Source organism: Pinus tabuliformis, chromosome 1_2, assembly GCF_031772625.1.
Source record: "Pinus tabuliformis cultivar Carrire ecotype Pingquan chromosome 1_2, CPIR1, whole genome shotgun sequence".
In the NCBI taxonomy this organism is placed as follows: Eukaryota; Viridiplantae; Streptophyta; class Pinopsida; order Pinales; family Pinaceae; genus Pinus; species Pinus tabuliformis.
The window spans coordinates 197,383,954-197,528,132 of NC_142298.1; the positions used below are offsets into that span (position 1 = coordinate 197,383,954).

Genomic DNA, 144,179 nt, shown 5'->3' on the forward strand with positions numbered 1-144,179 from the left:
AGTAGATTCAGAGGATGGAAAACTCTGGAAAGAGGCCATGGTTGATGAAATGGAATCTTTGCACAAAAATGAGGCTTGGGATCTGGTGGAGTTGCCAGCTGGAAGGAAACCCATTGGCAGCAAATGGATGTTCAAAAAGAAGACAAATGCAGAAGGAAAAGTGGAGAAATACAAAGCTCGGTTGGTAGCAAAAGGTTATTCCCAGGTGCTGGGAATTCATTTTGGTGATATTTTTTCTCTTGTTGCCAAGGTAACTTCTATTAGATTACTTCTATCTGTTGTTGCTGCTTTTGATTTTGAGGTAGAACAGATGGATGTGAAGACAGCATTTCTTCACGGGGATCTGGAAGAGGAAATATACATGAAGCAACCTGAAGGCTTTACGGTGAAGGGTAATAAATAATTGGTATGTAAGTTAAAGAAGTCTCTATATGGGTTAAAACAGTCACCAAGGATGTGGTATCGGAAATTTGATACATTTATACGGTGACTTGGCTTCACCAGAAGCAAAGCAAATCACTGTGTGTATTTTAAATTAATTGGTGACCGTGTTATTTATCTGGTCTTGTATGTGGATGATATGTTGTTGGTTGGAAATGACAAAGAAGTTATCTAGGATTTGAAGACCCAATTGTCCTCCAAATTCGACATGAAAGATCTTGGTGCTGCAAACTATATTTTGGGCATGGAAATTAAAAGAGATCGAGCAAAGAGGAAGCTCTGGTTAAACCAGAGGAAGTATGTCAAGACAATATTGCAGAGGTTTAATATGCAGGATAGTAAACCGGTGAAGGTTCCTATTCCTGTAGGTGTGAGGTTATCTGCTGAACAGTGTCCCAAGACACAAGAAGAGGAAGAGGACATGTCCCGTGTTCCATAGGCAAATGTAGTTGGTAGCCTGATGTATGCAATGGTCTGTACTAGACCAGACATTGCACATGCAGTGGGAGTATTGAGCAGGTTTATGTCAAAACCAGGGAAGGAGCACTGGACAGCAGTGAAGCGGGTTTTCAGGTATTTGTGTGGCACTAATGATTATGGTTTGTGCTACCAAGGAAGACCAGGATTGGACAGAGTGTTGGATATTCATGGCTTTGTTGATGCAAACTGGGCTGGAGATCTGGATCAGAGAAGATCTACAAGTGGGTATGTGTTTAACCTATTTGGAGGTGCAGTCAGTTGGATGAGTAAGAAACAATCTGTAGTGGCACTGTCAAATACAGAGGCAGAATACATAGCAGCCACTCATGTAAGCAAGGAAGCAGTTTGGTTGCAGACATTGTGTTCAAGTATGGGGTTAGTACATGAAGCTATAAGGATAGACTGTGACAGCCAAAGTGCAATTTTCTTGGCAAAGAACCCCGCATATCATTCAAAGACAAAGCACATTGATGTTCAGTATCACTTTGGGAGGGATATGATAGAAGACAAAAAGGTGTTGCTGGTAAAGGTGGACACTTTGAAGAATACTGCAGATGCATTGACAAAATCTGTGAGCTCTGAGAAGTTCTCTTGGTGTAGAGAGACAATGGGAATTTCAGGGCTGGAAAAATGACTAAGCTCTCTTTTGGCCCCCTGTGGAAAGAAAACAACAAGTGGGAGAATGTTGGGTTGTGTTATATTCTTTCCACGTAGTTAACAGGGGGTTTGAGGGGCACCGGTTACCCCACTTTATGGGGTCCGAGGCAGCGCCCCGGAAAATTTTTGTTTTGGACCCTATGTTAGGTTGGGCAGACCCACCTATGGTTTTGTGCATGATTTTCGACATGTTTTTTGGATGCGATGGCTTTCGGTCCATGGTATTGGACGCGATGGTTTTCGGTCCATGATATTGGATGCTTCGGCATGTATAAATATGTATTGTAACATTGAAAGGAACATAAAGAAAAATCAAGCTGGTAGTCCCGGTTTTGGGTTCCACGGGAAAATATCTGTGTATATGTGTTTTATGTGTTATGCTCTCACATTATTTATTTTCTGTGTTTTAGAATTCGTATGCAGGTAATTTTGTACGGGGTTAAAACCTACATTTCGCTAGAGACCAAGGAGGAAGAATTGTCAGAAAAAGGTGGTGGAGGAGATGAGGGACAGAGCACCCCATTTATTCTAAAAAGATGCGGCAAGGGACAGTAAGAAGGTCCCAGGAAGAAACAGAAATCAGACGAGTCACAAGGTGATCCCATGGTCTTAATGGAGGGTGATCTCGATGAGATCGGGGATAAAATATGGGACACTAATACTGAAGTGTTTCATCAGTTCGAGCAGCAATATATGCAGATGTTGGGGAGCGTCCAAAAGGATCTGCATGAGCTGCAAATCCAGGCAAACAGGCTACAGGTGGGCACTGGTCAAGCGAGCGCAGAACAAGCGAGCCTGGCACTTGGGACGAGTCAAGTAGCCGAGTTGGTAAGGACCCTCGACCTTAGAACTATTGCCTTACCAGAAGGGTCCCTTCGCACGGAATCAACCGATGATAGGATCATCTTAAGCACACTCAAGAACGTCGGGCTGAACATAGAAGCAATCCCCAACGAGATCCTCCACGCCTTGCTTGCAGGAGTGACAAAGGAATTGAGAGCTCAGGAGCAGCGTGCTCTCAACCTCATTAGCAAATACAGGGTGAAAAATGAGCAGATGTTCGTCGAGAATATGTTGGCCTTAAAATAAAAGGAGACGTTGCAGGCACAGATTTCCCGACTGGAGTCCACAATCACAGAGGCATGCAAAACAGTGCCTGAGCTACATATTCCTAAGGATGCACAGCCAGAAGCAAAAATCAGAAAATTAGTCGTTGGGTTGCGCAAAACAAAGGTAGAGGTTGGCCGAGTTCAATTCAAACTCAATATGAAAATAATTGAGTTGCAGTTAAAATTGCATCCCATGACTCCGCCTGAGGTCAGGGAGCAGCGTGGAGCCAACGTTAGAGAAGGAATGGCCACCTTGGATGCAACGGCCGTTGATTGTTCAACACTATTTGAGTAAGAAATGGAGTTGGTGACAACTTTGTAGGAAGACCCAAACCTGTAGACACTAAATATAGAGGTCAGGGAGCTACAAAGGCAGTATGACGAAGTCAGGGCAACAGCGTCCTCCATTGCACCAGCGTAGCGCCTAACCAAATTGTAGGAGGGGAAGCAACTCCTCGCGCAGATAGAGGTGGCACAGAAGAAGGAGGCCTTGCTTAAGGCCAAGCTGTGGCCTTGGTTAGAGGAGGCTTACCAAGTCACGACCAATATTCAGGAGAAGTTAAAGGCCTTGCATCAAATGCAGCAGATAATGAGGCTGGCCACAGAAGGACCAGCTACAAAGAAGATAGTTGAGGAGGTCAAGCAGACATCCACTCAGAGCGTCGTTGAAGTTGTTGTAATTCAGGTAGAGCAGGGGGATCTTTGTAGCAAGATCGCAGCGCCAGCCGAATAACTCAAGGGCAAGTCACGATCTTTGTGTTGGGGGCCTATTGGGATGGGGTCCCCTAGGTCAGTTTTAGGGTTAAAATAACCCAAGTTTTGATGTATATTTTGTAACTAATATAAAGTTTCCGCGATTTGTGGATGCGGAGCGTGTAGATGGTTAGGAGTCAAAAGGGTTTAGCCCCTTATTTATGTAAATCTTGAGTAGTCTTTGAGACCCACCTATGGTCCGCAAACCATGGGATTGTATGTAAAAGTCTATAAATAGGTGTGTCTTAGAGAGTCTAAGGCATGTATGGATGGATAATGAATGAAGTCTTAGAAGTGATAGGGCCGAGAAGTGGGTCAAATAGGATAAAAAGGCTCTGCAGCTAAGTGCGTAGAGGCGCAGGTAAAGCCTACAGCTGAGTGTGCGGACCCCTGCAGCTGAGTGCACAGGGTAGTTTTGAGTCTATAAAGTTGAACTAAAGATCAATAAAGAAGTTTACCGAAGAAATATTGTGTATATCTGTTTATTTATGTTTACTTCTGTTTACGATATATGTAATGGATGAATAATGTGTTTATGAAATATTGATCTAATGGTGTGTGATTCTATTGGATAACTATTAGATAATGTACACAAGCATGTTTATGTATTTTAGTGAAGACTTTGATGAATTATCTAATGTTTATTAATAACACAAGCTTATCTACGCGAGCCCTAATCTAGAATTGTTCTCTGATGCGCGTAAGTGGATAAATCAACTGATAAAAGTCCGCAAAAGCCGATCGTAGACCTTCGTGAAAGTCTCAAGACTGTTTGAATAGAGTTGCAACATCGAGCCCTAAGGGCTTATCGGTCTACGCGAAAGCCTATCTGAGGCACTAAAAAACATCACACTCGTCTCTGAATACAAAAACTTGTTATTGCATCCCCCCATACTGCTTCGCGTGAAACTACAGCCTGCGCTACGCGAGTTGTTGCCGAAAAGACCAGTAGTGTAGGGATTTGTTGGTTGGCACAACTAACTCTGAACCTAAGTCAAGACCCCCTAAACCAACAATAATACAATACCACTTAAATATATAAATAATGTTAATTATAACATATTGCAATTATAATAAAATATTACAATACCACTTAAATATACCAATAAAATTAAAATTATAACCTATTACGATTATAATACAATACCACTTAAATATATAAATAATGTTAGAACTTAAATATATAAAATTTTAGAGTTATGACATATTGCAATTATTATAATAAGGCCCTCCTATAGATGTACAACATAAAATAAAATAATAAATCACATATATTGGAGTTGTGTTAAATAATATTTCCCTAAAAAAACCTACTTTAGAACCATATCATACATATGCATACTACTAACCATTCCTTCTTTTTATTACCAAAATAATAAAACAACCCATATCATACATATGCATACTAATAACCATAAATCTTTATCAAAACAATACAACAGAAAAATAAAATATTAAAAAATACATTATAACCTATTTAATAAAAGTGAATATATGCATAATTAAGAAATTAGATAGGTTTAAAGGATCCGGTGTCACTGTTCTAGCAAGCCAGCCTCATGGCTTCACCATATTACTAATTTTGTCCACAACCTGTTGAAATGCGATGGTTCAAGGACCCTGGAAACTATGGTTACAAAGATGGCACAATTATCTTTTGTAACCATCAGGTTTAGTGTTGAGATTTTGTAACAAAGGCTCGTTTGCAACTCTTATTTCTTCCATTATGCAAAATCAAAAGTGCAACTCTTATTTCTTCCATTATGCAAAATCAAAAGTGAAAAATAAAAATAATTTCAAAATGACAACTACATGATAGATGACATTGGTAAAGGAAAAAAAAAAAGACTCCATGGGTTTGGGGTTAGTTTTGTTTTTATGTTTTCTTTTTTTTGGGTCTGGTTAATTTATTTATTTTTAAAGAATTTAAATTGGAAGGTTGTTTAACTAATGATATATGCTTGAAAAAGAAGTAGAGTTCGAGGGTGTTTTTTGTTTTTATGTGGAATTAGGAATAGTTTATTTATTTTGTTTTTTTTCTGTTTTTATTAGTGTTTAGGTTTATTAGCTAATTGAGTTTCATGATAATCCATTCTTTTGCATTAACACCAAAAACATGTCTGTATACCTTAAAGTTTTGATAATGCTCCCAATGCTATACCAAAAGGGAATATTTCCTAACCTTTCCAAAGTTTTTAGAATGTGGAAACTTGTGAATAGGTGCCTAATAATGCGAACAGGTTTTAATACATGTGTGCAAATGTATTGAATATTGTTAATTAAATAATATGTTTGTTTTATTCAATTGAATATCACTGGTTAAATACATAGTTACACAACTTGCTTTTGCAGTGCTTTGATATAAAATGCTAATTCTAACCAGACTCTCCTAAGAAACTTATCTTTGCAAAACCAATAATGGCTAGGTCTATACTTAAGACTAGTTAACCTTCCTCATTATATTAGACAATGATTTGTCTAACATGTAAATGGTGGAATAATGTGTTGTTTTCAATGTTGTCTACATCTACCCTGGATGATATTTGAAACTTTTTTCCATTTGTTTTATATTAAAAATTTATAGGAGAGTTAAATATTTATCAATACTATTAATACAAGACATTATTTTTAGCTCTTAAAGTAAATTACATTTATTATTGACGTTCATGGTTAATAATGTAAACTTTGAAATGGGAATTGTGTCAAATATCTGTTTTTTTTAGTAACATTTGATTTTGAAAAGTGATGATTTATAATAGACTCTTTTTTTAAGCATATTTTTTACACTTCAAATTTTCTTATGTATCAAGTATAAACATTTTTTTTAAATGTTAATGATTTTCATGTTAATTTTGAAAAGTGTTGATGAGGCATCAACCCCTTTTTTTAGTGGGTTTATTTTTGACACTTCAAATTTTCTAATATATTAACTCTGGATTAAAAAAAAAATTAATTTCGATAATTTTTATGTGGATTTTGAAAATCATCAACATTTTTTTAAGGCATATTTTTGACAGTTTATATTTTCTTATGTCTTAAGCATGCACAATTTTTTTTTTAATTTTGATTATTTAACCATTTTTCAAGTTGTCTAATTCCCGAACAAAAAATTTAAAAACATTAAACATTGAAAATAATTAAAAAATTAAAAATAATAATAATAATAAGTAAATAAAAAATATATTAAAACATAGCAAAATTAAACATCGCAAAAAAAAATCAAAAAAAAAAACAAAAAACACAGAAATGTAAAAAAAAAAAAAAAAAATTATGAATGATAAAAATTTAAAATATATATATATTAAAAAATACAAGAAAATATTAAAAGGAAAAACATAATTTAAAAAAAATAAATAAATAAAATTAACCTAAAAACAAAGGTTTAAAATAAAATATTAGATAATTTAAATTAAAAAAATAAAAAGTATAAAAATAATAATAAAAATACTTTAAAATAAAACATGGAAAAAAAATTTAACAAAAATACATTAAAAATAATTAAAAATAAAAATAAAAGTCATCCAATCCAACGGAGTGGCAGGGTCGATTCCGAACAGGGGTTGGGGGAAGACGGGTTGCACACAGTCACATCCTCCCACCTCTTGGGTCGATTGGGTCACAGGTATGGGGGGCAGAGCGGGCTGCGTGCAACCCCATCCCCATCTCCACCCCCCTTCCATGACCCAACGGGCCCAAGGGGTGAGGGTCGATTCCAAGTGCTGAGGGGAGGGGGTTGTAGCCCAACTTTCCCAAGGGGTGAGGGCCGCAGCCTCCTCTCCCTACTCCCTGGACCCGTCAAGCCACGGGATTTTAAGTTTTTTTATGTTATTTTAATTTTCTGTTTTTAATTTATTTATTTTTATGTTTTTTAAAGTGATTATTACTTTTTATAATGTTTTTTAATTTCATTTTTTATTTGAAATTATATATATATATATATTTCCTAAATTATGTATCTTTTGGAAATATTTTATTGTATTTTTTAATTATTATTTTTAAATATATTTTTTTAATCTGTATCATCTATAAGTTCATTGTATTTTTTTTACTTTTTTATGTTTTTTTGGTCAATTTTTATATATTTTTTTGTATTTGTTTACTTTGTCGTTTATATTTTAATGTATATTTTTATTTACTTGTTATTATTTAATTTTTTTGAATTGTTTGTTTTGTTTTTATTTTTCTAAATATTTTAATTTCTGTTTTCGTTTTTTTGTCAAGTTTTTTTTATGTTTTAAGATATATTTTTATTTCCTTGTTATTATTTTTTTTAAATTGTCTTGTTCTTGTTTTTATTTTTTTCAATGTTTTAATTTTTATTTTCTTTTGTATTTTTCATTTTTATTTATTTATATATTTATTTATTATTTGGTTTTGTTTTATTTTATTTTATTTTGCACGGTTCGCGTCGATCCTCGACTAGCAACCTGATCTTATTATGTATCAATTTGATAGTTGATTTTAAAGTTTTTATTATAATGGATCAAGTCCGACCCCACAATATGTCAATTTCATGGTTGGCCTTTAAGCTTTCATTACAATGGGTCAGTTCGCCTACACTGTGTGTCAATTTGATGGTTAAATTTTAACTTTTTGTTGGATTGTGTTAAGTTGTCTTAGACTAAGATGTTAAAGTTGCTATACTTTTAGCATTTGAAAAAAATTACTCTTGGTATAATGACTCTTTCATTCAGGTATTCATTTTTTTTTTAATTAGTCATAGAAATTTTTCATAATGCCATGGTTGAAATATGTTGAAAACTTAAGGTTTTCTATAGTCATGATCTTTGGTTTTAATTCCATGGTTGAAAAATTGTCAAAAATTTAAGGGTTTTCTAAGTCATGATATTTTATATTTAACACCATGGCTGAAAATTGTTGGAATTTTAAAGCTTTTCAAAGACGTAATGTTTTATCTTTAATATCATGCCTAAAAATCATTGGAATTTTAAGGTTTTTTGAGCCATGATATTTTATCCTTAACGCTGTTGCTAAAAAATGTTGAAAATCTACCTCGAAAAAAAGGTGTTACAACATCAACACTTATTGTTTTCAGAATGTTTTTTGCACACAAAAAGTTTGGTTTTTATTGGTTTTCACTGCCATTTTTTTTAAATGTTGAAAATTTACACCAACAAAAAAAAATGGAAAGTAAAAAAGTTATTCCAACATCAACATTTTTTGTTTTCAGGTTGTTTTTTATGGTTTTTTTTTAGATTTTTTGCTAGAGTTCTCGTTTTGAGTTTACAATCTTCGTTTCATAGTTTACATTGTTGGTTCCATACTTTATTCGAAAATGTATGTATCATAAACAATATAATATTACAAGAAGTTTCACAAACAAATACAAACGATACCAAAAGATCAATTCCCGTAGTTAAATGAATGTTCAAACCTCCAATTTGCTTGCCTTAGTCAACTCAATTTAGGCCAATCAATTTCCAGCCTACCATACCTAGTTAAAACTTCTTCACCTTGGACACTTGAGTTATGTGGGATCACATCCACAAGCATAAATAAATATCTATGAACAGGATATACGACCGATGATAAGTTCTCCATCTACCAAACTTGCCAAGTAAGTAATGAAACTCTGACAATGGGATTAGTACAACAATATATCTCAATATCATTCACTAAATATAATTTACTATGCAAATTTAGTTTAATATCATTTATGCATCCTTCTTTTATAGTTCAAATCACCCTCCAAAACCCAAGCATACCCCTTGTTATATGCTACATGGTCCATATCTCCATGGCATCTTCCAAATTTCTTTTTTAATGTTCTTAATTTCCAATTACTCACCCACTTAGGTGGTAGCCTCACCGATTTCCTTTTATTTTTATTTTTTAGTAAGTTCCTTTTATTTTTATTTTTTAATAAGTGATTTATCACACCCTATGTATCACCTAAGGGTTTTTATTCAATATTACTTTTCATAAAACAAATAATTATTAATTTTATTTAAATAATAATATTTTTAGGTAGTCATCAAAAATGGGTAATTTGTAATGTTAATTAATAAAATAATGAGGTTTGCTTATCGTGACCTTGGGCTAACTTGAAATTTGAAAGGATTAAGTTGGTAGGGAGTAAGGATTCTACATCCTCGTCGCATGCCCCTCGATCATAACCATGATACATGTCATCTCTCACAACATAGGTATTTGAAGTAGGTATGTTACCTCTACTCCTAGATAGGAATGCTTATCTATCCAACTTCCCTATATAATATATCCTACAAGAAATTATGCGCCTCTTCTTGGCAATACAAAATTAACCTTATGAACCTCTACCCTTCTTATCATCAACAAGGTGAATGTATCTCGGTGACATCCCATGCCCATTCCTTGGGGAGTTGGAAAGGCTTCACACATGCATGAACACAAACACACGTTAAGTAGATCATACACATATCTATCATAGTCAATATCACGAGTTACTCTCTACTTCTCATAGTTAGACTCTAAATCTAAAGTTCTCCCAAATAGTGATGCATCCCAATTTAATCATATAGGTGACTAGTTGCCTACATCTCCAAGGTTGATCAAATTATATCACAACATATACATAAAATATATAACATAATTAAAATATCATCACGTGAGATTTATGTCAGTGCTTTCATGGTTCCACAATACTCACATTTTAGCTTATTACAATCATGCAATTAGGCTTTCACGACCTTCCAATTTTTATACATAATCAATTGATAGTTCATATTTCAAGGGCCCATCAATCGTTATAAATTTTAGCTTAGGTTAGTGTCAAACATCTCCATCCAAGGGTCCTACAATTTTGGCCACTTACCACAACTCACTCTCAACAGTGTTAGCGATCATTTATCTTCGTGTCATTACATCATTATATGCTCAAGCCACAAGACCCAAGTATTGGAGTCACATTTCAATGATCACCACATAAGTGACCATATCAATATCATTTTATGCAATCTAATTAGCTCCACATGCAAGATACAAATAACATCTAGTTATTATAGAACACACATATCACATGCATATGTACACATACGCGCACATATTTATATAAGTACTTTGTACAATATCCAAAACAATACATAGAATTCATCAATTTCCAAGCCATAGATAAAACAAGTCATCAAACCAACCAAGGATAGACATCTTGATCATACAAAATTAAGTCAGGGAAAATGGGGCATTACAGGGCCAAGGGGGGTCGCATGTGAGCCTGCAAGCCTCTTGCCTCTCTTTCTCTCCCTTTTGCATCTTCAAAAATAGGGCCTTCTAAAGTGAGTAGTCCCAACATTGCATAAAACTACCAAGAAGTGTAATCGACACCTAGACTCCACCTAGTTGTTGGATAGGTTACATCTTTCATGTGCACCTTATTTACCTTGTACCAAGAGATGAAGAGACGATATAAATTGGATGGTGTAGATTTGAAAAGAGAAGCAATCCCTTTGACTAAATGAAAGAAAACAATGTAGTTGGTGTTAATGGAACTTCAACAAATTTAAAATTAACTACCTAAACGAAAAGAAATTTGAGAGAAAAAATTGGGGAAAAAAGTTAATGTAGAATATATGTACCTAGATTATTTTGGAGGATGTATACTCTCAAATCTTGTAATACATAATTGTCAAGAGGATGACTTTGAATGAGCATGTTTGTAATTAGATTTTAGTTCATACAAGTTAAATTTGAATGTACAAGTTACATTGAAGATTGTAGGGGTCAAAATTAAATGTCAAACTCAAAAAATGGTGAATATTATTGCAATTTTCTATAATAATGATTAAAAAACAAAATAAATTTACCAAAAAGGAGAAAATGAAGAGGTGGGATAATTGGAGGGCAAGGATGATGATTACGATAATTTTGAGTATGTATACAAAGAGTGTATAGAAATGATAGCATTGCCTCTTGTGAATCCCCTCTTGGGAAAATTATTACTTCTCATCTTAAGGGGTGCTAGGCATGAGGGGATCGTATTATATTTTGAGGGAAAACTTGAAACAACTTTTGCTTGAGGACTAGGAAAGTCCACAAACAACCAAGTTGAAGCTATGCTCTTTACCAAGGTCTTCTTCCAGCAAAGGAATCTAATATAAAAATCTTCAAATATCATGTGAGATTCAAGCGTAATTATCAAATTAATGGTCTTGAAATTAATCCCAACTAGTAATAAGCTTACTACAGTTATTGCTCAAATCCACTAAGAGCTCAAAAGTGTGTGCAAAGTCTCATACTTTTTTAAGTCCTGAGTGTACTTAAATTCCACATTAATTCCCTAGTCAATGAGGTTGCCTCTCTTAATCAAGGGGCTTCGCAAAAAAATGGGGGGTGGTTTCATTATGCAATTCGCTAAGGTTATGGATTTGAAGCCACCTAACATCACCTTTAATCACCACTTGTCTCAACATCACCCATATTAGACCTCAAGCACATTGACAAGATTCGAAATGACAAGTCCCCCTCCCAATCACATGCTTGAATTAAACCCTGAAGTGTTTATTGAATCCTTCATTGGGGCTTTTGGTTAGTAAGGTGGGATAATGAAGCAGCGCAAAGAAGAATTTTGTAGTGGCTTTGGAGCAAAGCTATTCAACTTGGACTTTACCTATAAGAATTACTCATGGTCTCTAGTTGGTATATTGGAATTTTTGTCTCATGGCTTGAACATCAAAGTATTTCCAATAGATGAGCTATTATTGTACTTTGGTTCTTGGAATCAATAACTATGCTTTGATTTTGGCTCAGTGTGTGGTCTCTTTGCATCATTTACTCTACCATCTTCAGGCAATTTCAACTCAATGCTTTTTGGTATCTGTCCCTCTAGCTCTCTGATTTTTACTTATAATCAGTTCTTGTCACTCGATGCTCTCGTCTCTAACCTTTTGGGATATGGTTTACTAGTTATGTTGGGTTTTGCATGCATTGATATTTTTTATTCTATTTCCAAGTATCTTTGGACTTCTAACACCATGGTAGCTTTGTTGCATAGTTTTTGGAGAAGGGGCCCTTTTGTGGGGATCTAAGACTCTCCTAAGATGACTTGGCATTAGTGCGAATTACACAACTTTGTCATTTTTCGTGACCTCTGCTCTCTATGTAGCATTAATGGACTATAGGGAAGCTCAAGATATTTTAAGGGTTCTTTCAAGACACAAAGAATCAATACAATGCAACAAAACCTTTATTTTATCAGTGACCTCCAAGGTTCACAAAAACAAGCATTAATGCACTTCACAAAAGACAACAATTATGAATTTTATGGTTCAACAAGAGCTGAAAATGGATATCTTGGAAACAGAATGTAATATGTTAAGCAATATGGTCATCAAACTCAATAATGATTCTCACTCTACACCTTCAAATCATAAGATGTCCTCCAATTATATTTAAGCAGATCATAAGGAGGAAGAGAGAGTGCATTAAATGTTAGAAACATGGACATTAGACAATAAAACTATCTTCCTTCCAATATAATGTATGAGGAAGTTAAGAGTGACCATTTGTTTTGTTAATATGTATGTTTTTTTTTAATTAGCATGTTAATTGTCCTTTTTAAATAGTATATCAGCAAAGATTGTTGAGATGTATTAATTATGGACCTTTGCAAGCTTTCTAATGTGGCAAATAAAAGATTTTGTATGAAAATTTAGGGCATTAGTACTTGTATTTCCATTTTTTAACCAAGCTACGACTTTTTTAATATAATATTTAGTTTTGGTTTAAAAAATTATTAATTTCATATAAATGGTAAATATTATGAAATTTCTAAATAGCATTAGTTTTTTAATATTCTATTTAATTTACAAATAAAAATTGAAATATTATTCTTAATTTATACCACATATTACTAAATTAGATATATGAGCAAATACATTTCTAATTTTGTAAACAAATCCCTAAAAAAATTATAAATTAGAAAACTAAATAAATTTATTATTTTAATATTTATTTTTTGTCGCACTGCTACCAAACCAAGAGAATATACAAACTATTAAAAATGTGGTTTTTAATTAGTTAATTCCTTAAATCCAATCTTCCTAATTTCAATTTTAATTCTATGTAAATAAGAAACCAACAAAGATATATAATGTTATTTCTAAATGTTTTAACAGTGATAATTATATTATTCATAATCATAATTTATTTTGAAAAAATATTTTTTATAAATTTGATTAAATAGTATTCAAATTAAATTTGTATGATTGTATGAAAATACAATTCCTTAAGAATCACCAACAAACTATTTTAGATGGTGTCGTTTTTTGTGAATAACAGTGATGAGTCAACTCACATTTGTGAATAACAACCATTAATGACTATCTTCTACCAATTGACCACTAAGTTATAAATCCAATCTTTCTAATTTCAATTTTAATTCTATGTAAATAAGAAACCAACAAAGATATATAATGTTATTTCTAAATGTTTTAACAGTGATAATTATATGATTCATAATCATACTTTATTTTGAAAAAATATTTTTTATAAATTTGATTAAATAGTATTCAAATTAAATTTGTATGATTGTATGAAAATACAATTCCTTAAGAATCACCAACAAACTATTTTAGATGGTGTCGTTTTTTGTGAATAACAGTGATGAGTCAACTCACATTTGTGAATAACAATCATTAATGACTATCTTCTACCAATTGACCACTAAGTTATAATATGTTTTATCACCTTTATTTATATATATTATCTAATAAATAAAAAAAGTCCTAGTATAAAAATGTCTTTAATATATAAACATGATGCTAATTAAGACATTGGTTGAGATGTTCGAAGGGTTCCAATAAAAAACAACATTGATGACACCCTCAAGGTCAATATTGCAAAGACTATTAAAGGCTTCTCAAAAACACTCTTTGAAAGAATATTTGACATGGATTAATAACTTACGAAAAAAAATTTAGCATGTTATTAGAAGCATTTTCAAATGCACATAGGGTTTTGGGATGTAACATGTGTTTTGTAGGGACAACACAAGGCATAATTAGAACATAATTGAGGACATTTTTAAAAATGTTTCTTACTTGGAATAAAATTAAATTGAGGACATTTTTAAAAATGTTTCTTACTTAGAATAAAATTATAGATGTACTAAGGGATATAATACACCATGTAGTCAAAGTTGCATAAAATGTTATTTAGGGTGTAATTAATGATATATTTAAGAAAATAATTTGAAGTAAATAATGAACCTTTCTAAAGATATATTTGAGAGAATTTATGTAAGTGTAAATAATACTTAAGAATTCTAGAGTTTTGTCATTGAAGTGAACGTTTCAATGAATGCTATGTTGCACTAATGAAAGGGCCGCTAGCAATGAATGCTATGTTGCACTAATGAAAGGAACGCTAGCAACAAGGGGGAAATGAAGATTTGTGTATATAAAAAATGGGCAAACCAGGACAAGGCAAACATACACACACAACATCTCACTTTCCCTTTCCTTGCATTCCAACTCTTAACTTGCCACTTCACTCTTAACTCGTCACTATTAAAACAAAGTCGCATGGGTGCAGCCTGCAGGTAACCATAACCATACTTATACAGACATACCAAAAAGGTACAAGTTCCTGCCATACATCATCATACCCAGGAAATTCAGAGACATACCCCAATTTCAAGTACATAGGTAGCACTAAAAAATTAAAGGTTGCATTTAGGGTAGACTTGAAAATCCTGGAAAGAAAAGGGTAGACTTGAAAAGAGACCAAAAAAGAAGAGAAGAAGATAGGGCACGGTTAGTTGTTTTTATTGCAGGGAATCTGTGTCCAACAATGCAACATTAAGCATTCTTCATCATTATTGGCAATCTTCACTGCCAGAGCCCACATTTCAGTTTCATCAAGTTTCAAATTCTATATATATTTGCCATCTCCACTCTATGTCAAGAAAAGGAAATAATGCCAATGCTCAGTGTTAAATCGTGATTGTTCATTGATAAATGGACGTTTAAGGATTTGATTCTTGGATAATTTAAATCTAAAATGAATCTGAATCATTGCCAATTTTCATTAGTTTCAGTGCTCTTTCTTTATCATATATTATTTTATAAATAATTAACACATATACACTGGCATGCCTTTGTCCTCTGATTCAAAACATGTTAACCCCTACCTGTACCATGACAACTTAGATGTAAAACATTCAGGCAAATACAGAAATATTGTTGTTAATCCTTTAGAACTGCATTCCCATTGACATGAAACGTCGAGGAAATAACCTCATAAAAATTATTTACAATTTGTCGATCACAATAGCCTTGCTTCATAGGACAATTAACTGTGAGGGGGCATACATTTATGCAGTGTTTCTAAGATCGTTTTACAATTTGGTGACGTTAAATGTGGCATGATAATGCTCAACATATTGTGCATATATATCCTTCCCAAAATAGAATCATGACCCCAAGCCTAGTATGAAAACATTAAATCAGATACAATCGTGTACCAGTGTTCCGAATTTTAATAAATATTTTCATAAGGTTCGTTACCATTCACCATCTTTAGTGATAACTTTACAGCTGCAATGTTTTAGCATTTAGGCTATATTTTCAACGCAGGTAGGTTAAAATCCATTGCATTAGCTCCATTATACGATGTGGCCTAAATCCTCGTTGAATCAGCAAGAATTTAGACAGGATGTTGCCAAATTCTGATTCCTAGCCGTTTAACATAGAGAATGGTTTGATAATCATGAACTGTTCATACATTATATATGCCTATAATAAATATAGTATAATGATTTTTACCCTGTAAATAAGAAGTTTAATGAAAGAATAATTTTAATCAGGAGTCATGTCCAACTTGACATCGTAAACTGGATGTAAATGAATTTCACTTCCCCTTTTTGTGGAAGTCTCGTTTAATTCGAAATCCCTCTAAAATACAATCACGTGTTGAGCTCGAGTGAAGGCCTCTGATAATGTGACTAATACTTTGATAAGCTAGCTGATTTCGTAACTCCAAAAGGGGAGTGAGTAGCTTTCAATGATTAAAGACGTATCCCTACTACTACACCGGCAGTATATTGCATTGCAGAGGGTGAACTTCACACCCTATTCAAGAAATCATGGCAGGCCTTCAAAAAAGAAAGAATGCTCCGCTCCAGCCAATAAGATTATGTTGCCCAACAAAAGAATGGTTGAATAAGAATATACCAGTTGCCTTGAGTGCCTGTGATGAAACTTAACGATCAGATACCACTCTGTATAGAATCCAAGTCAGAGAAGATTTGCATAGGAACTGATTTTTCACTAGCACGAGAATACTGAAGGCTGTCAGTTGTCCAGGGAAACCATCCGTTTGTTTTCTTTGCTCTTTCCTCCCACAATGCTTCCACCTCTTGAAAGGATAGTCCCTTTGTTTCTGGAAGAGCTACAAAGACAAAAATCATAGCCAGAGCAGACATGCATGTAAACAGGAAAAAAGCCCCAGATGTTCCTAATAAACGTGTCAGCGATAAAAACGACTGCGCAACAAGAAGATTTGAAAGCCAATTTGCAGTTGCTGCAATTCCTCCACAGACACCCCTATATTGTGCAGGGTAAATCTCTGAATTGACTACCCAAGGAACTGACCCCATTCCAGGGGAAAATGCCACAATGTAGAATATAAGGCCAACTAACACCAACCAGCCATACTGGCTTGGGCATGCTTGTGTATACCATGATCTAGAAGCACTGGTGCAGATGCCAGCGACAGTTGCATTGTAAATTAAACAGCTACCTGGTTCCATCTGCAATAATTGCAAACAACATCAATATAGATCCACTGGGACTAGCATGCATTCAAGTTTCGATAAGTGATTGTTATTTAATTACCCTTGAAATTTTGAAGTTCAATAAATAAATAGATACCTTGTTTTCAGGAGCAGCACAAAACCCGCATGCTGCATGCAGGCAGTCAACGCAAGACAGAGATCTAGATACACTTTGCTTGGTCTGCATGGCTGGGCATAAAATTTCGCTTCTGAAAGTATTCTCTGGTCTCATGACATTGGGCGAGTCAGTAGTGGTCATGAAGAACCCCACTGATAACAAAAGTAAGGCTCCTGTTACACCAATCAAGCTGGATAGTGCAAGTTTTCTTCTTCCTGATCGATCTATCAGCAGGATGCCAGCAATTGTGCCCAACGCATTAACACCAGCAACAACTAATGACAGCAATAAAGCTATCCTATGAGAGGCAAATCCTGCTAGCTCCATGATAGATGGACTGTAATACATCACAGTATTAATACCCACCAACTGCTGAAAAATCTGCATTCAACAACGCAACTGATCCCACTGAATGAGCAAAATTATTCTTCAATGCAACGATAATCCACACAACTGAATAACATTCCAAACCACAGTAGAAGTGGACCATATAATGGATACATTTCATATTAGTAAACACCGACTGGCCAAAAACTCTAGTGTTCGCAGAGTCATGATTTTCATGACAGCAATGCATGCAGTGCAAGGAACTTTAAAGGAATTGAAGTTTTCATTCCAACGGGAATAAGATAATTGTTGTTAAGAACATAGAAACCCTTCCAGCCAGTCATTTAACAAAGAAAAGCTTCTTCTTTTTTCATACATATCAGAAATGAAATGGATATATGGGGGGCACTATTACTGAAATTAACATCAAATAACTAGCTATAAGAATACTCCTTCAGTGCAACAGTACATTTTTCATGAACCCACGGTTAAATCCTTCATATTGTATAGAAAATAAACTTTTCATGAACCCAAGGGTTAAGCCATTCATATTGGATGGAAAAGGATAACTCATCCAAAAAACTCAACAAAAGGAAAGCATGTCAATACAAAAGTAAAACACTTGCCTGCATTCCAACACCTGCTATTAGTGCTAGCCTCATCTCCTTTGAACCCAATATATCACCAATGCTTATATCCTTTGCAATTCCATCAGGACCAGATTCAGTCTCTGCCGCATCCATAATCTGCTCTAATTCAGTCTTCAAGTCCTCTGGAGGATAAATTCTTTGAAAAATAGGAATAGCGTCATCAACATTTCCCTGAAAAAAAATGGTTTAACTTGAATCAGCAAAGTTTGGTATCAGTGACACGAAGCCACACTCCAAAACAAAATTCTCTCCTCGGTGCTTCTGAAACTCACCTTTCTAATTAGCCATCGGGGTGATTCTGGCAAACATGTGAATATGAGTACTTGAAGGACTGCAGGTACACCAGCCATTCCTAGCATCCAGCGCCATGTTCCTGGAACCTGCAAGAAGAAAATTAAAATTCACGTGAACTTCAAGATTTTTCTTGAGAAATGAGATCACTCTGACTCGCCAAGCAAATTAGCTCTCAAGAATGTATAAATTTTTGGCCTTTGAAATTCAAAGAAACATAATAAATTTTACAGCAATATGGCTGTTTAACATCATATTGCTAAGCATTTACGAATATGCACTATCACAAATTCCTATAGCAAAACGGTTGAAATTATAACATCATTATTGAAGTTTTTGCATTTCTTTTTTCTTGGTAAATTGTTAAATCAAGCTAAAGTAGTTTATTTCCCACTGTCCATATGTTTGAAAACTTGCCAAACAATGAATTTGTGTACTCGTATTTTCCTTGTACCAATCCATACAAATCAATGGATAGATAGACTTATTCATTGAATTGCCCATGAGCAAACAGTCGTCTCTGCAACTCCTAAGAACTTGAAAGAAAGTGGTGAGTTTGAACTTTAACTATAATTCATCTTATATGTATATATTCTTGCCCAAGTACCCCTGATCCACTGTGGATCAAGGTCAAGTTCGACAGTGCTTAAAAAGGGAATCCTGCATGGGCTAGGTCTGAAAGAGTCCCAAGGGGTAGCACTGGAGGAATAATTGGGATCAACTTTCAGTTCTTATTAGGGACCTGGTCAAACAACAAAGCAGAAGTCACATCCCTCGTTCAAGGTCTTATCTATGCCAGTCCAGGGATATCCCCAATGTCATGGAATAAGGAAACTCCAAGTTAATAATATATTGTCTGAAGGACACGTCCACCCCCAAACACTGAACTTTCCAGTGTCTACCAACCAATCTCCAAGGTAGTGATCAGTTTTCAAAATATCATATCCATGCAAATTACACACACGGGAAACAAGATAGCTGATTGGTTAGCCAACTGGGCAGTTTCCTCCAATAGCTCATTGTCCATCCCTGTGGATGTCATTCCGACCAAGGACCTGGGCCACCAAACTGGAGTCCATCATCAGGGAGAAGTACTGATCCGGTGAGAAATCTCAGCAGAATCGACCTTCAAGTCAATTCCTGATCTGGATTTAAACAGGAACGCAACAAAATACAGAGATAACCATATAAAAAAAGATGCAGCAGAAATAATACTTCATTTCATTATTGTAAAATACTGAAATATGCTTACAAAAAGAAATGAAAATAAACCAACTAGGGCAATGGTAGCTTATCTCTGAGAAGAGATGTGGCGGCTACATGCCTCTGAACTGTGTTACAATGAGGCTCAAAGGCCTATTTATTGTTAAGAAACAATGGAAAACTCTTAACATCCCAAAACCTAACCCTAAAAGATGAAACACCAAATTGTGGGCCCCATTTGGGTAAATTATTACATCAATTTCCCGGGGTCGTAACTTTGGCATACGATCTCCGTTTGACGCGTACAATAGCTCGTTAGAAAGATCTATCCGAGCACTACAACTTTGGGAAGAGCAACATGGGTCCATGGATGGACCCATGTTGCTCTTAGATTTCCCAAAAAACATCATTTAGGGCCTCAAAACGGCTCCAGAAGTTTAGGACTCGAAAAACTGCTAAAAATAGTAAATTGTGCTACAATTACAGACACTGAAAAACTGAAAGAGACAATTGTGGGCGTCCAAATGGAATAGGTGGGTGCCCACCAACATCCACCTAGACCATTCCTCCCCCCTTAAGAAGCAATGGTCCCCATTGCGTTGAGTTCCTCCATCTGCTGAACTTGGTCCTTGGTGAGCTGTTTTGCAATCTCGAATGTGTCCAGTAATGCTGGGAAGCATGGTCGACGGCGGTACGCATTGAACACTCAATGCAATCGAAGGAATGGGGGAATGCTATGCTTCAAAGCATTGTTTCCCGTAGCCTTGGTACTAGTGTAAGGACCATGTCGGAGTGGTCTGAGTTTCTGATGGGCTCTTGTAAGGCGTTCTTTCTGCAGATGCAACCAGACTTTGTTGCCCACCTGAAGCTTGTGTGGTACCCCTGTGGGTGAGGAGAAGTTGTTCCTGTGTTCTGTCATGACCGTATCCCTTTGCTGCTGCTGCTGCGTGGAGGAACCCTTCACGGGGGTCATGGATGTGGTGACAATCTTCCCCTTACTTTGGGAGCGAACCAGACAGAAAATGAATTTCCTAGTCTGGGAGATGAGCTTGTTGCTTTTCTTAGCAGTGATCAAAGAGGTGGCAGTAGGTGGGGCTACCTCCAGTATCCTGTATAATGAATTACCCAAAGAAATAATGACAGCGCGAGGCCTTGACTCATACACAGCATGTCGCCTCCACAAGTATGGCTGGCCTAATAGTACATCACAAACATCCAGAGGTGTAACATCACACAATACCTCGTCTGTGAAGGGCTTGATGTTGTAGGGAAGGCGGCACCGCTGGCGAACTTTGAGATCTTGTCCTTTATGAAGCCACCCATACTATACGGCTGCGGGTGTGGTGTAGTCGGTAGGCCCAACCACTTCATGACCTCTACTGAAATGAGGTTCTTTTGGCTGCCACTATCAACAATGAATTGCAACGGCGAACCCTTCACCCACATCTGTGAGTGGAAAAGATGCTCCCCCTCCTCTGGATCTTCGAGCTCATTCTTCTGGATCTTGGCGGTGGCAACAGTGACGCTGGGCTCCGCATCAATGATCTGCTTCCCTTTGCCATTCCCCTTGTCGGGTTCCGACTCGGGGTCGAAACATGCATCTGATTCTGAAGCTTTCAACTCAGCCACCAGCGACTGCTTGGCCCGACACTCCCTTGTGTTATGAGTGGGACTCTTGTGGAACTCACACCACTTTCTTGTGTCCTTCGTTGACTTCGTGGTGTTGTTCTTTTCTTCTGGCTTTGACGGGTTGTCTTGGGTCACCCCGCCTTGGCTTTGTCCTTTGGTCTTCGGATTTGCAAATCCAAAGTCTCGCTTCTTCTGTTTGAACTTTTGCTCGATTTTAACAGCGTATCGATATGTCGTGCCGAGCGAGGAGATGTTCAGGAACTCCATCTCTTCTTGGATGTATCTGTGTAGGCAGCCGCGATATTTGAGTACCAAATGCAGCTCAGAGTCCTTGATACCCAACTGTGTGCGAAGGGTATGAAAAATTTTTGTGAACTCTGGCACATCTTGGTCCCTTCCCTGCCACAGTGTGGTCCATTTGATGTATTTGTCCTCATAGCTTTTGACAGGGTAGTACTGCTCCTTGACGGCATCCCGGAATGAATCCCAAGTGGGTGCGGCTGAAAATAGTGAGACCTTACTTTCATTCTTCTGCTCGCAATAGGTTTCCCACCAGTCCTTGACGTGAAGGGCTGCTTTGAGAAGAGCGAAAACAATCTTTTCCCGACTTGAAAATTCATGAACAGAAAAATACCCTTCTAGCAGATTTAACCATTTATCTATGACATCTGCGTCTATCTGACCCTCGAATATGGGGATTTCAAAATTAAATTGTACCTTAAACGGTGTGGCGTTTCCAGAGTAGCTATTGGAAGCCGATGCATCGCCCCTGGGTAGTCGTTGAAGGTTCTGGGCAAAGTTGTCCATCATCGCATTCCTTTGTCGCTCGAGGGCTTCTTTGAGCAAGATTTTGATAGGATCTCCTGCCCCTCGTCTTTCTTTTCATCCGCCATGGGAGGCCGTCAGGATTTGCGAGGCTGGTCTTGCAAAGGTTCAACCAATTCAAGCCCTAATTCCTTATATCCCGAGATCATTGGGGACATGCAAAGAAAAACAGAGAAAAACAGACCGCTCTGATACCATTGATCCGAATTTATACAAGAACGCAACAAAATACAGAGATAACCATATACACAAAGATGCAACGGAAATAATACTTCATTTCATTAATGTAAAATAATGAAATATGCTTACAAACAAAAATGGAAATAAACCAGCTAGGGCAATGGTAGCTTATCTCTAAGAAGAGATGTGGCGGCTACATGCCTCTGAACTATGTTACAATTAGGCTTGAAGGCCTATTTATTGATGAGAAACAATGGAAAACCCTTAACATCCCAAAACCTAACCCTAGAAGATGAAACGCCAAATTGTGGGCCCCGTTTGGGTAAATTGGTACATCAATTTCCCGGGGTCATAACTGTGGCATACGATCTCCATTTGACGCGTACAATAGCTCGTTAGAAAGATCTATCCGAGCACTACAACTTTAGGAAGAGCAACATAAGTCCATGGACCCATGGACTTCCTATATTTCCCAAAAAATGTCATTTAGAGCCTCAAAACGGCTCCGGAAGTTCAAGACCCGAAAAACTGCTAAAAATAGTAAATTGTGCTACAATTACGGAAATTGAAAAACTGAAAGAGAGTTGTGGGGGTCCAAATGGGATACGTGGGTGGCCACCAACATCCCCCTGGATCAATTCCCAAGTCTATTCCAATGTGTAGAAGGGATCATCATTCAATCTGGGCATTTGTCAAGTAGTACTCTTTCTTTTCAGACTAACATCCCATTTCTTCACGACTTTTTGGCATTTTGTCTTTGTACATATCAGTTTCAGTTCGGCAATGGAGTCCTATGCAATAAATCTCCAAATTTTGTTTAAGTTTGGTTAATAGATTGTGTCGAAGGATCTTAGCTCAAGTGGTTTGGTGAACATTTTGTTTCCCCGGCTATGTGGGTTCAAGTCTCCAGAGACATGTTGTAACTGGCCCATTAGTGGCATGTATGAAATAGTTGTATCTGGTGTAATAGTGGCAACTGATCTGATCGAAATTACCAATTCTCCATAAATTCTCATTCGGATTTTTAAAAAAGTTTGGTTAATAGATTATAGTGAGTAAGCTTTGTATGTAAGTTGGCCTGGCTTCAAGCAAGGATCCAACTGCAGATCCTTCAATTGAAATAGTCTATTCAATGAGGTTAGTAGAAAAGCCTATTATGGATGTGGCCCTGTCAAGCACCAATCCAGCTTCAGGTGCTTCACTATTGTATCAGTCTTGTTACTACGCATGATTATGTAATATAAAGTTTTTTTAAACCAAAAATACATATTCTTGAGAAGGAAAGAGAAAAAGTATGTCTTATAAACAACGTGTTACCACAAGTCAATATGTTAAGCTCGTGATGCAGGAGCATCGACCCACCTCCAAGAAAATTAACAAGAACGAGTACCAGAAGGCACAACTGTCAAAAGGCAGGGTAATATCTATTTTGTAAAGGATTAAAAGCGTCAAAAATTAGATCCATGAGGGATCTTGGGGATTGAGTTGAGGGCTTTATGGAGAAAATCATGGATCCAAAGTGATCCATGACAATGCATTTTCCTAATATAAATTGTAGCCTTTGGGCATTGAAAAGGGGCAGTCATTGAATGATGAACATGCCCACTATGGCACCAATAGATGTTGTGTAATAGTATAGTAGTTTTAAATTTTAATTAATGAAATTTGGTTCTTGTGAAATTATGTGTAAATCTCATAGTTTATATTCAGTCTTGACGGTGTGAACCCTGTCTTGTTGTGTGAGCCAGTGTGTTGATGTTGCATGCACTTGAAGTGAGCCAGCGTGAGGAATTAGCCGGCCATGTATGCATGGATCAGAGGTGCAGCGGAAGAGTTTAGTGGGCCCATACCCATAGGTCCAGGATAAAGATCAGTAAAAAGATTGAAAAAGACAGACCCCCATAAATTGTTTTCATCAGCTCGGCGGGATTACTGTGATATTTGCACATTACAATTTAGATACAAGAAACATTTTTGTTCCCATGAAAAATTATATTAAATAGAATTTTATCCAATCTACACTTGCATCCATCCCTCACTTTATCTGCTTGTTAAAAAGAATCACTGAGACAAGTTTCTTTAACTATAATCACACGTCATATTGCAGAAAAATAATCGTGGCAAAACTTCAAGATCCATAAGGTGCTTGTGAGGTTCTAGATCATAGCTTAAGGTAACTGCCCATGATATTAAAGTTTGTACTGTGTCATACTAAAACAACTTAAAGGGATTGAAATCTGTCATCAGTAATCAAATGCCTTATTTTCAGTCCATTGTATTTCATTCATCAATATTTCATGATTCACATGCATCAATGGAAAAGGACTGCACATCATCTTTATCAGTGAGGACTAAAGCTACCTGTGTGAATCCATAATTTACAAGATAGGAGACAAACTGGCCAGTCGTGACCATAAGAGTATTTACGCTAACAAGTGCTCCTCGAATATGAGATGGTGAAGTTTCTGCAATATACAAGGGGGCTGCTATTGAAGCAATACCGATGCCAAGACCAACCATCACCCTGCCACCAATTAAAAATGTCGGAGATGGAGCTGCGGCCATAAGCATGGAACCCAAAAGGAAAACAACATCTGCAATGAGCATGCTAGTTTTCCTTCCAAAACGATCACAGGTTTTCCCTCCCAAAGCTGCTCCCAATGCAGCTCCACCTATAGCTGTGCTCACAATGGTCTCCTGTCCATGGATAACCACCCTGTTAGATGACATTGATTAAATGATTCTAAAGCTTGACAACAAATACATAGTGAATAAAAACGTTATTACATGGAATTATGATATGAATCCAACCTGAAGAACTGTGCTCTTGTCTACAGTGTCAAAATCTTCACGAATATAAAGTAGAGCCCCAGAAATAACTCCTACATATCAACACCATAGTCATGTAAGTGATACTGACACAATGCCTATTGCATAATAAGTTTTTACTTTTTAACTTCTATTCAAACCATTATATGTAAAGACATATATCAAATTCGACACTTCGCCATCTAAAATTTTACTGTAGATTCAGAGTTCTAAAACTCAATAAAATTGAACAGTTGGACTCCATTAGCAGGAACACATCTAGACACATAGCCAGTCCTAATTTCAAGCAACCAATCTACCCATTATGATAATTATCTTAGGGTAAAGCTTTGCATATACTAGATACCAAAGGGGTCAAAAAATAGTGCATTTAAGTGATATAAGGGGTAATCAAAATTTCATTTTTTGAGCTGAACGATTGCAACTGAAATCAAAATGCTTTGACACAAAAAGAACTGCTTGACAAATGCAACCAACTCCAATGGAGCATTAGGCTATAGTTTCGTTGTCCTGAATATTCCTCAAGAGTCCGTACACACGTCTGTATTTACTATTAATTTAACACAAATCTACTAGGTAAATGTATACAATGTACATTCATACAATTAAACCTTCAAAAGTTGTTTTCATGATGAAACTTTCCTCTTTCTTGAATGCTCAACACCACTGAACTAGAATACAGTGATCAAGTACAGTGATAATCCCCTAGTGCCATCAGTTTCCTTGTCATTAGTAAAAGTGGGCTTTCTTTTCTTTTCTTTTATTGCATATGTGAGTAACCCTATGTAAATTTAATATATCTGCCTAACAGGAAAACCCAGACTGATCTCTACAATGCATATATCATCCTTTAATCATCCATTGGACATCATTACCACTGACACGTTCCCTCTGAATTTTCTTCATGAACAACAGAATTTAATCCTCATCGAGTGAAGGACCTGTATATTTCCAAGCCCATGTGTCTTCAGTGTGACACTCTTAATAAATTAGGTAGAGATAGAGTGATGAAACATGCAATTCAAATTACTTGTTAATTCTTCATAACTGAATAGAGATCAACATCAAAAGTAATTTTGATGTTGAGTCAGAATACACCTTGGTTTATCAAGGCCAAAGCCTATAGTTAATGATACTTAAACAAAATAGCATGACATATCTTTGCACAAATAACACTTTGACAAGCTAAAATTGGAATAAATGACAGAATAGTGTTCAGGCTATAAAAAGTCAAAACCTTAAAATCTAGATATGTTTGATATGAATTGTAAGCTCCTTTGAGGATTATTGCTGGAGGTAACCTATAATATCTTTTATTTTGTGGCATATTTATTGTTTTCCTATTGTTAAATTTCTCTGTTTGACATAATCATGTATTGTGATTTATCCATTTTCTGCTTTAGTATTTTGTGTTAGTCCTAAGAATATCAAAACAATATTAGTGTGAGGTCATAAACTTGTAAAATTATGCAAGAAAAACAACAAATTGATAAAAGTAAGACTTTGTAAAGGGAACTCATTTTTTTCATCATTATCAACTTCTACCAGAGAGCATTAAAGGGTTGTGTAAAACACCCAGTTAATTAATCATCCATGACAAGGAACTGTGCGGGATGGACAGGGAGGAAGCAGTATATGTTATTAGTTCAAACAAAATGTACTTGTAGTTTAAGATCTGGAATAGCAGCTGACATGAAGTTGGGATATTGGGATGCTAGAAGCAAGATATCTAGAATTACTAATCCCCCTAATAAATGCCAGCAGTGCTGTCATGCAACAGCCAAACATAGAAGCCATTGATCAACCAGCATGTGACATGGACAAACAACAGACAAGCCTCAAAGATTTACACATGGTTCTATATAGCTACCTGAATGGGCCAGGTTGATTAGTAATTGCTAACTTGAGTAGACAAGACTCGAAACCAAATCGGTTTGATCAAACCAAATCAGTTTGATCAAACCACATCAGTTTGGTCCAGAACCATCAGAGCCAACTTGACCCAGTCAGTTCTAGAAAAACTCAGCTAAGTTGGACAGGTCAAACCTGGGTTATAACTTGCTTCACATATCAAGTGACACTAATTTCACTGCCATTGACATGGACAATGTTGATGCAATGTCTGAGTGGATTGATGAGCAAGACCAGGAGATCCAAGAGCCACTATTATCAGAGGATGAATTAATGTGGTTGGAGCAAACTGCTAAAACAGGGGAAGGGGAAGGGACAGGAGAAACTTCCGTTGAGGCACATTCCTAGGCTTATGGTATATTTATTATATATTATTATTCTGTCATTTCAGATTTGACTCTCAGAGTCTCAACATTAGACAGATTGAACTTTGTCCTTCGTAATTTCATGCAAATGTCCATTGTGATTTTGATTTACGTTGATATGATCATGTGATGTATTTGGATATGTTATTTTTTATTAAATTCAGTTTTATGATGTTATATTTCATGTTTAATCTAGATTCAATGCAAAAAAATAGTTTTCTTGAGAGTATATGAATATATATGTTGAGTCATTGCCAGTTTGTCTGCCAAGTCTTTGCTGAGTCCTAAGTCACGTTTGACTGGTGGAGCGAAATGGGTCCCAAGCTGAGTCAAGTCTAATAACTTTGTAGTTCTACCTATTTGGAATGTGTCAAGAGAAATTTACAAATACCCAAAGACTGCAAAGAAAGGCTGCTGACAAGGAAGGGCAAAAGTGAGAAGCACTCACACAAACACCAATGGTAAGAGAGATTTGTAATACAGAGGCAATAAAATAAGAAAAGGGTCAAATATTTATTTTCAATGTCATTTTTTATACATTTTGTGCATTACTTTTAACTTTGAAAAGGGGAAACATACAATTCCTCTTGGCACCCACCCAAACAGTCTGCAGCTTTTAGGAAGTTGCATAGACTATAGTATATTTTCTTCCCCTGTGGCCAACCTTGAAGAAAATGACTTCCAAAAGGCTGTGACAAGATAGCTTCCTTTCAGTCTGCTCATGACAAACTTCATGGTTAGGTTGCTTCTTTGCAAGGCATTAATGCCAAGCAGCATGATACTTTTACCTAGTTCCACAACGCTAACACAGGGCTTCAATACCAGAATTCCTTATTATAAAATGCTAATATATGGCTTCATGACAAGGCCAATACAATACCCAACTGCAACAAGAGGTTGTTTTACTTCAGGCTGACAAGGTCAAACTCTTTAACAACTATCAGGACCTAAAAAATGATCATGATCTCCTAATTCAACAATTGCCAGACAGGGACAAGTCCATCTAGAATCTGTTAATTAACTTAATTTCTCAACCAGAACATTGTGCAACAAGTGAATCCATATGTAATAAAGTTAAATTTCAGGCTTGCTTGAGCAAGATAGAAACTTATTTTGAATGAGATTCTAACCATGTTGGTCTTTACAAGAAGCATAAGGAATAAATTGACAGTTGGATTTTGTCTATTAATGAGATGGAAAAAGCATTAGATCTTGCATGTCAGAAAGTTATGAATGGATTAGGAGAGAAAAAAAACAGGTATTTGACACATTGCAAAAGGATACGTAACCCTATTTTGAATCTGGATGTCACTTCTTCTCATGCACTAATGGCTACCATGGGCCATCACCTCCTAACCATGAGCAGCATACTAAAATTTTGGTCCAGAATACTTCATCAATGGGTTATAACAGAGGTCAACTTGGTTAGCCTGGATGGGGAGTTCTTACTACTATTGTACCTGAAATGAGACTAGAGCCAATGGGGCCTTGGATATTTTGAGACTGCATCACCTAATGCAAGTCCCCCTAATCTCTCAACCACTGTTTTCTTGCAAGAACCATACTCTGCAGCATTTGTGGATTCGTCTAATGATGATCTGCCAGAACATGAATATGTCTCATTTGATACGATTCACAAGAACTAGATCATGCAACTTATGTTCAACCAAAATAATATACTTCACTGTCCACATCTCAACCATTTTGATATCGTAATCATAGTGATCGGAGGCATTCTTAATGTACATCTATGGATCTACATTATACTTGCCACAGTCATCGATATGATAGCCACTCTTCCTATAGATTGACAGCAAAGAAGCAGCAAAACCTTGGTTCATTACCTATTATTAAAATCAATTGTGGTTGGATTGACAATTGTCATTGCAACATTTGAGCACTTATTTGAGGACCTCATGTTGACTTGTTTCCTTGATAGTACACTTGTGCAATACTCCTCACTCCCCCCTGATTAAGTCACCATAGAAGTAGTCTCTACTCGACAATTTTTTTATGGTGACCTTTTTTATCTTTTCTTTCATGCATATGCATGGGCAAAAGAAGCTTTTATGATAGAGAGCACATCTTTCCATGTGTTGTGTATGAATCCTTTTGGGTCTTGGCACTCTTGACCCTCTTGCTTGAAAAGCATATGGTTTGCTTGCTTGGAGCGTTCTTGTTAGTCTTGATACACTTGCTTTAATAGCATCTTTGTAGGATTACTTTCAACTTCAATATGCTCTTTTCCATCTTCTATACCAAAGGGCATTGTTATTGAATACATTGCACAATTTGATTCCTAACTCTCATTATTTGTGCATATGCTCCTTTAAACTGATGTTTTCTCTGTTGATTCGAAAGAGGTTGTCTTGGGATGATTTTCTAGTGTGATGTAATTCTTTGTATTTCCCAATGTCAATATTCAACACCTAATACAGTGTCTAAGGTCTCATACATCCTCTCCATAACTCTGGAAGAATCTGTATCTACATATAAGGGTTGTAATGTGACTAAGTACTTGCAATTTGTCCACCAATAATTATTTAATACTCTTTATCTACATATTAGATGACCCCTAGAATAGGGGTTGTGAATATGACTTGTAATTGCAGTTTTCCTGCCAATCATTATCTTACACCCCTTACTCCACATTCTTCCCCTCTTTTCCCATGGACTATCCCCCACCTAAACCTTGCAAACAACCATAACAACATCCTCTTTGATAAAAGCGCATAGATTGTTAGAATCCTGTCTCACGACATTGGATTTGCGCCCATAGAACTTCAGCCTTGCAACAAAATCAGAAACCCTCTGAACACCTAATCAAAACTTCAGATATGCAAATACCAAAACATTGTAGGCAATATTTAAGAGTGTCAACACCGCATATCATTCCAGCAGTTGCTATATACTAGATTTAATTTGAAGACCAGACCTGAAAATTAATTCAGCTGAGCACCATCCCAGCATTAAATATACATCATATCTGAAAACTATATAAGCATGTTAAATCAGCTCAGTATTAACTTGACTGTTTATTATATCAGCATGATAAATCAGCTGCAACAAAACAAAATAAAAATGATCTGAAAAACAGATAAGCATGTCAAATTTGAAACAGCAATCACGTTTTTCTATTACAACGAAAAGAATATTAAATTAAACCAAAATTAGCATCTCCCAAGCTTACTAGTTACAACACAAAACCAACAAGTTTCTCACAAGTTCATATAGAAAATGACTTTTAGCTTGAACACCATAGCTATCACATCACACTACTCATCACTCTATCTCTCATAGACATAATTAATGTGCCCCTCCTTCCCTTTGAATATGGGAGAAGGGTTACAAGCAAAAACGTTAGACTAGTTCCACCTAAGGGAATGTGTCAAGCAGAGTGCTCCACCTTTACAAGAACAAAAACACCATAGATATCTCCACCTTTACAAGAACAAAAACACCATAGATATCACATCAGTTGCTTAGACTAGATCCACCTAAGAGAATGGATCAAGTACAGTGCTCCACCTTGACAAGAACTAGAACAACATAGTTATCACATCACACTACTCTTCACGCTAGTTCTCATAAATCGAATTAATGTGCCCTTCCTTCCCTTTTATAAAATAAGAGAGGGGTTACAAGTAAAAACCCTAGATCAGGTCCCCATGAGAGAATGAATCCACGAATGGAACACTCAACCTTGACAAGATCTATTTTAACCTTAACCAACTCATGCACCTCACATGTGCTAAGGATATGTGGTATTAGTTACATGACAATTTTGCCAAGCACAATTCTCCAAGTAACTAACTCAAGTAGTGTGCCCAACATGTGCCAAGGAAGGTACATGTCTACATTTGTCACACCCGATGTTGCGTGAAGCAGGGGCAAAGCAGGTGCATTTTTGGGAAGCAAAGTGTCAGAAGTGTCATTTTCCAAAAAACCACGAAAGTGAAGTGTCCCAAAAGCGCATATATATATATATATATATATATATATATATATATATATATATATGTGGCATTTATATTCAAAAAATACATCCAAAATGCCAAATTAGTTGCAAAATATATGAAAGCATGCATATTTGTACATAAATCAAGATAGAAATGGCATCCATAGTACATTAATGATTAATTATTCAAGCATCAACCATCTAGAATCTAGATTCTATCAATTACAAACAAACATACAAATTTTTAAGTCATATAATAGAAAGTAAACCATTAACATATGGAATGAAATAGGTTATCTAGCAATTGTCAACAATAACATGACCAAATAGTTATGTTTACAAAATAGATCATCTACGCACCAAAATATGAGGACCAAAAGGTCCAAAAGAATAACTTGAGCTAGTTGCTAAAAAACCTTTCTACAGAAGAAGTGTTCACCAATTGATGAAAGTGCCCATGTTGCCAAATGTTGTAGTTGTGGAGTAGCACCACCATGGTGTTGAGAAACCAATGCTTATAGGATTTGGCATTTGATTCCTCTTTCTTGATAATTACTTGTGAATTATGTTGGCTTCTTTAACATTTTTATTAGTTTATCTTTCATCAAGAAATTTCCAAATTATATGTATAAGAAGACCACAAGAACACGAGACACAAGTTGTAGGCGCTCAGCTAGGGAAAAACCCCTATAAGGGGAAAACCTAGTCAAACTCTTCCTTCAGTAGATTCAAATCAAGATGAGACGCTTTCAAACTTCTATAACCTAGACAAAGACCTCCTCCAACCACCACGTCAGCCCTTCCCTTCTCTAGATGATCCCTATCAAAGTCTCCAAGTAACAGCTCCCTAGCACAACTTCGATCTAGAATTTCGGCCTCCCAACAACAGAACTTCGATCCCTAGCAACAAAATTTCGGACCTGTAGTAGACACAGTATTTCGACCCCAGCGACTGCGCAGAAACTTTGCACGTGCGATAGATAGATAGCTCATAAACTCGAATTAGATCTTCCCAGTAAATTTCGTTCTTCTCCAGCTATTTCGCTTTCTTTTCTACCTCTCTTCCTTGAAGATTGAACTTGTTGAGTGAATTCTTCAAATAGGTTGAATTGCCTCTCTATATATAGCCTTTATGCTAGGTCGAATTGCCCTAATGTAGGTTGAATTCATGGGAACAGGGCCGACTTGGTGTGGAGGTGACAAATAACCTTTTTGACTCAAAAATAATTCTTTTTACATGATACAGAAGCCCAAGGGTCTAATAAAAATGACAAGGACTCTAATGACTCAAGACAAAACCTAGAAGCCTTCAATGGAGGCTTTGACCTAGAAAAACATTGACCCAAGCATGAAACCCATCCTTAATAAGTCAGTGTCTTTAAGAATTAGATTTCTTTTGACAGGGACAATTATGAAGATCGAAACTAGTTACATTCTTCAACATTCCCTCCTAACTAGGGAGGTATTCATAATTACATACATACAAGAGTACATGGAAGATTTCAAGATGAAATGAACTACAAAGAGTTCTAGCACACTTAGTGTTGTGGACTAGATACCTTACCAGGGTATTCTATTCGGGTGGGACTAAGGGGACTCAAGCTTTATCCACTCTGGGTACCATCAGCCTTTTAAGCTCTACCACCAACCCAAGGATCTAGGTGTGTATCCAAGGTCAGAGCTCCATGACCAACGCCACCCTCCCTCTTCAGGATCTAGACATCAACACATAGGTCGACCAGATGTCCTCCCAAGCATCTTGCCATAAGATGCTTCATCTCTCCCTATCAACTAAATCAGATATATCCATTTGTCCAAGCATGCTTCTAGAGTGTTCAACCTTTTTATGGAGAGATCTTGCATAATCACAACCCCAATCAGTAATAAACTTTCAAATATAAGTAAACACAAACCTTTAGGGTCCTCAATCATTCTAATGCTACTTTCATCATCAAGTTATCCATATATAATTTATCGGAAGCTTTCTTCTTCTTTCATTTCTTCAACAGCACCAAATACATCCTTGCAACTTCATGAAACATGAACATTCATCTATAGTACTTTTGCTTACTTCAAGGTATTCACTGTCATAATATGCCCTCCCTCTCAACTAGGGAGATATACCCTTTCTTCTATCCAAGCTCCCTCTTAACTTAGGGAGATCAACCACTTCCTTCTTCTATAACATCGGAGAACCTTTCACGGCTTCATTCCTTCTTACGACATCAAGGTCATCTTGATCATCATCATTCATATAACTTCCTTCATCATGTTTATTATTATCATACAAACATCATCATCTTGAAGATTATGTACCTGCAAAACTTTAATAGCAAGTACAACCAAAATACAAATATACAGAAGCATGAAGTTAACTATATCAAAATCATGTTCCCTGCAAAACTTTAATAACAACTACAACCAAAATACAAACATACAGAAGCATGAAGTTAACTATATCAAAATCATGTTACTATAATGGAAGCATTTAGACTTTAGACATCAAACACCTAAACCTAGTTAGGTTCATAATCAGCAAGAGACACATATTTTTACATACTAGACTTCAACCTCTTGCTAGGGTTTTATCCTAGACTCCATCTTTTGGGACAGATGGCCTTAGAAAATCAAATGATAATCCAATCATAGTCCTATACATCTAAGGTTTCAACAATTTTCAGAATTTACATGTCAGATTCTACTAGGGTTTGTTGCAAACCTTAGATTTTATCATCAAAGCTAAATCATATCAATAATTGAAAACAATATCATCATGCCCTAGAATATCAATCTTTAATAGGGTTTTGTTATAAACCCTAGATTTCACAAACTAATACATGAGTATCAACATTTAAGTTAGCATACTCGAATATACATATCTAGGATTTCATAATCATGCCTTGGCATTTCACAACAATATCTACTAAGACACAAACCTTAATACATCAAAGTTAGATATACAAAAAATTTGACCAGACTAAGGTTTTGATCAGACACACGAATATACACCTAGGGTTTTATTCCTATGATCTTACTATTACAAAGGTTTCGCTTATAAACCCTAATTCACCAAACCCTAAGGATTCTAGGGTTTTAATACATAACTTTAGACATTAACAACAAACTCTAAAGAGCTAAGGTTTCTATCATAACAATACCAAAACCCTAAACATCAAAAGAATAGGATTTCTAGAATTTATCAACAACCCTTAGAGGACTAGGGTTTCAACATTATAGACATACTCTTAGCATCAAGAGGCTAGCATTTTATAGTGAACCCTAATGATAGAATGACGAGGGTAGATTTAATCTAATGATTGATCACCCTAAAAAGAATCTTTAAGATTCAAAAACCTAGACATAACAATGTCAGTAATGTAAAGTAAATTTCAAAAGAAGAATGATCGTACCTCTTATATGAGGAGAACTTTATAACAAAGCTTATAGTTTAAGACATACCTTGAGTTGTTCCTTAACAAACCTTGTAGGACATTTTTTCTTGAAGGGCTTCCTTTGCAACAGAACTTCTTTCATGCTTCAAGTCTATCCTTTGAAGTCTCCTCCATAACCTTTGAGTATTCAACAAGCTTTCCTAACCAAGGAAAATATAAAGAAAAAGGTTATTAGCATACAATACAAACAAATCTTGATGTGAGGAGGAAACCAAACATGAAAAGATGAAACAAAGAACAAAATACTTATCTTTTGGTAAAATGGTGGAGGCTCCCTCTTAATTTAATCTTTCTGAGGGACACCTACAACTTATCAAAATAATTCAAAAATGTTCTAACAAGACATGTTAGACCTACAAACTCTAGAAATCAAAACATAAAGGAAAACAATACAAAACTTAGAATAGAAGACTAAGAAGGATATGACATATGTAAGAGAGGACATAGTAGTACAAGTCTTTGATATATGATTCTTCAGTCTTGTTCTTCTTAGGTGGAGCTTCATCAGTGATATTTTCTTGTTCCCTATCTCTCTTCTTATTTCTAGGGTTTTCAGGACATTCATTTTTGTAATGACCCACCTTATGATAGTTGTAGCATTCAATCTTGGATAGGTCAACTTTCTTCTTATTCCTTTGAACTTCTTGAAGGTTCCCCTTTTCTTGTGATGAGCAAAATAGGCATTAGAGGTATTTTCTTCTTCATTTTCCTTCTTGTTGTTTACTAATGATATTCAGGCTTCTTCTTGACTGCATGCATTCCACATTTGTTCAAATGTCGGAGTATCCTTCCAACTGTTAATATCTTAAGCAAAAGCACTCGAAGATTTTGGTAGTCGTAGAAAAGCAATAATTACAATCTTTTTTCTGGTACAAGTTCATCTATTGCTTGGAGCATGGAAAATTTTAGGTGCTAATATTTGCAGGTGGGCTAATTTTCCATGTTTTTCCAAAAAAAAATCGCCAACTTCCATTATTTCTAAAAATAATTTGCCCAAATTTTATAGTATAAAAATATTTTAACTTATAAATCACCAAAATTTTATAGAGAGTATATAAAATCATTAGAAATTTGAATATTTAAAAAAAAATATCGCCAAACATTTTATAGCTTGCATATTAAGGACTAGTGAGATTCACCAAGGTTTCTAAACTTTAAAAAAGAATTCCCTCATTAAAATTTTCTCTAGCTTGGAGTTCATCTCTGATTCTAGATATCCTTATAAAGTAGGATGATAGAGTATCGTCTTTCATCATCTTAATAATTCTTAATTCATTCTTGAGGCTTGTTATTTGACCAATGTTCTTAATGGTGAATAATTTGGAGAGAGCCTCATACATTTCTTGAGCGAAATCTATGTTGGATATGTATGGAATTAGGTTGTCCTTTACTCCATCCACTATTAGGTTCATGGCCAAGATTTTGGTTTCTTTGAACTTCTCTTTCTCTGCTTCATCAGTAGGCTTCTTGACTTTTCCTTGAACAAGATTCAAAACTTTGTGCTTTTCGAGGATAAGATCTATCCTCTTTTTCCATGCCCTGTAGTTGGAGGCTCCTTCTAGCTTGTTTTCTCCCTTCATTGAAGTTGACATAGTTCCTATAGACAGTAGGCTTCTCTTCTTATATAATCCTTTTCCTTAATGACCTTTATTTGATTCCTTTTTCTTCAATAGATCTTCAGTCTACCTTTTTCCTTCTTCTTCACCTTAGCTCTGATACCATGTTGAGAAATCAATGCTTAAAGCATTTAGGGTTTGATTCCTTTCTTGATAATTATTTGTGAATTATGATGGCTTCTTTTACTTCTTTATTAGTTTATCTTTCATCAAACAATTATCAAATTATATGTATATGAACACCACAAGAACACGAGACACAAGATGTAGGCACTCAGCCAAGGCAAAACACCCACTATAAGGGGAAAACCCAGTCAAACTCATCCCTCAGTAGATTCAAATCAAGATGAGACACTTTCAGACTTTTAAACCTAGACAAAGACCTCCTCCATCCACCAACTCAGCCCTTCCCAACGTCTCCAAATAACAGCTCCCCAACAACAACTTCGATCCAAAATTTTGGCCTCCCAGCAACAAAACTTCGACCCCCAACAACAAAATTTCAGACCTGCAATAGACAGTATCTCAGCCCCGTAAACTACCCAAAAACTTCGTACGTGTGAGAGATAGATAGCCCAAAAACTCTAATTAGGTATTCTCAGCAAATTTCGTCCTTCTCCAGCTATGTCGCTTTCTTTTCTGCCCCTCTTCCTTGAAGATCGAACTTGTTGAGTGAATTCTCCAAATAGGTCAAATTGTCGCTCTATATATAGCCTTTCTGCTAGGTCGAATCACCCTAATGTAAGCTGACTTTATGGGGACAGGGCAGACTTGGTGTGGAGGTCACAAATAACCTTTTTGACTCAAAAGTATTTCTTTTTACATGATACAAAAGCCCAAGAAGGGTCTAATAAAAATGACAATCACTCTAATGACTCAAGACAAAACCTAGAAGTCTTCAATGGAGGCTTTGACCTAGAAAAACATTGACCCAAGCATGAAACCCATGCTTTAATAAGTCAGTTTCTTTAATAATAAAATTTATTTTGACAAGTACAATTACGAAGACCGAAACTAGTTACATTCTTCAACACATGGATGTTCCACCACTCCTTGAAAAACAATATTCCACAATCACTTATATCAAGTCTCCATCACTCGTATCACCCTTCACTCTTCTCTTGTCTAGCCTTTGTCTCTACCTTGATTCTCTAGGGACATCAATCAACATTGCCCAATTTTGATCAAACTGTCTAATCCAAGCCTTAAAATGTGGTGGGAAAAGCTTAACATGCCTAATCAATGATTTTGGTTTATTGAAGGGTACAATTTTGCTAAGGCCATGACAAAGGAGTTCAACAATCAACACCACCAACACTGGGGTACATAATATGGGTTGGTGCTCTTGATTTAATGCAATCACATGCCCTCATACATGATAGAATCTAATGAAATGTCACAATTCCACTGATCATGAAATCCTGAAAACTGTTAAATCTCTTGGATTTTGGGTGAGATCTAAAATTCTACTTTCACCATTTGAAATCCAATGAGGTTGGAACCACTCTCAAACATGTTGAGTCAAATAATGGTAATGTCAAAAATTTAAGAAGAAAGATGAAAATGAAAGATAAAGGAGAATGTCACTTTTACTTTAAGAATTTAACATTACCATTAGCGATAATCTAGGAAGCATTCAAGGAGCATGACAGAAGCACAGAACAGTGTATGGGAGAACGGTTTAGCACGTGGCAGATTTGAATTTGCAGGAATTGTCACCCACTCCACATATTTTTATGCGACACCACATATGTTTATGTAACAACTCAAGTAATGTGCCCTCCTAGTCCAACTGACTCAAGTATTGAAAAGATAGGTGAAGAGGATCTTATGAGACAATTCTCCCTCATTGAGAATCTCTCTGATAAAGCACCATACTCTCCACAAGATTCAAACTCTCTGCCACAAATAAGCTAACACTCCCTTTGCAAGGAAAGTGTTCTCTATCACACCATGATTCTCCCTCAACATCCCAAACTTCTCCTTTTCTAAGAGCTTTGTCAAAACAACAACCACCTGCAATATTTGGGTCTCTCACCCATGAATCTCAAGACCTCTTGTAATTGAAGCAAAAGAATCATTAAATTCATCTCTCTCTTTCCAAGATAATCCATTGCCAACAAATATGGCCTTGGGACTTTTCAATAGTCCCATCTATTGCTTGCATGAAAACAATCACTGATTTCAAAATAGATTTTTGGATCTACCTACTAGGCATCATTCTTGAGATTGGACTTGTACTCCTCTATCATGGCATCTTTGCCATACTTACACTACTTTTCAAAGCTGGAAAGTTATGTCTAAGACTCTAAAGAGTGGAAGACATTAGTGCAACATCCATAGGGATTTCTTTAGGTTGTCCACTCACCCAAAATATTGATTTAGGTTCTTCCACTTGTTCCTATGCATCTTGTAGTGTCCAAACAAGCCTTGTGGACTTCCTAGCTGAACTTGAGGGTTGTGAGGCCTTTGTATATTGGCTGGAGGTGTGTTGATCTTAATCTGATTTTTCTTTCAATTTCATATAAGATGTTAGAACAGCAAGCTATTCTCCTTTTTCAATCTATATGTGAAGCTCTTGTGACTTTGGGGACCATCCATCCTCATCAATTCATATGACTTCTTACCACAATCTTCCTCTATGTTGGAATGGATCCAGTAAGTCTTGGATGTCCCCTTGTAACCATCAAAAAATACCCTTTTAACTGGAGGGTTCGAGCTCTAGTCCTATTTTCATCAAGAAAATGAATGTAAACTAGACAACCAAAAATATGAAAAATGCAATACCTCGAGTTTCTCACAAGTAGATGCCTCCTTCAATGTTTTGCCCTTCAAGACCCTATCAAAACATCGATTCAAGATATAGACTATTTTATTGCACACATTTTCCCAAAGACGAATGGAACATGGCTTTAGTAGAGTCAATGATAGATCCATTCTTCCTCTACAGCCCCATTTTGTTATGGATTGTCAGGCACCATCAATCGCTTCCCTACTTCCTCATAGAGGGCATCAAAGTCCTTTGAGGTGTATTCTCCTCCATTATCAAACCTAAGCACTTTGATATTCTTCTCTATTTGATTTTCAACAAAGGATTTGAACTTTTTAAACTTAAAAAACACTTCATCTTTAGTCTTCATAACAATAAATCCAAGACTTGTTAGAGAGGAATCATCACGGAAGGAAACATAATACACACTACCTATCCATGATGAAAGATTCAAATGGATCAACTCAAAAAAGCATCTCAATTTATGCTCACTAGATAGAAAATCCAATGTTCCACCAAGTTTTTAATACATGGGGAGATGTACAAATACATGTGGGGAACCCCCTAAATTTCAGGGTATGACAAAGTACAAAACACAGGGGCTCTTCCCTTATATAAAAAATAAAAAATATCCTAACCTACTAAGGATTAAAAATTCCAACTTGAGTTAAATTAAACATAAAAAAATAGCAAATCTTTAGTAGGTGCTAACCTCAACAGGCCCCAACTGTTAGCTCAAGTGGTCTAGAGCCAAACGTGAAGTTCTTTGATATTGTTACTAGTTGTTGTTGATCATTGGTTCAACTTTCTTTAATTCCCTTGGGGCGAGGCCCCGTAATCAAGGCCAATGGTTTACCCAGTTTACCACCCACAAAATGTGGGGAAGTACTCTGAGGTTTCATGTGCTTTCATTCAAAGTTGATGAAATAAACAAAACAAAAAAGGTGCTAACCTCCACAAGCTTAATAAATGGCATTGTCTATTGTAAATCAGTTATAATACAGAAGAAACACCCCAAAAAACCTTCCAAGTCCAAAGACGATGAACTATGCATAAAATCAATAGATTAATCCTCTAAAACACCATGGGTTTCTCTCTTCACTGCGCAACAAAGCCAAGCAACACCACAAATGTCAAATCAAATGCAATCAATCTAGAAATAGTTTCTCGATGCAAGTATCAGCTATAGATTAATGCACAAGAGCCAAGAAATGATCAAAGGTAGCAATTGGCAACAAGTGAGCAAAATTGCAAATGGTAGGAGTGAATCCATACAACTAAGAAATGCAATCAAACAAGATGGTCAATGGCGCATTTAGTGTTTTAGTTGAATATTATTTGTATTAAAATCATTTTCAAAGTGTGTAGAGAAAAGTAAGTGCTCAGGTTTTGTGTTTTTATATAAATCTCTATTTTTTTGCATTGGGCTAACCCATGCAATGGGTACATGTGGGTATATCTCTTCTTACACAATACGTTCACAAGCATCATACACCAAATTTAAGGATAAGCACAAACCCTAAGGCATCCCCTATGTGCTAATAAGATTGTGGTACGACCTCGTCATACACAGTACATACTTCATGTACCCAGGACTTCATCTTCATCCAAAAGTTGTACCAAAGGACATGGTTATGCATACCCAATGCCCATGTATCCTGTGGAAAAGCAACATTTGATTGTTTTTCAAGTGCACCCATACACACTCTGATCTTCTCAACCTTGAAGTTGAACAATCCCTACACCACATTCTTCAAGATAGAAAGTGCTTCTAATGCAAGTAACTAAAGCACTTGTGGCATAACTTGTCAATAGCAACCAGTTGTCAGACTCACCACATTGCGAACTATCCCATTTAAAAGCTTCATAAAATTTATGGCATAACTTGTCTTCGCAGAACTATCCCATTTAAAAACTTCATAAAAATTGTTATAGACATCAATTTACAATGAGTTACCTGATAAAATCCAAATGACTATAATGGGATGGCATATGTAATGTTCAGGGTACAAAATGGGATATGTAGGGGATAAATAGTCATGAAATTGTCAAAATAAGATGAGCAAAAAGAGTAATTTTTTAGGCATGTCAACTTGTCGAAGTAACGTTGAGGCAATGGCTAGTTACTTAATGAAGGTCATTGAGCTGTGAGACCATTTGTTTGCGAGAAGCATGAAATTCAGTGATGAGAAGTTAGTGCCCATTGCATAAAACAACTTCTCACCACTCGGGAAGCTTTTTTTTAGGATTGAACATGTTTCGACTATTGAGAAATTTTGTTACACGTTTTGCAAGAAGAAATAAGTTGTTAGATAGTGGTAGTGAGAATAAATGAGGTACAAGACTTTGATCTCATTTGGAAGATGAGGAAAGGTGGAAAGAAAGGACGACTTTAGACAGTACAGAAGAAGAGGCATGTTCTTCCAACCAAGGTTGCGGGGTCATGCCCCCGCTCCCAATTCGCGCTCCGGGCGAGAGTGACTCGGGAGCTAGTCGAGAGCGCGCTCCCGGCAAAAAAACGCTCACTAGTTTTTCGGGAGCGTTTAGTCTTTTTTGCAAAAAAAAATTGTAGTAATATTCCAAATGCAATTTTTTTTCAAAGAAACAAATAAGTTTTGAGTGGGGCAGCCTAATGATCAAGCCTATGGCCCTAGTATGGATATGCGATTCATAATAATGTTAAATTCTTAAAGTAAAAGTGACATTCTCCTTCATCTTCATTTTCATCCTTTTACTTAATTTTTTAACATTACCATGAAATGACTCAGCATGTTTGAGAGTGGTTCCAACCTCATTGGATTTCATATGGAGAAAGTAGAATTTTAGATTTCATTCAAAATCCAGCAGACTTATCAGTTTTTCAGGATTGAGGGGATTGCAATGTTTCCATTGGATTTTGTCATGTATTAGGGTATGGAACTCGTATTTCATCAAGAGCACCAATCCCTCTATGTACCTTGATGGTAGTGACATTGGTTGTCAAACTCCTCTATCATGACCCTCCTAAAAATGTGCGCATCACTCAAACAAAATCTTGACTTGACATGCTATGCTTTTTCTATCTTAAGTTAATGCTTAGAGGGGGATATTAATGACAAAGATCCCTATACAAATACAGAGGTAATGACAAAGATACCACCGGATATTAATGCTTAGAGGGTGATATTAATGACAAACATACTAGTTTTCCAACAAGACAAAAAAATTAGACATTTATCATGGCAGCAAGAGGCCCAAGCATTAGTAACAAATAATAGATTTACTTGTCTTTTCTAGTTTCTAGTAGTTTTTATAACTATTGACTCTTTCATATTTATTATGATAATTTTTGTAAACAATATATGACAATTTAAGTTTGAAGTTTGAAGTTGGCAATTACAACTCATGAGTAATGAATTATGAATATGATGCTTCATGAAAGTTCAAAGTTATTTCAATTCATTTCATTTCATGTTAGATATTATTTGTTGTAATGGCTACACTTTGCTTACAAGTACAACTTTGGTGATCAATGATGATAAATGTTGTATATTGAATTTTGAAAGCTTGAAACTTTAAGATTGATGAATCATGAGACTCAATATGTTGTATGTTACTATGTTTTTAACTTGTGAACGTGGTTGATGAAGATTATAACTTCTAGATGATTGTTGTTATGTGGTTCAATCTATGTCTTTTATGTTTTTTATATCTAATTCATCATTCTACATGCTTTTGTTGACATATATGCATCAAAATATAAAATATATAAATATATATATATATATTATATAAAAAACGCTCCCGGAATCGCTCCCAAACCAGGAGCTTCTAAAAATGTCGCTCTCGCTCCCCATTTTCGCTCCTGCTCCCAAGTAACCTTGGTTTGGAGAACTGTAAATCTACACAAAGTTGAAATCCGGAATACGACATTCACCAGGACGCAACATGTTAAAAGCAATACAAAGAACCCCAAATAGATTGAATCAATAATAAAAACCCCATAACTAAGATCTCTATGAATGCACATGCAATGTAGGTGTTTTGAAAGTCTTAAACTCCCAAGTGGATAATTACTGAAGTAGTTGTACGAAGCCACAAGTTGGTAATCATTAGGGTTACCTTTGGGTGAGCTATCTCCAGACTTTTAGGTTTGCATTAACTCTACCCCCATCAATCAATTTACCATCTCCAGATTGGGAAATTATTGTGATCTCATATACATTGTTGGTGATTTGAGAAGTCTTAGACTCCCAAGTTCATAATCAAAGTAGGCTCCATCTCAAATTGAGCCCATCATTCCCAAGCATTTACTACAGCCCATCACTTTTTAATTTGTTATAATCCTTCTCATACTCTTCCCTAAATTTTCTTTGTAACCCAACTCCCTATCACCATATTTCTTGTTGTCTAAGTACAATCAAAATCTTCAACTTGTGGTGGTGTGGTGTTCACATCAAGGATGGGACAATTTAGATGGGTTAATGCAGCTATTTAAGATGGGCAGTTAATAAAGAAGTTGAACATAGTGGGGCAAGACAAAATGCCAAATGGGGGAAGAGATGCACATGTTTATCATTCTTATTTTACTAACACTATGCAGATACTATTCTTTTTCAATTATCCATGTTTGCTACCAAAATAGATTGTAAGAGAATTCATAGTTGGGTTACAGGATCCTACTTTTGAAGAAGCTCCTTTAGCTCCCCTAAGCTAGAGAGCTTTCTTTTACATCTCATAGTTCCATTTTCAAAATGCCTAGCTAGATGGATGATGATGATTTTACAATGATATTGTGGTGTTGCAGCAAATACCAATGTCATTATTTTTCAACAGAGTGAAGGAAAGAGCTGTAGAGGATTTCAACAAAATGATGGTAGTTATTTCAAGTGTTGCTAAAACAAACATGCAAAAAAAGAGGGAAAAGAAAAAAACCCTTTAGATTGAAAACTACAACAATGGTCTAATGAAGCACGAAGTTGAAAACCTACAATAAGTAGCTTGGTGATGTTGGCGCACCTAAATAATCAAGAGATTCAAGCCTGCGGAGTTCCAACACAAGAAAAAAATAAATTTGTAGTGATGCAAATTTTGATTTCCTTTACTGTGATAATTAAAAAGTATTGAGGTCGTTAGAGGATAGCATAAGTAAGCTGCAAAGACCCCTTTTGATAACTTACGATTTCGAGGAATAATATTAGAGAAAACATGGATAATGATTGTTGTATGAACACATGCAAATCCTTCAATTGGGGGTATGATGAGTCCCAAAAATGTCTCATTTTGCTCATATTGTTTTATTATTTTCATGACTATTTAGCTATCCCATTTTTGTGCCCTAAACATTACATATGCCATTTGGGTGTTATTTAGTAACTTCTTATACACTAATGAAATTGGTAGTTTTTATGGATTTTTTTAATAAAATGCATGAGTTCCTAATGATTATTATATAAGGGAGGCACTCATGATCTATGTTGTGTTAGATAACTAATCCTTGTGATTATGGTCATTTGTAAATATTTGCGTAAACAATTAACTTATAGGAAATATGAGTAAGCATAAGTGATAGAAAGAGTCATTCAGACCCTGGAAAATGAAACCAAAGGCCATTCTCTTTGTACTAATGTATGGCTCACCTTAACGAAAAAATCATCCAAGTTTGGAGTCATTCTTCAACTTGACAATGGTATCAAAGCTAGCCCTTCTTAACTCCGTGATTCTCCACTGCTTGCTGAAACAACCCCTTGGAAGATCTGAACTTTTCCTTTCTCCTGCCACAAGCAGTCCTACACCCTATCTCTTCTCTGACTATAACGACATTACTTATTCTCTACGTCCAAGTTTACCTTGGCTGCACTCATTCTAAGCGTTATTCTACCTTTCTCACCCTTATTTCCTCTACTTGGTTATCATCTCAATCTAGACTTGGCTCTCTCTTGACAAAAACCCTCAACTCATCTCTCTCTTGTCCAAAAACCCCCAACCTGGCTCTCTCTTATTGCCTTTCTCTCTCTGTGACTTAGTCCTAACTTGCCAAAGCACCCATAGTTGTAGCGATTTTCTGTAGCTATAGTGATATTTCTCTTCATATTCCTCTACCAACAACACCTACGAGACAATTGCAAGCAATATATATGTGAACCTAACCGCTGCTTCATCGCTGCAAAAGGTGAATTCTTATAATGGAAGTCTTATTCCAAATGATGCAAGATAGATATTAGTATCAATTGTTCATGCGGGAATGCTGAAATCAACAAAGACTGTGGACTCTTGCTCACATAACCTTTCATGAATGCCACTACTAACAATTACTCCGTCTTCTGCCTGACAAAGAGCATATAGTCCTTCTATTCATTTTGCCAGGGTCATCGGGATTGCTTTCGTGCCCAATTAAGATCCAAATGGCAGTTATCTCCCTTTAGATCTTATTTTGTTAAGGCATGTGATTAAATTTGTGCCCCCAGCCACTACTCCTGTATTAACCCAAGAGGATTTTCTTGTCCTAGGGTTTCTTTTTCTTTTGTCTACTGTTTCAACTTTCAACAGATCATAAAAAAGCATATATAATAGCAGTAGTGCATATTCCTCTATTTATATAACAGTGAGTGTCCTATTGAAATTTGATACCAACGATATTCATCAACAAACTTCAATATTTTTGGGACGAACTGTCCTCCAAAATATAACCCCAACTGTAACGTTACTATTCAACAGTACTAAATTCAAACCAAGTTGCTATCCCTTCAAACTTCAATCTACTTATAGATTAGATGACTAACTGGCTGGCGGTAGCTGTTATAACTGCCAAACTCGTGCTTAACTGCCCAACTCGTGCTTCCACTTGTTCAAATTTCCATCTATGGATGAAGTAAACTCTTTCTATAACAGCTACACTGACTGGTCCTGTTATGACATACTGTTGGAGGAAAGTCTGCCTCTTTTGCAGCTAGTTTTTGCCCTGCGGTTGCGGCCCTGTGGCCCTGTGGCTTGGGCTAACTGTTAGGTCATTGATCCTAGACGTGCCTGGACACACTGCACCTTTTCTGCCACAATAATCTTGGATCTCAGACGTATAGATAGAGACAGCAAATCCTTCGCAGAAAAGCTTCGTTGACGTGCCAATAATAGATGAATTCATATGTTGTAGAAGAATGTTTCCATAAAGTTTGTTGAGGAAAGATCTCTGACTAGGGTGGAATCTTTCACCACCGAAATCAAATAGAAGCTAGCTAGGGTGGGATCACCTCCACCAAAAATAGACAAGGAAAAGGGGTCTTAAAACCTTCAAAGCCTCAGCTCAAGAAAAACAGAGATATTCCAATTCAAAGTCATGATCCAAAATGATTCCAACTCCCCTTTATTTATAGATTTTCTTATGGGGTTTACTCTCAGTACCGAATCAGCCATTTTCACCCAATCAGTGAATTTTGTACCTTGTCATCCAAGATGCACTCAAACCCCAAAAGAATCATTCTTTTAATTTAAAAAAAAATTAAGGGATGGCCCACCTATAATGTAGCCCTAGACCCCCCCTAAATGTTATTTAAATACCCTTCCCCCCCTCCCCCTTCCATTTCACTCACACCATTTATTTAAGCTTCTGGATATTCTTGCTCTTAGTTTCTTGAGTGCATTTGGAGAGATATTTGCAGAGTTGTTTTGAGGAAATTCTTGGGCAAATTTGGAGAGCAGGTTGAAGGGCTGAGTTGGAGATCTTTGGGGCTGAATTTCTTAAGGATATTTGGAGCTTATTCAAGGGGTTTTTTTTTTTGGGGGGGAAGAGGGGGAGGGAGAGGGAGAGATATTAGACTGTTTCCAACTGTTTTGGGAGGTAATTGAAGGGGCGATTTTCAAATTTTGAAGGGTTGTTAGCAATGTTTTTAAAACCGGAACCGGTGACCGGACCGGTCCACCTAATGAACCGGTTTACTGACCAGAACCGGTCGAAACTGAGACTGGTTAGGTCTAAACAAACCGGTTTTAGAAAAATACATTAAATAATTAATTTTTAATGAAACAAAACTATTTTTAAGATTTAAAACCATGATTCCAAGCCAATAGAGACAAAATATGCAAAGTTTTCTCATTTATATACCATGTAAAGGTGAATATATCAAAATGGCACCGAGTGCAATACATATCATCGACAAAATAGTAAAATACATAAGCAATGACTCAAATAAACAATTTGTTTGGTTTGCAATTTTATTGCCATAAAAAAACCCTTTATCTTGCACTGAATCACCACGATGAAAAGATATGGTTGTTCATTAATAATGAAAAATGGTTCACCTGCCTCCACCATGTTTGGCTCTCTGAGATCATCAAAGATAGACCCTACAATGCTTTCTTTGTGCTTCATGAGATGGTCTTTGACGCTAATTGGAATTGGAGTAATTGAGTATGCCAATTAGACATTTCTCTATTAAACTCTCAATATCCATGTCAGAGATAGGAACTCCACAACAAACCAGTAATACAAATGCCATCTATGCCTTACAGCTTTGTACACATCATGTAAACTAAACCTCAAATCCACCTTTATATATGGACAAGTGGGTCAACATGTTTTTCTTTCAAGCTCTTCATGGTCTCAAGTTAAACTTCTTTTGGTTATATGGACAAGTCGACTCAGATTTAAAACTCTATTTTAAATCAATTTGATCTTCAGCCTATATGTCTTCTCAAACATTCCTGCATCTTGTCCTAGGTCAGCCCTTAAACACGAAAGAAGGCTGGGAATATATATATAACCATAAACACAAAAATGTTCCAAAATCATGCACCCTCTATAATTCTGCAGCCAGGAACAGGACTGAGCATACAGTATCTATAGAAGGGTTGATTATTCCTTTTCCTTCAATATTGAGCTTACCTTTTAAGTTTTATTGTAACCAAAGTGTGAGCAATAAGAGGTGAGGTGCTCCCTTAGACAGGCTCAAAGTATTCTTTGTCACATGCTGAAAGATGATTGTGACCATTGTTTCTAGTCTTTTGGCTGCTAGAACCAAGGATGATCCATGCATGAAATCAGGGTCAACCAGTATTCTTTCTAAACTAGAGAACACATTTTGCGGAGCACTTTTTCTACTGATACATTTTGCTACTTGATTGTTGTTACATGTTTACTGGAGATTATTTCTAGTCTTTTGGCTGGTTGGCCGAAGGATGATCTAGGCATGAAATCAAGTTCAACCAGAATTCATTTATAATCTGAAAAGAAACATTGTACTAGAGTGTCCTTTATGTTGATACATTTGCTACTTGAATTTTGTTACATGATTCCTGGAGATATACTTCACTACTGGAAACAGTGTTAAATCTACAGGCTGACTGAGATGTTGAAATAGGACCAGACACAGTGCACTTACAGCCTTTAAATTGTGAATTCTCCAAACTTACCATCCTCAATCGGTTGGAATTCAACGTGCCCTACAGGCTGCCAATACCATAGTAGAACAACGGACATGAAATCAGTACACTGTCTATGTTTTGTACAGTCCAACATGCCTTAAAAAAACTTGTAACGAAGAATCCCCTACTACCGAGTAACGTAACCATAATGCAAATTTCAACCATAGAGTGACACAATTTTTAGTTTCCATAGCAAACTTTCTTCACGCCACATGCCAAACTAGCAATACAGATGGTGGAGGCTGGCATGGCAGGTAACCGACCAGTTTAGGACGAAACCGGCCGATTTGACTACAAACCAGCTAGTTCCGTCCTAAACCGGTCGATTAGGACCGGTGAGGGCCAAAACTTCGCCACATTGCCTTCCTGACTGGGTTTTTCAACCAGTTCCAACCAGTGGCCTTGTTGATCGGCCGGTTAGACCGGTAACTGGTTGGTTAGGCCGGTTTTAAAAACATTGGTTGTTAGAGAGTTGTTTTTTTCTGTTATTTGGAGCTACTCTCCTCAACTTTTGGAAGGTATCCTAAGGTATGCCAAGGCTTCTATTCTTCTTCTAATTTTCTCTAAAATTTTGTTGTTTTTTCCCTAGATCTTAAGAAATCCTAGGGTTTTCATTTTCTATGAAAAAAAAATTGTTGATGTAGAAGTTGACATGGCCCCTAAGAACAAGAATCATCTAGCATGGATTCATTGCCATTTCGATGAAGAGGGGAAAATATATGCAACTATTGTGGGAAGAAAATTAAAGGTGGGGGGAGAAAATCCATCACTAGGTACATCTACAACCACTCATGCGCTTTTGTTAATTTTAGGCAACAATGCTATGTTCTAGGCTTTAGAGCAATTTTACTTCAATTTCTTAATTAGCCCAATATCAATATTCAGTTTAGCAATCACATCAACATGATAGTAAAATGCAGATAGAACATAAACATAAATAGTAGAAGACAAGCCAAGACAAGAGGACACAAGATGTGGCACCAACCAGGGACAAACCCCAATGTGGGGAAACCCTTGATCAATTCTTTTTATAGTCTTCAATAGTTCAGCAAAGAGAGAGTACAATTTACAAATCTGATAATTTATAACAGCAGCAAAAGAGCCCTAACCAAAAAATTCAACACTAGTCAACAGGGCAGATTTGACCCTCAACAAATTAGTCAACTTCAATCAACTTCAGCCTCCAAACAGCAAGATGAATCAGCCCTCAAAACAGCCCAAAAATTGCCCAGTGAAATCTGGTCAAACAGCCAACCTGCGATCAGCCCTAGCTACAGTCAACGTTGGTCAAAGTCAATGTTTGACCTCGATTTTTGTGCCCAAAAATGCGGCCTACCCAAACAGAAATACCTCACCCAATTAATGAGAGAGAGAGAAGTGTGAAGATGAGTGTGTCCAAATGAAGCTAAGTCACCTTATATTTATATGCAACGTTGAGGATGAATAGACGTGATTGTTGGGCTTTTGAACCTACATAATTTGTTGCCCGACCTTGACAATTTGTCCATAATCAAAATAAATTCATAACTTCATTTGTACATGTCGGAATCAGATGATCTTTAGATCAATCCTACACCTCTCGGAAAGATGAATCCAAGAAAAATATCAGCTATCATAAATAAGATGACCCATGTGGAGTTTGGCCCTAGTTGCCAATTTTAACAGCTTTGAACCTTACGAGGAAACGTGTTGGGGGTAAAGAGATTGTTCAGGGCCATTACACAATTTGCAACAAACTTACTTTTGTTACAATCCCTTGTTCAGCAAAAGGGCAAATTGAGGAAGATGTTTTCTTCTGATGAATGGAATGCATCTTAGTAGAATACAAAGGTTGAAGGCAAACAGGTGGTTAATTGAGTGTTTGAAAGAAAGTTTTGGAAGGAAGAAGAGATATTGTTATATAGTGAGCCCCTTGTGAGAGTGTTGCGAGTGGTTGATGGTGATAAACCCGCCATGGGTTTTATTTATGAGGCCATGGATCAGGCCAAAGAGGCAATAAAGGAAGTATATGGGAATAAAAGACAAAAGTATCTTTCTCTATGGAGAATCATTGATGAAAGATGGAACAAACAGCTCCATGGACCTTTACATGCAACTAGCTACTACTTAAACCCAAGATATGCAATTTCAATTTTCAAAGTTGATATGTTCTATTATTTATTAGAAAAGCTTTGTCAAATATTCAAAATAAATTGATGAATATTTTGTTTTTTGAAATTTCAAGGTACCATTACACAAGAGATTTTGAAGTAAATGGGGGCATAAAAGAGGGATTATATAGATGCATTGAGCACGTGGTACCCTATCCAACAATTCAAGACCAAACACATAACAAGCTCTTGAATTTCAAAGAGTATTGGTACCTTTGGGCTATCTATGGCTATAAGAACAAAGTCAATGAACCACCAAGTGAGAAGTGTCAAAATTTTCAAATTATATTACTCATTAAAAGAGTTGAGTCCAAGTTTCAAATTCATTTTCTAATGCTTCTTTGATTTCAACTCTTATTGCAACCTATTGGTGGCAACAATTTGGTTGTGAGTTCCTTGATTTGCAAAAAAATTGCAATTCAGATGTTGAGCCAGACATGTAGTGCTTCAAGGTGTGAAAGGAATTCGAGCATTCTTTAGCACATACATACAAGAAGAGGAACTGTTTGGAGCAAAAACGATTGAATGACATGGTTTATGTGTGGTACAACCTTAGTTTGAGGCACACCGATTGTTGAGCAATACCCTGAAGTCAAGCAACATAGTTTTGGGTGACTTTGATCCAACATCAGAATAGGTTGTGAAGAGTTAGGCACAGCGTTTGACAATGAAGATATTTCCTAGATGAACTTGGACCTACCTCCACAAGGAGAGATATCACAAGCTTCAAGGTCAATGCAATCGAGCCAAAATCCCACTACAGAGGATGATGAAGAGGAGGACGATGATTATGATGATAGCCATTAGTACTAGTAGTTGTAGTGTTGTAGTGTTGTGCTTATTTTTGGACTCTAGAGGCCATTTAGGGCTTGTTTCTTGATGTATTTCAATTAAGATTCTAGAGATGTAATGTTACTAGTGCAACTTTGGTTATATGCACTCTTACTTGCTATATAAATGAGAACTTTTGCATATTTGTGTGTAAATGGTTTATATTCATATGGACACATAAGAATATATGTCTTTCTTTAAAATTTGAATATTTATATATTTTTTGGTAGACTAGTTTTTTGTCCTATTTTTTTTGTTCCAATCCAATTCCCAGTTTTGGGGTTGACCAGTTTAGTTTTGATAACATTGACTGTAACCCTCTCTCTACTCCAATGGAATAGAATTTGCAGCTTACATAAAAAGAAGGGAATGAATTTGAGGATGCAACCAAGTACAAACAACATCTGGGAAGTCTTTAAAATTTGAATATTTATATATTTTTTGGTAGACTGGTTTTTTGTCCTATTTTTTTTGTTCCAATCCAATTCCCAGTTTTGGGGTTGACCAGTTTAGTTTTGATAACATTGACTGTAACCCTCTCTCTACTCCAATGGAACAGAATTTGAAGCTTACATAAAAAGAAGGGAATGAATTTGAGGATGCAACCAAGTACAAACAACATCTGGGAAGTCTTATCTACCTTACCACCACCAGACCAAATATTTCATTTGTTGTTGGGATCCTTTTCAAGTTTATGCAAAAATAGCGTGAAGGAAATTGGTCAAGGAAACTCGAGACTTTGACTCACGTATTCTAAGGTGGATGAATTCAATTTGATTGGATATTTTGATTCAAATTTTGATGGGAATAAAGAGAATGGGGTGTCAACTTCAAGCTTTCTATTGAATAGTGGATTAGCAATTATCTCTTCGAGATCACACATATAGTTAATTCCAACAGATTCCACAACAAAGACAAAATATGTGGCAATTGCAAAAGCAACAAAGGAGATTTTGTGGCTCAAGGAGATACTTGAGTATTTACAAAAGAAAAGGGTAAATTCTACTCCTCTTGTGGTTGACAATACTTCTACAATTAAGTTGGCTACGAATCTCAATTCCATAATCAAACCAAGGACATCAACCCAAAGTACCATCTGAAATTGATATCATGTAGAGGTCAAGACTTCATTTGAAACATTGTTCCACAAGTGAGCAAACTATAGACATTTTCAACAAGGCGCTTGGAAGAGAAAAGATTGAAAAGTTCAGAAATATGCTTGGACTTACAAAAAGCCCTTTGGATTAAGGGGGGGAATGTTAAATACCCAATCCTTGTGATTACGACATTTTGTAAATATTTGTGTAAATAATTAAATTACGAGAAATATGAAGAGTCATAGGTGTATAGGAAGAGTCATTTGGACCTTGGAAAATGAAACCAAATGTCATTCTCTTTGTATTAATGTATGGCTCACCTTAGAAAAAAAAACATCCAATTGTAGAGTTAATCCTCAACTTGACATGATGTAGGGATAAACTAGTATCTATCCATCTTTGTTGCATCCAATGTGACATTTTAAAAGTCCTCCTAGTCCAAAAAATCCCTATGTTGTTTGTTGGCGTGGATGAATTTCTCCATAGCATGTTGCAAAAGACGAATTTTGAAGTAAATGAGCAAATTTCTCCACAAAAAGTGGAACCATGAAGACAAATTATTACACCTAAACATATCAAATTTCTATTTTGTATTTCAAGAAGTTGTTAGTTAGTCACTTCTTGGGAACCTTTTATTTCAAGAAACAATTAGGCGTTAGTTGCTAGGGTTTCCTAGGATTTGGGAACTACCCAAGAAAGCAAACTATTTTCTATAAATGTATGACTTTTATCCCATTTAGGGGTTTACTACTTCACTTTAATTTCGATAAAGATTGATATAGCTCTTTCCAATTGGTGGTTTTGATCAGCTTTTGAGTATGAGGGATTTGGAGCCAAGGCTCCAAGGTGCAATGGATGGTTGAATCCCTTTTCAAGAATATATTTTCTTGTTGTTTTATTTCATGGTTGTAACTTTCTTTTATGTATGTCATTTCAATTATGATTGATTTTGGGGGACACCAGTGAGCTTCAGAGCAAGGCCCCATTCTTAAAGAATGTAGTTATGTGTCTTCCATCTCTATTGCTTGTTGTCAATGCCTTTCTTCAACCTAGAATTTTCTACAATTTATTTCTGTTATGTAATTAATTAGATTTATTTCTTACATGTCTTTCATGTTGTGTGATTAGCTAGATTTATTTCTTGCAATTTATTGTCATTAGTCTTGAGCTTTTAGACAAGTCTACAAGGCCAATAGTGGTAGCTCTTCAAGTTATCCTCAACTTAATAGGCTAATTAGGACCTCTAGAGTAGTTCTACGAAACAACCAATTGATAGCCCTTGGGTTACCTTCCCTTGAACTATCTCTAGAGTTAGTTAGTGATGTTGTCAGTCTAATGAACCACGATGAGCAAGCTCAGAGTTTGTTGAAAGGTGATTCATTTGTATCACTTAGATTAGTTTGTAGCTTTCTCCCTCTAGAGGAGTTATATGAAGTCACAAGTTCGTAGTCATTAGGGTTACCTTCAATCAAACTATCTCTATAATTTTAGGTTTGTGACTTAGATTCCTCTAAAGTCATTGTATAAAGCCATAAGTTGGTATTCATTAGGGTTAACTTCAATTGAACTATCTCTAGAGTTGTAGGTTTGCATTAACTCCATGACCCTCAATCAATTTACCATCTCCAAATTGGGGCATCACTATTATTGCATATACAAGGTCGGTGTTTTGAAAATTCTTACACTCCCAAGTTGATAACTAAGTAGGTTCCAACATATCTCAGGCCCATCAATCCCAAGCATTACTAGAGCCCATCACAACTATGGGTGAGATTATTCTTCAAGAGAAACTTCCCAAAAACATTGGCACTCTCTTATATAGAAGTCAATGCCTCATACATCTCCTTGGTTGATGCAGTCGAATATGAGGTATTAGATGATCCTTCGCAAAATCCAAGATGATCCACTTTGCCTTGGCAACTTTTTCCTCGTATTGAATAAATTGTCTGATATATGTAGGAACTATACAGCCTTCCCTTCAACTCTCCAGAGATCCATATCCTCTATCAGCATCTACAACATACATTTCCAAGGGGTGACACTAGAAGCTCCATCCAACAGTCACACTCTCTGAAACCTAACATAGTCATTTATACCGCTCCCTTGAACATAACTTTAATCAAAACAAATGAGCCAAAGCAACAACCTACCATGAGTTCAAAGCATACCTATTAAATATAAATAATTACTCCAATCATTAAAGTTTCTTCGACATCATACCCACTCACCTCTCATAGGTCTCAATGACTCTCACAAGCATAGATTTGCTCCAATCATTGGAGGATTTTGGGCATCACAGCAAATCTTTCATTCTAAACTCCCTCTCACACGTAGCTGAATTCTCCATATACTAAATGAAAATTTTCAATGACATAGTTTATATATGATGTTATAATTTCACCTTGTCACATCAAATCTGCACTCAAAGAACTTTAGTGCTAGAACAAAATCCAAAACCTTCTAAAAGACTTAACAAAACCTGAGATATGCAAATAGAAAAATGTTGAAGGCAATATTCAAGAGTGTAGACATCACAAATTAAAAGGTTAGATCATTCCAACAACAACTCGATACTATACTCTAATGAAACGAAGTCTAAAAAATGATTTGGAAATTAAATCAGCTCAGTACTAGCAAAATGTTAAATATACATCAAATCTGAAAACTATATAAGCATGGTAAATACAGCGCCACCCCTGTTGTTTATTACATCAGCATAATAAGTCAGCTGCAACAAATATTTAAATCAACATGCCAAATTTGGTTCAAATATCACATCTCATTTATTACAATGAAAAGGTTACATAAACAAAAACTGGTTTCTCCCAACCTTACAATGCAAAACCAACCAACTTCTAGCAAGCATATAAAGCAGAACATTTTTAACTAGAGCACGATACTATCACATCACACTATATCTCATGCTAAATCTCATACATAGAAGTAACATGCCCCTCCTCCCTTTCATAGAATAAGAGAGAAGGGTTATGAGTAAAATCCTTAGACTAGATCCACCTAAGAGAATGGGTCCACAAGTGGAGCACTCCACTTTGGCAAAGCCTACTTTAACCCTAAGCAACTCATGCACCTCACATCTGATGAGGGGAGGTGATTACATGACAACTCATGCCAAGCATGCTTCTCCAAGTACTAAATCAAGTAGTATGCCCCACATGTTTCAACGTATATACATGCCCACATAGGTCAAGCTCCCACTTCAATATTTTTATGCAACTCAAATAGTGCACTCTCTTAGTCCAAGTAACTCCAAGTGTCAAAAAGATATATAAAAAGGTTATCACATCACACTAATCTTCACTCCTTGTTTCCTTTTATAGAATTTTAAAAAAAGGGTTACAAGTTAAAACCCTAGACTAGGTCCACCAAAGAGAATCGATCCATAAGTGAAGCACTCCACCTTGACAAGGTTCAATTTAACCATGACTAACTCATGCGTCACATATGTGCTAAGGGTAGGTGGTTAAGTAGCAACTCATGCCAAGAACACTTCTCCATCTAACTCAAATAGTGCACCTTGCATGTGGCAAGGTGGGTACATGCCCACACCAATGTTGTTGAAAAATTTGTAACTAGGTTCAATCTTCATATATATGAAATGTACTTTTGATTCTTGTATATTGTAAAATGAAAGAAAAAATATTATTGTTATTTTTTGTAGCATGGGTTTTATGCTCAAGGTCTTTTATTTAGAGGTCAAGCACCCATTGAATGCTTCTAGGGTTTGTCCTAGGGTCAAGAAATCAAAAGAGTCATTGTCATATGAAGAAGACCCCATCGGGCACATTGTATCTTGTAAAAGGAGTAATTTTTGTATTTAAAAGTGTCAAAATACCCTCCAAGACCAAGTTAGCCTGGCAGCTAAGAAGTCAACCTCAATTAGGGCATTTTGTTAACATTGGAAGCCTATATATAGGAGGGAACACAACCCCCTCTGGACATCATTCATTCTCTTATCATTCAAGTGAAGGAGAAGAAGAAGAATGCTAGCAAAGAAGGAAGAAGGACGAAGGACAATTGTTTGGGTTATTTTTCTCTCTTTTCACACGTGCGAAGGAAGGAGGCTAGGTTTTTGCTGTTGCAAGATCGAACTTGGAGAAATTGCAGCTGTTGCAGGGGCCAAAAATTTCAAACCTGCAATTAAGGTCAAAACTCTGTAGTTGGGGGTCGAAGTTGTGCAGCTGGAAGAGATTTGACTGGGTTTGACTTGGACAAAGGAAGCACATCATCAAGAAGATCGGACTTGGTCATGGAAGGGTATTGTTCTTGGTCTAGAGATCTTGGAATTCGTCATTTGAAGAATCTATAAGAAGAAAAGAGATTTGTGGGTTTTCCTCTCAAGTGGAGAGGTTTTGGCCCTAGCTTGCAACAGATATCCTGTGTACTGTTTATCTTCTTGTTTTGGTAGTTGTTTGATGATAAGAATAACATAATAACAAGGGAAGAAGTTAATAAGTAAGAAAAAGTTAAAAGACATCACAAGCAGTTATCAAGTTTAAGAGAAATCATCCTAACTATAGCCCTATGGATTTCTCGACATGGTACCAGAGCTAAAGTTGGCTAAGGGCATGATGAAGATCACTACATCCTTGAAAAAGTCTTTGAAGCAGTGTTCCATGGTAGCAAGTCATCTCAAGCAAGGAATGAAGGCATTATGGAATCTCCTATTATTCATCAAAAATAGCATGACCAAGACTTCTACAAAGGACGAAGGGTTATTCTCAGCACTTACTAGCACATTTGAAGATGAGAATATTTGGGTAATCGATAGTGGAGCATCAAGACATATGACAGGTGAGCACAAACAACTAAAGACCTTATCAAGAGGAAAATCTTCCTACTCCATTGAGCTTGGTGACAAGAAGAGCTATCCTGTAAGAGGAATTGGATCAACCTCGTTGGAGCTAGAGAATGGAGGAAATATTCATCTCAACAACATCCTATTTGTTCCAGGTTTGCAAAAGAATCTACTTTTTATTTCATGTCTAGAAGATAAGGGAGATAGAGTCACTTTTATAGATGGAAAAGTTGTAGTATGGGATAAAAACTCTAGCATCGAAAATGCAAATATCATTGGGATTCGTGAAGGAAGACTCTACAGATTGTTGACTCCTCTCTCTCAAGCTTTGGTTCACATTGAAGTAAGTCCATGTGAACTTTGGCATAGAAGGTTTGGTCACCTTCACTACAAAATCTTACCAACTCTAAATTCAATGGTGAATGGCATCCCTGAACTCAAGGAGGATCATGAAGGAGTATGCAAGGGATGTGCATTAGGTAAAATGTTAAGAGACCATTTGGAAGCAGTGCTTCAATGTCAAAAGAAATCCTGGATCTCATTCATTTTGATCTCTGTGGTCCTATGTCTACAAGTACAAAGTCTCTTAGAGGTCATATATATTATGTAGCATTCATTGATGACCACTCAAGGAAAACTTGGATATATTTTCTAAGTTCTAAGGATGAAGAACTTGACAAATTTCAAGAATTCAAAGATGAACTAGAGAACCTTACAGAAAGGAGAATAAGGATTCTAAGATCCTACAATGGAGTGGAATACACTACAAAGGAACTCATAACTTTCTGTAAGGAGGCTGGGATTAAGACGGAGTTGATATTCCCATATAATCCCAAACAAAATGGAGTTGTTGAACGGGAGAATCAATCTGTTGAAGAAAGTGTAAGAGCCATGTTACATGATCAAGACTTGCCAAAAATTTTGTGGGGTGAAGCAACAAAGGTTGTTGTATATGTTCAAAATCGAAGTCCTCACAGATCACTAGACAACATGACTCCTGAAGAAACATTCACTGGGAAGAAACCAAGCGTGGATCATCTCTGAATATTTGGTTGTCTTGTCTATATTCACATGCCGAAGGATAAGAAGTTAGATCCTACAAGCATGAAGGGAATATTTGTTGGCTATAGTAATACTTCCAAGGCATATAAGATCTACATAAATGAAGGACACCGAATAGAAGTAAGTTGAGATGTGATCTTTGATGAAAATATTGCATTCAAGAAATCAAAGGACCTCCCGATGGATTTTGATGATGAAGAACTTCCAATATTTGAAGAAGAATGCACCAAGGAGGAAGAGAACTCAAATCATGAAGATGAAGGTCCCAGTGAACCTGTGCAACCTGTGATCATCCCTGAAAACAGAAAGAGACCTAATTGGTTGAAGTCTACTCTTCTAGATGCAGAAGGACATGGAGCAACCAAAGGCACATTCAGGGAAAGTAAGAAGCCCAAAAGATATTCAGGGTATGCAGCTTATATGACGAAGTTAATAGAAGCAAAACCATCCACCTTTGAAGAGGCTGTCAAACATCAAGAATGGAAAGATGCCATGAATGAAGAGTATCAATCAATAATGAAAAATGGAGTTTGGGAGATCGTACCTAAGCCTGAAGACAAATATGTGGTAACTTCCAAGTGGCTCTATAAGATCAAACATGTAGCAGATGGAAGTATTGATAAATATAAGGTAAGATTTGTGACTAAGGGCTTCTCTCAACATGAAGGCATCAATTATGAAGAGACATTTGCACCTATAGCAAAGTATACAACTATACGTTTGTTGGTCTCTTTGGCAGCATCAATGGGATGGAACATCCATCAAATGGATGTCAAGACAGCATTCCTGAATGGCACTATCAATGAAGAAGTCTATATAGAACAACCCTTGGGATTTGAAGTAAAAGATAGAGAGACTTATGTCTGCAGGTTGAAGAAGGCATTGTATGGCCTTAAGCAAGCACCAAGGGTGTGGTATGCAAGGATGGATGCATACCTACAAAGATTGGGCTTCTCGAAGAGTTCTGCTGATCTGAATCTCTATATCAAGGTTGTGAAGGATGAGCCCGTAATCATTCTTCTATATGTGGATGATCTTCTCATGACAGGTGTAGAAGGTCGTATTCAAGAGTGCAAGAAGCAATTGGCAGCAGAATTCGATATGAAGGATCTAGGGTTGATGCACTATTATTTGGGGTTGGAAGTTTGGTAAGGACCTAATGAGATTTATCTAGGTCAAGGAAAGTATGTGATCGAGATGCTGAAAAGGTTTGACATGATGGATTGCAAACCTATGACAACCCCTATGATCACAAACTTGAAAAGGCTAAGAAGTTCAGAATCAACCCCGTGGATTCGACAAGGTATAGACAATTGTTTGTCTCACTGATGTATTTGGTAAATACTCGACCAGACATTTGTTTTGAAGTGAATGTTCTTAGTCAGTTTCAGGTAGAGCACAAGCATGGTCATTGAATAGCAGCCAAGCATATACTAAGATATCTGCAAGGAACGATCCACTACTGCCTAAAGTATGACAAAAGGAATGATGTCCACTTGATTGGATATACATATTTTGACTGGGGAGGCAATGAGATGGATGGGAGAAGCACTACTAGAGGATGTTTTAGTTTGGGATCCTCCATGATATCTTGGATGAGTAGAAAGCAAGAATCGGTTGCTTTGAGTAGTGTTGAGGTTGAATATATTGCATCCTATGAGATAAGCAAAGACGATGTCTGATTGTGGAAGTTGTTGTCCAACTTGTTTGAAGGACCAATGGACCGTATGTTGATTTGTGTAGCTTGGGAGGTTCTCCAAGCCCTAGAGTTCAGGGTTTGGAGGGCAGAGCACCACAAGGGTCACTTGTGGGCTTGGAACCAAGGATGGGGTTTTGCACCCAATCGTGTTTGGGGCAATTCCGGAGGCACATTTCTACATGTGATGGCATGAGACGATAGAGGGCGGATAGGAGAATCTAACGCTTCGAGAATCATCGAATTTCGAGTTGTAGAAGTGGAGAAATAAATTTTTTAAGTTGACAATTAATTATTGGTTTTCAAGTCACGTAGGCTTGATGTAAATTACTCCAATATATGTGTATCTTCATCTATTCATTGGAGCCCATATTTAGGCTATAAAAAGAGGGTGAAGACATGTCATTTAGGCATCCATTTGTGCAACGTTGCCTCTAGGAAAAGGACTCGGTGGAGAGGAGTATCTCTAGCCCTAGTCGCAGCAAAGAAAGAGATAGGACAACGAGGTATTGGAGGATTGTTTTAGGGTCAACACAAGTCCGAGAATTTTGTCTCAAGGGCCGAGGTGGATGGCTACTAGGCCAAGTTCATAAAGAGCATAACGTTGTCGATCTGAGGTTGTTTGGGCACCGTTTTTGGATGCAGTTTGCTACAATAGGGTTGTTGTGCTAGGTCATAGGCCATAGCACACAGTTGGGCTTGCGTAACGGTTGTCAAGGGTTGACACATGCCCTAAGGCAACAACGTGGCAAGGGAGGAGGTCTACTAAGGTGTGTCGCAGCCCTTAAAGGGACTGTTTGCTGACTATTGGGTGGATTTAGGGCTGCAACAAGTGCCCTAACTAGGACTGTCACAAACAGCGAAGTGCAAACATATGTGCAGCAGTGTTTTGGAGGAGCGTTGGGTCATGCATTGACCAGATTGGATCAGTTGACTTGCAGCATGTGGGAGCCAATTTGGAGGCTTGTTTGAGTCACCATAAGCTTGTTTGAGTGATTGGATTGGATGCCATTGATTTGATTGGAGGGCAGTGTGTTGGCTACCCAAAGTAGCCCTAGAGCAGCATACAAGAAGGACGTTGTTTGGTGCATGAATGGGTGAAGTTTGCAGCCTTATGAGTAACTCTTTAATGGATGAAAGAGGTTACTAGAAGGCAGATTGGAGCTCGGGAATTAGGCCTACCCAAAGAGCAGATTTATGAGCCCGTGTACACTCTACATAAGTGACTTGCAAAAATGTTAGGTGGCAGCCCTCCTGGAGTCTCGATGTGTAGTGGCCTTAATGGACTAAGGCACTACTAGTGAGCAGCATGGAAGGGAAGGACCGACAGGACAAGATACAACATAGAAGCTGCAACAAAGTTTGTCATTGTATCTTGTATACCATAGACTGTTGTATTATTCAGATTTGCTTTAATATAACAAAGATTGGTGATTTACAATATTGTACAATTTTGTTAAAAACTGTGTATATTTGTGCATGTGTGATTTACTACTTTATATTTCTGCTATGCAAAGTAGTTTATAGTTGAGATTGTTGGTTTGGTAGCATCAATGATTTTAAGACTCTAACTTAGACCCAAGGTTGTGGAAATTCAACATCGTACGATGATACATTGTGACAACACCAACTATATAAGGTTGTCTGAAGACCCAGTGTTTCATGGAAAATCAAAGCATATAAATAACAAGTATCACTACATTTGAAAGTTGGTGTAAGATGGAGTGTTACAGCTACAATATATCTCCACTAATGCACAATTAGTTGGCATCTTGACAAAATCTCTTCCTAATAAGGAGCTTGTGTATTTGATAAACAAGCTTGGACTGGTTGATATATCCTCCCTAGTTGAGAGGGAGAGATAGACACATCATTCTTGTCTTCTCCTCGTGAAGAAAGAATGGAGGATTTTGGCTTCCGATACTCTGGTAGGGCATCCAAGATAAGAGTAGTCGAAGAGGAAATTCCTTGAGGATGTGTTATTCCAAGATAGGAATTGTCTTGAAAGGACATAGCCTGTGAACACCCAGGTGGGGTATGTGCCTTGATAGACAATGATGATGGTGTCTATCAGTCATTGCTCTCATCGGCATTGTGCTTTGATCTTGTGGAGAGATAGAGTTGTTAGTCAAGGCCTTGCTATATGACAGTGTTGGTTGGTATGATGCAAAGAGATGGCTTACCAATCTGACTCTTCTTATGAGATCTCTTTAGTTTGAGAATGTCCATGTACCATTTTTGAATACATCCCTAGTTAAGAGGGAGTATTGAAAAATGTGTAACTAGATTTGGTCTTCATAAATATGAAATGTACTTTTGATTCTTGTATATTATAAAATGAAAGAAAAATTATTATTGTTATTTTTTGTAGCATGGGTTTCATGCTCAAGGTCTTTTATTTCAAGGTAAAGCACCCATTGAGTGCCTCTAAGGTTTGTCCTAGGGTCAAGAAGTCAAAAGACTGCCTCAATTAGGGCATTTTATCCACCTTGGAAGCCTATATATAGGAGGGAACTCAGCCTCCTGTGGACATTATTCATTCTATTATCATTCAAGCGAAGGAGAAGAAGAAGAAGGCTAGCGAAAAAGGAAGAAAGACGAAGGACAAGTGTTTGGGTTATTTTTCTCTCTCTCTTTTCACACGTGCAAAGGAAGGAGGCTAGGGTTTTGTTGTTGCAAGATCGAACTTGGAGAAATTGCAGAAAGAAGGTCGAAGGAAGGTCTATTAGGTCATCCTCAAGCCCTAGAAGAAGGAGAAACTCAAGCGAAGGTCAAAGGAAGCCTTGGAAGCCCTAGATCTGCTCACACATGTGGAGGCAGCGATTATTGTTGTTGAAATATGTAACCAGGTTCAATCTTCATAATGACATATGTAATCATCATTTTAATTATTGTAAAGAGAAATAAAATTATTATTGTCATTCTTGAGGCATGGGTTTCATGCTCAAGGGAAATTTATTTCTAGGTCAAGCACCCATTGAATGATTATAAGGCTTGTCTCTGAGTCAACAAGTCATAAGAGTCATTGTCATGTATGAAATACCCTTTTGGGCATGTTTAATATTGTAAAGAAAATTTTATTCGAGTCAAATTAGAGTCAAAGACCCTCTAAGACCTTGTCATGGTGCCTCAAGCAAGTGGGCCTACATGAAAGATCAAGTTGGCTTGAAGGAAGCAATTCATACCCCTCAAAGCCTATATATAAGAAGGAACTTGACTTCATTTGGACACACCTCAAGAAAGTTCGATCTCCACAAGAAAGAAGCTGGAAAAGGATGAAAATCAAGGATAAGAAAAAGAAAAGCAAGATCAAAGTTTTTGGATCTCTCTCTCTCTCTCTCTCTCTCTCTCTCTTGTGTTAGGTTTTCTAAAGTTGCTAGGAAAATTTGAGTTGCTGGAAAGTTGTTGGGCAAGTCGAAATGTTGGAAAATCGTTGGGCAAGTCGAACTACTGGAAAGTTGTTGTGCATGTCGAATTGATGGAAAGTTGTTGGGCAAGTCGAACTACTAGATAGTTGTTGGGCAAGTCGAATTGCAAAAGAAATTGTTGGGGTCGAAGTTGCAGAAGAAACTGTCGGGGTCGAAGTTGCAGAAGAAACTGTTGGGGTCGAAATTCTAGAAGTAATTGCTACAATCGAAGTTGCTAAAGAAGTTGTTGGGGTCGAAATTGCTGGAAAGAAAGCTCATCAAGGAGAAAGGTTGACTTGGTCTTGGAGGGGTCTTTGTCAAGGGTCTTAGATCTTGGAATTCATCATTTGAAGATTCTATAAGAAGAGAAGAATTCTTGTGGGTTTTCCTCTCAAGAGGGGAGGTTCGACCCTGGCTGATCGCCTACATATTGTGTCCTCTTGTCTCATTGTTCTTTATGATTTGGTAGTCGTTTGATGATAAGAACACTAAATATAATCAAGAGAAAGGAAAAGCTAATTAAGTTAAGTAAAAGTACATCACAACCAGTTATCAAAGTAAGAGAAATCACCTAATATAGCCCTAGATTTCTCAACAGTTGCAGGGGCCGAAAATTTTGGACCTGCAATAGAGGCCCAAATTTTGTAGTTGGTGGTCAAAGTTCTGCAGCTGGAAGAGATTTGATTGGGTTTGACTTGGACAAATGAAGCCCATCATCAAAAAGGTCGAACTTGGTCTTGGAAGGGTATTGGTGTAGGTCTAGAGGTCTTGGAATTCGTCATCTGAAGAAATTATAAGAAGAAGAGATTTGTGGGTTTTCATTGGAGAGGTTTTGGCCCTGGCTTGCAACCTATATCCTGTGTTCCCGTGTATTGTTGATCTTCTTGTTTTGGTAGTGTCTGATGATAAGAATAACATAATAACAAAAGAAGAAGCTAATAAGTAAGAAAAAGTAAAAAGACATCACAAGCAGTTATCAAGTTTAAGAGAAATCATCCTAACTATAGCCCTATAGATTTCTCAACAAATGTTACCAGAACCAAGCTGATGATCCAACCAGAAAACCCTCTAAACAAGGAACTAGTCTAAACTGGTAAAAGCCAGACCAAAAAGCCAGTCGACCAAAAACATACAAAATATTTAAATTTAAAAAAAAACATATATATTCATGTCCATCACTATGAATCCAAACCATTTATACACAAATAGGCAAAATTTCTCATTTATATAGCATGTAAGGGTGAACATAACCAAAATAGCACCGAGTGTAATCCATCTCTAAACGGAAAATACATTAACCTTTAGCATCCAAAAAAAATCATGCTAAAACAAATATCTCCATATCATCAAAATCATTGACTTTATTGGGATCTTCGTCATCAATATCACCCTCTAACCATCAAAGAAGATAGAAAAAAGTCCAGGGGGGGCAACTCAATTGGTGATCGAAGTAGTGTGAAATCGTGTAAACCAAGAGATCCAAGGTTCAATTCCCCGATCATGGCCCAGTCTATAGAGAGGAGGACAGGTCGTAGGCCCCAAAGGTATAGTGGTAGTAGCCAGAATCGACCATGTGTCACGCGAGTACAAGACTGACCCAGTGGTCGATTCCTTTGCTTTACAAAAAAAATATAGAAAAAATATAGCATGTCAAGTCAAGATTTTGTTTGAGTGATGGGTATTTTTTTAGTAGGGTCATGATAAAGGAGTTTGACAACCAATGCCACTAACATCAAGGCACATAGAGGGGCTTGGTGCTCTTGATTAAATACTAGTTCCATACCCTCATACATGACAAAATCCAATGGAAACGTTGCAATCCCCCCAATCCAAAAATCCTGAAAAATTGTTAAGTCTATTGGATTTTGAGTGAGATCTAAAATTCTACTTTCTCCATATGAAATCCAATGAGGTCGGGACCACTCTCAAAAATCCTAAGTCAATTCATGATAATGTTAAAAATTTAAATAAAAGGATGAATCCTTTTACTTTAAGAATTTAACATTACCATGAATTGCATAGCAATAATAGGGCCATAGGCTTGAATTAGGCTACCCCACTCAATAATTCTTGTTGTTTTTTAAAAAAATATGTTTGGAACCTCCTTGGTCACATTGTACGACACCGACCGATTCAATACAAAATTGGTCAGTTCGGTGTTGAACCGACCATTTTTGGTTCCAGACCTCGAAACAAACCAGTTTGGCCCCCAAATGAGTCAAACCAATTGGTTCCAATCTGTTCCGATCTAATTCCGATAACACTGGCCCACACATGCAAAGCACCCACTCAACATTATTTTAAGCAACAACTTAACTACCACACCCGTCTAGTCCAAGTAACTTCCACTGTCAAAAAATAGATGAAAAGTGACCATTGGACAATTTGCCCTCATTGTGACTCCTTCCCATGAAGCGTGAAATGCTCAACAGGACTCCAATGCTCTCCAAGAAAAAGGTAAACTAACACCCCCTCTATGTGAGGAAAGTATCTCTATCACACCAAGCTTCTCCCTTAAACATTTCAAACTTTCCCTTTGCCAAGGGCTTTGTCAAAATATCAACAACCCGCAATACCTAGATTCCTTGTCCCATAGATCTCAAAACCTCTTTCAATTGGAGCAATCTCATCAAGGTCAACTCCCTTTTTGAGAGAATCTATTACCAACAAATCTAGCTTTCAATTGTTCAATGCTACCATCAGTCGCAACTTGCATGCATGAAATCAATCATTGATTTCTTGGTAGGCTTTAGAACCATCTCCTAGACATCATTTTCATAATGGATTTGTACTCCTCTACTAACATAGATCCATCTTACCCCAGAATGTAATAAGCATCGAGATGGATCAAATGAAATAGAGAGGTAATTCTCTCTAAGATCCAGAGTTAATATGAATCAATGCCAATTTATTTTATTTTGGAGATTTTTAATTATTATGGTCCCACTTACAAAAAACAAAAACAAAAAAAAAAATATTGTTAGCGCTGGCTATTTTTTAATTTTTCATTTTGATGGACTTCAATATTTTTCAATTTAGATTTTTATGTCATAGACTTAACATATCTACCTGGGTTGTATGCGCACCTCACTACTCTCTATACAATCATAACATCTTGTTATACCTACTTTGCATTTGCCTTAGAAGACTCTATCTCAATAATTGAAGACATAAGTGCAACACAGGTAGTGAACATTTTAAGGTGGTTGACTCACTCACCCTAAAAGTAAACTAGTGCTCCTACTTGTTCATGTGCATCTCAGTTTCCTGGCTGTACTTGAGGGTAGGCAAGGCTATGTTTCTTAACTGGAACCTTATTGATCTGAATCTGGTTTTTCCTTCAATTTCATATAAGAATTTGGGACAACAAAATTTTCTCCTTCAATCTCTATGGGAGGCTCCTCTAACTTTGAGGATCATCCATCCTCATCCAAATCCATGTCATTACATACCATAGTCTTCCCCTACATTGAAATGTAGCTGGTAACATAGTTTTAAAAACCAAAACCGGGTTTCAAACTAGCCACCTATCTAACCGTGATTTGAACCAGAATTGGAGGAAACCGAATCAAATCAGATTCAATAAACCGGAATTGGAAAAAAACATAAAATAATTAATTTTAATGAAAAAAATATTTTTCAGATTCCAAACCATTAGTGATCCAAAATTAAAAAAGTGAAGGGTTCATGAAATGATTTGCAAGCTAGTTTATGTCTTTTAGGAAATCGATTGTGATTGCAAAAGCACACAAACTTAAGTAAATTTTGCAGAATTTTAACAGTTAAAAACAGACAAACATGCAACATCAAACACAGCAAATTGATAATGGAGTTCACCCCTCCTGGGAAACATCTATGGGTCCAACTTCTCATGGTGTTCTTTTTTATTATATGCTCAAATGTTCAACACATCATCATACAAGCTCCAATCTACAAAAAATAGCATTGTCATCGTGTCCATAATGCCCAAAAACCCCTGTTTAGGCTCTTCTTGAGCTTAAAAAGGTTGAAAAATGAGCAAGATATGACCAATTCTCCAATCTGGTTTGCAAATTACTCTGCAAAAGTGTTTTTCTCTATTAACTTGGCATAAAAAAAATAAAAAATAAAATTAATAGAAGGTTAAAGCCCTTTTCAAAACCCGCACAAATGGTTGTATGAGGCCACATGGGACCAAGGGGCGCAAGGCATAGGTCACATGCTTTCCCTAGCCCCCGGTCCTGGTTTTGTGTTTGCATATGGTCTGGGCTTGGGCACAGGCAAGGTGCCACATGTCCCGCCCCCCGAACTCTTCACCTGTGGTCACATGCATGACAAAAAACCAAGGGTCGGGCCAATCGAGCGCCGGCCAGCCCGCCCATTCCCCAACCACTCTGTCGTTATATTTTAAATATAAATTGTCGACGTAGTTTAAACAAGAGTCACGATAGCCCAAACGGTATGGAGAACAACTTGGTTGGAAGTCGTGTGTTCAAGCCTAACGGAGGCTCATTTGGCGCAATAAACAAATTTTGTTCCATTTCCCAGGGCCACATGGCACCCTCTAGTTGGCCCACGTGGTGGCATGTGATTCGCCCACCACATCAACCGTACACCCAATAACGATGCGCCATGTGCCCTCACAAAATTGGCCTAGATGTCATATGTACAGTCCAGTCAACCTGCTGATGTCAGCACCATGTAAGCGTACGGTCTGCACAGTCAGTCGTGCAAGTTGACTTTTTTTATTGTTTGCCAAAAACTTCAAATCATGATAACTTACTCATACAATGTCAGATTGAGGCAATTCAAGCGTCGTTGGAATCAGAACAACGAAATCTACAATTTGGCACTAGTTTCAAGAGATTTTGAGCATTTTCATTTTTTAGCATATTTTTTATCCGCTAGATCACTCCTCCCCACTAGAAGCTTTTGGGCCACCAAAACTCTATTTTTACTCAGCAAGTGAGGGTACGGCTCCCTCACTTTCTCGATCTCTCTATCCACCTTGCTTTGCTTGGATTGGTACCTTTGATCCCCACACGAAGATACTCCACATTGCCTCTGCGTGAAGTTCTTATCCTCCTGTCAAGAATAGAGTCTTCCTGCAACTCATTTAAATATTCAAGAGCAAAATCTTCTATAAATGGAATCTGAACATTCTCTTCTTGATCATCAATCATAGAAGGCTCATACAATCTCAAGTTTTCCACATTTACAACAGAATAAATTTGCATGTAAGGTGGCAAATCTAATCGAAAAGCATTGTTACCAATCTTCTCCAAGATTTTGAAAGGACCATATATGATTGACTTGAGCTTTTTACCTTCACCTTGTAATCTTTCCTTCCTAATGTACAACCAAATTTGATCTCCCACTTGGAAATCATGATCAACCCGATGCTTTGTATTGCTTTTCTCCAATTGTTCTCGTACCATTTGATGCACTAATTGGATTTGTTCAATGTAATGTTTGGCTTTGTCCACATCACTATGTCCATCCACTGCAATATCTTTAACAAAGATGGAATCCAAAGGAGACTTTGGCAAATAACCCAAACAAGATTCAGATGGAAATACTTGTGTAGATGAATGCTTGGCACTATTGTAGGCATGATGAATGTAATGCAAATGTTCATCCCATGGTTTAGGATACTTACCACAATATCCTCTAAGGAGATGCACTACTATTTTGTTCACTGCTTTTGTTTGGTTTTCTGTTTGTGGATGAAATGTTGTGCTCTTCTTCAACTTTATGTCCATGAGTTCCCATAAACTTGACCAAAACTTCCTGATCAATTGAGAATTTCGATCAAAAATAATTGAAATAGGTAACCAAAAATGAACCCATACATTTTAGAAGAACATATTTGCGGCTTGTTCAGCGGTAACATGTTTCTTACAAGGCATCAACACACGCATTTTGTTGAAATGATCAAATACATCATATAAATAATCATGGCCTTTCCTAAACATTGGTAGTCCCCCAACAAATCCATAGAAATACTTCCCTTGGGATGAGAAGGGATAGGAAGTGGAGCGTACAAACCCAATTTCCTATTGTTTGGCTTGCTAGTAGCGTACATAGAACATCCTCTTACATATCTTGATACAGTTTCATTCATATGAGGCCAATAACAATACCTTTGTAGCTGAGCAACTGTTTTGCCTATATCAAAGTGACCAACAATAAGAGATATATGGGCTTCCCTTATGACATTAACTCTTTCACCATGTCGAACACATACCTTGCCAAGATGATACAACAACTTGCTATGAACATGATAATCCAACTCTTTAACATGATTGCCTTGACTCAAAGTTGCATAAATATCTTTAAAATCTTCATACTGAGCATATTGTTCAATATAACTTTCATGCATGATTAAGTTATGCTTAAGAATGACAGATGCATTAACAATAGGACTTGATAACATATCTACAACTTTGTTGTATATACCTTTCTTATAACAGATTACCAAATGAAATTGTTGCAGCAATCCCATCCATCTGAAATGTCTAGCTTGTTGTAGTTTGGTTTGCGATTGTAAATATTGCAAAGGTTGATAGTCAATATGAATAACAATTTTTTTACCCATCAAATAATGCTTCCACTTCTTCACACTTTGTACCAAAGCATAGAACTCTTTATCATAAGTTGGATAGTTAATCACTGCATTGGAAAAGGTTTCAGAATGATAACATATTGGCTTACCATGTTGCATAAAAACTTCTCCCATAGTAGATCCGCTTGCATCGAATTGAATTTCAAATGGATGCTTAAGATTTGGAAATGCTAGAACTGGTGTTGTACTGATTTTTTCTTTCAAAGTGTCAAAGGCTTTTTGTTGCTTGCCTCCCCACTGAAAGACTTGCTTCACACTTTTCAATGAATGAGTAGTTAACGACAAATTTTCTCCAATATTGGGTTGCTCCCAAAAAGCTCCTAACTTTTGTTACATTGTTGGGTTTAGGCCAATTCACAATAACATCAATTTTGGAGGGATCAATCTTCAATTCACCACCTCCTACGTTTTCCCAAATTCACATTTATACATCTTCAAATACGACTTTTCCTTTTTCAAGACATCTAAAACTTACTTTACATGCTTGACATGCTCTTCACGGGTCTTACTGAAAATCAGAATATCATCTAAGTAGACTATGACAAAATCATTAAGGAATGGTCATAATACATCATCCATAACTCTCATGAATGTGGCAGGTGCATTAAAAAGCCCAAACAGCATAACTAACCATTCAAACAAACCTTGTTTTGTCTTGAAAACAGTTTTCGAAATATCATCTTAAGCAATCCTTATCTAATGATAACGCTTCTCAAGTCTAACTTAGTAAAATAAACAGCATCCTTTAACTGATCTAGCAAATCATCAATGCGAGGAAGAGGATAACGATTCTTTACCGTGATCTTGTTCAAAGCTCGGAAATCCACACACATGCGCCATGTACCATCTTTCTTCAGAACCAAAACAATAGGAGAACCACAAGGAGATGTACTAGGTCTGATGACCCCTTTGTCAAGCAACTCTTGAATTTGCTTCTTAATTTTTGCATTCTCCAAAACTGACATTCTATACATGCCAATATTCGGAAGTGGTGCATCTTGTTGTAATTGAATCTCATGTTGGATTCCTCTTTTTGGAGGTAACCCTTCAGGTTCCTGAAACATCTTGTCATAAGTGTTAACAACTTCAACCAATTCATGCTTGAGTTTAGAATCACATCCTGAGAAAGCTTCAAATTCAGCAATTCTTAGCTTTAATCATCAACAACACAAAATTCTTACTAGCATTCACAAGCCTTTTCATTTGACCAACACTAACAAGAGATAAGTTCATCTTCTTGCGATGTGCTCTAACAATATACTCAACTCCATCTTTGAAAAGATGATATTTGTTCTCATGATGATAGAATATGGCTTTTCGGTCATATAAATATGGACTCCCTAAGACAATCCCACAAATATCAAGTGGTACAACATCAAGCTCTACCTCATCTATAAAATTAGCAGTGATGGCAAATTTGAGTTTACATTTTCTTGTCACTTGCAATTTGGCATCATCACATACCCAACCCAAGGGGTAAGGTTTTGCATGAGGTGTAGTCTCTAAATTAAGTTTCTTGACAATTGCTTCAGAGATAAGATTGACTTGAGATCCACTATCAAATAATGTATCAACCTTTGTATGTTTTGTAATGACCCTGATATGGAAAAGCTCACTTCTTTCTTTATCATTTTGAGATTCAACAAGCTTTCTAGAAGAACTAGTACTTGCATTAGAAGCTATACCTTTCATTCCCATGGCTGTGATTTTGGTTTCATCACCTGAATCAGATCCTAGATCTTGTTGAGTTGTAGCAACAATGTTTTGTTTCCCCTTGTTATTGAACTTCTTTGGTCTTAATTATGGATGCAATTTCCAGCAGTGGTCGTCATTATGGCAATCTTTTGAACAATGTTTACAAGCAAGTTTATCTCCCTTTCTTGATGGTAGCATTCTTCTTACCTTTGCCTTTAAATTTTCCCTTTCCTTTATCTCCGGATTTAAAAGGTTTCTTGCTAGACCCTTGAGGAACATTCTTGCCTCTTGATTCTAAATGAGTTGCATGAACACATGCTTCATCTAGATTGGTGGGATTAAACATAAGTACAGTATGTCTCAAATAACTATGCAATCCACCTATATATTTAAGGAGAGTATCTTGTGAGGTCAAATCAACACCCAATATTAAAGCTCTTTTTCTAAATTCATGTGTGCAACTTTGGACACTCTGACCTTTAGCTTGTCTAAGATTTTGTCAATAATTGTTTTTTGCATGTAAGCTAATGGATCAAATTGTCTTCTTAATGCAGTTATAAAATCATTTCAAGAAGAGATAATTTTACCACTTTTCTTTAAATATTCTCGAGTTCTGGCCTCCCACCAAATGAGAGTTGAACCTTCCAAGTGAAGAGAAGCAAGTTGGATCTTTGTGACATTGTCATCAATCTTTTGAATCATGCAATAGACTTCAATTTGACGAATCCATTTATTCAACTTTTTAGCATTTACTTCTCCATTGTACATTGGCAATTCAAACTTGACATCAAACTTAATTAAAGGAGACTTAGCATGTCCTCTTGGAGATGTAGGAGGAGTAGGTCTATGTGATGAAGGAGGTGAAGAAGGAGGTGAAGAAGGAGGTGAGGATGGAGGTGAAGGAGATTTGCTCCCATTACCACCATCACCTTTTGGTTGATTAGAACTTTCTCCTTGCAACTATATTGTTCTCTCATTGTACAACACTTTCACCATCTCAGTCATATCAAAGAAAGCTTTTCTAAAAGCTCTCTCATCCTCAAACATCAGCTCTTGTCCTTGTCCTTCTTCATGTGCCATGACTTGTGGAGTTTGTGGCCTCCTTGAGCCAATTTGAGGGTTAGGTTCTTCAAGTGCTCCTTCTCCTCTTCTCAATTTAGACCTTGTAAGCATTCAAAAACCTTGCAAATTCTGTCAAACCTTCACAAAAACCATGCTCTGATACCAAACTGATCCAAAATTAAAAAAGTGAAGGTTTCATGAAATGATTTGCAAGCTAGTTTATGTCTTTTAGGCAATGGATCATGATTGCAAAAGCACACAAACTTAAGTAAATTTTGCAAAATTTTAACAGTTAAAAATGGACAAACATGCAGCATCAAACACAACAAATTGATAACGAAGTTCACCCCTCCTAGGCTATGTCTCTAGGTCCAGCTTCCAATGGTGGCCTTTTTTATTATATGCTCAAATGCTCAATACATCATCATACAATCTCCAATCTGCAAAAATAACACTGCCATCGTGTATAGAATGCCCAAAAACCCCTGTTTAGGCTCTTCTTGAGTTCAAAAAAGTTGAAAAATGAGTAAGATATGACCAATTCTCCAATCCGGTCTGCAAACTACTCTGCAAAAGTGTTTGGCTATGCTAACTTGGAAAACAAAAACCATTCCAACCCAATTGGTAGTCATTGAGGTTGGTATCTCGCACGTCGCAGGTTCGATCTGCAACAATTGCCGATGGTTACATTGGTTTTTGGCATAAAAATTAAAAAATAAAAATTAATACAAGGCCAAAGCCCTTTCCAAAACACGCACCATTGGTCGTATGAGGCCACATAGGACAGAGGGGAGCGAGCCATAAGGCACATGCTCTCCCTAGCCCCGCTCCCGGTTATGTGTTAGCATATAGCGTGGGCTTGGGCCTGCTTGGGCGCAAGGTGCCACATGCCCTGCCCCCCAAAATCTTCGTCTGTGGTCGCATGCATGCCAAAAAACCAAGGGTCAGGCCAGTCAGGCGAGCTCACCGAACCGCCCATTCCCCAACCACTTTGTCATTATATTTTAAGTATGAAATTATGAATCGTCGACATAGTTTAAATAAGCGTCACAGTAGCCCAAATGGTATGGCAAACAGTTTATTGGTTGGAGGTCATGTGTTCGAGCCCGACAGAGGCTCATCCAGCGTGATAACAAATTTTTGTTCCACTTCCCGAGGCCATATGGCGCCCTCTGATTGGCCCACGTGGTGACTTGTGATTCGCCCACCACATCAAACGTACACCCAATAACCGCGCCCCACGTGCCCTCACGAGATTGGCCCAGATGTCATCCGTACAGTCCAATCAACACCACATCAATGTACAGTCTGCACTATCAACCCTACAAGTTGACTTTTTTACTATTTGCCAAAAACTTCAAGACGCGATAAATTCCTAATATGGAGTCAGACTGAAGTGATTCAAGCATCATTGGAATCAAAATGACGAGATCTATGATTTAGAGCTGGTTTTGGGAGATTTTGAGCACTTTTCTTTTTTAGCAGATTTTTTATCCCCTAAATCAATTAGAGACAAAATATGGAAAGTCTTCTCATCTATTTACCATGTAAGGTTGCATATATCAAAATGGCACTAAGTACAATAAATATCAATGATATCATTGGCAAAATACATAACCAATGAGGCTCTAAATGACCTTTATAGCCCCAAAGCAATGCTACAATGAGGCTCTAAATGGCCTCCTGAGTCCAAGAACAATGCTACAACTCAAGCTACTAGGCCACTAGCCTACTACAAATCACTGATCAACATGATTATTCATCAAACTCATGACCACTACTACACATGGGATCAACACCAAGAGCTACATAAACATCATCTAGCCCAAAGTTTGAGGACTCCTCAAACTCCTCTTCGGCCTCAATAGTAGTACTAGTAGTAGCATGAACATCACTAGGCCTAGCAGATCTAGAAGCACGAGTTCGTCAAGTTGCATTACAATTGCTTCCCTCACGAGTCACCACGTGCCATGCTTGGTCTTTATGGTTCACTTCTTTCAGCTCTTGGTTCAACTACCAAATCTGCATTGGGATCAACACCCCTAACTCTACTGGACAACTCCAAACTAGCTGCAAGATGACAAAGAACCTTCAAACTTCTTGTTGTTGCTCCAAAAGTCAATGTTGTTGTAGAACTGTCCAAACTCTCATATGTACACAAACCTTCGAAATCAAATGTGTGAGGCAATTAGGTACTTAGGCATCCTTTTATAACCTTAGGGGGGCATATTTAGAAGGGAATCTACCATGGTTTGCTAAAAACCACCTAGGAGTCCCCATCAACATGCACAACAATGTGGCTTCCTAACCAACTGGTTTTTTAAAAAAATCAACTAGTCAAGTACAAAATCGGTTGAACCAGTTGGGGTTTGGTACCAAAACCGGTTGATTTGGTACCCAACCAGTCCTAACCAACCAACCAATAGGATTTGTTGGGCCGATTTGCTATCTCATGGAGCTAACCAGTCGGTTTGACCAATTTTTGGTTTGACCAGACCAGTTTTTGAAACTAGCGCTAGTAAGCCTTGGATATCTCATTGTACCCAATAAAACTCCCCTTGATGCTCAAGGATTCAAGCTTTCCTTTTCTTGTCAAATGAAAAAAACATGAATGTAAACTAGACAACCAAAAACACCAAAAAGTTACCTCATGTTTCTCACCAGTAAACACCTTCTCCAGTGTTTTTTCCTTCAAAATCCTATAAGGAAATTGCTTCAAAATATAGACTGTTGTTTTACAAGCCCCTGCGTCATTGTGTGTATGTATGTGAGAGATTTGAATATTTCACAAAAAAATTTATTCATCGAAACATTTACTCTCTAGTTCCAATTTTGGGAAACACAGTTCCCATTAGTCTAGTCCCAATTTTGGTAAAAACAATTCCAATCAGTCTAGTTCCAATTTTGGTAAAAACAATTCCAATCAAAACCTAAATATGATGATGCAAGTCTAGCCATAGGTCCTACACTCATGAATAAACACATACCATAAAAACTGAACTGAAATCCACACACTAAGTATGCACATAAAAACATGAGAATAATTCATTAATAAACAAAATAATTACAGGAGAAATCATGGCCTAATGATTGGCCTCTCATTCCTCACACACTTCTACATCTTACATGCCTCATAGGCTCTCCTTAATTTATACAAATGGAATAGAACCCAAGGTAGGTTCTAGATCCCTAAACTAACTCCCAAAATATCTCTCTTGATCCTTAACATCTTTCATCTTATCTCTTATCCCTAGATAAGAGCTAACTAATCCATAATCTTCTCAAACCTTCCACAATACTCTCGAATCTTCTTCTATTTACAAGAATTATCATTCTCTCTTAAAAACCATAGAAAAATACAATAATTAATTTAATCCTCACTTTACAAACTAACTCCTTTAGTAAACAACTGACCCCGGTTAGATGCTCCTGCATCAGACTCCCCAGGTAAAAGAAAATCATGGTCTCCCGACCATTAATCTTCAATAGATGATAAAATTATGCCTGGATCCCAAACTTTGGTATGTCGTTGATCAATTACTTTGTCATATTGTTGATGTTCTGTGGTTTTCTTCTTTCGTCTTCCAGGATTCCAAACTCTATGTTGCAATTCTCCCTCTTTGTTGATGCATAATGGTTCAGTAATTAGTAATCTATGGTCATCTTTGCTTTTTCTTTCTTCAATGAATATTTCCTAAGATTCTTTCAACATCATCTTCTTCATATTTTCAATTTCAATATCTAACCTATTTTCTAGTTGCACATTATTGTTTGCTTGCTGAACTTTGTTGTCGATCTCTACACTTCTATTGCGCCAAATTTGTCAATTTGAAGGCATGTTATATTTCATCTTAATTTCCTTTGCGCCGCGCTCTAGCTTTGGATTGTCCAACCATTCTTCTAAGAACTTTAGTTCTGTTGCAATATCTCTCATGTTGACATTTGTCCCATCATTTTCCAATTCATCAACAACTTGCTTCATTTTTGTATCAATTTGTTGTTCAACAACATATCCTACATGCACACACCAATGGTTAGATTTAAAAACATGAGGTTTGACAGATGAATCTGTCTTCAGGTCTTCATGCTGGTCTTCTGAACAATATGTAGCGTCGTCTGTGGGAATCAAACCCACGTTCATTTCATCATCATTGTCACCAAGCAATGATCCTCTGGTTTGCAAATGTATATATTTGTCTGGAGTTTCTTTGCTTCTAAAATTTTCAGTTTGCGCTTCAGTGTTCTTTCCATCAATTGTTGGATTGGCCATTTAACTGTTCTCTTTATTACCCATCTGTGTCTCTGTCTTTGTAATAGTTCTAGCAACATGTCAAGTCGTACCTTTAATTCAGCAATCTCTTTCTCGTCATCACGAATGCCAATTGTTATGGCATCATCATGGCCTTTTTCTAGAATCTGCGTCTTTTGTTGTGAACTTCACCTTGTTCACTGTAACCTGCAAATTAATCACTTTTCCAAGTTATCTCCTTTGAACTTGGCCAATGGTTCATTTCACTTGAACCTTCTCTCTGAGCACTCCTTTTCTCCTTTTTGCTGCAAACAACAACTGTGGTAACTTTTCAATTGTCTTTACAATGACCAGACTTTGGGTGTCGGGCTCTGCCGCTCATGCACCCATTACAATCAATGACACTTTTGACTTGACTCTAAATTTCCTTTTGACCCAAACTTTTAAATCAATTCTGCATTAATGGACCTTGGGTGTCGGGAACCATTGAAAATGCACCCTTTTTACAAATATTTCTTGAACTCTCAACTCATCCACTTATCACTTCAAAAACCATTACCGAAACAAACAAAAAATCAGCTTTATCACTCCATTACAAAAGCTTCATGTTATTTCCCTTTTAAAATTTCCATTAATTTTTAGTAAAAGCATTTATCAATCCTAACTTTCCATAACTCCCACTTTCACATTAAGGCATTCAGTCCTATACCTTCATAAAATCTCCATAAAATGCCTTTACATACCCTATCCTTTTCTTTTACTAACTTTATGATGAATTAAAATATTGTAATGTACTTAATAAAATCACTTAAAAAGTGATCCAACGTTGGTTTTCAAAGGATGTAAAAGCATAAAAATAAAAGACCCACCATAAAAGGTAATTCGTTGTTAATTATTTTGCCTTTCACTTTCATGTCAATAAGTCCTTAAACACTTTATTCCGATCGCCAAATACGTTGTCTCCTTCATTTTATTGATTTTCTCTTTAATTTGTAATTCCCTTTCCGATAAATACCATCGACTCATCCGAATCACGTATATATAGCAATTATTTTTTAACGGAAGCAATTATTTGGGCTTCCTGCATTTAATATAAAAGTTCCTGATGCCTTTACAATTCTATTGCTGAAACGGCAGGTGTTGAAAGCAGTCGATTTTGGCCTACCAAACCAGTCAAGGCGCCCCGAACCTACAGCGCGGGAAAAAGAAAAAAAAGGAAAGAAAAAGGAGCACTGATAGATGTAAATGACAGGAAATTTGCAAAACAGATAGCAGCTTGGTTTTCCTTCTTCAATTGGTTGGAAGCCCATCCATTCTATTGCCATTCACATCATCTTTTATGAATTCGCTCCCAATTGTGAAATGTTACTCGACCAGCCACCCACTTTGCAGTACAAGACATAGCAGACACCATTCAAAATGAACCTCAGCTGAAACTAAATTCTTGAAATCCTCATCTGCTTGGAAACCCCACGCTCTGATCTACCGTCCAGGCATTTCACAGTCTCTGATCTACGGTCCAGGCATTTCACAGTCTCTCAACGCCTTTTCTCTTACAACTTAAATAGCCATTGGATGGGAATTGATAAGCAAAGATATTTCATAGTCCATCAGTAGTTCGAATCACCCCATAAACAGATTTTCTGAGCAGCCCATGCATCAACATCCTGATGGATAAATAAACACACACCAACAACTAGTTTATTCTGGGCCCTCCCATGAGGGAGTAGAGGCTCTGATACCAAAAATGATGCAGGTCTAACCATAGGTCCTACGCTCATGAATAAACACGTACCATAAAAACTGAACTGAAATCCACACACTAAGTATGCACATAAAAACATGAGAATAATTAATTAATAAACAAAATAATTACAGGAGAAATCATGGCCTAATGATTGGCCTCTCATTCCTCACACTCACTCACACACTTCTACATCTGACATGCCTCGTGATTAGAACCCAAAGTAGGTTCTAGATCCCTAAACTAACTCCCAAAATATCTCTCTTTGATCCCTAACATCTCTCATCTTATCTCTTATCCCTAGATAAGAGCTAACTAATCCATAATCTTCTCAAACCTTCCACAATACTCTCGAATCTTCTCCTATTTACAAGAATTGTCATTCCCTCTTAAAAACTATAGAAAAATACAATAATTAATTTAATCCTCATTTTACAAACTAACTCATTTAGTAAACAATTGACCCAGGTTAGATGCTCCTGCATCATATGATAATCATAACACTCATATTTACTAGACCCGTCGAGGTAAACCAAGAACCAGTGGTTCTACCTGACCTACCACCCAAACCAGGTTGATTTAGCTCAGAACCACCCAGACCCAACATTGAGCATCTCTATACAATATTGTCAGAATTCTTGTCCCTAATATTCAAAAATGCTTCGGTAAGTCTAAGGCTCCTACCATGAAAATAGTTGATCTGCACTGAGGGATCAATTAAGTGTTTGATGATGCATGAGCTTCAGCTGCAAATTTTTCAAATCTCAACCCTTGTTAAGCTCTTAAATCTCAATATGCTCTATCATTTTGTCTGAGAAACTCAGTTGTGACCAACCTCTGAAATAACACTTTGCGAGCTATTCTCAGGATATATCAAACAGAAAACTCGCTTAAGTTTCATAATTCCAGTAATTGCTGCTACAATTTTATTTGTGGAGATACATAATACATATCAATAAGAACACAACATAAGCAGACCCATTACACAGAGTTGAGCAACAAACAGCACTTACGACCATTTACAACTGCGACATATAATAAGACAAGCGTTGTCTGAGCAATGCCTATTTTACATGGGATTCGGTTAATCATCTGTTTGGATAAACTAACCTAAATATGACCGAAATTCCGTGCTTTGTTTACATTTATCAGGGCAAGCGGATCTCTACTTATTGATTCCACAGACAAGTTACTCTAATTGAATTTGGCTGAAAGTATTTGACATAATATATCTGCGAACATACGGTGTAAAATGTCTTCAATCTTATAAAAGCGCTAGAGGCTAGCTTTCAACACTTGAAGATAGGGCCCAATAAATAGAATCATTCTGCTTCCAGGAAGATATTTCTCATCGTGCCCTATTTTATTCCATAAAGCACATAGAACAGTTAGATGTGCCAAAATCCGGTGCCCACTGTAACGTGCATCGCACAATCTCACAAATTTCAACAATATTAAATGGTAAACAGTCAATTTTAAGTCCCGGACACAACCATGTCCTCAAAATAGAAGAAAATGACCACAATTAAACTTAGGTCTATCTATGTCCCTAGCTTTCAAAACTTGAAGATAGGCGCAGTAAATAAAATATTTTCCTCTAGGAGAACATTTCTCATAGTGTTCTGTTTTATTTCCAAAAAGAAGATATGGTACTTAGATCCACAAAAATTTGTTGTCTACTATAACAATTATAGCACAATCTCACAAAATTTCAACAATATTACAGCATGGTCAACAGTCAATTTTGAGCCCTAGGGACAACAATGGCCTCAAATCAGAAGAAAATGAGCAAGTTTTAATTTTATTTAGCTATCTTGCAGCCAGATCTCCGAGTAGCTACCGTCAATTGCCTTCATTTGCAGAAATTTTCGTCTCTTTAGAAAATATTTGAGCTAAATTTTACAAATTTGCTTCAGATCGCAGATTTTAACAATCACTTCTACAAAAAGATGCTACATCAACGAAAAATCAATCTCCTTACGCTGAATCTGTCACATTTTATCTTCGTTTCAGCTAATTTACGCATTAAATCATGCAAAGCTTGCAATATTTCATAGTATTGACCCTTCTTGCCCTACACAGTTAAATATTTATCCAAATTTTCCGGCCTGGCCAAGCTCAAATACACTACTAAAGGCAGAAGAAGAATAAAATCTCACCAGTATCATATCCAAACAGGAATCCGCTTATTCCAGCAGCCAGAGTCAATATAATCACGAAAAGCTTTGAAGAAACTTTGTCTTCCTTTCCTGATCCGTCGAAATTGCTAATATCTATCCCAATTTTTGAGGTTCGAACCTGGGCCTGTTCGATTTGGGGGCGCTGAAGCAGATGGACATCGTCACTGTACTCGTTGGCTATCTCCATGGCATCCTCATTGATCACATCGACCCTGCCTCCCTTCTTTGCCATGATAGAGAAAGACAAAACCTCATTCAGCGCAATTCTTCCGTCTCATTTATCAGCATTTAACGCCGCAGCCCCCTGGAAGTTTACGGGACGAGACTGATCTGGACATCAATGTATGTTATTATCCTTTCCAAGAATTGTCAGTCGTTGTTACGGCCCATTCGCGATTGGACGACTGCTAAACAGCTCAGTCTCCGTTAAATTAGGCGATTGTCGTGGCGGGAAGCCCCAACGCGATGCGTGCGTTGAACGTGGGGAAAACGAAAGTGTGACCGTCTCCGCGGTTGTTCCAGGTTAAAAATTGCGCTTGATGCTGGAAAGACACTGTAAAAACCGCGTGGAATTTCATCGACATGCCAGTGATTTATGGAATATTGGATTTGTTTTATGGATTTTTGTGAAGTCGCTGCTAAGATGAGCAAGTGAAGCGCCGCGGTCACATGGAGTATTTTTCACGGCCAACTTCACTGGAAAGGAAATAAAACTTTCCCTCGGGCTTTTCTTATTTATACACGTTTTTAGGTGAACCATTTTATTAAATTAGTTGTTTTTAGTTTGAATTTTTCAAAGTTTTTCCTTATTTTTCTAAAATCTGGTACGAATTTATTGAAATCAGAATTTATATATAGAAAAAACTAAAATTAGTCTAAATAATATAAATCAAGATTTCACCTCAATTTTTCTGCTCACCATAAACTCCAAAAAATCAAACTAAAGACAATTCTTTTTATTAAATATATTTTAAATTTATTTTATTTTAAATATAAATTTATAGTAATAAAATAATTTAAAGTTTTAATATAATTACATTTCAAGTTAGTATAAGAAATTTCTTTAAAGGAAGAGATTTTATTAGCTAGTTAATATAAATGATGCCAAGTTTTCTTAATATAAAGAAATTAAACTAAAAATAATAAAAATACAATTTTCATCACAAAAATAAAACAGAAAATAAAATATTGTATTATTGAATATCATCACCAAAAATTAAGAAATATGATTAACTAATATTGTTTATATTAACATATATACATTTTAATATATATGTTTATTTTATGTGTGTTATTTTTATTAAAATATATAATTTTTGATAACTAAATTTATTAAAATATGTTTTTAATATGATAATAAGTTATCTTAAATTCAAAATATGGTAAAAAAACTATAATTCGAACCAAAAAAATAGAAATAAAAAACTAATAACTAATATAAATGGAAGTCACTGAACAACCCATAATAAGACCTCAACCAATCACCTTACAAATAAATAAATTTAAATAATAATAATAAAATAACAAAAATTAAATTCTCATTATTAAATTATAAATAAGCAACAATTTTTTTTTATCAAAGACAAACTAATAAATAATTAAAAACAACACTATAATACTATACCTAGAAAAAATATAATAAATCAGCAATAAAGTATTTTATTAAAACATTATTTGTATAAAAATTATAAATTTAAATCTAAACTTATTTATATTGGTGAAAAGGATATTTAAAAATTATGATGATAAAGCAATACATAAATACCTAAATATTATAATGATAGCATTAGATAATTCTTTTATACACCAATGAAAACATAAATAACTTTATTCTTAATCATTAAAACAAAATAGATATATAAAGTTAAACTAGTTATAATGTTAAATGTGCATTAATATTGTGAGTCTCTCCTGACTTTTTCATTAATGTTTTTTTTTTTCTTTCTGAGTAAGGCTAAATCTATTAAAAAAGAGGAAAAATATTTACATAAGGACCGAAGTCAGTGCAATGCTTTGAAAAGAGCCAAAATTCCCAAGAAAGCAGATGTGAAACCAGTAGCAGAACCCACGCAAGGATCGGGATGAAGCTTATCTGGAGAACCGCATGAACCCAAACAGCAAAAACATAGGCAAACCTTCGCCTTTCTACAACAGAACTATAGTCGACATGCCCGAAATAAACCATTACAAAAACCAAAAGACAAACCCACGTCAGCAAGAACAAACTAGTCAGCAGGCGTTTCTTCCACGATCTGGCACCAACCGAACTCTGGCACATCATCAACAGGAGCAGCTACCTGATTGGAGGGTCTGGGATCCGTTGGCACCATCTCAGCATCCTGTGTGCTGCATCCTGGGGCTTCTTGAGCCTGCAGCGGCGCCACTCCAATACCGAATTGAATCGCAGAGGAAGGACCAGCAACTGCTCCCGAGCCCCCCGGATGGGAATCAGAACCTTCCAGCTGAGTTGTTTCATAGAAGAACACAGAAATGTGGGCAGTTATCCGGGGCCGATGCAGAGAGCTGTTGAATGTGAAGATGGCTGAGCCTGTCGAGGATGGAGGCCCACGGTAATAACTGGAAGCTTGCCGTCTCCCGTGCCCACTTCGGGTTCTAGGATAACGACCAGAGAAGAGTTCACTGGTGGGGGCGGGCGAGTCCGAGGAAGAACCAGTTGGAGCGCGTCGGGGTTGCACTCTGCGACACCCCATTCTCTGACGTAGACGAACCATTAAAGAAGGGGTAACGGGAATGTTGCAGTGCGCCTAGAGCTCAGACCAACTAATACACGGGGGCCCGGGAGAATGCCTTAGAATACCAGACAGATTGCCTAGACCAATCTCCCTCCCTCCCAACTTGAAGACCGGACAGAAGGTGAAATTAAGGAACAGAGGGACGCAAACTGTAAAAGGATTACTCAGACGCACTCCATAAGAGCCGACGGCCAGGACAGGGAAAACGAGATAATAAACCAACCCAAGAATCTTCAGACTTAGACCCAGAGCCCTCCCATGGAAAGAAATGTGCCAAAGGAGCTGCCCTTGAAGGGCCAGACAGAGCTTCCCTATCGAAGGCTCAGAAACTTCCAAGAGAACCGGAATTCGAACAGAGGCGATGGGATGAGCCCAAACAAACAATTTACAAGGAATGAGCTTGAGCGCAGGGCATTGCCACTCCTTAAACTTGCCCAACCTGTCACGAAAAACCACAGTCATAACTTCTACATTGATGAACGCCGTCATCTCTTGCAAGTAGCAGCTGGTGGGCTCCAGTATTGTAGCAATAATGCTACAACTCCTGGAGCTTCCTTCTCTAATTTTATCAACCCGGTAGTTCGTAACAAACTTGGAAGCGATGGTGCTGTATGCACAAGTACTAGCTCTTCTCGCAGCTGTCACTTGGTCAGCTGGCACAAGTCCGCTAGGGCTCAAGCCAACTTCTATATGTTCTCAGAAGAAGCTTTTTAAGTGATGAACGAAAGCTATCTCAAAGGAAATTAACCTACTTTGCAAGAATGAACTGAAAGCCAACAAAACATGGAAACCCTAGTAAACCCTAATTCTACCAGCTTAATCCTTATGATGCAATGGTGGGAATGCAACTTCTAAAAGTGATGCCATTACTTCTATTGAGATGAGATGCATGTGTCTAAACTACTTTCATCTGAAGAGAACATGTTTTTGTATTTTTGCTCAAGTTGTTGGAGTTATTATGACTGTGCTTCTTACTGGGTCTTGACTGTGCAGGGGTAGATCAAGGGGAGGAAGGCTTGGAAAAGGTCAGGAGGACTCTGAGAGGGTCCAAGGAATCCCTAACATCATTCCACAGAAGTTCACAAAGTTCAGATGCCTGGCAACCGTGTTTGCAAGCTTCTACAGGATGTCTGCAGGGGGTTCTACAGGAAGTTCAGGATTTCTACAGGAAGTCCTGTAATTTCTACAGGATGTTCTACAATCAGAGTTTTGGGTGATGGATGAGTGAATGAGCTGTATGGGTGGATAGGGAGGTAGGAGGGGAGCTTGTGATGGCTTATGGATAGAGAGATGAGATGGAGAGAGTGTGTGTAAAGTTGGCTGGTCTAGAGGAGGGTAGAGGCAATGGAAGGCCGAAAAGATAAAACAACGTGGATGATAGAAGAGTTGGGAGGCAAATGATCTAACTGGGAGATAAGTAGATGGCCTAGGCACGGCTTAGAAGGATAAGGAAACGATGGAGTGGTGCTGCGCAGTGTAAATGAAACAAATCACTCCTGTCTTGCGTATAACCGAAATGTCATCAACCTACTCTAACTGTTTTATTAGAAACCAAAGAACAGCAATGTCGTTTTTAAGGGAAAATCGTGCATGGTGCTGAAACAAAGAGTTATTGCCCAAGATCTAAATGCATGGACACTTATACAAACGGAAATATTACGTTAAAGCTTGCATGAACATGTAAAAGTGTGTTTTTGGTAGTTGGCACAGTCTGCATTCCCAGTCCCCAAACAGAGGTGAAAGTGAGTGTGCATTCAACCCTTTTTGGAACTCAGATTAACTTCAATCTCCCTACTCTAATCTAAACTACTGAAGCAACTTTGTTCATAACACTAACCTATGTAACCACACCAAGAAATTCGAATCAGCAAACTGTGTTTCCAAGTGCATGTAAACAAAAGAAATATAATGCTGAAAGAAAGAAAGGTAACAATACAAAGGAAGGAAGCCTTAGGCTCTCAGGTTGGGCCCAACCCTGAGAGCTTAAGCTCCTTTAAGAACTCAGAGCTGCCTCAAATCTGCCTGCTTATTCATTAAAAGATAATAGTCAAAAGTCTGATAACATGCCAAAAATGGCTTACAAAGAGCAAAACAGGGCTATAGCTCGTAATTCAGAATCTGCAACAAAGTTTCAAAAGTCTTTTTTCGAAGGCTACAGCCTCAACATTTATACATTATGAGGGCCAAGCTGGCCTCCTAAATTAGTGGGGCTTGGCTGACCAACTAAAAGTAAACTGTTGTTCCCTTAGAATCCGTTGGCTGCCTTCTAGCTCGGTGGTGATAGCTGTTGGAGCTCGGAGTTGTGGGTGGAGATCACGAGGAAGGCCATTCAATGCCATGGACAACCTTCCTACAAAACCTCAATGCCACCTTGGCTGTCTCCTAGCCTTCATCTGCGTGGTTTTGCTCCATTTAATGTCAAAAAAACTGAAATAAACATGTATTAGCCACCTAGGAATAGTGACTGCCCTTCATTCGTACAAATAACATAAATATACTAAAAAATGATGCATAAGTCATGAAAAATGAAGGGTTGAGCAAGGGTAGTGAGGCCAAATGAGCCCAAAATGTTACCAAATTTGGGGCTCATCATCACCCCCCAGCTAAAATATTTGCTCATCCTTGAGCAACTAATCCAGCTCCTCATCCTTCATTGCCTTTACTGCCACCCTTACATCCCAAGCCTCTGTAGTAGTGTCCTCCTTGCTGATATGGAACCCAACCTTTCTGTTCACCTCTTCCCACTGTTCATTATCATCTTTCTCTGTGCTGCCTTCCATCAATCCTAGCAGCAGTGGTGGGCTTAGCTTGAGGCCAATCCAGCTAGCCTGGAGGTTTTGCATGGATTTCATATAGAGGGCCACCCGTACTAGAGCTTCCCTCATCCGAGTTGGGGTATGATACTCTCTGATTTTCAGACTGTGGGCCAATGTATTCCATCGGCGGGTGCAAGCTTGGACAGAGTTGTCTCCTAACAGTCTCTCCATGTCCTCAAAATGCGCTATGGCCTGGGCCTGCTGATCCATATATCTCAATGAAGCTTGAGGGTCGGTGGACAAGTGTTGGTGTGCCGAGATTAGTGCAACTGGATCCCCTGGTTCTGCTCTAATTAGCAATGGCTCATTCAGCTCTCGATTCATGACCGCTTTGGCTTCTGCTGCTCTTTTGTCCTCATGGTTCAACCATGAGGCAAATGCCATTAATTGCATATCTCCTAAGGCCGTATTGGGATCCCATGAAATTACATTAGGCAGGGCCAAATTATGGAGGTAGAACTCCGCTAATTTGGCCTTATCCTCTGATGAGCTGGTACTGCATAATTCAGTGAATTGTTGCGGGTCTTGGAGCTGAGAGATACCCCTTTGCGCCAAGGTATTTATTTGAAATTGCAGCCATTGGTCTTTCAGGTACAGGCCATAGGATTTGGTCGGCTGTCTGCATTGTATAGCATCCATGGCCCAACTGGCCATGCAGGCCAATTGTGCCTCTTTCTGCTGCAGCTGTTGTCTGAGAGCTTGCACCTCAATTTGTGCTTGCTGTTCTGCTTCCTGTAGATGCAAGGTTGGCTCTCCAAGACCGGTTTGCAATTCCTTTTTGCCTTGCTGTTCTGCTGTGCTGTCCCCTGAGGGTGTGCCTGTTCCTCTCCTCAGCTCTTGTAGCTGCAGTCTAAGTTTTTCGTTTTCTTCCTGTAGGAACACCCGCTGGCAATTTGCCACGTGTTTAGCCATAGCCAATTCCTTTCTAGCCTCCTTGAGTTGTTCCTCCAAGGGGCCTATGTCTGCCACACCTTTTGATTTGGCTATTTTCATCCACGTGTGGGTTCGTACTCGCTCTTCCTCCAATGCAAAGAACAGTGGCACAGTGAATTTCTGAGGTATAATTTTGCCAGCCTCTAAGAAGTTGTAATATGAACTCAGACTTGGCTGAGGGCTAGGCTCTGGAATATGCTCTTTCTCTACTTCTTTTGGTGGCTCTACTTCGCCCTCCCTCGGTGGTGATGAGAGTGCTTCTCCTTCCATCCTCTCGGTCTCCTTAAGCCGGGCTAAGGTTTCCTGTAGAGCATCCTCAGCATCCTGTAGCCAGGCTTTTGAGGCCAACTGGTCCAACCTATCCTTCCAAGTAGTTTTCTTCGGGCTCCCCCTCTCATAGGTGACTGATATCTTTGAGGGGGACCTCTCCTTGGGCGAAGTAGGGGCATCCTCTATAGTGATTGGGCTGCTGGATGGAGGCTGTGGCTTGCCCGTTTTTATTCTCACACTTCTCCTAGCTTTGAAATATAGAGGGGTCTCCCTCTTTCTCTTCTCCTTTGGCTTAGGAGGTGTACTGAGGGCGGCCAGCACGGCTGCTGCCTCCCTTGCAAGAATGTCAGCTTTCTTCTCCTTGGGTTTCGCTTTCTCAGGGCTTCCTGTAGAAGACCCTTTTTCAGTTGATTTCTGGCTTCCTGTAGAAGCCGGTTTTGGTGTTCCTGTAGAAACAGGTGGCACCGCTTTAGTTTGTTTTGTTGAATGTGTTTTACTTTTTGACTTGGTTGCGGCTGATGTCGAGGTGCCTTTGCTGACGTGGACCTGCTCAGCCTTGTCCACTCTGCTTTGTAATCTTTTCTCTCTGGCCGTCAACATGGGTGTGTCATCCTTCTCTTTGGCACCCTTTTTCTCTTGTTTCTTCTTTTGCTCTTTCTTCTGCTCCGTGGTCGTGGTCTTCTGGCTTTTTTCTTTCTTCCCTGAGGGCACTGACTCCGTCTCCTCACTGCTGGATGAACCAAGCTCTTTGGTCAACATCTTTATATCACCATCCTTGGTCAAATTTCTGAAGGCTTCCCATGAGAGAGGAACCTTGTATGTGTGGAGCGCATCCTCCACGAGGAGTTTAATGAGTCCATGGTGGGCTACCTGGTCTGGTGTGCCTTCTTTCAACTTGGTGGCACATTCAATCATAGACTGTAGTAGAAAGTAGGGGATACTTAGTTTGTTTTCTACAGGTAGGTCCATCTGATGCCTTAATTCCGTGAGTAACCGAAAATGGTACCCATATACAATGTTAAACCGACCTTCGCAGGTGATGTACTTCATAATCTGGAGGCTAACTTCACTCCAAAGTGGCAGTAAGCTGGTTCTACGAACCCCGTTTTTATCTTCTAAGAATTCCTTCTTAGCCTTCTGGCCCAATTTCCTCTCTTCTTTATCCCATGGTAATCCCATTGGGAGCTCAGTAACTCGGCTGATGAATTGTGGGGTGAGTCTGAGACTCAAACCCCTGAAGTTGACGGTGGCCAATGTTTTGGATTTCGGCTTCAGAGCTTGCAAGAACTCCTCTGCCACCTCATCGTCATAGCCCGGCAATTTGTCGCAGAACGACATCCATTGCGCTTGCGTGAACAGCTCCACCACCTCAGGATTCTCTCTTAGCTTTGTTGAGTCGGTTGGTTCCCTTCTGATGAACCCACCCGGCATGGTGAAAAATTGTTGCGTTAGCTGGAGGTGGCGAGTGCGGAAGAAAATTGGCCTACTGGGACAGAGCGTAGAATTATGTCTCTGCCACGCATACAATTCACGAAAACTTATCTCCCGATGAGCCTTAACACTGCTTACTTATAACTCACATCCTGTAGGACGACAATTCATGCAAACGGCAGACAATACTTGCAATTTTTTTACGACCAGACTGTAGAACGTCGACTCTGCCACCCTCGAAACCAATTGCATGGAAGGTTCAGGCTTACCTTTTTAATCCGCCACCTTTTGACGTGAGGAGCCCAATTTCCTGTAGAAGCAGCGCACGAATTCTGGAGGATACTGCAGTGGGTCTGCGCCTTCTGTGCTGCTATCAGACGTTCGAACGGCCGAAGGCTTGGAGTGTCGAGCTTCAGAGGAATGTGGATGCTCACTCGACTTCCAAACGGCTGATGATAAATGCGTGGGGTGGCGATCTAGCAGATAGATTTGAATCCGGCGGAATTCGTGGCGCGAGGGTGAGCTGTCCCTGCCGGACCGTTGGATGACGTCGTCTACTCATTCCCCTGCAAATTCCATGACTGTTGCATCATTCTCCGCAGATCCGCCGCCGCCATTTCTGTTAAAACGCGCTTCTCCCCGACTGGACGGTTCTCACGTGTCCACTACCCGTTCTTTTTCCACGGCCACCATTCTACACATCCGACTAGACCAGCTGACTGGTCGACGTGGCCAGTTGAATGGCCATGCAACTGCTCAACCCGTTCATTTCATGCTTGCAAACATTTCAAAGTAATATTCATGTAATTCGACGAAAGAAAGGGCAAGGCACTTACCTGTGCGGCCGCGACATGCTTTTCCAGGCTTCAGGACGACGATGACTAGATTTGCTTGCTGCTGTTATTTGCACAGGTCCGGATTTGCTTGCTGCTGCTGATGATGAAGAGTATGACTCCGCTGCATGCGCCTGCTTTGTTATTGCATGTTGCAGGCGATCGAATGGTGTGCACTCTAGTTGGCTAAACTGCTACGGGATTCCTGTAGGATGTCCTGTAGCAGTTTGTCCTCCTTGGGTGCATGTTGAACGATGAAGACAGTGGCATCACGATCACGCTCGCAGGGCCCTTGGATAGCTGGGTTGAGTATTGCATGGCATCTCAGCATCTTCTTTCATTTCAGAATTGCTTCCTCTTGATAATTCACTGATCTGCTTTGATTGTGCAGGTATCTTCATTGCATGTCGACAGGGGTGGTAGAAGGAGGTGACAGCAGTGTGTGAGGGAGAAAATAGTAGCTTGCATGCGTCCATACCGGACCTTGGTCGTTAGATCTCCTCATACAATTAGTTCTGGGCCGTCCAAAACTTCTACAGGAAGTTTCCTGTAGAAATACAGAACTTCCTGTAGAAAGTCTGTAACTTCCTGTAGAAGGCTAAGCTGTGATGAAATCGTGCCCATACCTTGGAGAAGATGAATGTTCTCGGAGGAGGTGCTGGTAGGGTCTCCTGGCAGCATGATATGGACCCTTGTCTTCAAGTTGAGGGACCTCTTCTTCCTTCATGAACCTGCAACCTGCATGCATTACCACATTGTGAACTTGTTGTCCCTGTTTTTTTGTTTTTGTTTTTGTTTTTTTTTCTCTTTTTTTTTTTTTTTTTTGAAAAACAGCAGGGGTGCCTCAATGAGGTTTTCACCCTTGCCATCTGCCTCAAGCGCCTCGAAAAGGTTTTCACTCAAGGGTCTTTTTCATACTTTTTTTCTCTTTTTTTTGAAAGACAGCAGGGGCGCCTCATTGAGGTTTTCACCCCTACCATCTGCCTTGGGAGCCTCAGAGAGGTTTTCACCCAAGGATCTTTATTATTATTATTATTTATTTATTTATTTTTTTTTTTTTTTTTTTAAGATCTTCAGGGTATGCCCAAAACAGAGGCAGAACCCTTCTCTATGACCAGCACTGATTTCTCCATAGTTTTAATGAATTCTTGTCTTGAGAGAGGTTTCCTGTAGATTTTCAGTCGATGCCCATTGACAAGCATGGGGATGGCCTCCTCGTCAATGGTCCGAATGAGGACAGATCCATTGTCATGACATTTCTCTACTGCATATGGTCCCAGCCATCTGGTTCTCAGCTTCCCCTTGAAATCTTTATGCCTGGAATCATACAACAGTGCCCAATCTCCTGGCTGAAATTGCTTGTCATTGAGGTGTTGGTCATGCCACACCTTCCTCTGAAGTTGAACCACTTCTGTGTGAAGAAGGGCCTGCATTCGGTGCTCATCCAATCCATTCAGCTGCAATAACCTTTCTTGTTGGGCATGGCTGAGGTCTAGGTCCAGCTGAGCTGCCATCCTCAAAGTGTTGTATTCAAATTCGATAGACAACAAGGCTCTCTTCCCATAGACCAGCTCATAAGGTGTGAAGCCGGTTGTGGTCTTCCAAGTGGTGTTGTAAGCCCATGTGGCCTCAACCAGGCGATCTGCCCAATCCTTCCTGCTGCTGCTCACCACCTTAGTCAAGATCCCTTCCAATGCTCTATTGGTGACTTCCACCTGCCCATTTGCTTGAGGGTGATAGGGGGTGGAAGTCCTATGCTTGATTTTGTGATGAGCTAGTAGGTCTTCAATTAAGTTGGATGTGAACTCGCTTCCTTGATCGGTGACTAGCTCTCTTGGGTAGCCAAACTTGTAGAAGATGTTTTCCCTTAAGAACTCAGCCACCTTTTCTTCTGTTGCTGCTTTGATTGCCTTAGTTTCTGCCCACTTTGTCAGGTAGTCAGTGCACACAATGATGTAAGACCTTTACCTCGAAGGAGGGTTGATTAGACCCACAAAGTCCATACCCCACTTCTCAAATGGCTCAAGAGTCACTTGAGGTTGGAGAGGCATCTCATCCCTTTGAGTCGGTTTCCCCATTCTTTGGCATCGGTCACATTGGCTGATATATCTTCTGACATCTTGATGAAGTGTGGGCCAATAGTAGCCTGCCTGCAGGATTTTGAAGGCGGTCCTCTTTGCTGCAAAATGTCCTCCACAAGGTCCATCATGATAAGTGAGGAGGATATCAAAGACTTCCTCCTCCCTTACACAACGCCTTAAGATCTGATCAGGGCCAAGCTTGAACAGGTTGCCCCCGATCCAAGTGAACGAGGCACTTTTTCTGACGATTCTGCTCTTCTCTCTTGAGGACAGGTGCGGAGGGAACTGCACGGAAACAAGGTAGTTCGCTATATCAGCAAACCATGGAGAGAGTACTGAAATAGCAAACATATGTTCATCGGGCATTTGGTCATCCACTGTTCCATCCTCATCTGCAGACAAGTCCAATCTAGATAAAAAGTCAGCAACAACATTTTCTTTACCTGGTTTGTCAACAATGGTCAAATCAAACTGCTGCAACAAAAGTAACCATCTAATAATACGAGCATTCACATCTGGTTTATTCATTAAATATCTAATTGCAGCATGATCAGTATGTACAAATGTTTGATAGCCAGTGATATAATGTCGGAACTTGTTCAGTGCATGGACCACGGCCAAAAATTCTTTCTCGATTACAGTGTAATTCAGTTCAGCTTTGGATAAGTTTTTGCTAACAAAGTAAATGGCATATGGAAGTTTTTGTTCAACTTGTCCTAAGGCTGCCCCTATGGCTTTGTTCGAGGCATCAGTGTGGATGTGGAAAGGTAGGGCCCAGTTTGGACCTCTCAAGATTGGGGCAGACACCAACTTGTCCTTTAATTCATTCAGAGCCCTCTGACAATCGTCAGTCCATTTAAACTCCACATCCTTTGCCAAGAGGCCAAACAATGGCGAGGCTAACTTGCTGAAGTCTTTAATGAATCTCCTGTAATACCCTGCTAATCCTAAGAAACTCCGAACATCCCTTACCTTTTGAGGAGGTGGAACCTTCTTGATGAGAGCAATTTTGTTAGGATCCACCTGTAACCCTTGGCAAGAAATGGTATGGCCTAGCACGGTCCCTTCAGTCATCAAGAATTCACATTTTTCAGGACTAAGGGACAGGTTCATCTCAATGCATTTGGTTAGGACTTTTCCCAGATTGGACAATGCTTCCTGGAAGTTGGACCCATAAGGAGTGAAGTCATCCATATAGATTTCCACCGCATCATGGACCAGGTCAGAAAAGATGCTCAGGACGGCTCTCTGGAAGGTAGCAGGAGCATTGCATAGCCCAAAGGGAAGAACTCGGTAGGCAAAGGTACCCCAAGGACAAGTGAAGGTGGTCTTATCTTGGTCTTCTGGGCTGATTTGGATTTGGTTGTACCCGCTAAACCCATCTAGGAAAGAGAAGAACTTCTTTCCTGCCAGTCCATCCAACACTTGATCTATGAAAGGTAGAGGAAAATGGTCTTTCTTGGTAGCTTTGTTCAGTTCTCGGTAGTCCACACAGATTCTCCACTTCCCATTTTTCTTGGGAACCAACACCAGAGGGGACACCCATTCGTTATCCGAGATGGGGTAGATGAATCCGGCATCCAACAGTTTTTGCAATTCTTCCTTGACAATGTCCTTAAGGGCTGGATTCATTCTCCTCTGGGGTTGCCTAACCGGTTTACAGTCCTCTTTGATGTATATGTGATGGGTACAGACCGAAGGATGGACTCCTTTCATCTCCTTATAGCTCCAAGCAAAAGCATCTAGATGACTGGCCAACAGGCTACACAGCTCCTTTTCCTGGGAAGGAGATAGGGAGGAGCTGATCTTTAGCGTTCTCTCAGGGCCGAACTCCACATTCTTGACTCTGGGAGTGACAGGGTTGGTCGCACAAAGATCCACTAGGGCGCTGGCTTGGGCATCCTCCACCAATTTCTCTAAGGATAGTGCACTCGGAGGTGGATTTTGGATCAAGGTCTCAATCAAGTCATCCTCGGTTGGAGGGTCTCTTCTAGTGGTGTCTAGGGTGCACAAAGGTGCTGAGTACACCTCATCCTCTTATCCTTCCTCCAACCAAAGTGGTAAGTCATGCTCTAAGGAGGGTTGGGCAGGAGGGTATAGGACTAGCTGCTTGGACATAGGACCATTTTTGATGGTCATGTTTCCTGCACGACAGCTTATGTAAGCATCTGCAGTGGCTAACCAAGGCCTTCCCAAAATGAGAGGGTATCCAGTAAGCTTTGCCTTTGGTTGCAGAACCAAGAAATCTGCAGGGTATTCCCAAGGGTCAACAGAGACCAAGACATCCTCCACAATCCCTTCGAGAGTCACGGTGGAGCGATCTGCTAGTTGCAGGACTGTCAAGGTCTTCCTCAAGGAACCCTAAAGGTTGAGTTTGAGCATGGTATCCCTGGTCATCACATTAATGGCAGCCCCCAGATCAATCAAGGTGTGAGGTATGATGGTGCCATTGATGTGGACATCTACTACAGGACTCCCAGGATCTAGATACTTTGGGCAGATGACTTGTCCCAACATGAGGTCAGACAGTTGTCCTAAGACATTGATGGTTGAAGCATCTCTCTTTCGCCTGCCTGGGTGTCTGAAACACTTTTCCTTAACCAGTTTGTTGTATATCGGTACATCTTTGATGGCTTGGAGAAGTGGAATTTTCACACACAACTGTTTGAGTTCTCCCAGAAGCTCATCCTCCTCTGGGTTGGGTTGTGTGGTGGCCGTTAGTCTCTCAGGAAAGGGTGGAATAGCCTTTGGTTCACTTTCCTGTTTATCTTCCTCATCCTCTGCGGGAGGAGGTTGGCGATCCGGAAGAGTCTTTCCAGATCGAAGATTGATCTCCTGGATCTCCATAGCATAGGTAGGGCATGATGTTTCCCCAGTATATACCTGCTGGGCCTGTCTGTTTTTGGGGTTCGGGTTCGGTTGAGCAGGCATTTGAGGTTGCCTTGGGGGAGCAGGAGGTAATGGTTGTGGTTGAGCTGGTGGTGGAGGAAAAATGGCGGGAGGAGTATTGTATTGGGGCCTCCACCCCAATTGAGGTGCATTCCACTGAGGTTGTGGCTGGGCATGTGAGTGATACGAATTAGTGGGTTGAGTATGATACTGAGGTGGGTAAGACCATGGAGGAGGCACAGACCAGGAAGGATGAGCAGGGGGACCCCAGGAAGGCATAGGAGTAGATTGGTTGGGGCTGTAATAAGCTTGGGGTGCCCCTTGCATCCCCTGCTGGTAAGGTCTAGGTCCTTGTGGCCTCCTTTGGTTGAGGAAATAGAGAGGTTCAGTGGGGGCTTCTGTCCCTTGATACATGGCTTTAAGCCCAGGTAAGGTTGGACATTGATTTGTGGGATGGTCCTCCTCACAAACAAAACATACTTCAACCGAATGTAATGGGCATTCGTTCTTAGGGTGTTTCCTTGTGCACCTAGGGCAGAAGATAGCCAAGGCCCTCTCAGCTTCTTCTTTCTTCTGCTGGATCCTGAATGTGTCAAGTTGCATGGCAATGGTCTGTCTCACCTCACTCTTGAGATCTTCTAATTGATTTGCAAACTCATGTTTGGAGAAAGGAATACCAGCTGAGAGGAGGTTTCCTCTACCTCGTTTTCGGGCTGCCCTAGAGTGGTTTCTAAACACAGTCTTTATGTCCTCATAAGGCAGTTGGTAAATATCTCCTCCAGCTAACATGTGAAGGGTATCTAAAAGGTCTTCAGGGACTCCTCGGAGCAGGACCAACTTGAGGGATTCAGGGTCAAGTGTGCACCTGGCCCGTTTATAGCTAAGTTGGAACCTTTCCTCATAATCCTCTAAGGACTCATCATTTCCCATGGTCATCCGAAAGATTTCTCCCTTGGTTTCCTTGGACCTACAGTAGTCCCGGTATTTAGTGTTGAAAGCTTACTGCATCTGAGCCCAAGTGGTGATACTGTTCCCAGGTAAGCCCATGAACCAGCGTAATGCTGCATCCTTAAGGGTTGAGGGGAAGAGTTTCAGCTTCTGCTCATCTTCAGTATAGTCATAGGTTCGACAAAGGACAACAAAGTCAAACAGGAAGGTATCAGGATCTTCAATAGTCAGTCCATGGAAGTGAGGTAAAGCGGAGGGGCTAATGTTCTTCATTTTCATGTCCCCATTGGTCTCTCGGATGGGGAAGGCACCTTCTATTCTCTCATATTCTCCTCTATTGTCAACCATAGCTTCAGGTGGAATGGTCTCTAATTCTTCTTCTGCTATAGGATCTTCGTATATCTCAGGAGGTTCACCTATAGGTTCTTCTGGATCACTGTCACCGAAGAAGAGAGAAGGGTGACTCAGTGATGTGGTGGGGGTGTTGGGTAAGAATTTGCCTGTTTTATCTCGATTCCTACGAGGCATGAAATGGAAAGACTTTTGATTGCTTTTGTTTTTTTTCTCTGGTACCTGCAAAAACTGAAACATATTGATCTACAACTAACTATCTTGCTGAAATGAAAATGCAGAATTGAAATAAAAGCAGGAAAGAACTAATCTACTTTGCTCAAATGAAATTGCAGGAATGGAAATGCTAGTCTACGCTTGCAGAATTGAAATGTTAATCTATGCTTGCAAAAATGAAATTGCGGAATTGAAATGTTAATCTATGAAAGCAGGAAATGTCTATGATACTTTTGCAGAATGGAAATGAAATAAACTACTTGGCAGAAGGCGAGAGTAGGAAAATAGAAGAAAAGAAACAATTACTAATACTCTGACGCTTCCCTGGCAACGGCGCCAAAAATATGGTGGGCTCCAGTATTGTAGCAATAATGCTACAACTCCTGGAGCTTCCTTCTCTAATTTTATCAACCCGGTAGTTCGTAACAAACTTGGAAGCGACGGTGCTGTATGCACAAGTACTAGCTCTTGTCGCAGTTGTCACTTGGTCAGCTGGCACAAGTCCGCTAGGGCTCAAGCCAACTTCTATATGTTCTCAGAAGAAGCTTTTTAAGTGATGAACGAAAGCTATCTCAAAGGAAATTAACCTACTTTGCAAGAATGAACTGAAAGCCAACAAAACATGGAAACCCTAGTAAACCCTAATTCTACCAGCTTAATCCTTATGATGCAATGGTGGGAATGCAACTTCTAAAAGTGATGCCATTACTTCTATTGAGATGAGATGCATGTGTCTAAACTACTTTCATCTGAAGAGAACATGTTTTTGTATTTTTGCTCAAGTTGTTGGAGTTATTATGACTGTGCTTCTTACTGGGTCTTGACTGTGCAGGGGTAGATCAAGGGGAGGAAGGCTTGGAAAAGGTCAGGAGGACTCTGAGAGGGTCCAAGGGATCCCTAACATCATTCCACAGAAGTTCACAAAGTTCAGATGCCTGGCAACCGTGTTTGCAAGCTTCTACAGGATGTCTGCAGGGGGTTCTACAGGAAGTTCAGGATTTCTACAGGAAGTCCCGTAATTTCTACAGGATGTTCTGCAATCGGAGTTTTGGGTGATGGATGAGTGAATGAGCTGTATGGGTGGATAGGGAGGTAGGAGGGGAGCTTGTGATGGCTTATGGACAGAGAGATGAGATGGAGAGAGGGTGTGTAAAGCTGGTTGGTCTAGAGGAGTGTAGAGGCAATGGAAGGCCGAAAAGATAAAACAACGTGGATGATAGAAGAGTTGGGAGGCAAATGATCTAACTGGGAGATAAGTAGATGGCCTAGGCACGGCTTAGAAGGATAAGGAAACGATGGAGTGGTGCTGCGCATTGTAAATGAAACAAATCACGCCTGTCTTGCGTATAACCGAAATGTCATCAACCTACTCTAACTGTTTTATTAGAAACCAAAGAACAGCAATGTCGTTTCTAAGGGAAAATCGTGCATGGTGCTGAAACAAAGAGCTATTGCTCAAGATCTAAATGCATGGACACTTCTACAAACGGAAATATTACGTTAAAGCTTGCATGAACATGTAAAACTGTGTTTTTGGTAGTTGGCACGGTCTGCACTCCCAGTCCCCAAACAGAGGTGAAAGTGAGTGTGCATTCAACCCTTTTTGGAACTCATATTAACTTCAATCTCCCTACTCTAATCTAAACTACTGAAGCAACTTTGTTCATAACACTAACCTATGTAACCACACCAAGAAATTCGAATCAGCAAACTGTGTTTCCAAGTGCATGTAAACGAAAAGAAATATAATGCTGAAAGAAAGAAAGGTAACAATACAAAGGAAGGAAGCCTTAGGCTCTCAGGTTGGGCCCAACCCTGAGAGCTTAAGCTCCTTTAAGAACTCAGAGCTGCCTCAAATCTGCCTGCTTATTCATTAAAAGATAATAGTCAAAAGTCTGATAACATGCCAAAAATGGCTTACAAAGAGCAAAACAGGGCTATAGCTCGTAATTCAGAATCTGCAACAAAGTTTCAAAAGTCTTTTTTCGAAGGCTACAGCCTCAACATTTATACATTATGAGGGCCAAACTGGCCTCCTAAATTAGTGGGGCTTGGCTGACCAACTAAAAGTAAACTGCTGTTCCCTTAGAATCCGTTGGCTGCCTTCTAGCTCGGTGGTGATAGCTGTTGGAGCTCGGAGTTGTGGGTGGAGATCACGAGGAAGGCCATTCGATGCCGTGGACAACCTTCCTACAAAACCTCAATGCCACCTTGGCTGTCTCCTAGCCTTCATCTGCGTGGTTTTACTCCATTTAATGTCAAAAAACCTGAAATAAACATGTATTAGCCACCTAGGAATAGTGACTGCCCTTCATTTGTACAAATAACATAAATATACTAAAAAATGATGCATAAGTCATGAAAAATGAAGGGTTGAGCAAGGGTAGTGAGGCCAAATGAGCCCAAAATGTTACCAAATTTGGGGCTCATCAGCAGCGTGCGGAGGGAGGATCCATTGCAGTGGGCAGAGAGAATGAACCCGAATCACCTGGCGGGGAGACGTAATACACCTTCTCGCGCGCATGCCAGGCGTAACTCCTTTCGCCAATATTTAACACCTTGTACTGGGTGGGCAGGTGTCGAGCCGCCTCGCCCCACTCCAGTCCTGTCAAGTTTAAAACCACTTCAGTCACCCGCATCCGGGGTTTTCATTAATGTTAGACAAGTGTATATACATATATTTTTATGTGTTATGACAGGTGTTACATGTAAGGTGGTATGATTTATTTGTGTACAGACTAAGTTAAAATAAATAAATAAATAAATAAATTTTGTGGAATTTTTTAATGTAGTAAGAATTTTGTTTAAAGTTATAGGTTTATTTAATAAATATTAGATGGGCCTTCTTTTTATGCGTTTTAGTTGAATTTAAAAATATTTAAATTATTGGGTTTTAAAAAAATGAAATTTTATTTAATTAAAAATATATATATATAAATTTATTTATAATTAAATTTATCTATTTTATAATTTATTTTGTTTATATATCATATGTAAAGTGATTATATTATTCTTAATGTTTTGCATTAAAAGGTGTACATAAAACTAAGGCATTATTCATATTCTTTAAAGGTGGGAAACCAACATTTAATTGTCAATCAACAATGAGAATAGTTATCCTAGGCTACTATTTGTGAATGTGGGTAAATCCATCATTATTATTCTAAAAAACTACACCATTTAAAATAATATATTGATGGTTTGTAAGGAGGTAGAGTTTCACTCCTACTAGATATTGTCTAAGGTCACTGATATTGTTTGTTAGATCTAAGGGAGACAAAATCTTAGGCAATCAAAAATAGTTTTCAATTTTATTTCAAGATTAAAAAGTGATTTCAACCTCGATAGTATCCTCAAAAAAGGTAGTGTCTCTTGTCATCATTACTAACTCTTCTTCCAATGCTATCATTGGACCATTACCATTGCTCATGTCACTTGAGAGTTAAGAGTTTACAAGGCTTGAAGCCAATACAACAATATTTATAATCATGAAGTCATTACAACAATATTTATTAAGACACTATAACTCATTATGACTTTGGCCAAGATTTGAACCTCGGTGAGGAAGATAACAATCATTTCGCCCAACCACCCAAAATAACCTCAATTGACAACTAACATTAAACACCCATTTGAAAAATAACGAAATTAATCTATATCTTCTAATTTTATCAATAATATATTTTAAAACAAAATTATAAATAAAATTGATTTTCTAAATCTCATTATTTTTTTCAAAATAAACTTTTTAATAAATGTAACAAGCACATCTCCCTGCTAATACATAAGATCTCAAATTATAATTTGAGATTTTCTAAATATACAATAGCATACCATAATTTCATAATTAAAAAAAAAAAAATCTTATAATTTACTTTACTTACTCGAAAATAAATTATTTTTCTAATTTAATTTCAATCTTCTAGTAATATAAGCAAAATCTTATATCTGGTACACGTTAATTGCAAAATCAAAATATGTAATCGTCAAACTTAACAAACCTAAAAAAAGAAAGGCATATAGTGCGTCTAAAATAAATGAAAATGAAAATAAAACGACTTACAATTCAAAATATCTATCAAGCAAATTTGAACAAGCCTATCACACATAAAAATTAGTGACCCAAAAATAAATGAAAATGATAATAAAACCACTTACCATTCAAAATATGTAATAAGTAAATTTGAACAAACCTATTGAAATATAAAAATTAGTGTACCATAAATAAATAAAAATGATTGCTTCGAGAGATATTTTCCATCTTACTAAGAAATAAAGGTTGTAATCCTTTTGTTAGATAGTTAAAATCAATTTGAAATAAAAATAAAAATAATCTTATGTTAAAATAAAAATTCTACATTATTATTTTTTATTAATTTTTATTGGATGGATAAAGTAAATTTGACTTGTTCCAAGTTTATGAGCACCCATGTAATTTATGTGGAATTTAGTCTATTTAAAGGGAGAATTAAACTAGCTTAGATTCATCTTAACTAGGGATCTACCGAGGGTCTAGAGGGATCAAATCTTTTGAGATGCAAATATCTTAAGATGCAAAAATATTTGATCCCTCTCCATGCTTGGTAGATCTAAGTTAAGATAAATCAAGGTTGGTAATAAAACCACTTATATTTTCAAGAAAAGTTAAACAATAATGATAAATTAATAAAATATTTTCCATATAATTATCATATATATAAATAAATATTGTTGAGATTTTCTTTTATAATTAATATAAGAAATGTTTAATAAAAATGGTCATGGTTTTTTTTATGGTTTTCTCGCATATTTTCCAGTCTAATTTGCTATAATTTAGCAAGGATTCATTGGAATCACAAGGTTGAGTTGTAGACTCTCCGCAGTGTCCCATCGGTTTTTCAAGGTGTTTAATCTATATATGTAGTAAAAATTTATTTTAAATAACAAAAAATAAGATTTGGCAAAAAAATTACCAACTAAAAATTCCAAAACATAGCATGTTTAGACAATGCCATAAAAATGGATATATTTATTTTTTATAATTATTAAAATACAACATATCTATAGTTTAAAATTAAAATTTTAAATATTTTTTTGTTTATCTTGTATGTGATCCTCTAGGCTTGACCCTTTGGCTTGAAGACTCAGGGGCATCTAATGCGTCAAAGTCACTAGGCACCCTGTGCCACAGGAACCCTAAGGTGACTAGATTTTTTAGCATGTTTCCTCCCCTAGCACAGGGCACAACCACCTTTCGTGAGGTTTGATCCTCAGTTGCCTTGCTAAGGATGTCCATCCTCAACTGGTTTGATCCTCAGTTGCCTTGCTAAGGATGCCCATCCTCAACTCGTTGTGCCAGTGGGACTTACTAAAATTTTAAATATTAAAAAATTAAAGTTATTGTTATTATTTAAACAAAATAAATAAATATATATATATATATATATATATATATATATATAATTTTTAAATATTTACGTAGATAAATATGTTTAGATTGGAATAGGGTTGCTAATTTTTTTGTTTTTTATTAAAAAGATGCCCAACTTTGACCTCAAGGTTGTGCAGTGGGACTTGACTAAAATTTTAAATATTATAAAAAATAAAGTTATTGTTATTATTTAAACAAAATAAATATAAAAATATAATATTTAAATATTTATGTAGATAGATATGTTTAGGTTGGAATAGGGTTGCTAAATTTTTTGTTTTTTATTAAAAAATTACGGTGGATGAGTGAGATTTAATAAAGAGGGTATAAACTCTAACTCTATTCTTTGTAGTTAATCAAATTTGATTTTATTATTTCATTTTAATTATTTCAACAATAACACATGTGTTTGTCATAACCATTGTTTAAAAAAAAAGGGGGGGGGGGGGGGAGTCCCTGCAGAAGCTTCTTTTTTTTTATTAGGCCCGATTTTGTACAATATATACATCAAACGTCATATCGACTGTCACATCAAATCACAATTTAACTCCGGCATATGACTGACCGCGCCACAACACATAGACGTGATTTGATCGCGGGTGGGGTGCGAGAAAGTCGTCAACCCCCACCACGCGAACCATGCACTTGGGTGCTTGTCATAACCATTGTTGTAAGACAAGTAAAATTAACTAAAATAGGACTAGTGCACCCATATAAATTAAATGGCTGGTAAACACTAGGTATCAACCCATAGTATATGTCAAGACACTTGCTTCATGATACATCTCACGGTGATAATATTTTAAAAAAATATCATATAAATTAACTTAAATTACTATTTTATTTTAAACTATTAATTAAATTAAATATAGTTACATAATCATTATTCTATTTTATAAGGTAAAATTGATCTGAATTTATTGTTGCTACTTATATATTTAATATGTATATTATGATTTTTTTTTTAATTTGAAAAGTTATTAGTAACGTTATTAATAAAAATGTCCACGAGTCACTCCTTAATGTGAAGTCACCGGTTCAATCCCCCGCCCCTATCGGGGTGATATATTGGACATAATGAAGATGTAGTCCCACCAAGCTTGCGAAAAAAAAGTTATTAATAATGCCACCAAACTTACAAAACAAAAGTTATTAATGAAAACAAAATTATAATATAACAAATTTGAATTTTACTATTTTTATTACTTTTAATTTTTTGCGGACATTACAACATCTCCCTTGGGCTCTATTAATTTTAACCAACATGTAAATGTTTACCAATTTAAGTATTATAAATTGGACATATTAATATAAATTCAACATATTAAGCGGACATGTAAAAATGTTTACAAACTTTCTTACATTACATCTACACATTACCCCTATATTGAGTTGTAGAGCGCCTCTCCACACCATGAAAAAATAACTTTTTATATTAAAATTCTGGTAAGTTATAAATTATAAAATAATAATTTTGTTTCTATATAATTTTGGAAAAATATTTTTGCAACACTCAAACAAAAAATAAGTTGTAAAGCTAAGTCCTATATATATATATATATATATATATATATATATATATAAATAAATAAATACACACGTAAGGACACATTCTCATTCCTTTTAAGAATTAAATTCAATTTTGTTTTCTTATGGCTAGAATTAGTAGGCATGTCACCGTTATCAATCATATGCGAGCTTGAATTAGTGGGATTGCTATTGAGCATAATGTAAGGGGTTCACAAACCTGGCTAGATATAGAAATTGAGTTTCAAACTTGTGTGGACCTCTATATTGGTTGGCAAACACCTTCCAGTGCAAGATCTCAACAATTTGGCCTAACTCAATAAGATAAAAATTGAAAAATGTGAGAGTAGACTTTGATCCACTTGTATGCACACATATCATGGAACTCTTTTAATATTAGAACTAAACTCAATTAATTCTTAAAAAACATTATAGTGAAAAACACTTAAGGTATATTTATTGACTACTAACTAAACAACTAATCATTTTAAGATTATTATTAAACATTAATGGCAAAATTACATAACTAATCATTTTAAGATTATTATTAAACATTAATGGCAAAATTTCATAAGCTTTGCATGATTACAACTAACCTTGATGTGTCGTTCGGGTGAAACATATGTGTTTATCTAGTTCAAATATGGCATGGAGGCATTAAATAAATTCCCAAGAGATAATTTGATCGCACCAAGGACATGAACATATATACTATATCGCTAAAATAAAAGTAAACGACATCATTACAAAGATTAAGTATTAAATTGTATTATACCTACTCTATTTTTTCCAATCTAATTTACATATAAAAATAATAATAGTAATTTTTTCATTAATAACATTAAAATTATAAATGACATGTATAATTAAATGAGCTTCATGATCTTTACATATCATATAAGTTATTCAATGATAATTATCTTTATGAAAGTTTCTATTAAAATTTTGTATTTATATAAAAAATCAATTAATTCATCCCCCATGTTAATTATATTAATGTATAAACGACAAAATGATATTAATAATACATTATTAAATATAAAAATTAAAAGTAATCAAATTATGTTTATATTATAATTTTTTTATAAAATGATTTAATATTTAACCCAAAAAAACACATTTAAATTTTTTAATAATAATTAAAAATACATATATACATATATATCTTAAACATAATTACTATTCACACAATCTGTATTTTATATAAAGTTTTACATAAACAATATATAAATCTCCAACACAACTATTATTATTAAATTTAATTTGGAAAAGGAAAAAAAAAGAAAAAAAACATCATCACATGTCAACCTCAAACATAACCACTATTCACACCGTCCATATTTTTAGTAGGGTCATGATAGAGGAGTTCAACAACCAATGCCATTAACATCAAGGTACATAGAGGGCTTGGTGCTCTTGATTCAATAGTAATTCCATATGCTCATACATGACAAATCCAATGGAAACGTTGCAATCCCCCTAATCCTAAAATCCTAAAAAATGGTTAAGTCTGCTAGATTTTGAATGAGATCTAAAATTATAATTTCCATATAAAATCTAATGCAGTCGGGATCACTCTCAAATATTCTGAGTCAATTCATGATAATGTTAAAAATTTAAGTAAAATGATGAATTCCTGCATTTTAAGAATTTAACATTATCGTGAATTGCATAGCAATAGTAAGGCCATAAGCTTGAAAATTAGGTTGCCCCACTCAAAAAATCTTGTTGTTTAAAAAAAAAATGCATTTGGAACCTCTTTGGTCACATTGTACAAAACTGATTTGGTACAAAACCAGTCGGTTTAATAAAGAAAGGTCGGTTGAGTACTAAATCGACCATTTTTGGTTCCAGACCTCGAACCAAATCAATTTGACCCCCAAACCAATCAAACCAGTTGGTTCTAGTCCATTTCGATTTGATTTTGACAACACTGGCCCATACATGCGAAGCACCCACTCAACATATTTTTAAGCACCAACTTAATTAGTGCACCCATCCACTCCAAGTAACTTCAAGTGCCAAAAAATAGATGAAAAGTGACCATCGGACAATTTGCCCTCATTAAAACTCCTTCCCATGAAGCTCAAAATGCCCAACAAGACTCCAACACTCTCCAAGCAAAAGGTAAACTAACACTCCCTCTACATGAGGAAAGTATCTCTATCACACCAAGCTTCTCCCTCAAACATTTCAAACTTTCCTTTTTCCAAGGGCTTTGTCAAAATATCAACAACATGCATTACCTAGACACCTTGTCCCATAGATCTCAAAACCTCTTGCAATTAGAGCAATCTCAACAAGGTGTACTCCCTTTTTTTATAAAATCTATTGGCAACAAATCTAGCATTCAACTTTTCAATGGCACCATCAGTTGCAACTTGCATGCATGAAATCAATCATTGATTTCCTAGTAGGTTTTGGAACTGTCTCCTGGACATCATTCTCATAATGGAATTGTACTCCTCTACTAACACATATCCATCTTCCCCCAGAATGTAATAAGCATTGAGATGGATCAAATGAAATAGGGAGGCAATTCTCTCTAAGTTCCATAATTAAGATGAATCAGGACCAATTTATTTTATTATGGAGATTTTTAATTATTATGGCCCCATTTAACCCCCCCCCCACCCCCCACCCAAAAAAAAGAAGAAGATATTGTTAGGGTTGGCTATTTTTTAATTTTTCATTTTGATGGACTTCAATATTTTTCAATTTAGTTTTTAATGTCATAGACTTAACATGTCTACTTGGGTTGTATGTGCACCTCACTACTCTTTATAAAATCATGATATCTTGTCATAACTACTTTACATTTGCCTTAGAAGGCTCTATCTCAATAATTGAAGACATGAGTGCAACATATGTAGTAAACATTTTAAGGTGGTTGACTCACCCTAAAAGTAGACTTATGTGCTCCCATTTGTTCATTTACATCTCAGTTTCTTGGCTAAACTTGAGGGTAAGGAGGGTTATGTTTCTTAACTGGAACCTTACTAGAACCATGTTTTATATAAACCTTATTGTTTGGCCTAACCTAATGGGATAAAAATTGGAGAAGGACACGAGGGTGGACTTTGATCCACTAGTGTGTGCACGGGTCATGAAACCATTTTTGGTATAAGAACTAAACTTAATTAATTCTTGAGAAACATTATAGCGAGAGACATTTAAGATACATTTATTGACTAATGACTAAACTAATAATATTAGGATCATGATGAATGGGGGAAATGACCTATGGAAGCAAATTTGGACTCGCAAGTATAACATGCCCACGAAAACAGAGGATATCCTCAGATACCAAGACCACCCCAAGAGCTCTGTGATTTGGAATCTAGCGGCAAGCAATAGACATCTCTGGGAAGTCTGTAATGGAAAAACAACCTGCTTCTAGGTGGAATCTTGGCAGCAAAGAGAGAAAAAGGGAGAGAAACAGGAGATCAAGGAAATATACCAGTAGACCCTGAATAGAAATACACAGGTAGTGGAACAGTACTAGAAGGAGGAGCAGGGAGAGGAAAGCTGGTGGAAATGGAAGACTAGAGAAGACTGGGAACAAGAGGTACACACAGATCAATGGGGAAACTTAGATAAAGAGTTAAGGACAAGGTAGATAATGATTCGTCAAGACTCCGACATTTTGAGATGGGGCCACGACACCAAAGGAACCTTCTCCATAAGCGAAGCCTATGATATCCAAATCCGGGAGGAACAAGAAGGACATGATATAATATGGAAAAATATCTGGAAGGGGGGTGGTGGCCAAAGGTAACCCACTTCCTCTGGATGGTCAGCAAAGGTCGCATCCTGACCCGGGATCAGTTATAGAAAAGAGGATTCCAGGGACCCTCCTTCTGCAGGCTATGCTGCCAAAACGGGGAAGACATGGAACATATCCTCAACAACTGTCCATTTGCGGAGCAAAAATGGAGACAAATGCGAGGAATTTTTGAAAGGCTGGACAGAGACCAAAACAATATTACTATGGCAAACCCACATATATTCTAGCCCTGTAGTAAATAGGGCTTGGAACCTAGGCCTTGGATTCACCCTATGGGCCATATGGAAGGAGAGAAACCACAAAATTTTCAAGCACAAAACAACCTCGCAAGAAAAAGTATGGGAAGGTATTGTATAGAACATAAGGGAAACAATCTTGGCAGAACCATGGCATGAAGAGGATTGGCATATGCCGCCCCAAGAAGGTCGAATACTACAAAAACTAAATTTAGCACCAGGGATGATCGACAGCAAAGCATGGAAGACAAGCAATGTTGCCATGAGCTTTAGGTCCCGCTTTACCCCCCGGCAGAAGGATTCATAAAGCTCAACTTCGATGGGGACTCCAAAGGCAACCTGAGAGTGGCGGGTCTTGGGGGTCTCTTTCGAGACTCCCAGACCAACATCTGCCTCATCTATGCAGAAAGTTGTGGGATTGCTAGCAACAATGATGCAAAGTTTGCTGAAGTTCGACAGGGCCTCTTAATAGCTATCAGACTGGGGTACTGAAACCTGGAAGTGGAAGGGGATTTAAGCTTCGTAATCAATACAATGACAAAATTAAACATTGGCACTAAGTGGGACAAACTTAGTCAGAGCTAAAGAACAACAAGACTAATCCAGGAAACAGGGGAAATCATCCCCAAATTTGACTACAATCAGGTCAAACATGTAAGGAGAGACGGAAAACAAGGGGACTGATTTCTTGGCCGACTGGGGATGCAACCACCAGCAGGATCGGATGGAAAAACAATGGTCAGTCCGACCAAGGGACACAACCTTTGAAGCCTTGGAGATAATCTTGGAACAAGATCGTAGTCAGTGCCAGGAGAGATAGAACCAGACAATCCAAGCTCCCAATCAGGATGAGGGAAGGTGTCAGAGGTGCTAGGCCTGAGTTGACATGGTCAGTACAATAGAATTCATTACAACCACACGCTACATGCTCAAGGCAGGGAGTTCAGTGTCCTTTGCCTTGAATGCATGGGAGGTGGGATGGCAAGGTGGCAGAGGGAGGAACAAGGGAGCGTGGTGGAGTGGGAAGAGGTATTCGATGTGCTGGGTAGGTGAATTTTGTAGCGAAGAGGGAAGGCGTTGCAAAGCGAAAGGGAGGTGAAGAAACCAAGTCTGTGGGCAAACGACGACTCTCTAGTATGTAGTCTGGTCTCGCCCTTATTTAATTAATAAGTTCTGGTTGGGTTCAAGGGGTAATTCCATGAGCTGGTGGGAGTTCTGCTAGGGAGGAGGGAGAGGCGGAAGGCCACCCCAATGGGGCTTAGCCCAACCAGGGAGAAACCAGGGAAGGCAAGGGGGGGCTATGGCTTGGCTCTGCGTTATATTTATTTTGCTTTCAAGCAAAAGTTGTGGCTATGGCATGATTGACACTGAGCAAAGCTTAGATACAGGACCCTACCTGAGTGGCCAACCCGAGGGTATGGGGGCTAAAGGGCAAGCCACGCTTGGGGGACTGTGTGAAGTCGAGCGAGGCAAGGGAGAGATGCAGGCAGGGGGCTGGGATACTAGCAGGGTGGGCAATTGGCTGAGTGAACCCTGGCATATGGCAATGCAGAGTCACACGATTGCAGTTAGGGACCCTGGGTGGCATGAGAGGCAGAGAGGCGAGCAAAAATTGGGCAGGAAATTGCCGGCAGAGGGAAGAGCTTGCGGGTTTGAAAGCACTTGCAATGCCTGGCTCCAGATGGGTCTGAGGGCCAGGCTATGGCTGCAAGGGGATGACCAACCACTGCACCTTGGCAAGGGAGAGAGGCATGGTAATAAGCTGGGGGAACCCTACTCGAAACCCACTTCCACTGGCCACTTGTGGGCACAGGGATACCTTAGCTCGTTGCAGGCCAGGCAGGGCAGAGAAGCAAGGCTAGTGCAGTCATGTCGGGTTGAGGTGAATGAAACGGTGAAGCTAACAGTGTTGGAATGTCTACAGGGAACAAAGCAACAGGGTATGGCTCCAACAAAATGTGGACATGGCCATGGCAGTAAGGGCCCAGACCCACGGGCAACCAAATGACCAAGCAGGACGGAAGGCCGCAGGGGTCGCAAGCCTGCTGAGCAATTCATAGCTGAGGCAGCCGCGACATACAAGGAGGAAACAAATGAGGGTATCCGAAAGTTGATAGACGACTGGGAAGACCAGGTAAAACATGAAATGGAACCGGATGATGAAATAGAAGTCTGGAGAACAATGGTGCCTGACTCGGGGACTACAAGAGGGCGAATTACACAATTCAAGCACACCTTGTACCTGTATTTTCTGATGAAAAGTTTGCTTGGCAAAGAAATGGAGCAAATTTCTGTGGGGATGGCAGTTACAATGCAGGGCCTTCCCAATTACAAAAAAGACATGGAGAAGATCCTATTTCAGCTGCACAAACAGGACATCAGGATGGACTGTATTGACCGACACATCCCTTGCATTGTGGAGCTCTATGGAATGCCAAAAGAAACTGCTGATGATCTTGCCCCAGCAGCCTCAGACTCTAAGGAGCAGAATGTCAAGAAAAATTAGTCTCCCTAAGCTTAGTTTTTGTTTATGCGAATAGCATTTAAATTTCCAGTTGTTTATGTCAGTTGTCATAGTTATACAGTATGTGGTCATGAGACTGAAACTTACCTAGCCTTGCTAGAAAGACTGAAGAATTTTTGTTTTTGGATGGCGTATAATGTTGACCGGTGGCCAACAGACTTGGTTTCCCCTCGGGGCGAGTTGAGACCACCAGGTAAAAGTGTATGGTGTAAATTTTCCTTATATATATAATAGAAAATGGATGGTCTTGCCAAGCATTACAAAAAAAATAATATTAGGATCATTAATCATTAATGGAAAGACTTATGAGTCATCATAAAGCTTTGCATTCTCCTTCATCTTAAAGGTTAAACATGTCTTGATTACAGCTAACCTTGATGTGTCATTCTTTTTAATGAAGAGAATTATGGGAGAAGTATATATGTTTATCTGGTTCAAATATGGCATGAAGGCATTAAATAAATTCCTAAGGAATAATTTGATCTCACCAAGGACATGAACATGTATGCTATAACACTAAAAATAAAAGTAAGTAGGCAACATAATTACAAGGATTATTTGGAGAGACCCGATTATATGGTATCAGATTTAATATGTGTCTTTTTGTGCTTTTTGGTATTGAGTACGTGATGTTCTTTTCACTTTTCTCAATATGGTGTGCTTTCTCTTTCTGCATAATTTGGATTCACAATTTTGATCATGAATGCTTAACTGCATCTACTTATGTAACTTTTTATCCTTTTAATAAAAAGTTTGATTTTTCCTTAGAAAAAAACAATTACAAGGATTAAGCATTGAGTTTTATTATACCTACTCCATTGTGAGCTCATCAAGATTATTTTCCACTTATAAAACAGAGTATCACTACACTCATTTAAGAACTATACATTTTCCCAATCAAATTTCTTATTAAAAAAAATACTATTATTTTTTTCATTAATATCATAATGGAAAATTAAATAAACTTCATGATATTTATATATTTTAATCTTTTACATCGTATTATTTTTTCTAATATTAATTCAATAGTAATTATAAAAAAATTATTAATTTTTTGTGATTTATATAAGAATTCAATTAATTCATCCTCAATTGTTAATTACATTAATGTATAAACATCAAATTGATATTAATAAAACACCATTATTTACATCATCTATATTTTATATAAACAACACATGAACCTCAATCACAACTATCATTCACGCTATCCATGTTTTGCGTAAAATTTTATATAAACAACATATCAACCTCAAACACAACTACCATTCACACAATCCATCTTGTGTACATAATATTATAATCGCAATAACCAGGGGGATAACAACTAGAGGTCACGTTTAGATTGTGGCATCCTTTCTCCCTCTTCTCTTTCAAAATAGAGAAAAGCGAATGTTAGAAATGTATTAAAGTAGTTATATTGTTTAAATTTTGAAGGATTTGATTTTGACTTTGAATGGAATAGATACTTTAGTGTGTTAATTTTTATTTTACATTTTTCGAAAAAATATTTTAATAATTATATAACTTTAAAGTTATTTTTGTTAGCGGTACGTTTATTTACAATAATTTGTGATTACAATTTTTTTAAAGGGAAATAGAACAAGTGCTACATAGTAGCTAGTTCATAACGCTTAATTTAAATATAGTTAAATTAAAGTAAAAAACAATAAAGATATAATGGGACAAAGCCATTTACTATTGTGTGTAATATTGGAGTATAGAATCTATCATGTAGTAAACTAATTCATTGAATTTATTGAGTATGAGTGAACTAGGTAGATTGACTATTATAGTGTGAAATTGGCCTTTGGTGTGATAATGATTAGATTATATCCAATAATATATATTTATTATTATTATTGTTTTTTTAATTATTTAATCTATCTTGTTGAAAATATGTAATCATAACTAACAACTAATCACAAAATTCAATTTTTAATTTAATAATAAAAAATGAAAATTTTGAAAATTAATTAGAAGTAAAAAAACACAGTATAAAGAGTAATGACACTGTACATACATCATTGAAGAGATATGTAATATTTTATTTCAGTGATTGCGGGTAATATTTTATTTCAGTGACTAAACTTTCACCTAACTCAATGAATGAATAGGGATATGAATCTGTCTCATAAACACTTATAACAAGGCCACTACATGTGCAATAAAATTATGATAGAATGCTCAAAAACAGTGTCACAAGATATGGAGAAATATAATCCAACTAAGGGGAGAGCAGAAAATGACGTTTAGTTCATCCATGAGATAACAACAATGTTGTAACATAATTCATTTTAGATGGTTGTCATCGTTACAAGAAATTGTAATGAGTGTGTCGAAATTCTCACAAAACTGCACACCCAAATTGCAAGCTAAGCATGGGGCATAATCAGGTGCAAAACTTGAGTCTAACCCCTTAGACCACTTGGATCCATTTGTAAAAGGTTTCGTGTTCGAGTCTCTTAGAACGAACTTAGTATGAAAATTAAATCATCAACCTGATGTGACCCATGTACTCTTAGCTCGTTAATCCATACAATGAGCAATAACATATTCAATCTGATTATAGAAAAATAAATTAAAATATTGTCCAAAAATACTAAATTTCAATGTGCAAAGTTAAATTATGAAAACTTTACAATTATTTTGGGTCAACCCCAAACTAATATGGGTTTGACCAAAAACTCAATGCAATATCCTATCTATTATAAGGATAATAAAGGGATAATAAGAAAAAGTTGAAGATATTTAAATTGATGTACTTTGAAGGTGGTATTTTTTAATGGATATACTTTGAAGATGGTTGTACTTTTGTGAAATTAAAGCACATTTTCTTAATTGAAAGTAGAGGTTACATTTGTGAAATAAAATTATGATTGTATTTTTAGAATGTAAATATAAATGGTTCAAGTTGAATAAGGAAAAGTTGAAGACAATTAATTCAAACATTAAATAATATTAAATCTTTACATTTTTTTGGAAAAAATCGTAATTTCCATTAATTTTGAAAATTATATTTTGTAGATGCCAAAGCATTGCAGAGACAAGGCTATGAAGCCTGACAAAAAATGGTTGACACAAGTGTCAAGTACAAATAAGAAAAGAAACTGATGAAAAAAAACCATGCCTGGAGCACTAAGATGCCTGATAGGGGGAAGATCAAGTTTTCCTCCCCTTTTTCTTCTCTACCTTGCGCCATTCGCCTTGAGCCGGATGCATGGGAACGAGTTGAAATGGGTTTTCCTCACCGGGTCGAGGGTTTTCCTTGTCAGAGTCCGAGGTGTCTGATTTATGCTGCCTTTTGGTTCCACTGAGTTCCATTGTGTCGGAAGCCTTTCCCGGTTGCGATTCCATGGGCACTTGTGGAGATTGTTCCTGCGATTCTGCTTGGCTGTTCTCATTTGGGATGGGCAATTCCTCCTCACCTTCTTCCTCTTCCTCAGGGTCTGGTGGGGGGAATGTCCACCCTTTTTTTTTCCCGGATTTCCTCCTTCTTTGGCTATCTTTTTTGAATTCTGGGCAGGCATTTTGTAGGTGCCCTGTCTGCCGGCATATTCTGCATCGGAATGCTGTATTTTCATAATCTATTGTTTGCATCCAACTCTGTTCTTTATGCTTCAGTACTATGCGATCCGGTAATCCTTTGCTGAGATCAACTTCCACACAGATTCGTGCGAAAGTGTAGATTCCATCTTCCACTCGCTGAGTGTCCATTTTAATATATCTGCCAAAAGAGTTTCTGATGCATGCGATTGTCTTTTGGTCCCAAAAATGTGCAGGGAGGTTATGTAGTCGAACCCACACTGGCACCCTGGAGACGATGTAGGTGTTTGCATCAAAATCTGGGGTCCAAGGTGCAATGAAGAGTCCTGAAGATCCCCAAAACCACGGTCCCTCCTGAATAACTAGGGCCCTGACCTCTTCTGATGGAAGTTTGACTATAAAAAATCCTTTGGAGCAGAGCATGACATCACAATTAAGAGACCATTTTGTGAAAATCCAGTGAAAAAGGTCCATGGGTTTTGGCCAGATACCGTTAAAACGACAGATGAGGGCTTGTCTTTCGTAAATGTTACGTACCTCCTCTGCTTCTGCTGTATCTATTGTTAGTTCAGGTGTATAATTCAGTTGCTCCACGATATATGCACTGGGTTCTGTTCTGGCCTGCTGTGGGGCTGTAGAAGAAGATTTTCCCCCTTGTAGAATATGCTTGTAAGATGTTCCTTCGCTTTTGTGCTGCTGGTGTGGATCTGGGCTGTGTTTTGCTTTAGATCCACTGCCCCCTTCTGTTTGTTTTCGTGGGCCACTGGCTGCTGCACCTCCCCGTAGCCTCATGTTGACAATAATATTAGATCCTGGCTTGATGTTGTAGTAGTCAATTGCTCTGTGATCTTGTAACGATCTGCCTTCAGAGAGCAGATGTTGATATCCTTCCGGGAGGCCAATGTGATTGGCAATGTTTTTCTTCAGATTTAAGACACTGGCTGAAGCTTGTACCCAGATTAGGGTTGATTTCCCAGAGGGGGGTTTTATAATGATTTGGCAACGTGGATCTGGTGAGGTTTCCGCCCCAGAGACTGTGGGATCTATTCTCCTCTATTTTGTATTCAGGCTATCCTCGTGCCATATAGCCCCTTCTGAGATCCGGGGAATTTGATCGGTGTAGAGTGCCTGTGCAGGACCCATCCCCGCTACCGAAACAGGTTTCTTGAGTGTGCAGTGTAACAAGTGGCTGAGATTTTGTGCGTCCCAGATCGGATGGCCTTTCGCTAGCCAGTGTTCCAGGGCACTTGGATCTTGGCATTTCCTTTGTTTATTGGCTAGATCCAGTCCAGATCTAGAATATTTGTATCTGTTCACAGCAGGAGGGAGCGGATCTGCTTCATGCAGCCGGCCTCTATTATTTTCAGCGCTGGATCCGGTGGAAAAACCTGCAGATCCAAAACCTAGTAGGTTCCGGGCATATTCCAGAGTTCCCTGTTTCAATTCCATGCTGCCTGGGATGTCTTTCCCAGCTTCTCGTTGTTCGTGGTGAAGGGTTGCAGGGGCGGCCATGGCAACAGTCTCCGATCCGTTGTTCAGATCCGCCATCTTGATGAGCCTCTCAAACCTGGAGTCGTGCTTGATATTTATCCTGTGGAATTCGATGCGTCCAGACCAGGGGTGACCAGATTCCAAGAGATGCTGGATCTTGTCGCTGTAAACATCAACAACGAGCACTGTGTGATCCGTCTCGTGCATCAACTTTTCGCATAGATGCGAACCAATGAAACCTCCCGCCCCAATCATGCAGATCGTCGTCGGCAAGATCTCACCCCCATCAAGTTCAGTCCGCACCGCCATTGCTCAGTAACGAGGTTCGGCTCTCTGAGATTCGCTCCCCTGTCCAAGAGTATTATAATGAAAAAATCTTTACATTTTATTAAGATTAAAGTTAGATTTAAAATAATGAAATCATTAAAAATATTATAAAAAAGTTTTCATCTTAATGTGTTTAATTAACACTAATTTTTAATATTATAAGTCTTAAAAAAATTATCGAGTTGTCTTTAGTGCGACTTTTTGGAAGCTTTTCCAGTGGGTTTTATGGTCAAATTTCTCTAAAATCCGGCAGCAATTTATTGAAATCACAAGCTTGATGGGTAATCCCTGCACAATCAAAGTGTCGGGTTTTTTCAGGGTGTTGAATCCATATATAGAGTCAAAAAACCAGTTTAAATAACACAAATCAAGATTTCACCTCAATTTTTTCCGCCGGATTCCGACACAAAGTCTAAAAAATCGCACTAAAGACAACTCCGAAATTTATTGTTAAAATTATTACCTACATTCATAATGTTAATAATAACATTACTGTTTATTAAATAAATCCAAAATCATTTTGAAAAAGCCAAATTTAATAAAGAAAATAAAAAATAGACACTATTTATTTTCATGTATCATATTTTTAATATTATAAAATATTATTTTTTTAATTATAAAAATTATATAATTTTAATATTTTCATTTTCTATCTATAATATATTATAGATTATAATAAATATTAAAAAATAAAATAATTTAATTAATTAAATGTAAAACGTACAACACCACCTAACATCCGTGCATAATTCTAAGGATATAATTTTTCATACTACTGGTCTTAAATGAATAACTAGGATTCATTTTAAGAGGGTAGATCATTATAGTTGTACTTGTCAAGACCTAAATCGAATAATAAAATCCCTATACAATTTGCATCAATTAATTTTGGAGTTGTCTATAATGCGACTTTTTGGAGATTCCGGTGACGGAATCCGGCGGAAGAAATTGAGGTTAAATCTTGATTTGTTGCAGTTAAAATGGTTTTTTAACTGAATATTTGGATTCAGCACCCTGAAAAACCCCTGGGACGCTTTGATTGTGCAGAAACTAGCTATCAAACTTGCGATTCCAATAAATTGCTGCCGGATTTTGACCGGAAAAACCCGCCGAAAAGGCTTTCAAAACGTTGCGTTATAGACAACTGCATTAATTTTTATAGTGTGATACTCTGTCATGCTTGGTACGAGGCTTATTTAATAAGATGCAATGTATGTGGAGTAAGATTTTATTTATTTTTATTTTTTTTTGTAATAGCCTTTAGGGTTAACTCAATTGGTAAAGTCCTTGTTGTTAAAACACTTTTAAATGACACCATTTTAAAGAATGACCCTGGTGCGAGCGCCCTCGAAACCCTAGCCTACGTTTCGGCGCTTGCGCCCTAGGCCCCCTGCCCTGCGGCCCCGAGGCCCTGGGCCCTCTATCTTTGCTTACTTGCGCTCTTTAATTGAGAGCCTGCTATGTGGCTCGTTTGCCGCTGGGAGGAGTTCGCGTTCATGGAGGCCCCGGGCTCGCCCCAGGCAGCCCCCCTCCCCCCTCCTCTGCCTTCTTCTTCTTCTGCCGAAGCCTTCTCTTGGCTCTTGGCCGGTTTGCCGCAAAAGAAAAAGAATGAAGCTGCCAAATTCGTCAAGAGGCTCGAAGATATTCCTGAAATCTCCCTGCCGCCAGAGACTCCGATCCAAGTCGCCCTGTCCTTGGCTGAGCGGGCACTTGTTGGTCAGTTCACCGGACTATGGCCTTCTCCTAAGTCCACTGAGAACTGGGTCAACAAGAACTAGGCTCCTTTGATCAAGAATAGCGTCACATCTTATTTCTTGGGACGAGGGTTTTTTCTCTTCCAATTCACCTCTAAGGAAGACAAGGATCTGATCTTTCATAATGGCCCCTATTTCATAGGCCCACAGGGCCTCTATTTCAACAAATGGACGTCGGATTTCGACCCTGCAGTCGACGTTCCTACGGCTGTTCCGGTGTGGGTCAGGCTTCCAAATCTCCCAGTGCATTGTTGGAATTGGGACTCGTTGAAACACATCGGCAACGCCCTTGGGAAATTCATAGACCGGGCAAACAACAAAGATCAATATGACTGTGCCTGAATCTGCGTAGAAGTAGACCTAGAGGTGGGACTTCTGGAAGCCATCAAAATCAAAGTAGGAAGCTGGACTCATTTGCAGAAGCTTGACTATGAGCAGTTTCCCTTCAAGTGCCGAAAATGCCATGTCTATGGCCACTTCGCCAGAGGATGTCCAACCAATGCTGAACCAGATAAGGGTAAAGAAGAAGGTTGGAATTAGGTCAAGCGTGCCAAGAAAACCCAAAAGCATGCTGGTACATCCGGAAGAGGCCCTCAGCAGGCCCCTTCTCAGCAACCCCCTTCTAGAATGGAGCAAGAAAATAAATTCACCCCTCTAAGCTCACAAATAGAGGAAACTCAGGAAGCAGACATCCAAAAATCAATCCCCCTCACAAAAGGTACCCCCTCTTCTCCCAAGTGGGCAAGCCTTGTTGAGAGTTCCAAAGGAAACATTGTAGAAGTCGAGGAAGTTGAGCAAGAATCTGAAGGCTTGGAGGAAGAAGGCGAAATAGGAGAATCCCAAGCCTTGACAAGGAGATCCACAAGAGGCCGCAAAACAGATCGGGAAAAAAGGGAGTTGGAAACTTTCAAAGACAAGCTCCAAGGTAGCCAGCCAACTCTTGAGAAGCTATTAGCGACAAAACCTAAGATGGCGAGAAATCAACCCCAAGGCTCCAAGGGAGCCAACCAGAAATACAAATGATGAAGATTGTCTCCTGGAACTGTAAAGGTATAGGGAGTAGAATCAAAGAAGAAGCCATCAGAAGTTTAATCAAGACAGAATCTCTAGACATACTTCTCATCCAGGAGACCAAACTAGAGGACTCTGCCTTCCTTCAGGTAAGTAAGAAACTCTGGAATAAATGTGAGGCGAAAGCAATCTCAGCCCGAGGGGCTTCCGGGAGGGTGGGCACCCTTTGGAACGCTAACAATTTCTCGGTCATTTATGAGAACCTCAACTCTCACTGGATGTTCTTAAAATTGCAGCATGTAGATACAAATCAGATTTTCAGTCTCTTCAACGTGTACGTTCCTGTGAACGCGGGGGAAAAAATGCCTGCTGGGACTCCTTAAGAAATCAAGCAGATCTAGTTAACCTTGAGAATATCATCATTGCCAGAGATCTGAACCTCACTCTCCTGTCAGCGGACAAGAGAGGAGGCAACATTGTTCGTGATCCGGCTAGGGAATGGGCAGAGGACCTTATGCAGGACTGGGACCTGCTGGACATCAAGCCAATCTCTAGCAAGTATACTTGGACTAATAAAAGAATTGGTCCTGGCCACATAATTGCCAGGTTGGATAGATTCTTTCTTCAAAGCTCTTTTCTTCTTCTTGGTTTAGAGGCTAGAGTCCATATTCTCCCTTGTAGCACTTCCGATCATAAACCCATCAAGCTGGAACTCGTGTTTCAGCTTGAGCTTGGACCTATTCCCTTCAGATTTAGCCCGCTCTGGGCTAAGGAATCGGACTTCATACAATTAGTCAAGGGCATTTGGTTGTAGCCGGTCAAAGGCTCCCCATTTTTCGTCTGGGAAGAGAAGCTCAGAAGAGTGAAAAGGGCTTTGAAAAGCTGGGCCAAATCTCTGCCCAATCCAGCCAACGAAAGAAAAAATATTCATCGCTCTCTGGAAATTCATCATCTTCAAGCTGAAACAACTGACATAACAAAAGAGATCCTAGATAAAGAAGCCCTGTTTCAGCAAAACTATCACAAGGATTGTCTAGCTGAGGAAGAACACTGGAGACTTAAGTCTCGTAGTCTTTGGCTTAAAGCAGGGGACAGGAACTCTTCCTTCTTCCACAAACAAGCTCAGGTTAGGAAATGTACCAATTCCATTTCCGAAATCAAAGATGGCTCTATCATTCACAAGGATAATGAAAACATCAAAAAAGCAACATCCCTTCATTTTAAAAGCCTGTATAGTGAAGATATAAATCTGGATCAAAATTCAGATATGATGGACGTGGTCCCCTCCTTGATTTCTGCTGAAATGAATCACCTCCTTGAAGCTAAAGTCACCAAGAATGAAGTCAAGGATGCCCTATTTGCCATGGACCCAAACAAAGCCCCTGGGCCGGACGGATTCTTAGCAAGATTCCTCCAAATTTGTTGGTCTATTGTGGAAAAAGATCTTTACAAAATGGTTCTAAAATCCCAAGTTTTCCAGAAAATTGGAGGCAGCACGAACTCTGCTTTTCTTGCTCTCATTCCCAAAGAGAAGGGAGCCAACTCCTTTAACAGGTTTCGCCTGATTTCGCTCTGTAATATTGGATACAAATTGATCACCAAAGTCATTGCTAATAGAATCAAGCCCATCCTCCCCAAAATCATACGGAAAGCCAAGGAGGCTTCATTCAAGGTAGACAAATTGTGGACAATTTCATTCTGGTCCAAGAGGCAATCCACTCAAGCTTGAGTCGAACTGAAAAAGGTATGGTTGTCAAACTTGATTTAGCAAATGCTTTTGATAGAGTTAGGCATAGCTTCCTGCTGAAAGTCTTACTGGATTTGGGGAGAAATTTATAAATTGGATTTGGGCTTGCATCTCAGAGCCTTGGATTGCCCCATTAGTAAATGGCAGAGCTACTGATTTTTTCAAAGCCACGAGAGGGCTCAGGCAGGGGTGCCCTCTCTCACCTCTTCTATTTGTTCTTCAAGCCTCTGTCCTCAGTTTCTACCTAGATAAAAAAAGGGCAGATCAGGATATCGTTGGGCTCTGTATTGCAAGAGGTGTTAAAAACATAAATCATGCCCTCTTTGCGGATGACACCTTGTTATTGGGAGCAGCTTCTGTGCTTATGGCCTCCAAATTTAAAAGAGCTTTGGATGAGTTTTGCATGGTTTCGGGAAGCAGTCTAAACAATGGCAAATGCCATATCTATTGCTGGAACACCACTTCCAGCTTGCTCAACTCCATTTCTAGAACCTTTGGTTTTGCCGCAACCTCAAATTGGACATCCTTCAAGTACTTGGGCCTCCCGGTTTTTCTCAAAAGAGCCTACAACAGAGATTGGCTCCCCCAATTGGAGAAATTCAAGAACAAGTTGCTTGCCTAGGGTTTTTCCTAGCTTAACATTGCTGGTAAGTCTGTCCTCATTAAATTTGTTCTTACGAGTCTTCCCTTATTTCAGTTTTCTGTCCTTCTTGCTCCCACTAGTATTCTCAGAAAAATGGAGGAGATCATTCGGATTTTTTTTTGGAAGGGGGGCAAGCAGAATGAGAAAAAGATTCTGCTAGTCAGCTGGGAATCCATCTCCAAATCGTTGTTGGAAGGAGGCATGAACTTCAAAAATATTGGCTACCATAATATTGCAATGGGAGCTAAATTAATCTGGAGAATTATTGCTCCTAACCCTGCCTGGGCGCAATTAGCTCTTTGGAAAAAATATTTCAAAGGCCAGCGTTCTCGCTGCCTGGATCACCCTATGACGCTTCCAAATACGCCCTTTCTGAAGCTTTGCAACAGAGCTTGCCCTCTCATAAACACTCATGCCTTCTGGGCTCCCGGTAATGGGAAAAGGATCAATCTTTGGACAGAGAAAATATTGAACAACGAGCTGTTGGGATACTGTCGTTCACTTCAAGTGCTGCACAGATGGATGAATGAGGTTGGAATGCGTACTTTGTGGGATATTTCAGTTTGGTAGAATTCACGCTGAGCTGGTTGGAATCTTCAAACGCACCCTGATTTATCTATGGAGCCCGAGATCCTGCTTTCTAAGCTCCACAAATTGGCTCCATCGCTGGATCGAAAATGAGACTCAAGAGGATGGGGTACGCAAGCTGGTGGATACATCATTGCTCAAGGTTACGCCATGCTGTGTGAGCGCCCTCACGTGGCCACGAACCCTAAGCCGTGGAAAGGGATATGGCATCATCCCTCCTTGCCTAAAATCGATTTCTTCAACTGACTGCTATGTCACTCCAAAATCTTGATAGCTGATAATCTTCAGAAATGTGGTTTCCACAGTCCTTCAAGGTGTAGCCTTTGTAAGGTTAACCAAGAAAGTGTAATTCACCTGAAGCTTGAATGCACCTTCACTTTACAGATTTGGATAGATTTATTGGGAACTTTGAGTTCCAACTTCGAGTTGCCTTCCTCCATTCCCGAGTTTTTTGCTAATTGGCTGCAAAGGTATCCTAGACCTCCCCCTAAAAACAAAATCATCAGAGCTGCTTGGTCTGATCTCCCTAAAATAATCTGTTGGCAGGTTTGGCTTGAGCGAAATAAAAGGATCTTCAGAAACTATGAACAGAATGCCAAGCTTGTGGTAGTTAAGATTAAATACCAACTAAAAGAGTGTCTAAGAGATCATAAAGACGATTTAAATCTCAGCCATCAAGATATAAATTGGGTCTCCTTTCTCAATCTTCAGTTCCATAAAATTGCCAATAGTATCTCCCTCCCCAAAGATTGGCAAATAAGAGTTTCAGCAAAAGAATTCCAAGATTGGAATACAAAACAACAGAGATACTCTCTATTTTTTGATGGGGCTGCAAAGGCCAATCCTGGAAGAGCTGGCGCTGGAGGCGTCATATTGAATCCAGATGGCATAAGGATACACAGTTTCGCCTGGGGTTTGGGCATTGCTTCTAGCATTCAAGCTGAGGCTTTGGCTCTTTTCCAAGGACTCAAGATTTTGAAAGTGCTGAACATCAGGGAGGCTAATGTAATTGGGGACTCTCAGGTTATTATCAACACTATGGTGTCACATTCTAAGCCAAAGGATCTAAGGCTTGCAAGGTTGATCTTCAGAATAACAGACCTTGGAGACTCTTTCCAGAATTTGAATTTCTACCATGTGTTGAGAGCTAATAATAAGGAGGCAGACATTGAAGCCAACAAAGCAGCCCTCCTTACGGCTGGAGCCTTACTCAGAGGCAGACAGGAAACATGGGATCCAATTCCTTAATTTAGATAGTTGTCATGTTTTACTGCCTTTTGTTAAACCAGTTTGTATGTATCCATAAACTTGGGAAAATATCTAAAATTGACCTCATAGTAGCAGCCAAAAAGAGATGTGAGCTAAGCATAAATGCCATGGCCTTGCATGGTTGTGTGGTACTTGTGGAATTAGACTCATCTTTTGTAATCCGATTTTTGGCATTAAGGCCAAGTAACTAATATATCCACTATCCGTTTCTCTAAAAAAAAGAGATTTTTTTTGTAAACTTTATTCCTAAGATTTTATGAGAATGTACATAATGATGTTTTTTGCAAATTAACTTATTATGAAAATTAAATTACCAACTTGATGTGACTCATGTACTATTTATATAATTTTCGCTCGTTAATCTATACAATGAGCAATAAGATATTCAATTTAATAGCCAATAAGATTACAGAAAAATAATTTTTATTTATTTATTTATTAAATTTTAATGTACAATGTTAAACTATGTAAATTTTAGAAAAAATTCCAGTCAACCCCAAACTAATATGAGTTTGACTAAAAACCCAATACAATATCCTATTGCCTGCGAGAGGGATAATAAGAAGAAAACACAACAATTAAGAGGGTGAAGAGATGGTGATGGAGCAAAACTAGAGGATAATGTTTGGTGCATGAAGGCACATGAAGGTGGAGAGGGGATGTAGGGGGTGTCAAATGGGATGTGGGTTTTAACCTTACAAAGATAATTCCTACAAATGGATTCTCAATAAAACATAAAATATTCAATGGCAAACATACACATTAACACAAGATTGTATCCTGGAAATCCAAACCGAGAAAACCAACAAGATTTTTTTCAATATATTATCTTCACAAGGTTATAGTACAATATGTATATGTCATAGCATTCATAAAACCCCAATCCATTAACACTCAGATTAGAATGCAACCATAGTTCCTTTTACAATATTTACAAAATCATGAGAAAAAATACCATGCACCCAAAAACCATTTAAAGAGAAAATCACGTGCCGAAAACCACCAAAAACATATGCAAAAACCACCGGGAGATTTTTAAGGACTATTTAAATTGGAGGAAATGGTGGCTTGTCACTATGTAACAACATATTTTCATGGGTAACCATTATAATTCAAATAGAGGTTGGAAGCCATATATTCAAATGAGATCTATAGCTTAATGTGAATGAGAGGGTCATCACCTCAACAATTTGCACCATTGATGACTCACTGACACCTGATGACAAACTCTTGAGGTCGGAGTTCCATCCAAAATGCTTAGGAGGACAAGGAAAAATCCCCTAGTGCAAATGACCATTGAAGCACCAAACCTCCCTAGTAGTCCCTAAATGATTTCTAATTGTAATTAACATATCCGTACGATTTCATTTGGAATATTCAAGACACAAACAATTGAATGTTTTTTGGGGGCTTGGAGTTGAGTTAATTAGTAAAGTAGGATTTGAGCCACATTCTAGGTTGTAACATTTTCAATGTGAGACCTTTTGCATTTAGTAATGTCAAAATAAACAAAGGACCAATGGACCAAAATGGCTTTATTAATTGTAATTCTACAATCATTCTACTTTTTAATTTAACAAAAGTGCTAGAGATGATTGGTTGTGAACAACAATTGACACATTTGACTCATAGTGAAAGGATTTAAGTTTTGAAACAAATTCTCATTGTCTTCACTTATTCCATGAAATATTCCTCCCCTTAAAGAAGTTCATTTTGTGAAACAATTATGCATATCTAGTGTTACATAAGTTAGGTAGTCTGAAAGATAGTATCCACGGATTAGTAGTGTAAATATGTATTTGATGAATGTCTGAGGGCCAAATGATGTGATATGTAATTGAACACTAATAATAATAAAATAAACATCACCAACTATAAATGAGGAAAGACAAGAACACGGGGGTTATGACTCTACAATAGAAGAATGAAAGGAACCTTAGGGGCCTCAAATGGACCAATGCCAAAATATAGTATTTTATTCCTAGTCTTTGTCTATATCATGTTATGTCATACCCAACCTTGGAGTTAGTTGGAAAAGTAGTTATGTGGGCTTCTTAGGGACCCTCATGGTGCATTATAGCATGCAAATGTATGCCAAAATTTAGGGACATACAAGGGAGGATTTGATCATTCTTGGTTATTAATCTTGCATTGCATGAGAATCTTGAACGGATGGCCTCTGTGTTGGTAAAGTGTAAGGATTTCCATGAAACCATGAGGGGAGTTGTGGCCATATGCTGATAAAATAGTTGCCACTGAGACAAAGTAATTATAGCTTGGTACCCTGGAAGTTTCTAACCATGAGATTCTTGGAAATCTATAGTGGATCCCTATAAGGAAGTGTAAGACTTCAAGGGATTGCATGGCACAAAAGAATATTTCAATCCTTGGGTTGTGCACATTGAAGAGGAAAGAGAGTTGGTGTATTAAAATTGTTGTAAGAGTGATAGAGTAGAAATTTTGGGAAATGGGTTGTGTGAGATGACTAGAACTAGCCATATGTGCTTCTTCCTTATAGACTCATGACCTCAACTCAGTTTGAATCTAAGTGTTTATGGATTATTTATGTAAATTATGAATTAATACTATTGTGTTATGATTGAAATGTTGTTCTATCTATATGTATAAGCTTACTTTGCATATTGAATAATGTAATGGTTATTGTATAATTTGCATTTTATATTTGAGTGCAACAATTGATGAATAGAAGAATATTAAGATAATATGGTATCATAGCTTACTATGGAATCAATGGGAGGAACTTTTGAAGTATCGCATCATCTTGACGATGTACAGGGGTGGTAGGGTACACTATAGATGGTTTGTGCTCTTTTATCATATTCATTACCATCTCCCCAACGCTATACATGTCATGATTCTCTTACACATCTATAATGCAAAACCCATCATAACTAAGTTGTTATTCAGTAATGAGGATATTCATCATTAGTTATTATTCATGATTATTGGCTTATTCATTACCAATATTAAAGGAAAACCATATCATCTGAAATGACTTGTTATTGGTTCATAAGGGTGTATACTTCTACTCTTACTAGGGGCCTCTAGGTTTTAAGTCATTAACATGTTCCTTATGTCTAAGGAAGATGAGCTCTTAGCTAACCATAAGTTGTTTTGTGCCTTGCTCCAAAATCGAAATACAACTTCAACCGGATAATATTCACAAGAAAGCAACCCTTCTAGTCATCGTTGAGGTTGCCTCTAATAGGTTATGTGCTTTCTAATAGATCTAAACTTGCCCTCATGCATATCACTGGATGCTATCACTAATTACAATTTAACCTCTTGCCTAAGAGGTATTATTCATGTAAAGCTCTGTAACTAATGTGTTGTATATAATAATTATTAAAGTAATTTTGAATATCATTATCCTCCATTACGTTGATAGACAACCACCTTGAAATGAAATGAATACTGTTTAAGTGAAATATATTACCCATGACTTTGTTGGGTTGGGGTGTGTGGATCCGAATGATGACAAACAAGGTCACTAGTTAGGTGGTGGTTATTGCTTTGGATTTTTTGCTTGAAATTCATATAGATCTTCACCAATTAGCCTATAGCCAAACCAAACACAAGAGACAATGCTCTAGCCAAAACTGCTCCTACCCCAATTCCCACCAACTTTTGAGAATTTTATATGGGGGACTTCTACATTCGCTCCTTTCACTCTAAATATATTCAAGCAAGAAACTTGTGAAGCCAACTATGTTCCACCTCCTATTGTTCCCACATACAACCAACCTATAAATTTCAAACTAACCCCACATTCACATTCACAACAACCAAGCTAAAACTGATTACATTGGAAGTATGTTGATGGAGAGTAATTATTTTATGTTATGTCTATCTGCAGAAATTAATAAAAAATTTCTACTAATGATGAATTCGAACTGAAAACAAGAGATTACAAATTTCCTCTACTATTCTGTGGAATGTAAATCACAATTTAGAAACACAGGCAGTGACATGCAACAATCAAAACCACAAGAACACAATGATTTACAAGAGAACTCAATTGGGAGAAACCCCTTTGCTGATTTGCATTAATTCAGGTGAGAAAGAGAAAGAATTACAATGTCTTTGCTTCAACTCTGAAGCACACTTTGTAGTATAAAATTGTTCTCTTGCTTCCTGACCTGCTTGCCAATACTTAGCCAATTCAAGCCTGATCCAACCTCATATTTCCTTGCGCAATACTGGAGGAATTAAGCTCCTAACAAATAGGGAAATTCCTTATTTCCTTGCACAAATCCAAAGGAAAATGATCATCACTTAGTGAAAAAGAACTATACACTCAACAATATATAATTATAAGTACAAGCATGCCTTTCCTCCACTTCAACTAGGGAATTCAAATTCCATGCATGACTATGTTTATTTTTAGTTGATTTACTAGTTAATTGAGAGATCACTGAGTTAACAATAGTTCTATTACTCAACTGACCTTCAACCGACTCAACTAATGACTTGAGCTCAGTTAACTGAGTTCAACTAACAATAGCTCAACTAGATTGCTAAATTTTAGCAATCACTACATGCACAAAACTACTTCTAGCCTATAACTCGAATTTACTGATATAACTAGGAGACAAGACCATGTCACACAAGTTAACTACAATCCAAGTCATCACGTTTATGTGGAAATCGAATTACTCAATTTCACTAAGGCACGAATAAAATTAAGCCTTTTCTAGCTAATTCTAACAGTCCCTCTTGGCAAGAAAAGGGCTCTACACAACCCCAATCCTGCTCTTGTAGGAATGTACTGTAACGAGACTCCCTCTCACTGTTGTTGTTACCACTGCAAAAAATGCAACTAAGAAGTATCTGAAATACTGAATCAACTGTGTCTATGAGCTGCAACTGTCTCCTGAGCATCTGACTGCTACCAATCTCTACAATGTCTACTGGGAACACTGCACTGTTGTTGATTCTACATAATGCCTCTTGCATTGTTATCAATACTACTTTATGCTCCTCAGCATCTGACTAATCCAACTGACACTAATCCTCCTGTTACTGAATATTGTGGGCCTATGTAACAAGGTAATGATCCATGAGGAAAGTATATTATAACAACCTCAGGTTAAAAAACCATGTAATAGAGTTAATAAAGAAAAAATAATAACCAAGACCATGGGATACGTATTCCAAGTTGAATGTTAGGAAAAAACATAGTGATGGGGATCATTTGTGATTAATTAATGGATATGGAATTTGACAAAGACAATGGAAAAGGCTTTGGAAAGGCATGAGGCATTTATTGGCATTTTATTTATGAGAGTAATGGAAAATAGGAGAAAAGGAAGGTGAAAGGTCACAAGTTGCATGTGAGGAGGAAATTGAAGGAAAATAATGGAAAATGAAGAAAATAGAGGCCTCATTAATAAAAAGACTTCTGAGGATCAATTCAAAGCTTTTGTCAAAGTTAACTTTGGTAAATTCAGCCTTTAGCACTCTCATTCTATTCTCTCTCTCTCTCATACTCTTGGACACTTAGAGTTTTTTTGGAACACTCTTGGAAGAGTGTGGCATACTCGAGATTTTGAGTAAGAAGGCAAAGGAAAAGCAAGAAAGTGAAAGAGGACATCGGGATCAACAACTACAACATGTTTTTCTTGCAGGTACCGAGTTGCATGTATGATTTCCTTTCTAGTTTTGGCATGCATGGAACATGCATGTGGTTTCTTGGTTATGATCTGTCATTGGGATGGAGGATTTCCTAGATTGGCAGTGGTTTTGCCTAGCCTTTCCATTTATTGGATAGTCGTGATGTTGTGGGTTTTACCTTTTGTTTTATGGTTGGTGCTCATATTCCTTATGGATGTGGGTTGATTTATTAGTTCCCTGAGCCTTGGTCGAACAAACGCTCTAGAAGCCCTGTAACAACTTGGGTTGAGTTACTAGTCCTAGAAGCCTTGGTTGGAAAAACGCTTTGGATCCCTTGGTGGGTTGAGTTACTACCCATGGAAGCCTTGGTTAGAAAAATGTTGTGGAGCCTAGCAGAAACCGTGGGTTGAGTTACTAGTATTGGAATTCAGGTTGGAACAAACACTCTAGAGCACTGGACAACTTGGATAGAGACCGATCTAGTGATGGTTAATGATGTCCGACCATGAGGTGGAATAACTAGTTGAGGGCTGAGGTGGTTTCGCCTCTGGAAGCCCTTGTTTGGTTTTCTTGTTTTTTTCCATGAGATCCCACATTCATTATTGAAATATGGTGTAGGGATGATTAGGTGAAAGAGAGATTTGGTTCAGCCCAATCAATGGTCGGGTGGTAGGTGGAAGTCTCTAACTTGGTTCAATTTGCATATCTTAATAAGATATCTTTTCCTCTTATGTTTTGTGTGTAAATGTACTTGTTACTATATTGCTTTGATGGTTGCTATATTGTTATTATTTATCTGGTTACATGCTGGTTTTAAGCATGGTTTTGTGATAGTCTTGAGTTATGGATCTCATCATGTTTTGGATAGTAGATGAAATGTTAATGAATGAATGACCTAATAGGTGATAATGTAGCTATTGTGAGAGGGCATCATACCTTCTTGACGATTCCCAGATAATTATGAGGTCCCTGTGTTCAGATGTGTTTTTATGACATGTACATTATATGTTCATGATATGTTTGACAAAATACCTATCATGGTTAGGATGAGTCAGGTCAGGTCCTTGTTCAAGTTTTGCATTAGAAGCATTGTCTTCTTGTTATTTATCACTTATGAGAATATCATCAAGTTTTGGGCAGAGGCTTGAGTCCTAACCCTGAAAAAGTGGCTCAGAACTCGAGGTCATTGGCACAAAATTGCCTGAAAAAGACTGCAGTCACATGGAGGCCTTGTTGAGGGAAAAACTGGAGGGTTTCAATCGCATGGAGGGATTTTCATGGGAGTGACTAGGGGTCTAGTTTAGTTAAAAGGCAAGCTAACTCAGGGGTTGGGCACCTAGAGTGGTTGGTTAGTCTCTAGGGTTCCCGTAGCTCCCGAGGAAGGTCAATTTGGTTTTGGTTTGTCGATTCCACTTCTTTAACTGTACTTGGGGAGTTGAATCATATCATAGTAACTCTTCATCACATGTTTACCCCAATGGATCGGTTAGCTTAGGTAAATGTGGGAGGAGGGTGGTTATATATACTGCAACTGCTACTGCTCTCCTATGGATCCTGCTCAATTTTTGCAACTCTGAGACTAAGGCTCTACATTGCCGCACCTCACTCCTTGAGGTATAGTTGCATGCATGGAAAAGTCTGCCTCTAGCTTGTAGAGATGTTTCACTCTAACTCCAATTTGTTTCACTTGTATGGTAGCCACATGTATCAGAAAGGCTTTAACCTTACTGAATACAACAGCATAGCCTCTATACTCCAATATAGCTACATAAATCAAATTCTTCTTCAGCCCATCTACATACATAACATCTTTCAGATGAAGATGGGAGCCTGACTCCCTCATAAAGGTTACAGTTCCAATTCCTTTGGTACTGTACCGCCTATCATCCCTAAGTTATAAGTGCATCTAGAGATCCTTCTCATCTAGGCTACTGAAAAATTATTTGCATCTTGTCATATGGAACGAGGAACCTAAATCTAGATACCACACACTCCCCATTATAGTGTTGGCCATGCATGCAATTAGGGTGAAGTCTAATTCGAATTGTGAGGCAAGTGCTTCACCTCCTACTCCACCTAAAGGCTTCTTGTTAGAATTATTGTGTGGACACTTTGTTGCATAGTGCCCATATTCGTGGTAGTGAAAACATTTTATCTTGCTTAGGTCCTTCTTCTTGCCATTTTTCTGGCTGGAATCTGGCTTGCTTTGGTCCTTCTTTCCCTTGGCTTTCTTGTCCTTCCTAACCAAGGAAAAATTCTCTTACTCCTCAGCTTTGGATGTTACTCCATCACTAGTGTTCTTTCATATTTCTTCCTACACCAAATCAGAGCAAAGTCTCTCCCAATTTGGCAATTTATCCCTTCCACGTACAGAGTCCTGGTAGTTGTGCCAGGATTTTGGAAGGCCTAAGAGAGCTAGGCTCACTAGCTCTGAAGATGGTATATTTTTTCCAACTCTTCCAAGCCCATATTGACGCTGAGTGAATCTGGAGAGGTAATGTGGAATACTTTCATTTTTCTGCATGTGGATGTTTCTAAGCTTGTACCTCAATGCCAATTTCTTGGCATCACTGCCATTTTCGAATAACTCAATGAACGTCTTCCACATAGAAAAGAGAGTCTCATTGCCATGTAAATTTGAGAATATGCGGTCTCTCACACCCTCCACGATGATCCTCCTGGATTTTTTGGTATCCTTCTTCCATTGAGCTAACTATTGTGTATCCAACACTGTTGGTTTTGGAATGTCAGTTTTGATGTACTCCAACACTCTATTATCATCGAGTACAACTTCCATCCTATCTTTCCAAGCTATGAAATTTGAGGTTCCATTAGAGGATTTTTGAGGTCTAAAATGGGCCTCCTAAGGAAATTATAAAATAATAGTGGAAATAACAAAATAAGACTAGATTACATCATTAAATTTTGGAGGGAAAAAAAACTACTTTTTCAACTCGTATTTTCAACTTATCTCCTTATGGTTTTACTCAAATTTCGAGCGGAAACACTCGTTGGATGCATATTTTGATTCCTCATCCAATGAGTACCCATGTTGCATACTTTCGATGGACCCTGCTACACGAAAAATGAGAAATAAATGAAGAAAAAAAAACGTGATTCCCATGTTGCATACTTTCAATGGACCTTTCTACATGAAAAATGAGAAATACATGAAAAACATGATTACAATCACACTTTTTCATGTATTTCTCATTTTTCGTGTAGCAGGGTCCATCAAAAGTATGCAACATGGGTAATCTTTAGATGAGGAACTAAATTTTGCATCCAACGAGTACTCTCGCTCCATATTTGAGTAAAACCTTAGGGAGATAAGTTGAAAATACTAGTTTAAAAAGTAGTTTTTATTATTTTATTAATTTGTAATGTTTTAACTTTTTGCTCAAAAAATGGTGAATCATCCTCCATGGTTGACATTATCATCTTGAATCGTATTGGTTCTTATAAAGTTTATTTTGGTTGAACATTTTTCATAGGAGGCCCATTTTAGACCTCAAAAATTCTCTAATGCCTCTAGGAATACTCCAATCTCAGCGCCTTGAAAGACACTTTATCGCACATAAGAAAAAACAGCTTCGTTGATCTGCAAATCAAAATATCTAAAGGAGAAGATCTATTGATTGGTTTCTAGTGTGATTTCTTCTATGGTACCATGTAGAAATTAATAGAAATTTGCGACTACTGATGACTTCGAACTGAAAACAAGAGATTATAAATTTCCTCTACTATACTACGGAATGGAAATTACAATTTAGAAACACATGCGATGACCTGCAACCATAAAAACCACAAGAACCCAATGATTTATAGGGGAACCCAACTGGGAAAAATGCCTTCGTTGCTTTGCATTAATTCAAATGAGAAAGAGAAATAATTACAATGTATTGCTTCAACTTTGAAGCACACCCGACACTGTAAAATTGTTTCGTTGCTTCCTGAATTGCGCTGACCAACACTTAGCTAATTCAAGCTGCAACCAACCTCCTATTTCCTTGCACAATCCTGGAGGAATTAAGCTCCTGAAAAATAGGGAAATTTCTTATTTCCTTGCACAAATACAAGGGGAATTGATCTCCTGCCTAGTGCAAAAGCACTGTACACTCAACAATATACAATTATAAATAAAAACATGCATTTTCCTCCAATTCAACTAGGGAATTCGAATTCCATGCATGATTGTGTCTATTTTTAGTTGAATGACTAGTTAACTGAGAGATCATTGAGTTAACAACAGTTCTACTACTCAACAGACCTGCAACTAATTGAACTAATGACTTGAGCTCAGTTAACTGAGTTCAACTAACAATAATTCAACTAGATTACTAAATTCTAGTAATCACTACATGCACAAACCTACTTCTAGCCTTTAACTTAAATTTACTGATCTAACTAGGAGACAAGTCCATGTCACACAAGTTAACTGCAATCCAAGTCTTGTTGCTGATGTGGAAAATCAAATTACTCAATTTGACTAAGGCACAATTCAAAATTGAGCCTTTTCTTGCTACATTTATAACACTATCCTTATTGTTTACTACTCAAATCAAAACAAAAATTGAAATAGACCTTCATTGATGCTTTCTGTCACCTTCTCTTCTTGATCCAAAGAAATGCCTAAGAAAAGCACCAATGAATGAAAATTTTCTTACCTCAATAAAACACATTATTATTGATACATGTAAATCCTTGCCACTATTGAATGTCCATACTTGACAACATCCTTCCATGTTGAATTTGACTCGATTGATAGAAAAATTATGTGTAGAGTTGTAGAACCCCTTTAAAGTCATGTTTTGGAAAATACTATTTTTAATTTTAATAATAGTTACATCAAAGCCACCTCATTATGGTTTGGAAAAAATATTTTTAATTTTAATTTTAATAATATAAAAGCCACCTTTGAGTTGGCAAGAGTGAGAAGGGTATTCTTCGTCCCAATAAAGAAAGGGAGCTACAATTCTCCTAGGGTCTAAGCACTGTGAAAAACAACCAAGATGAATATATAACTCTTTGGAAAGGGTTAGGAATAGCCATAAAAAAAGGAATTTGTCGATTAACAGTATGTGGAGACTCAATGTTGGTAATTAAACAACTTCAAAATATTAATAAATATCTTAATATGCCTTTCCACAACACTATTAAGAATATTTTTGTAATTGAGGTTTTTCAAGGATGTTAACTTTTTCCATATCTTCGTCATTTGAATGCGGATGTAGATGTACTAACAAATAAAAGGGCTAGATTAGAACAAGGAGTGATGGAGATCGATGACCACTATATAATATATATGCCACTTTCATGAATCATCATCAAATATCATAGGAAAATATTAGGAGTTTTGGTCATAGAATTGATGATTCTCATTGATGGAATTCCATTTGGATTCCCCATAAACAATACCATTTAATTCCCTCATAGTTAACCTTGTGCCAATTTCATGAAAAAAAAGAATTAGAGGTAGAGGTTATCTGGTAAATTAGATTTTGAGTACACAAGATTTAATGACATTTGTTGGAGGTCCTTTCTTGACTCTAGCAAGAATGGCAATTGGCAACCAATTGGGTCGAGTTGTGGGAAATTAGGACATTCCAATTTAAAATTTCTTAGTGATTCAAACAAGCATTTAAGTTCCATACATTCCTCAATAATTGTGAGAATTCTCTACCCAGATTGTAATTGAATGGTGGTTTTGTAAGAGATTCGTTTCACCTGCATCATGGATTAGGTCGCCCTGATAATAAATTCTCTCTGCGGGAGTCGACATCCCTTAAGAGGTGCTCCTTCTATCTATCTTGATGCAACAGTAGTGTGCACTCTGCACTGGTTATTCAATAGTGATCCATGCTTGTTCCTCGCTAATAGTATTGTTGGGGAGCGAATTCCCAATTCTAGCCCAATGGCTTCTTTGGACTAACAATACTTTGGGCAATCTCTAGCCCAAATGAACCAAAAGATCGACAAGTTGTTAGACTCAATTGTTGTTTTTTTGGAGCTTACAAACACGCATAATGATCTAACTGAAAAGGAAAGGGCTTTGCAACTAGTGTTAATAGACAAGAAAATTGAGTTATATTAGAAGAAATTTGAGAAATCGCAGGCTTTCATGGAGGCAGAGGCAACAATTTTAAATTTCTAAGTTAGAAGATTGGAATTTTCTCTTAATCAGGGTTTGAAGAACAACTAAGAGGAGATGGAAACAAGTGAAGTTCGTCCTAGGAAGAGGAGTCATATAGTTGATGTTCAAGTCTAGGAATCTCCATAACAAGATTCAAATCTCAGTAAAATTGACCTGCAAGTGAGGCCTTTTGGTTATAGTTTCTTTTAAAACCTTATGTGGTGTATTGCAAGTATATTTTGTTGTTAGGCATCTTTTTTAGAATATATGGTAGATATGAGTGCTGGAATGTAAGGAGACGAACTTCTAGATGTAGGGAAAGCTCTTTTTGGAAGGGATTGGACAATGAAATATTTGAAATATTTGAAAATGTAAGGTACTAGACTATAATCTAGTTTTTCTCCATTTTAATATAAAATCCCTACCTGGAGGTGTTGGGAGAATGGTGCATTCAGATAGGGTTTCGCTATTTTACAACGGAAGGTTTGAAGCAACCGCCACATTCGAAAATATTCTTGATGCACTCATTGTCGCAAGTCGAGAGGCTAATAAGATTTTCTTTGCAAATCATAAAGGTTAGGATGAGTATGGAAGCCTCATGTGGAGAGGCGATTATTTCTCTAATGGGATAGCATAATGGACAGAGAAAACAGATTGGGGCCGACCCAGTGGACGCTTCCTTAGTTGGGATGTTTACATGGTTTGATCTTTACTTCAAATATGCTTCTAGGTATCCTATAATCTGTGCTGAAGGAGGCTTATTTGATTTGGTGTGGGTGAGGAGTAAATGTAAGCTAGGTAACACAAATTTTTTGTTGGACAAAGTTGTCATTGTTGTCAATACAATGACATCAATATTAAAGATGATGAAATCTTGAGTATGAAGATGATCAAACTCTAGAATCCTACGTGATAACCCTAAGTAGATGACGAAACCCTAGCCTCATGGAAACCCTAACTATAACCCTAACATTATTGTTACCCTAATCCTAAATAGATTTATTAAAAAGAAAGACCCTAAATTTCTAAACCCTAATCCTATTCGCATACTATAAACACCTCAAAAACATTTTAATGTATTGCCATATAGTAAAAACCTTAATAAATAAAATAAAACGCATTCAAATATACAAATTATGTATGTATTTGTAATGACAATCATTAAAACCATATGGTATTACCATCCATACATACCATACTTATTTACCCTTTACTACAAACTACGCATTACATATATTCGCTGGCAATACATTACATGATTTGTTTGGCATAATTTACTCTCCGAAAGACACGCATTAATTAAAGTCATTGGGCATATATTAAATGATTTGTTTGGCATATATTCCAACAGACGTGTCCCCTCGAACAATAATTGAAATCTTCTGTCAGCTTTATGAAAAATGATGCGATGGTCCAGCTTATATGTGAATGTATCTGTATATATATATATATATATATATATATCAACGCATGTCATTAGGTGAAAATGGGTTCTGATCACCACAAAGAAGAGTACAAAAATACAATGAAGGAGCGGTAGTTTCATCCTCTGATCAGTTCAACATTGTGACTTCTTAACTGACCTTTGAAGAGATTCTACTCAGACATGTCAAGACTATACAATTCTTGTAACTCCGTACAACAATATATATAGACTTGTGAAGGACCTGTAAGGTATGATTTCTATAAAGGCACGTAATTCAGATTCCAATCATACATGCATAGTACGAGTTATTCGTGACACCAATTTTTTCATGCCATCTAGCCTCCACTTTCAGCTTTCTCTGCCCCCCACAACCAACTGCACCAAAAGTAAAAACACATTTTCTCTTGACAACGTTACTTACATATATAAATAAGGAGAGCATGGGCTGTATTTTATTAGTAAATAAGTTACTGGTGGATTTTTATATAGGCGGTTTTGGAGGCCCATGTTTTGCCATGCATTGGGGTCCTTCACCCAACATATTATTCTTCTGGGCGATCACATTCAACTGTGTCTTTCTGTTGCAGAGTATGAGTTAGCAGAGAGAATTAGTATGAGAAAGTCGGTCCCATGCAGTTTAAGTAGCAACTTGGGAGTCGGTCAATCAAGTCCGTGGTGTTTCCCATCATAGGGTTTTGTGAGCTGGGAAATTGCCCTCAGACGGCCGGGTGTGGAGTCCTCCAGGGAAGCGCATAGTCGGCCACCGGTGCAAGGGTTATTCTTAGGTCCTTCTATTTCGTGGGAATGCTTGTAGCATTGCTGTCAGATGTCCCTCATATGTATATGTCCCTCCCTCTCCATTTAATGTTGAAGGTATTTCTTTGTACATCCATGCAAATGCTAGTTTAAACCTCATGTAGGATCTATGCAAAATGATGAAATGGTTCAAATTGTATGCGAATGTGTATATATATATCATCGTAGATCTTTTGGTGAAAATGGGGTCTGACCACCAAAGAGAAGAGCACATAAATATAGTGAAGGAGCGGTAGCTTCATCTTATGATCAGTGCAACATTGTAACTTCTTTACGGATATTTGAAGAGATTTTACTTGGACCTGTTAAGACTATACAAGTCCTGTAACTTGGCACAACAATATATATAGGCTTGTGGAGGACCTGAGGTAAAGTGCAGAAATAAATGTAAAAGATCTCTAAATGACCTGTTGTAGTCCTATGACAAAGTGTGGTGGACCTGATGAACCCTGTGGTGAAGAGTAGCAAAAGTGTTCATTGACAACTTTTGAAGCCTACATTGTGAAGAATCTCGAACCTATGGAACTGTGGAACAAAAGTATTTAAAGAAATTTTCATCATTGATGATTTGTTAAAAAGGATTGGAGTCCTCGAGGTAGGAGCCTTGGAACAATTCTTTTTTCAAGTAGGAACTTGATCTTTTTTATTAAAGGATTGAAATCCTCAAGGTTGGAGCCTTGAAACATAATTTTTACAAGTTGGAGCTTGTCATCATTATATTAGAGGATTGGTGTCCTCAACACTTTTATTAATAAAATTTTATTTTTTGTTCCTTATCTTTTGGTTGATAAATTGTGAAAAATCTTAACTGGTATTAATAACTATTGTAAGAAATACTTCTTCACCCCGCCCTTCTCAGTATTTACAACAATTTCTTCCCTTTTCCATCACATTTTATCCTAAATGCATATTGTATTTATGGAAGTATATGGTGTTGGCGGCCCACGAGGCTTTAGGACAGGTGTTGGTGCAGGAGATGAGTCCCATTTGTGCTTTGTCCCCTTTGGATTGTTTCCTCTCTCTTCAGACAAAGCAAACATACTTTTTTTTTCCAATTTTTTTATTGGGAATATGGGTGGAAAGTCCATTGTTCTTTGGTCAAAAAGTTTAGCCTCTATCTCCTATATCAAGAAATATATTGAAGAAAATGGGGCATTCCAAAAAAGTTTCAATGTTTACAATACAATGGTAAGGTCCTCCATGATTCCTTCCTGCTCAAGGATTACAATAACCAAAGAAACTCATATATAACCATGAAATCAATGTTTCTTGAGGGTACACCAGCTACTAGGACACCAAATTGAACCTCGGTTTCCTTCAAGGAAGTAGTTCAAGGAAGGACTTATGTCCCAATAGAATTTACTCATTACATTCCAGACCCTTATATAGTAGACCAAATGTAGCAAGCCCCAATTATGATTGTCAACAACCTAGAGGTTTCTTTCGTCTTCTATGCTCTACAAACAAAGGCAATTATTTGTAGATTTAATGGGTTTTGGCCAAAAATTGAAGCGTTATTCCAATGGTTTTTCACTTCATGGACGCCCAATTGTGATATATATTTACACTTCAAAGGATTCTTAGTATTCCAATTTCATTGACAAAAGGACTTGGATTTTATTTTACATGAAGGACCATGGTTCTAGGGAAGTGTTGGCTTATTTACCACCCCATGGTTCCTTGAGTTTGATGCCACTACTATGGTGGTATCAACCATGTCGATTTAGGTGAGGCTTCATAACCTTCCCCTTCCCTTCTGGAACCACAAAATTCTTGAAGACATTGGAAATGATCTAGGAAAATTAAAAAAAAAATAGACACAGAAAGAACAGAGAAAGGCCTCTTCACTTTTGCCAGAATATGTGTGAATATATACTATTTTGCATTACGAAATTTAAGCTGACAGAAAATATGCAAGTGAATTTTATATCTTTTAGGCAATGGATCACTGTGCAAAAGCACATAAAAAATGATTTTAAAACTCAGTTTGTAGCATAAAAATAGAGACAAATATACTATATACATTAACACAAGACCACTGAATGATAAAGGAGTTCACCCCTCCTGGGCTACATCTCCTAGTCCAACTTCCAATGTTGGGCCTCTTTCATTAAGTTCTCAAATCTGTGATTACATGGATTTACAGTACTCAGAATATAAAAATAATGTCTCCAATGGTTCCAGAACAGTAAAAAACCCCCAGTTGGGCTCAATTTGGCCAAAACTGAGAAAGTTATACTCTAGAGAAGTTTTTCTGCTAGCTGCACTATAAACCAGAATTCCTGGCTAACTGTTCTACGAATTCCACGTTTTATGGCACCACTAAGCGACAATTTTGCACGACGTTTGTGAGATTTACATCGTTTCAGGTGCAATTTGTTACTTCCTTTAAATGCCCCATGACCCCTTCGGGCGAAAAAATAGGGCCACATGGGCCATACGCCCGGGGGCTGGGGCTAACCGCCCGCCCCCGTCGACATAGCCCCCATGTTCTTAGGCCACGGTTCTAAGGTTACATGGAACCTGTTATCACCCCAAGAAACTCACCTAGGTTGTAAATCAGTGATGCTCAGGAACATTAAAAATTCAACAATTATGGTTTGATAAGATGATGGATAAATGAAGATATGCAACACCTTTAAGCCAGATAACCACTCCTACTATGACTATTCCCAGACATGGGTGAAGACCCCCAAACTACAAGGCTTTCAACTACCAACTACTCACAGTTTAAGGTAAAGGTGATAATGGAGAAGACTAATTGCACCAGCAAATGCACAAGACCTTGTGATGGCCGTCTGCAATTAGTTATAAGATCTGTGAAACTATTGTTTAACACACAGGCAGGATGACAACTCCCTGATGTTAAACAACAGCAATATGAAAGCAATTTTAATGAACTACTAAATTATAATATAGAGGTGGGATGACAACCCCTTTGATATTAAACATTCACAGCACATCAAATAAATGCCAGTAGGCACAGCCTGGAAAAAGAAAGAGAAGTGGAAAGTGAGCAGGTGACAACAAAAGAAGCTTGTATTAATTGAAAATCAAGACCAGAAGCTGCAGGTCTCATAGTATTAACAGTCTCCAGAAGTTAAAAGGCTACAATTAGCTCTCATTCATCAAACACTCATCAATCCCATTACATCTTTTTTTTCAGTATATATGGTGTCTCATTACACAATCTCTCTGTTAGCTATGCGTGGAGGAGCCCATAAATGGCCACCAACCACATTTACATTCAGGAGTGGGTTTCTAGTACAAATCTAGCTGTGCTGTAAATGGATTTGACCCCTCTGTTGCTCTGCAGTCCTCCTTTGAGCAGGTGGTGTGAAATACCAAAGGAGCCATAACCATTGAATGCACTGATCTGATAAACGGTGTCCTGCTTCCTTCTCGGCCATACTGCTGATTAATTGCAGCAGCTGAACATTAAAAATGGCTCCATTATGACTGTTTTGCTTATAAACAGTGAAATGCTGCCCAAACTGTTCATTCCCGCCCATCATTGCTTCAATCTTGACTTTAAAAGGTTCGGGCATGGTTCAATCATCTATTGGGTCTGCTTTTCGGGTCGCAATGCATATCTTAACCGGCCAATCCTCTGTTTCTTTATATTTCCTTATACATAGAAAATGCGCCCAAAACCGTTGAAAATGGCTTAAGTGCGAATTTGAAAATTTATAAGAAATGATTCATAAAATATCGGGTCCGACCCATCGGGTCCGAACTCCATCGCAATCGGCACCTGCCCAAGGTCTCCTTTGTAATTTCTTTACACAAAGAAAATACATAAAAACAATAAAAATGCGAAGGGCGCGGACCCGAAATAATATGAAATGGATTATTGTATGGCTGTCAGGTCCGGCCCATCGCATCGCAACATAACTCATGTTAAAGCTTGCCCCTTTGAAAGCACCAATATCGATATTGTCATGGACCCGATAATCTATCAAAAAGAATTCATAACGCCATCGGGTCCGGCTTATCGGGTCGGAAGCATAACATATGTGAAGGCCCTGTCCCTTTGGCAACCTCGATAGCGAAATGCTGACGCGATCTGGACCGTTGATCGGCCAGATCCAACGGTTGAGATTAAAGCGGATCCTTAAGCCTGTAACTTTGATTTTTACATGGTTTTTGGGGTATTTCCACCTCCCGATAGTGTATTTCTGCCCTCCAAAGGGCTTTCCCCTTGCAATTTTTTCGATCGGTGGAAGACTTTTAGCCACAATTTGAGAATTTGAACAGCAACCATGGATCCTTTGGCATATTTATAAGTGTAATTGCAACCTTTGAGAGTGTTTGCATCCATTTTTGATGCCTTTGCATAGCAAAGCTAACACTGGCTCCTTCTGGGGATGAGATCCTCCCTGTGAGGTCTCAAGAACCTGCAGATCAATGCCTTTCCAGCAACAAACAAATTAGCCAAAATTCCTAGTGTTCCATTGGGCATGGATTCTACTATAGCTATACTAAAAACTGATAAAAGCAAAATATTTATAGCTTTTAAGGCCCAAAGACCTTAAATCACATAGTTTTTCAAAAACCGCCCATTAACTGGGCCATCAAAGACTGGTTCTCCTCCCATACTTTTCAGTATGAAGGTATTGTTCCCTTGAATCTGTGAAATGATGAAAGGGCCTGTCCAGAGAGCATCAAATTTCCCATGATTGCCTTTCTTTTTTTTAAATGCATCCCATTTAGAACCAAATCCCCAACCTGCAAATTATTTCTTTTTTCCTTCTTGTCAAAGACTTCCTTGATCTTTTTCTGATGTGCTGTAGCTTTTTCAATTAACTGCTCTCTGATCTGATACAATTCTATTAAATCAGTGATTCTATTTCCCATATCATATTCTTCATTCTGCGCTGTTTGGAGCAACTTTGCCACAGGGAGGGTAAGTTGGATTGGAAAAATAGCATAAGTACCATATACCAGCTTGAAAGGAGAGTAGCCTGTAGATCTTTTGATGATCACTCTATCTGCCCAAAGCGCATATTTGAGCTTGGCATCCCAATTCTTCTTATTTTCCTCTAACAGCGTCTTAATAATCTTGATCAGACTTTTATTAGAGGATTCTGCTAGACCATTCCCTTGGGGGTAATAGGAGGTGGAATGAACAAGTTTAATGCCCATTGAATCACACATTTCCACCAACTCTTTTGCCTTGAAGGCTGCTGCATTATATGTTATCAGCTTATGCGGGCAACCAAATTTGCTGAAATTTTTTTCTAATAATAATTTCATGACCACATGATGATCAACCTTCCTTGTTGGAATTGCTTCAATCCATTTTGTAAAATAATCAGTGGCAACTAATATCCACCTGTGCTGGCCACTGGAGTGTGGGTTGATTTCACCAATGAAATCCAAGCCCCACTGCTGAAAAGGTCCTTTTGCAATTATTGGCTTTAGAGGCAGGGATTTTAATTGTTGCTTACCTTCAAATCTTTGGCACCTGTCACAAGATTTAACAAAAGCAAATGCATCAGAAAATAAAGAGGGCCAATAGTACCCAGCTCTGAGAATCTTTTGGGCTGTAGTCCTCCAATAATGATGTCCTCCACACAAGTTGTTATGGAATTGCTGCATAACTTCTATTGACTGTTCTTTGTCCAGGCATCTCCAAAGCACTCCAGATGGATCCCTCCAATAAAGCAAGCTATCATTTATGCAATATTTCGTTGCCTTGAGCTTTAACGTTCTTGCTTGACTTTGAGAAAATTCTGAAGGAAATTCTAGCTTTAGCAGGAAATTAATTATTGCAACATACCAGCTACATGAAGCTAGGTTCTCGGCCACTGACTGTCCTCTCTGCGTTTCAGCTGTTTCATGCTCTTCTATTTGACCATTTTCTGCTACATTGAACAAGAAATCAATGTCCAAAGACCTGCAATTTTCTTCAGCCAACAGTTTAGCAAGCCCCTGACCTCTTACCAGCTTGGTGGGCTTCAGCTCTATGTTGAATTCTATCATTTTTGCAATCCATTTCGCTCTTTTTCCATCAGCATCAGGCTGCTTTAAGACATCCTTTATTGCAGCAGAAGGCACATATGCAACTATTTTTGAATGCAAGATGTATACTCTGAAGGCTTTCAAATATTTGATAAGAGCATAAGCCTGTTTTTCAATAATATCATACCTCAGTTCAACATCCCTCAGATTCTTGCTAAAAAAGGCCATTGGATGCTCTTGACCTGCTTCATCTTGCTGCAACAGGACAGTTGCAATGGTATCCTTAGAGGCAAATGAAAATAGGTGAAACTCCTTGCTATAATCAGGGCTTATTAAAGTAGGAGCTTCCACAATAGCCATCTTGATGGACTCAAAAGATCTTCTAGCCGCATCAGTCCACTTCACCTTTGCTCCCTTTTTCAACATGGAGGTTATGTGCTTAAACAGCTCAGCAAAATTAGGAATGAACCTCCTTACAAAGTTAATTTTGCCAAGAAAAGACTGTATGTCTTTCTTTGATCTTGGAAGAGTCAAGGCCTGAATTGCTTTGACTCTTTCTGGGTCAATTTGAACACCTGCAACAGACACTACATGCCCCAACAGTTTGCCTTCTTCCAAAGCAAATTGGGAATTTTTGGGATTGAGTGAAATTCCAAATTTCCTGCACTTTAAAAACACCCTTTTTAAATGTTGTAGATGATCATGATGGCTGCCAGAATAAACAGTTATGTCGTCAAGATAAATTAGCTCGAATTTATCCTTTTCACCCACAAAAGTAATATCCATAGCGCGCTGAAAGGTGGCTCCAGCATTCATCGGCCCAAATGGAATTTTGGCATACATGAATGTGCCCCAAGGAGTGGTAAATGCTGTCTTCTCTTGATCATTTGGATGCACCGCGATTTGATTAAAACTTGAAAATCCATCTTTAAAAGACATTACTTTGGCACCTGAGACCTGCTGCAACAAATGCTCCATTTTTGGCAGGGGATAATTATCCTTTTTAGAGCATTTATTTAGATTCCTGAAGTCGACGCACAGTCTGATTTCTCCATTCCTCTTCCTCACAACAACCAGATTGGCCACCCATTTAGAATATCTGAGAGGCACTATAATCTTAGCAGCCAACAACTTTTTAATTTCTTTCTCAACCAGAGGAAGGAGCATAGGATTCATTGGTCTCAACTTCTGTTTGAAAGGAATAGTGTCTTTCTCAAGCGGAATTTTATGCTAAATTATATTACTGTCATATGTTTTCAGATCACTGTATTCCCAAGCGAACACATAACAAATTGCCTCATTAATTTGCAATATTCAACACTCTGATCAACAGATAAATTAGTGGACAGATTTATGAATTTGGGCTGACCTGGATTTCCTATATCATGCTTACAAAGTGCAGACTGATCTTTTTTTTTTGGCAGCTTTGTAAGGCACATCATTGTGGTCAAACAATCTCTCAAGAGGAATTAGACCCTTAGGGATATGGTTACTAGGAAGC

The 144,179-nt window shown here is 37.8% G+C and overlaps 1 protein-coding gene across 1 annotated transcript; it reads right to left on the reverse strand.

The window, feature by feature from the left end:
• Positions 1-16,209: 16,209 nt before the first annotated feature.
• Positions 16,210-81,939, reverse strand: LOC149205165 (putative inositol transporter 2). Its single transcript, XM_089394924.1, has 7 exons — positions 81,304-81,939; positions 25,246-25,316; positions 24,796-25,131; positions 18,579-18,686; positions 18,283-18,477; positions 17,309-17,710; positions 16,210-17,187 (listed from the first exon to the last, which is right to left on the reverse strand). Exons 1-7 carry the CDS (start codon positions 81,554-81,556, stop codon positions 16,645-16,647), a joined length of 1,908 nt encoding a protein of 635 aa, XP_089251050.1. The 5' UTR covers positions 81,557-81,939; the 3' UTR covers positions 16,210-16,644.
• Between the last annotated feature and the right edge of the window lie 62,240 nt (positions 81,940-144,179).

Coding starts and splice junctions, on each gene's coding strand:
- LOC149205165 (XM_089394924.1), bottom strand. CDS start 81,556: ATGGCAAAGAAGGGAGGCAGGGTCGATGTGATCAATGAGGATGCCATG. Junction 25,132..25,245: donor ACAAGAGCACAGTTCTTCAG/GTTGGATTCATA, acceptor ATCCATGGACAG/GAGACCATTGTGAGCACAGC. Junction 17,711..18,282: donor TAGCAGGTGTTGGAATGCAG/GCAAGTGTTTTA, acceptor TGTTGAATGCAG/ATTTTTCAGCAGTTGGTGGG.